This window comes from Mercenaria mercenaria, chromosome 8 (genome assembly GCF_021730395.1).
Source record: "Mercenaria mercenaria strain notata chromosome 8, MADL_Memer_1, whole genome shotgun sequence".
Lineage (NCBI taxonomy): Eukaryota > Metazoa > Mollusca > Bivalvia > Venerida > Veneridae > Mercenaria > Mercenaria mercenaria.
Window position 1 is genome coordinate 41167372 of NC_069368.1, and position 125958 is coordinate 41293329.

Genomic DNA, 125958 nt, shown 5'->3' on the forward strand with positions numbered 1-125958 from the left:
TTTCGCCCGATTCTATATGCGCGGAAATCTCAAGTCAAATCCTTCTAAGCTTTTATCAAGAAACGTAACCATGAGTTAAGAAAGATGAAAAGTATTGAGAAATTAAGGCACTGCAAACCTAGAGATTTTTGGAAACATTTTTCACGTAAAAATGGTGGTACTACAAATAATATTAGCACGGAAGAGTTTTACAATTTCTTTTCGAGTTTAAACTTGGCAAGCGACATTACCAATGTGGACGCTGAAGCTTTTTGTAGTAATCATGATTTCAGTACAGATGATTGTATATATGAGGAGTTAGATACGACCATAACAGTTGCAGAGGTTGAATCCGTTATACACAGTTTAAAAAGAGGCAAATCTTTTGCTGGCGATAACTTATTGAACGAGTATTTTATTGAATCTTGTGATATATTGTCTTCTCATTTAGTAGACCTGTTCAATGGTATATTAGATAGCGGAATGTTTCCAGATAGCTGGATGGAAGGTATTATTATACCGTTATTTAAGAAAAATGACCCCGATGATGTTAACAATTATAGGGGCATTACACTGGTTAGTTGTTTTTCTAAGATTTTTACGGGTATATTAAATAAAAGAATTAACACTTGGATAGAAAATAACAATATTGTTAGTGACTCACAATTTGGATTCAGGAAAGGACGCTCAACTGTAGATGCTATTTTGTATTGAATGCTATTGTTAGCAAAATACTTAGTGAAAACGGCCGATTGGCGTGTGCCTTCATAGATTTTAGCAAAGCATTCGACAGTGTTTATCGTAATGGTTTGTGGTATAAATTGTACAAATTAGGTATCACTGGTAAAACATTAAGAATTATTGGAGATATGTACTCAAAAGTAAAGGCCCGTATAAGGGGATGTAAATCTTACTCCGACTTCTTTGAATGCTCAATTGGCTTAAAGCAAGGGGAGGTAATTTCGCCTGTTTTATTTTCATTGTTCCTTGAAGACTTAGAGTTATTTTTGCTTAAGGATCATAATAGTGGTTTGACTTTAGATGAAATATCATTCATTTTAATGTTGTTTGCAGACGATATGGTCATTCTGGGTAAAACTCCAGAAGATTTGCAAACAAGCTTAGATTTATTAAAGACATATTGTGATAATTGGGGTCTTAAAGTTAACTCAGATAAAAGTAACATATCTGGACTTTGTACCTGTGAAATATAGAATTGCCTTGTCTAGATTACGATTATCGTCACACCAACTACGAATTGAAACTGGTCGGTATGGTAATGAAAGAACTGATAGAAATTTGCGTACTTGTAGAATATGTAATACTAACGACATTGAGGACGAATTTCATTTTGTGATCAAATGTAACGCCTATAGAGAAATTCGTACACGGTACATTAAGCCGTATTATTGTGTTAGGCCAAGTGTATTTAAGAAATTCGTGCCACGGCATTTAACCTGAAGGACGATCTTAAGGCAAAGCAACTTGGCGTAGGTGTCCAAATACCTCAAAAATGGCGGGAGGCTCGTAAACCGCTTTATTCCGTTATGAGAAACGAAAAGAAGAAAGGCAAGACAGTGAAACTTGTCGCCGATAAATTGTACATCGACGGTGCTGTATACACACCCCCACCCACAACAGCTTAGGAGAGTCATGAAGAAAGTTTGGACATTCTTTCCTGGAACATAAATGGATTAACGCGAAAATTAGCCGATACTGATTTCTTAGAAATAGTTAAATCTCACGATGTGATTATTCTATCTGAGACCTGGGTATCACCAAAACGCATTACAATTTAAATATAAAAGGTTATGATGTTGACCATTTATTTGGAAATAAATCTGTGAATACCAGAAAAGGTAGATATAGTGGAGGATTATCCATTTACTTTAAATCAAAATTTAGAAGCAAAATTAAAGTCGTAGAAAAACACCAGTGTGGAATAGTATGGATTAAACTTTGTAAGAGTCTTTTTCAGTTTGATCAGGATATATATTTGTGTAGTACATATATTAAACCTAATGATTCTAAAATTATAACACGTTTTAACAATGATGATATTTTCGATTTAATAGAAATTGGAATTGAAAAGTATAATGCCTTAGGAAAGACATGCATAATTGGAGACTTAAACGGTAGAACCTCGAATGAAATTGAATATCTTGTACGTGATGCATATTTAGATAATGCAGAATTATTGTATAATGATGTTGTTTTTCCGAGATGTAGTAAAGATCAGGTATTAGATACTCAAGGTAAACGTATTATTCAGTTATGTAAATCTACAAATTTATTAATAGCAAATTCTAGGCTAGGCTTGGATAAAGGAATAGGAAGCATGACATTTTATAATAGGAATGGTGCGTCAGTGGTTGACTATTTCTTGCTAAAATACGAAGATTTTAAATACTTTAAGAACTTCCAAATTATGCAACCGAATGAATTTTCTGACCATTGCGCATTAAATTTTAACATTGAATGCAAACCCCCACAAATACAGTCACGTGATAATGTTATCGTACAGGAGCGCTTCATTGTGTGGGACGTCACACTTGTTGATACATTCCGAAGCAATCTATTGGCTAATTTTACAACTTTACAACGCATGACTGAAAGCGTAGAGAGTAGTAATGTGAATCATTCTGTTGAGTCATTCACTAACTTTATGCAAGATCAAACTTTTCAAATCTTCGGAAAAACGCGAATTATAAATAATAGTACATGTATAAATAGCAATAGCGAGAGGAGAAAATGGTTTAATAAAGAATGTTATGAAACACGCAAAGAATACAATAAAGCAAGAAATGCATTTATTCGAGATAAAAGTCTAATTAATAAGAATAATTTCTTGAATAAAAAACAAACGTACATTAAAACAAAACGAAAGTATAAAAGGCTTTTTTACAAGAAAGAAGGTACACGTATATCTAATTTAGCTAAAACTAATCCAAAATCTTTTTGGAAAAATGTTAAGCGGCAGTATAAACAAAATAATAATGAATCAAATAGTTTGAATATTAATGATTTATACACGCACTTTAATCAGCTTTATGAAACTGAAAATAATAATGCAGACTACGTAATACCGAGTGAGTATAATGTTTTATACAATGACTTGGACACAGAGTTTTCCATTACAGAAATTAAAGCAGCTGTTTCAGCGCAAAGTAATTCCAAAAGTCCAGGGACAGATCAATTGATCTCTGAGGTTTTTAAGAACTCGTTTGACATTATATCTCCTTTTCTGCATAAACTTTATAATAAAATATTAGATGATGGTATTTTCCCAACAACTTGGGGAGAAGGAATTATAATACCTATTTTTAAAGGAGGGAACGCCGACGAAGCTAAAAACTACAGAGGTATCACTTTGAATAATATCCTGTCTAAAATATACTCTAGACTTCTGGTTGCACGTCTCACAAAATGGGCCGAAAAACATGAGAAACTGATAGATAATCAATTTGGTTTCCAGCGAGGCAAGTCTACAGTAGACTGTATCTTTATTTTACATGCTTTAATTTCTCAAACATTAGCGTCTAAAAGAAAACTGTATACTGCATTTTTAGATTGGGAAAAAATGTTCGACAAAATAAATAGGCTGTATCTTTGGCATAAATTAATGCAGGAAAATATTAGTTCAAAATTTATCAAGGCTATAAAATCTATGTATAATGTTGTAAAATCGTATGTGCGATACAAGGCAGATAAATCTTCATATATACAGTCTAATATTGGCGTAAAACAGGGTGATTCGTCAAGTAGCTTGTTATGTTTATTTTTCTTAAATGATATCATAAACAACATAAATAGCAATATAGATGGTTTGTTGCAAATAAGTGATCTTAAAATCTTTCTTCTATTATTTGCCGATGACGCGATTATATTTGCGTATGATCCATTTTCTCTTCAGTCAATGTTAAATGACATTGAAAATTACAGTAATACATGGGGATTACGTTTAAATGTAAACAAAACAAAAGTTATGATTTTCGAAAACGGGCGTCATACCTCCCATGATTTTTATCTTTATGATTCACGTATAGAGGTTGTTACAACGTTTAAATATCTAGGCGTTCATCTATTTAAAAACGGAAATTGGAATCGCACGCAAAAATTAGTTGCGCAACATGCTTCGTTTTCCATGCATAACTTGTTTATTGTAAATAATCAGTTAGAACTGCCAGTGTCACAGAAATTAGGTTTATTTGACACACTTGTAGCTCCTATATTAAATTATGCCGCAGAAATTTGGGGCTATCATAAAAGCCCGGATGTCGAATTTGTGCACTCTAAATTCTGTCGAAAACTACTGTGTGTGAGAACTTCCACCAATCTGGATGCTGTTTACGGGGAATTAGGAAGAATTCCGATGTATATTTATAGGAAACTAATAATTATAAAATACTGGCTTAAAGTTTTACAACAGAAAGATACTTCTTTATTGTTTAAAACGTATTGTATGTTAAAGACTGATGTTGATAATGGCGTTACCTATAACCAAACCAATTGGGCGTATCAAGTAAAATGTATATTAGATCAAGCAGGGTTAGCGTATTTGTGGCAAAATCAATTTACTATGTTGTTAAATTATAATATCATTAGACAAAGAATTATAGACATATATCATCAAACCTGGTATGCGGCAATTAATAATTCACCTCGTTTAGAAACATATTGTTTATTCAAACATTCATTTGCTTTTGAGTCGTACTTAGACAAAATACAAGAGAAAAATACAGAATAGCCTTAACTAAATTTCGAACTTCTTCCCATGATCTTTTCATAGAAACAGGTAGACATGTTAATGTTCCAAGAAATAATAGAATATGTGTTCAATGTAGATCAAATATGGTTGAAAATGAATTTCATCATCTTTTAATATGTACTAAATACAAAGATCTCAGACAAAAATATCTAAAGAGATATTATTTTACATGGCCTACGCTTCAAAAACTATCTAACCTTTTGTCAATAAAATCTAGAAATGTGTTAATAAATTTGTCCAAATTCTTATACCATGCAAGTAAAATCAGAAACTAAGTACATGTAAGATCTTCCGTAAAGCTATGTTCGTGTTGGAGTTGTCAGTTTGCTATAGACATTGTAAAATGTTTAATGCAATAAATTTATTGTTGTTGTTGTTGTTGTATTTAAGTTTACTCAGCTAATGCAATCCAATAAGAAATCAGTTATATTGAATCTTGCCAAATTTGTATATCATGCTTTTGCTTTACGTCAGAATATGATTGTTGTAAATACATAGACATGATTGAACATAATGTGACTATATTATAATATTTTGTAAGAACTTACAACGGGTCATACGGTATTTTCAAATCACCCCATGCATTCATAACCTATTACTTAGTAATCATATTAACTAGCGCTATAATTGCGCCAATTTCAGTATTTAAGTGCGGTGTACCAGTTATTCCCAGAGCCATTGCACTATTTTGTATTGAAAGCTATGTCTGTCGAACCGTTATTACTCGTTGTATGCTATTGAATCAGATGTATGTTTTCTACTGCGGTTGTGTTATGTATGTTCATACTGTTTGACATAAATTAGAATTTTGTACGCGCTGATTTCTTTATGCAAGACATTACCCCAGCATTTATATGGATCTAACTTTTTGTGCCTGTACTTCATTTCGTTTAATATTAGGCCTATACAGCAAACCTTGTATTTCGTTTCGGCAAGCTTTGCTGTCACAGAGGCTTACAGTATAGTTAGTTGTCTATGTTTGTACCTTAAGCCTTGCTAACGTACGGTAAGGCTTATGATGTGGCCAGTGTGTTGTTATACGCTTTAATGCATCGCGTAGCGATTGTAATCGTTATGGGTTCAGTTCTGTATGCATAATGTTATGTATAAAGAAATAAGCAGCTTAATTGTTTGTATCTATGATAGATTATTTGTCTGTAGAATTATACCTACATATCACAAGTTATATCTATATGCTCCATGTAGTATTGCAAGTTCAAATTATCATATGTTTAGTTTACCCTATTGACACTATAGTATATACTTTGTATTTCAATGCAGATTTACTACATCCCGTATCTGCAGGCTACGATTATTTATCATCTTAAAGGATATTATACGTGCGTGTTAAATACTGTATGTAACTCTTAATTGTATTTCATTAAACTCAGTTCGTGCCGTTTCAAATCATAGGAGATTATATGATTAATGACAATGTTTGCTTCATTTAAAGTACAGTAATGCCAGTTTAGAGCCAGTGCAATTGTTAGATTACAATGCAGTTCTTTAGTTCATCCTCTCTATTTAAGATATTAACGAACATACTTAGTTTCTCTATGCAATAATCAATAACATTTATATGTATTTCTATGTTTTTGTGTGCGAGTGTAACTATGTGTACGCTTGTGTATATGTGTGTGTGTGTGCGCGCGTGCGTGCGTACGTGTGCGTGTTATTTGAATGTGTCACGTTGTATTTGTTAATACATCTGTTTGTAACAAGATACTTTATGTATACGTTACAAGAAATAAACTTTGAATCTTGAAATCTTGAATCTAAATAATGCGATTGTGTTTTACGCTCGTTCCAACAATTTTCACGGAACTGCAATCCGTTGATATACAGAGACTATAATTTTCTACAAAAATTTGATTTTTGTAAGTTAAATATTTCTAATCTTACCTCACAGAAGATACAACGGTCGTCACACTGGTCGGCATATACAGTTGATTAGTTAATCAAATTAAATTTAATCCAATTAGTTAAGCGGGGGTAAACGATAATTTAATTAAAGGTGGTTTTCTCACACGTTTAAAGAGGTGCGAAATGCAGCAGGTAATCATTCGGTCAAAATTGTGCCGATTTATATCATCCAACAATTATTAGTTTATTATGTAACAAACAGTAATTATTTAGATTTGCAATTTATTTTTCATTAACACATTTTCCATATGAAAACGTCTTTCTAAGAATTAAATTGAAGTTAAATGTTTAGGATATGGCCCATTTTCTTAATGTCATTCATATATGCATTCTTTCCCCAATCATTGTTGAATACAATCTCTTTCAGGTATTAAAAAATTTAGATGATGATTGATAAATATGACATGTGCAAACATAATTATATTCTCAAAAACGGCTCAACACGATTTTAATAAATAATACAAACTTTTAATTTTTCGAGTTGTTTTTTTTTTTTCTTTCGCGCAGAATAGGACGAAATCAACACTCGCATAGGATATTCTTTTCAGAACCTTGCTAAATATAAATATTTTTTCTTGAAAACTGACATGCACACGTAGAAATGTATTCTTAATCTTAAAAGGATTTTAAAAAGAATTCCTCACTTTAGATTTTATGTCTTGATTTTGCCTGTCACTTGAGATTTCTTCGCATATAAAATCTGGCGAAATCAACACCCGTATACGTTTTTCGCTTCAACACCACCCTAAATATAAATATTTTTTCTTGAAAATTGACATGCAAATGTATATTTTTATTCCTGATAAAAGCTTAATAGGATTTTAAAAATTATTCACTACTTTAAATTTTATGACTTGATTTTGCATGTCACTGACCATCTGGCAAAATCAACATCCGTATATATTTTTCGTTTCTAATTAATACTTAGTATAAAAAATTTTTCTTGAAAAATTACATGCACACGTAGAAATATATTCTTAATAAAAGCTTAAAAGGATTTTAAAAAGTATTCATCACTTTAGATTTTATGTCTTGATTTTGCCTGTCATTTGAGATTTCTTCGCATATAAAATCTGGCGAAATCAACATCCGTATACGTTTTCGTTTTAAAACTAAACTTTATATAAATATTTTTTCTTGAAAATTGACATGCACACGTAGAAATATATTCTGAATAAAAGCTTTAAAGGTTTTTTTTTACTTTAAATTTTATGTCTTGATTTTACCTGTCACTTGAAATTTCTGCCCATATAAACTCTGGCGAAATCATCACCCGTATACGTTTTTCGTTTCAAAACCACCTTATATATAAATATTTTTTCTTGAAAATTGACATGCAAACTTATAAATATATTCTTAATGAAAACCTAAAAAGATTTAGAAAGAAAATTCATCACTTTAGATTTTATATCTTGATTTTGCCTGACACTTGAGATTTCCGCGCATGTAAAATCGGACGAAATCTAGACCCGTATACGTTTTTCGCTTCAAAAACACCTTAAATATAAATATTTTTTCTTGAAAATTGGCATACACACGTAAATTTATATCTTTAATAAAAGTTTTAAACGATTTTTAAAAATATTCATTAGTTTAAATTTTATGTCTAGATTTCGCTAATTTGATTAGATTTCGCGAAATCTACTAGATTTCGCTTTTCAGTCATACCGTGCTTGTGATGTCTACCTCCACCATCAAAAGCTGGACAGTCGCCTTATATACAAAGAAGTATAAAATCCACAGAATGGCAACAGGAGATAATCTCGCATAAGGGAGTGTCAAACAATCTGATAGAAAATTTTTAAGTTCTTCATGACACAAATTTTTTATCCTTCTGCTGTTTGCATGTTTCATACTCAGACCCGAATCGAACCCGGGACCTCTCACACCAAAGGTGGACACTCTACCACATCTCTATAAAAGCTAGCTCAATAGCAAGGAAGTATACTTATACTCGATCCTACTACATACCTTTCAAGTTGCTGATCTATTTATTTTAATAGTTCTAGCTTGCCTTATAACATCTAAAGTTATAAAAAGTTTTAGAAATCATGATAAGAATTTGTTTATTTCCTTGTCTACATCTTATGATCTTAAACACATGTAGTAGTCACAGTTGACTCCTTCAAAGCTTTTGTCACTGTGCCTGTTCTTAACTCTCTGCCCTTAATATTTAAACAGCTACCAATGTATACATCTTGCTGCTATTTTCACATTGCATCTGGTCTTGCGGTATTCGATTTTTGCAAGAACAACAATGTGCAGCGCTATAATACCAATTGGAAGTGCAGCGCTATACCGATTGGAAACAAATTTGACCTACTTTGAAAGCTGATAATGTTTCACACCCTATTTGTGCAAAAAAAACATACTATAATTATTTATTTTTAATGCCCTCGTGGATCATTTGACAAAGTAAAATCAGTAATAAATTATGTGTTGTCCAAATATTTGAGGAAATTACCCTGCCCCTGTCTTAAATTTACATTGCAATAAATTGAATAATTGTTAATGTCTTACTTACAAAATTATTTTTGAAAATATAGGGGTCCAATACATTTTACACTTTCACAAGAAGCGCTTTATCAATTTAAGTTGTATGCTGTAGTAGCCTGTACCGTGAAATTAGAATTAATTCCCTTGGCAAACTTGAGTTCACATGCACCAGAAACATGATGGGTAAAGTAAACAAGGAATAGAAAATTGATTTTCTGTTTGAAATAACATTGGAGAAAAAAGGGTTACGGAGTTAAATTTATAGGAAATAATAGCAACATAATCTTGTTTTTCTTTCCTTTATTTGTTCCCGTAGTACCATGAAAATAGGTGCAAACAGGCTACAAAGTTTTTGGCACATGTACAAACTTGATATGTGCAAAAACACCATAAATTTTTATTCTGCACCTACACATAATCTTCAAAGTTATGAAGGAGTGTAGTAATTAGAAGAAGAAGAAGAAGAAGAAGAATTCTGGTCTTTCTTGCATTAGTGATATACAGGAACTTTGCATTTCAGGTCAGGGGAGCTGCCAAAAAAGAAAAACAAATTTTCACCACAAAGGAAAGAAATTTCAGAGGTAGAAGTGAGTTATTATTCTCAGAGTAGCTGATATTCAGACATTGATCATTTGATATGCCTTAGAAAAAAACTGTTTTCAAATAAATAGTAAAGTTAAGGATCATGATTCTGTTTAGAACTACATGATCAGTCAAAACAATTGTTGAAAAGACTGTTGTATGATCACCATAAATATATGTCATTGTTTGTTTGATTACTAATCTGTAAATGCAAGTATTGTGACTCTCTTGAGTAATTAAATACAAGAAATGAAAAGTCAGGAATCAAAATATCTGTTAATATACATGCAGTTTATTATTGAAAGGTTTGCAATGCTTTTTATTATAAATGCAGGTATAATTCCTATGTTCACTTGTTAAGTTAAAAGTACTGCTAAACCAAGCTGCTTATTCAGTATGTTAAAGCTAAAGGAGTTCAAACTGATTTCTTCAATGCATATAGCTTTACCATAATATTGGATTCTTATCATTGAAGTCCACAAATTGCATTTTAACAGAATACACATTTACGCTGAAATCATTAATTTTTATGCCAACAAAATATAAATATTTTACATATTATTTGGGCCTTTTTTACTGCACTTCTTAATAGTGATTTAAAACATTTTTCAGCAGCAGTCAAGTCCAACATCTGATACAAATAAGCAAATAGAAGACAAAGATGGTACTATAGAGACATTAACAAAACAGCTATGTGAAAGTGAAAGTAATCGTCTTGACCTGGAAGATCGTGTGGAAACTCTGTTAAAGGAGCTGGACTATGTCAATACACAGAATGTTGCAAGAGAAGGAGAGGAAAGGCCATGTGAGGAGACTGTGCATGCAAAAGACCATTACATTAATAAACTTGAAAAGGAGAAGACAGAATTAGAGACAGAAGTGAATAAAATGGTAAGTGCAAGTTATTTATATATCTGTATTAAAAATATTAAAAGTTACTCCAGGACAAGTATATAATAAGTAAAAATGAAAATTATCCAATCGGTTTTCCTCTGTATATAGACAAAAATATATAGAGAGGAAAACCCATTGGATGTTTTTCTTTTTTATCTATTATATTTGACCGCCTCGATAGCCTAGGGGTAGAGCATCTGCTTTGAGTACGGGAGGTCGTGGGTTCGATCCCCAGCCGCATCATACCAAAGACGTGAAAAATGGAACCAGTAGCTCCCTTGCTTAGCATTAAAAGGGAAACTGGCCTCTTCTCTCATATGCTCGTGGTGATGGATTCCATCAGGAATGAGGTGTCGAGAGTGATTAATATAAGTTGTAGAACTTATTTTCTTCACAATCGACCAAAAATAAATTATGTACAAATTATGTATATCTATAATTATATATATATATTCACCCTAATTCCCTTCATTTAGAACTGATGATAATAGTGTTTCAGTTCCTTAGTAACTTCAGTCAATGTTTAAAAGCAAGGTAATAATATATTAGAACTGCGGTTTTGAACTTTTGCACGGCATATTTTGTTTAATTATCAGATAATAAATATGCCAACATTGTGGTAATTTGGCCAAAACTCTGTAACACATATTATCTCACCTTTGTTTCAATAGTTCAATACAGAATATGAATAAGTACATTTGTATCTTATTACATACTCGTTCATATTCCCCATTAAGTTACACTGGTACCGGAAACGTCAATATTTTTCCATACACTGACGCCTGAATTTCATATCGGGTGCGTGACCTAATTCAGTGTGTGTTGTTGCACTATTTTTACTATTTAGTTCAGTATTGTCAATCCTGTTCAGGCTATTGAACATATTTATGATATTTACATAATATTTATATATATAGATGCGTATGTAATAAAAAGGTTATTATCTAATTTGCATCGAAAAATATGCACTCATTCTTCAGCGGAAGAATATTGCGCTCCTAAAGTCGCGCAATATTTCTGCTGAAGAACTCATGCATATTTCCCAATACAAAGCTAATAACCTATATTTATTTACTGAAAGTAGACAACTACATGTAGTTATAAATAATTCTTTTTCAGTGAGGTCTGGCATTTAATTTTGATATTTTGAAGTTGTTTAGTATTTATCTCTTATTCATTTAGCCCCCACATCAATACTGTTATTTATCGATTTCAGCACTTGTATGCAACTGATAAGTGAACTGTTTGGCTCCAGATCAGATTGCATGGAATTGTACAGGCTGATCTGAATCCATGCAGATTGCAAAGCCCTAACAGTTTTTGCACAGCACAGCTCATTTTCTTTTTCCTGACTTCAGAGACAAAGACAGAGAAGAAAACAGAAGCAGTTCAACACTCAGATGGCAGAATATAAACAAGAAGTTAACTTTCAAATGATGGAGTTAAAGGAGGAGATCAACAGGTTAAAACTGGAAAACAAACAACAAACAGGTAATTTACCCTTACCCAGTTAAATTTCTATAATGAACTTGACCATCTTTCAATTTGGACAGTACCGTTAACTGTTAAAAGGGGTGCATACCAAAAACATATTGACAGAATGGCGAACAGTGCAGATCATGATCAGACTGCACAAATATACAAGCTGATCATGATCTACACTGGTTGCAAAGGCAGAACCAGTGGTGTCCAGCATGATAAGAGTTAAACTGCTGTTTTAGAATATGAAAAAAATACATCTTTTTTATTATTTATTTATTTTTTATGAGAGGAAGTTTTATAAAAAAGAAAATGGAAAAATCATACTTTTTCGAGAGGGGAAGTGACCAGATTTCAAGCCAGTGTCTGCCCAAAAACGATTGGGTACTCAGGGTTTAATATTGATCAAATGCTATGGATATGTTTACTTTGATATGGAAATATTTGTTAGAATTAGATTCATATATGAAAATATGAACAGTTACTTCATCTAAGTACCTGTGTAAGCATAGAATTTATGTTTCTGTGTTTAAGCAGTACCGTGTGTTCGGTTTAAGGTAGTAAGCACCTTATGCATATACAGTGCAGTTCAAACATAAACTACAACCAAAAGCTGTATTTTTTAACAACTGATTGTTATTTATGATGTATAATTGTGAATATAGGCCTGCAAACACACAGATAGTATATATATATTATCTTTAGGCCAGTTATAACCATTTGATGGGGATTTTCTTCATTATAGTCAGTATCTAAAAATAAACTATTTTAGTGTAAGGTTGACATGGATATATCTTTAAATATGTCACTCTTTGTATTCCTGGTCACTGCAATTATGTATTCTTTGTTAGTTTATTAAAGTGAATGAGAAGAAATCCAAGAAATAAAATCCACTGTTTGTGAAAGAAACTGAGTAGCAAAAATGCAGTATTGATAGTTAAGTTACCTCCCTTTATATTAAATATGAAAAAACTTGTATGTCTAATAAGTATTGAATGGCATTGGATGAAGGAAAATTAATTGAATCTATGGAAAGATGAACTGTGATTATTACAAAACAGACAAAACCATTTTATGTTGTTTTTAGTTCAGGTGAGTTATTGTGATCGCGCAGTGTCCGGCGTCTGTCGTCTGTCAAAATTTAGCTTGTGTATGCGATAGAGGCTGTATTTTTCAACTGATCTTCATGAAATTTTGTCAGAATGATAACCTTGATGAAATCTAGGCCGAGTTTGAAAATGGGTCATCTTGGATGAAAAACTAGGTCACTAGGTCAAATAAAAGAAAACCTTGTGTATACCATAGAGATTGTATTTTTCAATTGATCTTCATGAATTTTAATCAGAATGATAACCTTGATAACTCTAGGTCAAGTTCGAAAATGGGTCATCTGGGGTCAAAAACTAGGTCACAAGGTCAAATCAAAGAAAAACCTTGTGTATGCAATAGAGGCTGTATTTTTCAACTGATCTTCATGAAATTTTGTCAGAATGATAACCTTGATAAAATCTAGGCCAATTTTGAAAATGGGTCATCTGGGGTCAATAACTAGGTCACTAGGTAAAATCAAAGAAAAACTTTGTTTATGCAATAGGGGCTGCATTTGACACCTGATCTTCATGAAATTTGATCAGAATGTTTGTCTAGATGAAATCTAGGTCGAGTTTGAATATGGGTCATCTGTGGTCAAAAATTATGTCACTCTGAGCTTTCTTCACTGCCATAGTAAATTATGGTCAAAAAGTATTGTGAAACTTTTGAGTCAGAATTTTACAGTCAGTATATTTGTAATTCCTTTTCTTAAGGACTTCAGAACAAAAAAGCACACTTATAATTGAGATGAACAATGATTTACAATACAATGCAGTTATTTTCTCTCTTTTTATCAGGTAACAAAGTGAGTCAAGAAAGCAGTTCTAAAACATTTCAAATTGAAGATTCGCCAAAACTACCAGGAGGAGAGAAGATGGCACTGATACTGGAACTATCAGAACAGGTTACAGAGCAGCAAGATAGAATCACCAAACTTGAACGTAAACTTAAAGAAAAAGACCAAATTGTTGATGAGCTTAGGTCTAAACTGAAAAACAATTCCCAGTATCTTAGTGTTCTGAATAAAACAAAGGAAGATAAAGAGAAACATGAAAGAAATAAAACAGCTGGTGGTAATGTGGGTAGTAACACAGGTTATGCCAAAAACCCTAGTATAAAGAATGATAAAAATTTGTTCAGAAATGAGAATGGCATTGATGGTCTCTTCACAGTTGAAGAAGAAAGCTCAGAGAATGAAGAAGAAAATTTAACTAAATTGTCTACACTCTTGCAAGGTGTTAAATCTAGCAATAAAGAATTTATAAATTCTGATCATTCAGAAGGTGGGGAAAATGATGTTTTAGGTAATGGGCGAATACCAGAAACATTTGAAGATCTTGAAGCAAACAATGGCAGGGATTCAGGTTTAGGATCGGCAGGGAAGAGAGAAGAAAAGGGAGATATAAAGTCAGACTCCGGTAAACCAGGCAGAATTGGAATGGAATGGAAAGATATGACCCATTCATTTGAATCTGGCTCTGGACTGTCTGATTCAGATTTTGAACAGTATGGACCTGGTCTAAGTAAAGTATCTAGTGCTCCACCGAAACTCCAGAATGGTAATGGAGCAAGGATAAAGAAGAAATCAAACAGTTTGAGGCGACATGCTTCTAGCAAAAAGAATGATAGACCACCTAGACCTGGAGTAGCATTCGTGAACTCTGTTGACACTTTCCACAAAGACGATCATATTATAAACAAATTATCTCCAATTATAAGCCCTGTCGAAGTCTCTTGATGTGAATTGGTTATAAGTTAGTTTGCCTACCTGCTTTCAGTCAGTGTAAACCTGACCTACATGTATTACTAGCTTAATCCAACTAACAAGTTCTTCACCTAGACAATACATAATTCCATGCAGGCATGGTACAATGCTAGCCTTTAGTAAAATTCAAACACTGATGACTCAAGCTATGTGCTTTGTTTGCTGTTTTTGTTTCCACTCTTTATAGTTATGTAGGTAGAACTTAACTTGTTTGCAGTGCTGTTCCTGCATTCTGATAATTATCTTTCTAGTCCTTTTATTTACACATCCTCAAGATCCTCTTGTAAATTTCATGATTTGTTTAAAGGGATCTAAGGTATTCAATACAAGTATTTTTTAATTGGGGAAAAATGGTATTGCTTAAAACATGTTACATTTTTCATATAGATTTAAATACTACTGTACAGAAATTGTAATATTTATTCCTTGGTGTGTTAAACTATATTGTTATCAGTATTAAATTCATTTTGAAATATGTTTTTGTGCAATTCAATGTTTGGCATTGCTTTCATCATTGCACTTGTCCTTACTGCTGTAGTTTTGGAATCTTGTTTAAAGTGTTGAGTCTTTTATATGAGGAAACATTCCAGCTGGCTTACAGAAGGTCAGTGGCTTTACAGTGTTACCAGCCTATAAAAAGTTTGACTGTATGAAGTCTAGACCAAATTAGATACTAGGTTTTCTGGGGTAAGAACTAGGTCAGGTGAGGGATACAGGTCTTTCAAAGCCCTCTTGTTTGAAATTTTAAGGATCACAATTTTACATGGAAAACTAGATATTTCACTTACATGGAAAACTAAATATTTCACCATTAAATTTACATTTTCAAAAATACTTCAAAAAGATTCTTCTTCCAGCCCGGAGACATTTAAAGTAATGTATAATTTGTGTAATTTTTTTTGCATAATAAAGCAGCGAAAACCTGTTTATGAATTTGGTGGCTCAACCTATAGAAACTGTATGTTAACTCTTGTTATAGATATGCATGTCATTTTCTTCAATTTGTTTTTGTTCTTTGTTGAATTATTACAAATTTATTTTGAATGAAATACATTTTATATAGTAAACTTGTCTTTTTCTTTGCTTAAATCACAAATGCCGATTGAACGTACTTGACTTCTTAATGTCACGTTGATAGTCCTGGATAGTCTTTATTTGGAATATTTTCATAAAGTAGAATTTATTAACCTCATCAAAGCAGCTTACAGGACGCACAACCCAGGTCACTAGGTCTAAGGTCAGGGTCACACATTAAAGATCAATAGCTTGACTTCGTATCTGGTTCATAAACTGCTTGTAATTAGTCCCCTATCCATGGTACACTGGAGAGGTCTATAGGAATGCTGTCTGTCCAGTCCATTAGTCTGTCCATCCGCAAATCTGAATCCTGCAATTACTCAGTATCAAGATAGGTTCATAAAACTTGGTATGTGAATAGAGGACAATATGTAATTTATGCACGTATATGACAAGGTCAATGTCACTATTGAAGGTCAAGTAAAAATTGTTTCAGTTCCATTACTGTTATATGCATTGATGGAATATCTTAGTGCTAAACACAAACATTCCCCATGATGAGACAATGTGTCAACACATGAGCTATGCTAGCCGGTTAAAGGTCAATGTTTAAGGTCAAGTTTTGTTTCCACTCCATAACTATATGCATTTAAGGATTTTCTTACCACTACAAGCAAAATTTCCTCGTGACCAGACAATATGTCGCATACATGACCCATGCATGCTGATCAAAGGCCAAGGTCCATTATTGAAATTAAAGTAAAATTAGTTTTTAGCTCATCTTTTTTGAAAAAAAAAAATGATGAGTTATTGTCATCACTTGATCGGCGTCGGCGTTTCCTGCTTAAATTTTATGTTTAGGTCAGCTTTTCTCCTAAACTATTAAAGCTATTGCTTTGAAACTGGCAACACGTGTTCAACATAAAAAGCGGACTCTGTACAGCAAGAAAACATAACTTCATCCTGCTTTTTGCAAGAATTATGGCCCCGTTTGGACTTAGAAAATATCAGATTTCTTGGTTAATTAAGTTACTTTTCTCCTAAACTATCAAAGCTATTGCCTTGGAACTTGCAACACTTGTTTACCATCAATAGCCGACTCTGTATAGCAAGAAACATAACTCCATCCTGCTTTTTCAAGAATTATGGCCCCTTTTGGACTTAGAAAATCAGATTTTTTGGTTAAGTTTTGTGTTTAGGTCAGTTTTTCTCCTAAACTATCAAAACTTTTGCTTTAAAATTGCAATCTTGTTCACCATCAACAGCTGACTCTGTACAGCAAGAAACATAACTCTATCAAGCTTTTTGCGAGAATTATGGGCCCTTTTGGATTTAGAAAATATCAGATTTTTGTGTTTAGGTCAATTTTTCTCCTTAATGGTCAAAGCTATTGAAGCAGATATTCGCCATTAAAAGCTGACTCTGCACAGCAAATACCATAACTCAATCCTGCTTTTTGCAAGAATTATGGCCCCTTTTGGACTTAGAAAATCATAGGACAATATTTCTATCATACAGATGAGCGTCTGCACCCACAAGGCGGTGCTCTTGTTGTTCCTTAGCTTCTAAATGTCTTGAAGCATTTTTATATGCACTCACATATATGCTCCCTATAACCAGATGATGAGTTGGTTGTGTTGCTTGCATAACCCAAAGTTACCATTGAAAGTCCATTATAAAGCTTTCTGCTCCATAACTTCTAATTGCATTGAAGGAATTTTTTATTACTACACAGAAATTTTCCCCATGATTAAGCTCAAAGGTCAAGGTCACTCTTGAAGGTCAAGTAAAATTGTTTCCACTCCATAACTTTTATGTGCACCGATGGATTATCTTAGTACTGCATACCCAATTTTTTGATGTTCCCCATGATGAGGCAATGTGTCGCGTACATGAGCTATGCTTATAGGTCAAGGTCACTATTGAAATTTAAGTAAAATAGTTTTTGTTTCTTAGCTCCTAAATGTCTTGAAACATTTTTAGTCGTAACACTGTTGCCAACAGACACAGGGGACGAACATTAACAAAGTTTCCCATCGGTAGGGGACTTTGGTGTTACCACTGCAATGCTCGGTCACTTGTATTCGTTAGTTGTTTACCCCAACAAGACGACGTTCAGAGCACATGACTCAAGTCAGATGGTCAAAGGCCAAATAGCTTATCTGATTGTCCGCTCTCATCTTCTAGAATGGAGGGACGATTTTCATAACATTAGCAACAATTGTTTACCCTACCAAGAGGACGCGCAGAGCACATGACCAGTGTTACAAAGAGAAATGTCTCATTAGAGTTAAATATCAAATAGCTTCATGTCGTGTTTACTCTTGATCTTCTTATCTATGGATTTCATTAAATTAAGATCCATTGTTAACTCATCCAGGTGACATGCATAATGCAGACTCTTGTCATTAGGTCAAATGTATATGTTAAACGTAGAAGTCAAAGATCAAATAACTTAAAGTTATGTTAGCTCCATATGTTCTTAAACATTTTCCTAAAACTAGCATTAACTCTAAACCACATCAGGGCGGCAACAGATCACCAAATCTAAGGTCAAGGTCGCATTTGAAGGTCAAAGTTCATGACCACAACATTTTACATTCGCTGCATCAAATGGCATCTTGGGGTCTGAATCAGTATCGTTACAGCTTTATTAAGAACTTTGATTTGTGATATGTCTATCAATAATCACATTTCTCTTAAGTGTAAAAGTGAAAAATATTGAAAGGAGTAAAAGGAAAAAAGGACGTTTTGAAATAAAGATCATTATTCTAATTTGTTTTTTTTTTTTGTTTTTTTTTCGTTTTAGTTTAATATATTTTTCACTTTTTACCAAGGATGAATACATATTTTTCTGTTGATGTCAGACAGAATACAGTGCAAATCTAAATGGACATTAAAGCGGTCCACAGTACACCCGTGACTCTATTTGGAGGATGTTACAGGCCGTCAACCTATTCCTATATTCCTATTTTTTCTTATATCTTTTTTTAAAAACTCTTACGTTTTGAAAAGCCTCCAATATTTCCTATATTTTCCTATGGTTTTGAAATGATTCCTGCATTTTTCTCACAAAATGTAGCCGTGACAAGTCTCAAAACGTATTTGCAGTAATTCTGCCTTTAATGTGTCTACAAGCTATAGCTGCAGTGTTCCAAGGCATCATCATTTTTTCAAAAAAGATGCTGTGCACAGATGGCCCATCTGTGGGAACACCTTTGATAGAGAAAATGTCCACATAAAATCTTAAGATCAGACTCAAATAATTAATATCCCCCATCACCATTCCCAGTCGACCACGAATTAAGTGACCTGTAAGTTTAATCCCGAAAATGCACCAGAGGGCACCATTTCATACATATATTTCAAATTTTCTAGTGGAAGGCCCTTTACAGGAGAAAATTTTATCCTCACATAACTGCATGGGGTTGTAAGCCTTGGTCTACTTCAGATGATTAATAATATTTGGGCATATTTCGTCCTAAATAATGCGCCAGAGTCCAATATTTACAGGTTCAACAGCAGTTGGGGTGGGGGTCTACCAGAATGATGGTGCCTATGTTGTGAGATTGTTATACGCCTCAGTTTCTTTCTGTGTTCAGATTAACGTTATTTTGGGTTCCCAGAATTTGAACCCCGAAAATATGCACCAGAGACCACCATGTCATACCTATATTTTAAAATTTTTAGGGAAGACTCCCATACAGGAGAGAGTAACCCCTCTCGAACCTACCCTTACTTTCATGTGTCCATTTTGACAAATCACAGAATACTGTTGTAACAGCAGATTGGCCTTGGAAGTGGTTTTAGTATATTTGGTATTGAAAATACATAGAACAAAAATAGTGATTATTTCCAGTAAACAAGACTAGTTTGTAATATACTTTTTTCTATATTAAGATTCGTCGTAAAATTTGCTATATTTTATCCACCAAATTGGCTAAAACTCCTATATTTAGGGCTAAAATCTATTTTCCCTACATTTACATCAAAACTTGGTTGACAGCCTGGTGCTATTGTACAAAAGATGTTAAAATACAAAGAATTAGAACCTTCATCTGAAACAAGTATTTGAGAAAACAAAACCTTTAATAATAAAGATCATGATACAATGACAAAATCGAGACACAGCAGGTGTTTGATGGTCATAGTTGCCGCACCACCTTTAATGACGAATGTAATTCTCCATGATGCTTAAATCCTACTTGAAACGTCAGTTCGTTATCCAGTAATATCAACAAATTCCTTGTTAGGAACAATTGATGCGTGTAACTTTTTGTACATGTAACACGTACATTCAGTGATTACACTCAAATAATCGTAAAACAATTTATATAATAACTTCTGTTGCTCTATTTAGACCTTTTATCATACATTATATGTCAACTTCCCTTTAAATAACACAAATATAAGCTCTGCAAATTTATTTGCTGTCATCTGTATGAAATACTAAGATTTTTTTCATACCAAACTTAAACACACAGTTAGGTAATAAGTTGTTTTATTTTAAGAAACGCAACAATGACATACTGGAAGGAAAGTCGTAACAATAAGGTATCACATAAACAAATATTATGGTAGTACACAAATAATGTGTGTTGTGTTCAGCTATGTCACATAGCTCTTCAAGAGTGCGAGGAAGGTTGATCGCAAAACTGTTTGATCCTGCGGATGGCACTACTAATTAAACGCCTAGCTCTCGTTCTGTTCAATAATATCAACAGATTTTGACACGAAGACTTCGACTCGAGTTGTGAAACGAGCAATGATATTTCATGTTATTGGAATTTAAAAAGCCGTATTTCTCCGCGAGCAGTACTGGCTGGAGTACGACATTTTTTGCGACATGAGCAAAATTGTTTCCAGTCATAGTTTACCGGTACCGAACACAAATTGCTTTCGTCAAGGCATGTAATATACATTAAGATCCACAATGTATATTATAACTTTGCACATTATTAGGCAAGTAGAGTGTTCTACAACTAGATTTTTATTCACAATTTTCAAACTGCACTCACTGATGGATTGGTCTTTTGGCATTTTTCCTTTTCTGTGCCTGAAAAATAAAGAATTAATTAAGAAATAGTAAATGTAAATTTCCTGTCCAGTCAATTGATTTTTAACCCTTAAAATATATTTTGTGAAATATTACAGTGCAAAACATGATTTTTATCCCTCAAAGAGCTCTACATCAGAAAAACAAATGTTAACCATGCGACTTTTCCAGAATATACACCTCCATCGTGTACGAAAACAGTAAAACAACTTATAGAAACGTGATAAAAGTGTTACTACAGGGAAGTTGGTTTAAACAATATTTTATTAATCACAATTCATTTACAACATGTACATATATCAAAAAGGCATGCAGGATTGAGTTGGAAGCTGAAAGCTTATTTGAAACTCTCTCCTTAAATATTTACGTTTATCATGTTAAATCATGGTAACTCATAAAGTGATTGATAATATAAATTGCTTGCAATTTATTCATCTACATTTGTTTTATTCTTATTATAGGTTTTTAAAGTAATAACCATGTTACGCGCATGAACGCAAAAACAAAATAGGAAATAATATACCATTAAAGTAATCGGTTGTCAAATATATTAGTTGTACTAAAATGTGTATGTCTATGTGGCAAAGAAAGGAGGTAGGAGGCGAAAAATAGGAAATTAGAGAAGACATGGGTTGAGTGGTCGCTTTAGAGATTAGTTTGGATTTGAACTTTGTCTATATACCGTGTGTAAATATATATATGGGTTAGTATGGCAGTGCGTAGTAATTATGTTTCGAATCTCTTTGTTTTTTGTATGTGCATGAATATTGAGCTGTTGTGCGCGTTTGTAATCGAGGTGTCACCATAAAGCAGTGTGTGTAAAGTAACAGAGGGAAGTTTATCACAGAAGTCGCTATAAAGTCTTTGAAAAGATCTTAAAACAGTTTTCTTTAAAAAAAATAAACTGAACATGAACTATTTTCAAACGGCAGAAAGAAAAGCAGTCACGGGATTTCATAAGGGAAATATTTTTCTTACAATTTTTCTTAGACTTGAGTGGTCGCTTTAGAGACTAGTTTGGATTTGAACTTTGTCTATATACCGTGTGTAAATATATGGGTTATTATGGCAGTGCATAGTAATTATATTTCGAATCTCTTTGTTTTTTGTATGTGCATGGATATTGAGCTGTTGTGTGCGTTTGTAATCGAGGTGTCACCATAAAGAAGTGTGTGTAAAGTAACAGAGGGAAGTTCATCACAGAAGTCGCTATAAAGTCTTTGAAAAGATCTTAAAACAGTGTTCTTTAAAAAAAATAAAATGAACATGTACTATTTTCAAACGGCAGAAAGAAAATCAGTCACGGGATTTCATAAGGGAAAATATTTTTTCTTACAATTTTTCTTAGACTTATATAAAATTATGATAACATTGTTTTGTCTGTTTCTCCAAACCTCTTCCATTTTAACTTAGATATTAGCAGCAACCTGATTTCGCCGTTTTTACTGTACCTGACGTTTTTCTCGTTCTTGTTCCATTTTTCTCAATGCTTGGTCATAAACTGCACGCCACATCACATATAACAGCCTCTGTCTTGTCCTTATTTGTGACAATTTCAAAGAACATCCCATAGTTGAGTAAAACTCGGGGTCATTAACACCCTGGAACTTCTTACGAGGAACTGACTTCCGTCTTTCGGTTTGCATTGACTTTCTATTTTCGTCACGTTTTCTCGATCTACTTGTGCTCCGTTCCCCAACTTTCCTATTTGACTTTCGGCTTGTATCACTTTTTACTGAGTCTCGTCTTGACTTTGTTCTCGTCTGAAAAAAAAAAAACAACAAAAGTTAGGTTAATTTTTGACTGATATAGGAAAATGTTGGAAAAGCGAAAATTATGTAAAGAAAGTATCTTCTCAGTATCATTATATTAACGGGAGTCGCAACTGCCAAGTGCAAAAAGGTAAGAAAACACTATTGTATGGATATAACCTTATGTCGCGCCAATGCAAATCTTTCGTTTTATGAACTAAAAGGCACCCGTGCAAAACTTGTGTAGAGTGTTTTTTCTTATATTAGGACCTGCTGCAAATCACATTTGCCCCTAAATAAATTTTACATGGGTGGAGGTGGGTGTTTGGGGTTGTATGTTTTCGTCATGTGAACAAACAATAAATATGAACTCCCGCAATTTGGTTATTGAATCTTTATCGTTCGAAAATGTTTAGTTTTCACTCCTTCTGTTTAATACGTCAATGATTCTATTGCAGGTATTTTGAGGGTTAAAGAACCGCCACAACCCTTCCCCGCACATACTTCATGAAAATCATTCTAATATCAATGTGAATGTCCGATGACTATGAGTTTTGGCACATTTTGGAGAAACTTTCATCCTAGTATTCTGTAGAAAAAGGGCAATGAGCAAGTTATATCGGTAATGAAGGTTTATGCCTACCCACCCTCCCTGTTTCAATTGATAGCTTATATTTCAAGAATGTTGTCCGTCCATGATGTTTTCCTTTAATAACTTTTGATACTTTTGTGTTTTTAAAGTTTAATCTTACATTATTACTTTATTCTATAACATATATATTAAACATATTTCACATATCTATTTGTACCTTAGCGAATATACACGATAACTTTGACACCATGTTCATTGAATGACGAATCATCTTAAAAACGTCTATTTTTTTTAAAAAAAAAATGCTTTATTCCACGAGCGGTTGTTCATGATATTTGCTGCCAAATTTATGCCAACCACTTTTTATGTTTTTGTGATTCTGTATATTGGATTATATATAAGTGTGATTTAGGCTATATGGTTCGTGTTTAACTGAGTTAAAAGAATAGTTACTTTATCCACAACTTCAGCATGAGTAAGGAAATTTAATTTTGAACTGATTTTTAGTTCATTAGATTTGTTTAAAAAAAAGGAAAAAGAAAGTAACAGTGACAAAAATGAAAATTGAAAATGTCAAACCAAACATGCTATTATGTTTTTGTTTTAGTTTTCTTTATTGAAAACAATTATAGTAATATTTTTGAAACTCTAAGCTCACATGTAAGAAACATTATGCTATCATCAGAACAGAACAGAAATCTTATTTAAGACTTGTACATAGTACATAGTCATACAAATAGTACATAAATACAAATATTTTGTATCACGTGATCATGTGATTGCTGAAAAAAAATGATACAGTATAACAAAGTTAAAGGTACAAAGTATAGAGGATGAACAACAGTATCAATTATTTAACAGTGAAAGTCTTACAGACATAGCAGCTTTAACATATTTTGGTAGGGTTTTTATAACAGCATGTTTAGCGTTTGTAAACAATTGTATCATTTTAAACATACTAGGTCCTTGGTAAAAATATCTTTTAATATATTTCTTCCTTAAGTTTTTATAAGACAGGCATTTAAATAAAAAGTTAAAATCGCCCTCTAAATCTTATAAATTATAGTATCTTTCATTTCTAGGTATTCTGTTACGTGAATAATAACCAGTCTGTATTCTAAGAGAATGTGCAGATAACCGTAGTCGTGTGTAATACATTCTAAAATCAAATGGTAATACATCCAATTATGGTTCATAAGATAAATCTTGCTTAAAAAGTTTGTAATGATCAAGTACTGCACTGTTGGCTATAGCAGCATTCCATTTTTGGGTATAACAATCAATAACACGTTGCTTAAAGATACTTAGAAATAGTTTTACATCTACTATATTAGAGTTTAAAAATACATCTGCAAATCCAAATTCACTAAGTAACTTTTTTACATTTGAAACCCAGTTAGTATGACCATTTTTACAATCTCTTAAACCTTGTTCATATGTTTTTGCAATATGATGTTATCTTAGTGTAATAATTTACACCAGTATTTGATTATTCTTACATATCTTGTTATCTATAGAGGATATCTCCCTAGCTCGCCGTAAACACCTACGCTGCATGTTGTAGTTCTGACATTTAAAAGACATTTACAAAATTTTAGATGGTTTCAATTTTGTATAACCCCATATTTCTGACGAATAGTTTAGTATAGCACCAACAAAAGCATCAAATAGCTAGCATAAAATTCTAGGTTTTAACTTTAACTTAATACATTTCATTAAGAGTACATTTAAGGCTTTAAGGCTTTCCCTGACAAATGTTCTTGGTTCAATGCAAAAGTGCCAGTATAGTTAAACACTGTTCCCAGATAATTATAGTCATTTAGATTATGGCCATTGTAGGTCCAACTCTCATTTGATAATACACGTCCTCGCTTTCTAAACACTATGATTTTTGTTTTATCTGAGTTAACCTCCAACTCTAATTTATTGCAATATAAGCATAAAAGGTCTAAACTTGACTGTAATTCAGATGGGGTCTTCCTAAAATGACCATATCATCGGCGAAGAGAAGTAAAATCAATGCTATATCATCTATACTTAGACCAGGGTTTTCAGGTGACTGTAATCGTAATTCTAAATTCTCAACAAACATTGCAAAGAGCAGAGGAGACATTACCTCCAATTGACGCAAGCCTAATGCACAATAGAAATAATCAGAGTACGAGTTACATTTCTTTATCATTGATATCACTATTTTGGTAAAATAATAGAAAATATTTAATGAACCTTTCACTTATCAATTTCATAAACCAGCTGATGGTTTTAAAATTAATTTCACCCAGGACCCTTTACTGTATGTAAAACTTATCCTGATACTTGTACACAAGGGTCTAAATATTTCGTCATGTGAACATGATTTTACAGTGTATACCTTACAAAATACACCCAAGCATCGATATATACAGTACACAATTATCTATAACTTTACCCACCTCACTTGTGCTTCGTTTTCTTGATCGCCTCCCATTTTCCGTATCTGTAATTGAAGCATTCATGCGTCCAACAGCGGTAGATACGCCCGAATCAAGCCGGTGTTCTTTTACTGCACTAGCTCGGGACGGCTGATTCCCAGCATCATTACTTCCAGACTCATTTTCTGATAAGTCATCCTCTTTACTGGAATCTGCAGTTGGAATGATATCGTTAACAAGGTTTGCGCTTTTTGCTGAAATTCTAGAAATAACTGTTTCTCTTCTAGAAGTCACTGATTTGTCATCACCAAATGCTTCATTTTCAATTTCGGTATTGTCAATATTTTCCCCTCCTACATGTTCATCTTCTTTAACGGTTTCTTCATCATGTCCTATCTCGCTAGATTCTTCTTTAACTTCTTCGTTTTCTTCTTCATATTCATCATCTTCCTTGATCACAGACATCTGGTCATCAAGATCGTCTATAGCCCTTTTAGCTAACGCAGCAATCCGAGCCCTTGAAGATACGGGTCTTGAAATGCCATTTAAGTCAGATTCAGTTCCGTTTGTTTCAATTGTCTCGCTATTAACAATTTCTTGTGTACTAGTACCCGGTTGTTCTGATATGTCTTCTATGCTATTTTCCTTTGTAGATTCTTCAGTTATCGTACTTGTGTATGTAAGTTCTCTACTTAATTCTTCTGCTGTCTGAAATTAACAAGAGATGTGAGAAGAACTTCGTGCTCTACTAATTGGAAATATCTGTACATAAAAAAGTGAAAATCATAGAAGATTAAATTTTAAAAGCTATTTTGATCTTCTGCTTGGGTTGAGGGTGGTGATATGTGGATACTAAATGAAAATATAGAGAACACTAGAAATTGTAAGAGGAAGGGGTATGGAAAACTCATAGGAACAATAAGAGAAGCGTAATATGAAGAATAATAAATACCGTACACGATGTAGTTGGGGCTTGGGTTTTTACAAAAATAATATGAATTTCAAACAAAATAAACAGAAAGAAGAAAGAGCTTAACTAAATGATAAAAACATATACTTGCGGATGTGAACACTGTTATGGCGGTTATGAAGTAACATAAGGCAGCGAAAGAACACTATCTTTTCTTTTGAGTTAATTTATAATTGGATGGGACGAGGGGTATGAACGGGGGTAGGAGTGTGAGTAGAAGGCGTGTTTTTGTATGAGGATACTTAGAAACAAAATGATACGGAGAATAATGACAACAAACATTTTATGGGCTGTATTGGAAGGTTATCCCTGGTGACCTTGACATTGTGGATCCCTAGGGCCACTAATATCAGTTTCCATTTGATGGTTTATTATGATAGAGACAGAAGATACAGTGAAAAAAATGAACCCTACCTTAAAACTTTAACCAACACTGTAAGAATATCTAACATCAGTGATTTTGACCTTAGGGGTACCTGACCTTAACCAAAACCTATCTGGTCTTTACAAAGATTGATCCTCGTGTAAAGTCAGATAATGATAGAGACCGTAGTTCAGAAAAAATAAAAATAAGTGAAATTGAGAACCGTGCCGTAACGCCTTAAACCATCCTATTACGATATCTTATCCCAGTGACCTTGTTTTTTGTTTGTTTTTTCTTTCTTTTTTTCCGGAGGGTGGGGGGAAGGGGGTTAACGTCGCACCGACACAAATATAGGTCATATGGCGACTTTCCATCTTTGATTGTGGAGGAAGACCCCATAACATGTACCTCATCACGAGCGGGCACCTGTGTAGAATCACCGACCTTCCGTAAACCAGCTGGATGGATTCCTCACATGAAGAATTCAACGCCCCGAGAGAGGTTCGAACCCTCATCGGTGAGGGGCAAGTGATTCTAAGTCAGCTACCTTAACCGCTCGGCCACGGAGCCCCGCCCCCCCCCCCCCACCACGCCCTTACCCAGTGACAGGTTCCCCTAAAAATGAAAGTTGTGATAGATGTTTATGGGAGGGTTAAAGATAATAGAGATAGAAGTTACGAAAACAGTACAATTGAGAACATTACCTGAACACAACGACAACGGAAACAAGAAAGCGAGTACAACTGGCATTATTCTTCGAATAATCGTATTAAATGAGATATCATGACAGAGTTACTATTACTATTACTGCATGCACATATACAGACTATGGATGCTTTGATAATTGCAATGTTTTTGACCAACATCTGTATAAAACTGTTTTCGTGGTCCCATACTAAATAATGATTGCTATTTTTCCGCCGTAATATACTCCATTGCTTTAATTTCAGTTTTCAGTATTTTAGAAATTTTTACTCATGTCATTTCAAGTTCTGTCTATTTTAGTATATAAAAAGCATTAAGTTTTTTATTCTTCTGCATAAGGAGAGTAATGCACGTAATGATGTTATTCATGAACATTTACCTGGTGTGCACTGTCTGTATTTAAAAAGTATAAAAACATAGCAAATATGTACGGTGCCCCTAAAGTGACATGTTACACACATTTTTTCCAATTAGGTAATGTGAGACTTTTTTTTATTTCGTTTAAACGAAATGATTTCGTTTAAACGAAATAATCATTTCGTTTAAACGAAATAAGTTATTTCGTTTAAACGAAATGATTATTTCGTTTAAACGAAATCATTTCGTTTAAACGAAATAACTTATTTCGTTTAAACGAAATCATTTCGTTTAAACGAAATCATTTCATTTAAACGAAATAAAAAAAGTCTCACATTACCTAATTGGAAAAAAAGTGTGTAACATGTCACTTTAGGGGCACCGTAAATATGAATTCATTAGTATGTAAGTTTCATGCAACTTGATAGTCAAGACATATATCTAAAGTACTTTTTTTATCCTAAAAATCCATTTTGACCTGATTTAAGCATAGAAACGTTGAGATTATGTAACAGAAGGGAAAAAATACAAATACCGAAGACAGCCTTTAATGCACAGTAGTGATTTAAAACTTATTTTGAAAGTAGATTTATTTATTGAAAAAGATCTATTTTTGGCAGAAAAGAAAAAGACTTAGTGTTTATTGTAAACTTGATACAATAAGAGAGAAAACAATTTGAACAACGGTCATCTCTCTGTCCATCTTTCATAGATTATTCAAATTAATAAGTTCTGTGTATACGTGAACAAAACTATTGCAAGGAATAACTTACAAGCTGTACTGTCGGAAATTCATGACTGAAATCACGAACAATGCCAAGGAGGTCTGAAAAATAAATAAACAATTTATATAGATAATAACATATATGGCATGTACGTCCGTCGGTTTTGTTTGGTTGTATGTCTTATATTCATGTCAGTCAAATTGATATATGGAAAGAGTGGTCTATAAATGTGGCATATCAGCTACTACTCCGACTACATTAATAATGATAATAACAACAACAACAATGATAATAATAATAACAATAATGATGATAATAATATATGTATTGAAGTGAGTAGAAACGCATAAGTCTTACTGGATTTTCTTCAGTATATACCAAAGCTTTAAACTGAAATACTGTTGAAATACGGCGTTAAACCCAAAACAAATATAATTAATTATTATGTGTTTCCAGAGATGAAGAAGTGACATGAGAATTTGCTTTGCATGTGATTTGCAAAAGAAAGATAGTCTAAATCTTGATTTTCAATTTATTTCCAACTAATTGAAAGAATTACAAGTGTTTAAGGTTATAGCTACTTACTATTGTAAGAAACATCGCCCTTTCCTGCGGGATCGACAACTTGCATCATTTCTTTAATTTCTTCATCTGTGAAATCCAGATCTAGCTCTTTGACATAACTACGCAGTTTTGCCGAAGTAATACGACCATTTTCATCCGCAAGAACGCCAAACACTTCCTGTAAAGGTACTCCTTCGCCTTCTGTTTTATTAGAGCTTGTTCCAGCGTCTTTTGAACCAGAATGATCGTTTTTCGGTTTCTTTGTAGACTTTGAAGGCAGTTTTCCATATGGACTACCTTGCAACCCTTTCGCGGGATCACCATATGGACTGCCTTTCAAAGTTTTTCCTGGGCCTTTTAATGCCATTTTTTGTCTTTAAGCAAGACGACCCCGTTATCCATTCATTGTTATGTTATATTTATTTTAAAAAATGCAAATGTTTAATCCAGTACCAAACTTCAACATATTTCATTAACTTGTACCTAAATCTTACCTAACTTTGGGCTAATATGATTTCAATGGAAATACTGGACAAGGCATGTGATTTACCTGTCCATTAAAATATCACAAGTCTTAATCTGGATTAACCCAGTGAACAAATTAAACAAAAATACTTTTTTAAGTTCGGTTGTATCTCTCTGATCTTTTGAACCATATGGATTTAGATAAAATTTGCCTGATACTTCGTTGTAAGGTACAGAAATCTTTATTACAATATGTTAATCAGGTGTAAAAGTTGTATAAGATTGTATTTGTCCAATATATCAGTTAGACTGAAATATATTATTAATGACTTGAAGTAAAATGACATAATATAAAATTATAAATAAACAAATGACTAGAATGAAATATCAGGAAAAATGTGTCAAATGATAAAGTTTTGTTTTAATAACTGCAAACAATGCTGGAACAGAGATTCTTTCAAATATTTCAACTTATAATTGTTGGATTTTTTAATGCATTTTGTGAAGCACTTTTGAAAGTGAACCTGTGCTTGAAAAGAGTGCTATATAAATAACAATAGCAATAGCAATAATGATAATAATTATAATAATAACAATAAAGAGCAAAGTAGGCCAAACAGCGTAAAGGGACGTCTAAATATATACATTCCGGGACGACGACCTTCTGTCTAACAATGACCTTGATGAACTTTCTGGAAGCAAAAGGTCATCACGGGGTAGAGATTAATAATCCTGAAAACGACATTGCCACTTTCCTCAAAATAATTGTGTTATTATATGCTGATGACACAGTTATAATAACTGAAAATGCTAATACCCTTCAAAGTTGCCTTAACGACTTTGTTGAGTACTGTAAAACTTGGAATTTAATAATAAATAAAGGAAAATCTAGTCATGATTTTTGGATCAAGAGTAGATAGAAATTTTTCTTTTAAAATTGAAGATACAACATTGGATATTGTCAAAACATACAAATATCTAGGAGTATACTTCGCAAAATCTGGAAGTTTCCTAACTGCAAAAAACATCTTGCACAACAAGCAAGGAAAGCAATGCATCTTCTTTATGCAAGAATCAATAACCTGAATTTACCACTAGACTTAATCTTAAAGCTCTTTGATAACACAATTTTGCCAATACTTACATACTCATCTGAAATATGGGGTTATGAAAGTACTATTATATTAGAAAGAATACATACTGAATTCCTAAGGAAAAAGTTTTAAATTAAGAAAAAGCACACCATTGTATATGCTTTATGCCGAACTAGGAAGATATCCATTAGAAATAACTATTAAGTGCAGAATGATTGCATTTTGGAATAGGTTAATGACAGGCAAACAAGATAAATTAGCTTACCGTATATATAATTACATGTTAAATCTTCCAAATTTTGAATCAAAATGGATACACTATATAAAAACATTTTTAGACAAACTGGCAGAATGGATATCTGGTTAAATCAGCATGAACTCCAAAATAAAAATATAAAGTACATTATAAAAGCTACCTTGCTTGACCAAAATCTACAAAATTGGCAAGCATCTTTACAGAATTCAACAAAGGGTCTTAACTTTTCAATTTAGAAAGAAACAATTGAATTGGAGAAGTACCTAATAACATTGACTAAATATGAGTCACCCCTGCTTATAAAATTTAGAACAGGTAACCACTTCTTTCCAAATTAAACCGGAAGATGGGCAGGCCAAGATATTAATCAAAGAACATGTCCACTGTGTTTAAGTAGAGATGTGGCGGATGAGTTTCATTATCTACTAAAATGCCAGTTTTTCCATGAACAAAGAAAACTGTTTATTAAAAGATATTATTATATTAGAACAAATATACTGAAATATAAAGAACTGCTTACATCCAGGTCAATAAAGGAATTAAAAAACCTCTGTAACTTCATAAAAATTCTATTTCAGACACTTAAACGATAAAATTTGTACACATAATTATTATATAATCTGCCGCAACCGAATGAATAAATAGTGAAAATATTTAAAATGAAAATAATATATAAGATATATGACAAAACATTCAATACCTCAAGTCAATGTAAATTTTGTCTTTTTTTTTGTAGCTTCTGCACCATGTCACATTTTTCAGATATATGTAATGTTTTACTGTATACTCTTGTGTCACTTTGTGATTTGAGTTTAATAAAGGTAATGTTGTTGTAAAAACAGGCATAAGACTTGAAATCTAATATAAAAAAAATAGAAATGGAACAGTTTTAACAGACTGATAATTTATAATACGGAAAGTCAATAGAAATCTAACATAAAGTTAAGAGCATTTCAATTTTTGATAGGCAAGACAGCTATTCTGTCTCTATGACAACATAAAATGAAATTGTGGTTTTGATGATATTCATTAGAACTGTATTTCCTCAATTCTGTAAAATATTTTTTCTACTTTTTTCATCTAGAACGAAATAATTTATCTTAAAATACATCATAAAATCAATAAACGTTAGAAATCAATCTTTTTATAAAGAACTATGCAGCAGTAAATGACTTTTAAAACGCGCTGCATATGCTGCCCTCCGTGATCAGCCAATCTCTTAAATTTTAAACTCTCATATCTTTTTCAATAGTTGTCAAATTTGATCATTTCTTTCAATTTTTGACAATGATTTTTATATGAATCAACTTATTGTTTAGAATTCTTTCCTTTTTAACATATATCTTGAAAACAAACTGAGCACGAAAGAAATTCCTTTCACCATTTTGAAATATATATATAATATTCTGTTTATTATTTGCAAATAAAAATGTGTGACATGATTAAATAACCTGAAATAAAAGTCACGTTTACATTCAACAAGGAAGTGACGTAGAAAAATAAACGAACTATATATATTTAGACCCGCATATATTTATCTGTGCACCGAAACAATGAAAATACTATAGACTATTACTGAGTACCTGAATTTTGAAAATAAAACCCAATGTGGTTAAAAGGGAAGACACCGTGTCATAACCATTCATATAGAATTGCAGCTTGAAAATTTAAGTACAGTCGTCTTTACGACCACAGCAGTAAACTACCAGATCTTAGTGCACTGATGCATGTAGGGTTTATTTCTTATCATCATATTTTCGCAAAAGTACCTTTTAGGATTTTTTTCATTGACAATCGTGTTACTTAACCACAGCTCTGTATAAACATCATTTGTAATTGGCTTTTTGTTTCTTTATTTTTCGTTGTCGTTTTTTTTTGTTGTTGTTGTTGTTGTTTTTTGTTTTGTTTTTTTCTTTGTTGGTTTTAACGTCACACAGACATAATTATTGGCTATGCGGTGACTTTTCATCTTTTGGCGGCGGAGCAATACCCTCCCCTTCCCCAACGCATTATTCATTATTTCAGGCACGAGTGTGTACCTTGATAGACAACCAACCCTCCGCAAGCCATCTAGATAAATTCCTCACATAAAAGAATTATATACACCAAGCGAGGGCTGGGAACCCCAACGACGAGGGGGGAAATGATTCAAAGTCAGCGACCTTAAGCACTCGGCCACAGAGGCCCCTTATTTGTCATGAATCTGCGTATGTAAAGTATAATACTTAGAACCTACATAGATAATTAATTCAGTCATACTTTTGTGTTTCTTCAGTTTTTCTTAAGGGTTCTTATTAATAACTGATTTACAATATTACAGACAAGGTAGAACCCTAAGTCTTTCCCCATGCAAATAGATCACGTCTTAATAAAGAGGGACTGGTGATCTCAAACTGCGCAGTTAGATTTAATCCAATAATTATTAATAAGCAAACATATTACTCTGCGAAGTGCGCATTTCCAAGTTTCCACGTTAAATTAATATACGTATATTGGACCTTACATAGGAACCCCCAGGTCCTGCACGTAATTTAACGTATCAGTTTTGCAAATATGTATTTAAGTACATGTACATACTGTTTTCATGGAAAGGAAGAAATTTGAGTTTGAACTATTTATGGCTTGCCATACTCAGGCTTAAGTCAAATGTCATACTGTCTTCGGGAGGGTTGTTCAGTAATAAGAAAATTCAGTAATAAGGAAAAGTTCGCGAAATTCAAGCAAAATAAAAACTGGGCATTATTAAATCAGTCTTATGTTTCACTTGGTGCGTAAATATAGACATAAGTTCATTCAGCACGCTGGTGCGTAAATATAGACATAAGTTCATAAATATAGACATAAGTTCATTCAGCACGCTGGTGCGTAAATACAGACATAAGTTCATTCAGCACGCTGGTGCGTAAATATAGACATAAGTTCATTCAGCACGCTGGTGCGTAAATACAGACATAAGTTCATTCAGCAAGCTGGTGATTTCTAATCCATCAATTTAGGGACTTTTTAGTCTCTTTTGTGTCTATGCGTGAAGGTGAAGGAAAACGTTGTGGGATTTACCGAAATTTTTAAGCGCATTTAAACCAAGTGGACCAAATCTTTCACGATACATTTACGACGCACTTATGTAGACTAGTATACACGGTTTATTCAAATTGTTAAACATAAGCATAAACTACCCATTTAAAGATTAGAATCACAAAAATCGAAGTCAGTAGAACTTCCTTGTTTGAAGACGGTCATATAGATATTGGAAATAAAACTGAATAAAATTGTTTAAATATTAGTAGCAATCTAGTGTAAACAGTACTGTTTGATAATAAATACTGATAGTGAACACTGAGATTTTTTGTTCAAGTAGGTTTAAGAGAATCAATACGTGGTAGATAAGAAACTGATAGTTCGAATGTCTTTCTAAAAAAGGATCATTATAATGTGAACCGGTACATAATAAAGACAACATTGATGGAGGAGACAAAAAGATTGCGGATGTGGATAAAACAATGATGTATTGAAGTTTTACTCTTTAAGTTGTTGACAATAGAAGAAGTATTTAACATTCAGTAAACAGCTTTATGAACAATTAGCAGTAAGAATTAATCAAAAAGCAGGTATGTCTGATGGAAGCTTACAAACGATGGCTGCTAGAAACCGGAAGTTTTGTGAGGGTTGGCTCGAACACAAGGCACATAGACCGGTATGTTATTTTTCTTATACATTGTTTACAAAATTTTCAATATTTCGTTTTACTCCACTTTTTATCTTGAGTTCTTTTAGATTAGCTTATAATGGCCATTGATATTTTTCTAATTATTATTAATATATAAGATTTTAGTAATTCATTTGCCAGTTTATAAGTGATGTTGTTGAACTATGTACATGTACATGTCTGCGTATATATATTTTTGTACACTATTAATCTTATTTAACAATTTCTTTGTACCATGTTTAAATCGTATAATTTACGAAAGTGTTTAAAGTTAACAGTAGAGTCAGTGTATACATTTCAAGTTTGATTAATTCATGTAGATTCAACAGGGCAATGTTATGAATATGATAGCCTTTACAATGCTCATTACACAATATAAACACTGATACATCAACTTCTAGATAAATTGTTATATATTTTTACGAAATTGTCTAACAAATGATAGATTGCAACTGTGATATTTAAACGGACGAATTAGTGCGTTAAATATTTTACTGTGAATCATTTTATGTGCGTATGTACTTTATTTAAAATTTAGTTTAAAAGGTCATGGGTTGTAGTTTTGTCCAATACACTATGAATCATTAGATTTTCCATTTCACCTGACCTCTGACTGAGACTTATGTCTGTCCATCCATTAGCTTGACAAAAATGCAGTAGAAGTGTCAAATGAATGCATTTGCAGGCGTATCTCTAAATTAAACGGTTAGAAACAGCATTGTCAATTGTTGCAATGTACTTGCGATACATTAAATCAATGTCGTACGTTTAATACTACAAAAAATATACACATTTGGAAATCTAACTGATTTTTAACAGTGTTTTACTATTTTATCTAGATGGGTAGGAATTCGATATCTTTTTAAAAAATAGTGTCATTTTGTACTATGTGTAAATAAGCATATGACCTGTCAAAGTTACCTATAAAGTCGATTTACTTTAGACAGAGGATATCATGTCATCTCAGGATATTATATCATCATTATGTCATCTCAGGACATTATGTCGTCTCAGATAGAATAAGCATTTTCTGCATTTTCAGATGAGATAGTAATATATATATTTTTTTTGTATTTCTGTTCAAAAGACAGTTACATCTGAAAAATAAAAAGATGGACTCTTTATTTATCATGCGATATTTAAAGAGTCTTTTGAAACCAGTGTCTTTAGTTGTAATAAAGATATCTTGAATATGCCCTAGTATTCTGTTACCAGTATTACGATCACTGCCAAGTTGAACCTATGGAAAGTGTGTGGTTGACTATCCACAACTAGTTGACATTCTCGCCAACTCCATACCTCCTGTTGCTAGCCTACTTGTTCGTTCTGTTCGATGTTATAGTTTGCATGCGTACATGCGTGCGTATATGCGTGCAAGCATGAGTCCGTGCGTGCGTGTATTTAAATTTAAGCTTATTTATAGTTACCACCGATAAACCATGTATACGTCTCCTACAAATGACTATGACGTACCATTTGGGTCAAAAGTCTGAAATCGCTCGAGCGGTACCATAATACACGGTAAGCGTGTAAATTTACACGCTCACCGTGTAAATTTATACGTTAAGCGTGTTTTTTACACGGTTAGCGTATAAATTACACGCTTAGCGCGTAAATTTACACGCTTACCGTGTAAATTTACACGCTCAACGTGTATTTTAGTTGACCCGATTCTTAATTTAGAATTCGAGCGAATAGACCAATCAAAATTTAGTTTAGAACTGCAAAAAAGACTGCATTCACCGCGGACCAGTATTATGATCGTCTTCTGGATCCATATGAAAAAAATGCAGACAGCAGTAGTTTCTTAAACGAGTGTATATTATTAAATGGGTAATTCATAACTACAACCAAATGGAGAATAATTTCATTGAAGAAATGGATAATATTTATTTCCGGGTAGCCAACGACCGGCTGCGCGATGTCCCAGTAAAGTATATGATGCGTACCTGTAACTAACAAACTTACACTGAAAAGGTTAATAATCTATAACTACAGCGAAATGGAGAATTATTTCATTGGCGAAATGAATAATATTTAATTCTGGTGGCCAACGACTGGCTACGCGAAGTCCCCGTAATTTATGTGATGCGTACCTGTTACTAACAAACTTATAAATGAAATTGATAATAATTTATAACTACAACGAAATGGAGAATAATTTCATTGACGAAATGGATAATATTTATTACTGGTTAGCCGACGACCGGCCGCGCGAACATCCTGTAATATTTATCATGCGTACCTGTAACTAACAAAGTTATTACTGAAATGAATAATAATTCATAACTACAACGAAATAGAGAATAACTTCATTCACGAAATGGATAATACTTATTTCTTGGTAGCCGGCGACCGGCCACGCGAAGCCTAGGAAATATATATTATGCGTTTAAATTTTTTTTTTCGAGTTAAATCATATTTTATTGCTTATTACTGTTTACATTTATTCTAACAAACATAAAAAATGTACATGTACAGCCAAAAAAATAAATGGATCGGACCACAAGTACATGTAACTAACAAACTTATTACTAAAATGGATAAGAAATACAATGAAATGGAGAATATTATTTCATAGCCGAAATGGCTAAAATTTGTATTACCTAAATGGAAAATAACTATATATGGAACATTTAAAGATCAATTATTTAAACCAAAGCATTTGTTTTATTTCCTTGCTCGACCTCGCAGAACTTACAACCTGCCGCAATAAGCTTGCATGATACTTGTAATATAATTAAAAGTGGAAGTTGAAAATGAAATATTCAATTAGTCCAGCCTTTCATTTTGTATCCACTTATACTAAAGTGGTGATCAATTCATTCCGTATTCAAAAATAGTAATCATCTTAAAATTGTTATTTATCATTTCTATTGATTCTTCGAATTGAAAGTTTTTATTTGAAAATATCAAATGGCAGCGGTCAGATTTAAGAGAGAGAGAGAGAGAGAGAGAGAGAGAGAGAGAGAGAGAGGGGGGGGGGGGGGGGGGGGTAGCAGCAGGGGAGGGTGTTCTAGACTTGAAATCTTGTTCTATATTTTGCGGTATTCAGCTTTATCATAATTATTCTATTAAATTACGGATAATGACTTTGCGCACGATACATTTTCGATATGAAAATGATCCAGCATGTAAATATAAAAAATGAAAAATTATAGATTTATATTAGCAGGAAGGTCTAATATACGTATCAGTTGTTCCAGATATTAGGTATTTCCCATTAGTAAGTAGTTAAAGTCCTTGATTCATATCTAACGAATTTACATTTTTTGTAATTACCCTTTCATCGTTTTAAAAATAAATGTCCATTTATTTTCCAAATATATTCTTACAGATTTTAGAATACTAGATATCCTGTGAAATTTTTATTTTCGTTTCACAAGACAGCTCCGCCACGTGATATATTAATCCGTGTTCGTTCATATATAGTGGCATTGATGACCGAAGGCATTAAACTGTATTTTATCAAAGCCATCTTATATGCTTCAGTAAATTTTATGATCCGCTCTAATCAGGGAACCTCGAAAGGATCTTGATAACCTAGGTGACATATGTTTTATCATGTCATTTTGCATAACAGTTACGTAATGATTTCCGGTAGATCACTTAAAACAGCAACTTCAGTGACATGGAGCCGCTCGATTCCCCCCCCCCCCCCCCCACCCCTCCCCAATTATGTACATGTCATTCAAGTCGGAGAAAAATAAATACATTGTACTATTATTATTTATATATATATTATTTGAGGTTGTAGAAAAAATAGATATATGATAACAAATGGCATTTTTAAATGCAAAGTACAAGTTTTATATGTGTATGATGTGTGGAATTAGACTGGAAATGCTTCTGACGAAAATAAGAATAAAGCAGGCTTTTCAGGTAAGATATAATAAAAATATACATGTCTTTAATCAAAGCATATATACTGTAGAATAAATTACTTGACTGAAATCACCTTTACAGTGGCAAAACAATTCGTAATATAATGAAAATATTATGTATGTTTCCTTAAAAGTAATAATTCAATCATAAACTTTATAAATATCTTCCTTTGTAACCTGTATTTTGATTGGCTCATTTATTTAAAAGTGTAACTCAAGCGAGCGATACGCGCTAAGCGTATAAATTTGTACGCTAAGCGTATATTTTACCCGGTAAACGCGTAAAAATACACGGTGAGCGTGTACTTTTATAGATCTACCGATTGAAATACACGGTAAGCGTGTAAATTTACACGGTAAGCGTGTAAATTTACACGCTAACCGTGTATTATGGTATCGCTCGAGCGATTTCAGACTTTTGACCCAAACGGTACGTCATAAATGACTGTTTGAAGATAATGCAAGAAGATTCAAAAGGCTTTTCAATTTCAGAAGTTATCACTGGACTACTGACCCTACTTTACTTTGTTTTAGATTTGTTATTCTCCCTTTTTCCTGGCTTTGGATAACGAATCAAGAATTGGTGAATTCATCAACTACAGTATCTATTGCACCTTTCTAACGACGTCATGTTGTTCAAATCTCTTGATGTTGAGATGAGTGTGAGTTGTTGAAATCTTGAGTTGTGTTTGCTGAAATACCTATGCGATAGATCAATAAACATTTTGCACATTTTGTAGTTTAACAATCCGTTAACATATCGCTATACACGAGATCACCAGGCCTGCTTTACAACTATAATTGTAATATCCCATTTACAAATCAGTACATGAGATTATCAGGTCTGTTATAACATTCTATTTACATATCAGTGCAGCTTTATTATCATCATCATCAGGTCAGTTTCACTACTTGGATTTTAACATTCCATTGACAAATCGTCCACAAGGGACCGCCGGAACTGTTGTTTTCTTTTGAACAAAATCATTCAATATTTTTAGCTCGACTATTCGAAGAATAGTCTAGCTATTCTACTCACCCTGGCGTCGGCGTCACACCTTGGTTAAGTTTTTGCATGCAAGTACATACAGCTATCATTTAAAGGCATACAGCTTTGAAACTTATTTGTTCTTTTTCTAGGTCAATTACCAACCTCACTGGGTCAAGTTCCATAACTCTGACATGTATTTTGAGCAAATTATGCCTCCTTTTGGGCTTAGAAAATTCTAGTTAAAGTTTTACATGCAAGTTACTATCTCCAAAACTAATACAGATATTGAATTGAAACTTCACATGTGTCTTCGGGGTTATAAAACTAGTTGATAGCACCAAGTCCCATAACTCTGACCTTCATTTTGGCCAAATTACGCCCCCTTTAGAACTTAGAAAGTTCTGGTTAAAGTTTTGCGTGCGAGTACATACAACTATTCCTGAAAGGCATATAGATTCGAAACTTATTTTGTCTTTTCTAGATCAACAGCCAACCTCACTGGGTCAAGTCCCATAACACTGACATGTATTTTGGGCAAATTATGCCCCCTTTTGGACTTAGAAAATTCTGGTTAAAGGTTTACATGCAAGTTACTATCTCCAAAACTAATACAGATATTGAATTGAAACTTCACATGTGTCTTCGGGGTTATAAAACTAGTTGATAGCAGCAAGTGCCATAACTCTGATATGCATTTTGGTCAAATTATATCCCCTTTTGAACTTAAAACTCTATTGATATTTAACCTTTTTGGGTAATATTTTCCTGCTTCTGGGACAATATTTCGAATAGTCGAGCTTGGCTGTCTTACGGACAGCTCTTGTTACTTGTATTGTCACCTTTATTCAAAACAAGAAAGGCTAAATCGTTCGTATGGTGAGTGGTCGCTTTTTGGGGAAAGGTAATCTATAGAAAACATTTGAGCCGTGCCATGAGAAAACCAACATAGTGGGTTTGCGACCAGCATGGATCCAGACCAGCCTGCGCATCCGCGCAGTCTGGTCAGGATCCATGCTGTTAGCTGTCAAAGCCTGTTGCAATTAGAGAAACTGTTAGCGAACAGCATGGATCCTGACCAGACTGCGCGGATGCGCAGGCTGGTCTGGATCCATGCTGGTCGCAAACCCACTATGTTTGTTTTCCCATGGCACGGCTCATTTGTTTCAGAGTAAGATCGAAGTATCCATGAGTGAAACTGTAAAACCTTGTGATCATGACTGAAAGAAATTTCTGGTTTTTCATATTTCTCCATTTGTTGTGACATTTGGTTGGCGCATATTAGCAGAAAAAATATACATACGAATACAATAGTTTATGTATTTGACTGTTAAATGACTAGATTTATTTCAATAAACCACTGAAAATTTGAAAAACATATGATAAATGATGTTCTCTGCATTCATGATAAGTTTCATTAAGTTTTAACTGTTTTTATTTTAGTGTGCCTGTTTATGAATACATAATATATCCGGTAAGGGGATGTTTTTATCTTTTATTGTCAAGCAAGACAAAAATACAAATACAATTTACCTACTGAATATCCTGTCAATGTTTTCATTTCGATCTAAAATTGAAATACGTCTCAGTTTACAATATCTGTTAAAAGCGCTCAAATGATTGAATTAAACATATCAAAATGCCTAAATAAATGTTAACAATATGTCTTAGCAATCGTATTTACGTTTAACAAATGCGCTCTAACATTAACAGATCTGACTTAATGCTTTTTATTGAGGATTATAAAAGTACATAAGAAGGATGTCTGTGCACGTTTTCTGGGAAGGAAAGGAAAAAATTGTAACAGAGTTTGAAAATGTCTGTAATTATAAATACATATGTTTACTCATTCATTTCACAACAACTGATTATTCCTATTGAGTGACATAATCCTGCAGTTTAATCACATTTAAAAGCGATAAAATGCAGATAAGAATGTAATTAAAGCCAATGTTCTCGTTTTACAAGGATACAAGAAACAACAAAAAAACGACATATTATGCAATATATGTTGTTTTTTTTTAAATATTCTTTAATGTTTGTGGAGGGTCGTTTTTTCTTCTTTCTTTTTTTTTTTGTACTTTTGCATTTTATATAGGACCATACAGAGTAAAATGTTCTGACTTACACAGTGGCAATTCTTAAAATATGTAACTTTACGAGTATATGCACCGCTTACTGAAAGCCTATGAAGATGACCCAGAAAACACTGACACTTCAATTTTTTAAATTTAACCAAATATTGCAAACAAGATTGTACGAAATATTTATTTCATAACTATTTCGAATTGATAACGTGCAGATAGGTTCTAAACTTCCTTGTCTAATAATTGATCCATCGGGGAATTTCCCTTTAAGTCGGTTATTTAAGTAATTTTGTCAAGTAGCCAGTTTAATAAAACTTGCAAATCAATCATTTGAATATCTTGAAAAGAAAAGTAAACTTTTACCTACAAAAATAATTTTAAAGCCCGAGTTTGATATGCGTACATAAATCACAAATATTTAGTTGCAGTTGCCACAAATTGTTAAAATTGTCACCCTTTTGGATATGCATTCAAGATATGATATTAAATTTATTTAATTTATTATAAATTACAAAATCAAACGCCACAGGCCGTCAAAAGATCCAGGCGTTTTTGGTTTGTCTGTATGCATGCATTATGCAAAATCGTAATTCGGTAATTTAGAAAAGTTATGATAATTTCATTTAGACTTCTACTTGTATGAAAGCATTAACGCGCAACCTTTACTAAAAGCGGTAGGTGCACACATAACTTCCTGTTACTTCAGCTGGTAGTTTGATTATGAATTGATAAAATATCAGACTGACTTTTGCAGCATCAGTATGGTTTCTTGCAACTAAATTGCAAATTAGCTTATGGCTCAATTCACTTTAGACTAGCGTGAGAAACTTCCGTGTTCCGAAAACAGACGGGTAAATAATCTGAATAAATGTACCATTAACTTTTACATGAACTTTTTAGTCAATTATACTTCTCAACTATACGAATGACCTGAAACTTAGACGTTTATATATGTCTTAGGGACTTTTTTTTTTAAAAAAAGATCTCTTAAATGCTAATACAAACAAAGAAGTAATATTAAAAAGTGAAGTTTATTGAATGCCGATATTTGCACAAGAAATAAATGATAATCTTAGGTAAAGTTGTACGGCAAGTTCTATGTAATCGTTTTGAATAGAATACAAAATACCCTAAAAATTCATAGGTTACACATGTGAATTTAAAGTACAAATGAATTTTATCATATAGTTTGATTATTTGTTAATAATCTGTTGAAGTCATGAAGTAATCTTAGCACATTTTATATATTATGAGTATAAAGCCGTAAAAAGAATTTTGTTACTGTAATTTTGAACCTCAATAAAATCCTTACCGAACGCCGGTCTAACAATGATGATTTCTTTATTGAACTGAGAAAGATGTCGCTCTTCAAGTCTGTCAGTTACTAACTCCTGTCATAACTTACGGCGACACTGTCTACTTATGGTTTCTGTTAAAGAAAATTAAAAAAGGCTGAGCATAAACACATGAAGTGTTTATTGCATACACTAAATATTTGGCTGATAAATGTTGAAACGGAGGTCTGTATAAAAATTGTTTTGATAAAGTCCTTTTTACAAAGTAAACCAAAACAATGGTAAGTTAGATATGGTCACTTTACATTTTCTTTCAAAAGTAAACAACTTCTGGTCATTCTGTTATTTCCTTATAAAGGGTAAAAAAAATTATATCCTAACTGGTTAGGGTAATATAGTTTTCGCATTTTCTATGTAAACTTATGCACATACACAATGTACAAATGTCCGAGTTAACCTTGATGACCCATCTCATGGCAGCAGGGGTCTTCGTGATAAAGTTTGAAAACGGATAACAATCAAGAATTTGTCGCTAGCCAACTCTATGTGCCCGAACATATGGGGTTGAATCAGTGTTTAAAGCGTCAGCTCTTGACATCACTGGTCATCTCTAAGAGATATAGCTGCATCATAAAACCAATGTTTTTGAAAATATCTAATTTCTTAAGTAGGATTCTTCAGATACATGTATGCAATTCATATGTCAGTCATTAAGCTGAGTATCAATGATATACGTATACATGTATGTCATTACATGAAATGTGTATGTCTTTATACGAAATGCGTATTCTTTTTTTTATAAAATAGATTTGTTTGTGTAGGACCATGTCTATTCATTCATTTTTGTTTTTTATTAGCGCGTGTCTTTGTTAGAGGCTTTAAATGTATATTATATATACCACTATTTGTAACGGTGAATATATACCTCGGTGAATATCACCTTGATCTGGTCCACATTGACTTCGATTTCCACCGATATTATCATATTAAGTAGTATATCATGTTATGACTACAATAAAAAGAGCAGTATGATAAGTGTCTAATAGTTAAATTAATGCTAAATTGTATGCTTAAGAAAGAGTATTTACAAAAGCCAGCACAAATATATTACAACGTCGGTAAATGTGATTTCCATGTTATATAAATTTAGATTTTGTAAAACGCGTGGGCTTGTTTATAAGAATATCACTTTTTGCGATGAATACCATGTTCAGTATTATGAAAACAATGCACATATTTGTGGTTGACTAAATACAGAATAATATACCTATATTACCATTAGAAAAATACTTTTATGTGAATTATGTTTGACTGTTAATAATTATGACATACGGGCCTCGTCTCTTACATAATAGAAGTTTCGGTTAACTGCGAGAATCATAAATTTCACATTGAAATATAAAAAACCTATAAAATAAATGGTTATACTTTTTACATCAAATTTTATACAACTTTCATAAAGAGAAGAGTAAATTCAACGAGTTTGCTATTATTTTGCTTTACTGCGTTGATATTTTATTATTTATTGCGTCGTAAAAATGTATCACGACGTTAATGATGCCGCCTGTTACAGAATGTCTATCACAGCATAACGCTTATTCATTTAAACATTTTTTTCCGGATCAGACTACACCGTTGGAAATTATTTGGTCTACAACTGTTTATTTTGAAAATTGTATATTTATAGACTGGCTACAAGTACGAAAAGTTATTTGCACTACTGGAAGGCAATGTAATATACATATTTAGCACAGATTCACCCTCGGAAAATACGGTAAGTTAAAAAGTATTTATTTATCTTTGCCTTTATCTTTGTGGGAATAGTAAAATATGTTGGACAGAAGAAGCCCTAGTTAATGAACGCGACTGTCCATAAAGCACTCTTGTCTTATTCGTTCACGCTTTTTGCCCATGAGGAACACACTTCATAGAGAACAGTGTAGAGATCATTCAAACAAAGATATATATATATATAAACATAAATACATGCATTCGTGCATACGTTTACACATATATTAAACTAGCAAATCAAATTCACATTGAGTCGTAGATGTATACAATGTTTGCAAAAAGGAAAATATTACGTTGATCTTTAACGAAACGAACAAAAAAAAAACGTCATCATATAAGGAATTTTGTATGTACATGTATATACATGGTTTCAATTATATTCTAAACAATTTCGTTTCTTTCAGCAAATTGGCAATCTGACCTTAGACAGTAACACAGAATTTACCGTTAGAAAAGGACATCCCACAAAGGGCTTCAAATTTGATCTGAATACAGGGAACAGACTGAACAGATTTAAGGTATCTGTTTTTCATAGAAACATCCTGCAAAGTCAATGGCAAAACAGCAATATTCTTCTTATATTATATTTCTCGCAGATTGTGATCATGCAACAAAAATATGATATTTTGTGTTTTCCTTTGGCCTCCTTTTTGGATTTCAATCTATCTACTAGTATATACAATATAATAATTTATAAGAAATTATATTATTATTGTATATTACTTGTATTAAGTACCGTGCAACATGTTATGGGATATCATTTACAAACTTCGGGCCATGGACGATTTCGGTAAATTCCTGAACTTTTTTATGAAAAAAAAGTATTACGTTTTCCTCGACTCCATCCGCACGTTTAATGTTCAGCCTGGCGGGTTAGGTGAAAGATGACATGACAACCTTTCACAGGCAGTTCTTAGAATCACTTGTGACTGATTGTCTTCAGGACCCAGTTGTTCGAAACTTTAACAGGTGATAAAGCTAACCGCCGATTAATTTTAGAGTAATAGTTCAACATTTTGAAAACATTAAAAGTAAATCAAATATAGAGTACTAGAGTTTCCCACCAAGACATATATTTTGACTCACAATTTAACCTGCAATTAGTTTAACAAGTTTCGAACAAGCGGACTTTTGGCCTGTTTCGTCGGGCTCCTGTGGTGTTTCTCTTGGAGTTCTGCTTTCTACATAATCATCAAGTTAATGCGAATTTGGTTCCTTTGGGTTTCTTTATTATGTATGTAATGGTTTACAGGCATATTTCAGTGGCTTGCATTTTTTTTATGTTTGTTACCTCTGCCTGTATTGCTCCAATCTGTTTTATTTTGTGTTCGTTGTGCAGATTATATAAAATATGTTATGAAAACTTTCGTACGAACACTGGTGTAGAGCTTTGTCTTAAGAGGAATGCGTTTTAGGAATATCATCATTCATTTTGTATCTATATCCTTTAATAGTGAAGACTTCAAAAATGTCTGACCTACCATTCTTGGATTATGCTGTTTTTTCTACTTTCCGGTTGTATATTGAATTTTGATTTCTTGTTCTTCTTTGGAAAATTATAGCAAAATGTAAGTTTCTAAGTTTTACCCTTTCTGAAGAGTATTGTTTCATTTTACATAATAGACCTGTTTCTAACATTTCCACATATATTCGTAGAAGGCTTTTTGTAAAGAATGTTTCTTGGTAAAGAAATGATTCCCTAATGTGTTTGCATTTGAATTATCTGATTTTAATTGTGAGGTGTCAAACGCGAAACATTCTAAATAAGAATATCTGGGTGAAAACTCCAGTTAACTTTTTTGTGTCATCCGGGTACTGAAATGTCTAAAGAATAACGTTCGGACTAACAGGTAAATTCTTGCGATTAAACAGGCACTCTCTTGGAAGTGCAACACTGTAAGCTTTACATACACTTCTTCCTGAAATGGAAGATGTTTGTAACAAAACAATATGCTAAATAAGACATAAAAATGAAACGTTTGCATACAAGTATATGTGCGTGTGACCCCAAGATGTTAAAACACTGTTTTTTATACTGCATTGAACACACGAGCAATGCATTAGTAAAATATAATATTTTAATACTTGAATATCAAATATCATGACGTATTTTAGTGATTTATACTACCCATAAAATTCTCCTTACTTTTATCTGTAAAAGTAGGATACAATTAAGAGTACAAAGGTATAAAAGAATGATGTTTTTGTAACTGGAGAAGGTTTTATCTTATTCTACATAATATATATTATAAATTAATCAAATACATTCAAACGGCAACAAACATACCATAACACACAAAAGGGTCAGACCACAAATTTTAACAACATTGGGGACGGTCCTCCCCTAAAAAGTTTCTTTACACGTTTTGTTTCATTTTGCATACATTGCCAAACATCCGATATCATTGATGAAATATATGATGTTATAAAGAAAGTCCATGCTTATGCTAATATATAAGAAACTTTGTATATCGAGTAATCAGGAGGTAAGAGTTAAAATGAATAGATGTTCTTTTACAGACAAAGAAATCAACCGAACGTGAATTATGGAGAGGCTACGTGATAGGAATATCGAAGGTATGTTTATCAACTTCCTTTTTGTGGTACATTTTCAAACATTCTTTACTATGTCAAAATCACGTGTTAGCTTTTATACAAATGCTTTTATTAGCAACTTCAACAAGAAGGTATCTGCTTAAGGACACCCTAAGGGGTCGAGGGTTGACCATTTTTAATGTTTTTTCTCCACATTTCTGAAGAATAAACACGTTGTGTAGCATGCCAAAATAAAGGTGAAAGATTGAACACTTTTATAGAACATCCTTCCCCTTCAAAGGAACATTTTTATGCAATTTTCTTCATAAAGAATGAATCACACCAAGCGCTTCAGGAAGTTGTAAATTTCTGTTCTAAGAAAACGAAGAAAATGTATAAAGAGAACTAAATCCTTAGGCCCCATCTTCATCAAAGCATGAACTTTCCTTATTTTTCTGCCAACGAATCAGACTACGTCATTCTTCCATTCCATGTATTAATAGGTCCACAATTTGAACATTATTAATAATTATTCACAAATAATTACGCAACCCTCTCCACCAAGACAGTCAGTCAAAATATATTTACCTGATGATCACTCATATAATTTCGATTACATCAAAGCAATATAATTCCCATTAATGCTAACTCTGGAGCCTTACATGTCCACATTATAATCATTCAGATTCAGGAAATCAGCTGCTAAGCTGATGGTCCAGAAATACCGTGACTAAATTTAAAGCTTGGGTGTTCTGTTTAGAACGGTGTTATTGTAAACACTTGTCAAATATTTACTGTTAATCCTGGAAATTCATCAAATAAAAGTTTTATATTTGAACTTTTAAATTCATTTTTTGGCATCTGATAGAGGAAAGTATAATGAATTTATATAAAATAAAAAAAAGTTAATTGACCCCCCTATAGTATCCTTAAATAGCGAACAAAATATGTAGACGTCATTTATCCAATAGGCAATATATATTGATCCTGTCGTAATATCTAGAGCATTGAACAATATGTGTCATAAAACGATTTTTTGGCTTGATAAGAGGTCCACTTTGCGTTACAATCTCTTTTATAAATCCTTCAGTATGAAAAGGTAACAATAAAACTGCTAGAGTAAACAACTCGTATCAAATCGTATCACAAGACAAACTTTTATCTACGAAAGGTAAAAAAACAATCGGACAGAGAAATTCAATACAGAAACCCGCCAATGATAAAATACGTCTTTCTCACGTCAACTGAATAGAAATGCACTTTATTCCTTAATATCGATAATACCCAGCCCGTTGTATGAACACTACTTATATTAGACTCGCGATCTGGACTCCACTGGACTCCAGCTGCCGAATGGTGAAGTTGTCAACTACACAAATTACCTCGTGTTTTAGTCTTCGTGTTAGACAGTTGGTTAAAGGGTAATAAGAATGTAACATTTTAGTCAAGTGAGCAAATCGCTTCAGTTTCTTAAATTATTTGTTTGTTTCAATCCGACGTACAACCATAAAACAAATACTTTGCAACTTCCGTAGATCATTTCATAGGTATATTAGACCGTGGCTGATTACGGGAATTTCAGCAACGACTTCCATGGCGTATTCTTGTAAAAACATTTAATTTATTTGCATTTTAAGGTAGTTCTGCACGTTTGATAAGCCGGAAGTGATGGCGTAACGTCATTTTTCCGGGAAACGTAGAATAAAGATTGGATTTGGCGTATGGAACAGAAAATCATTTTATGAATTAATTGCAACCTGTGAGTAAATTTATTACAATGGCACTGTTGCTATATTGTAAAGTCAAAATATGATATTAAAACATACCACTCGTTAAAAAAATCAAAATAACGTCTTAAAATTAGCGTGAAATGCCCGGTTTACTTTAATCATGGTCAAATATCTCAAAAATAAGCACACGGACCTATATATTTTATTTCATCAAATTATAGGCCATCTCTTTATTTACAACTGTGAGAAGTTTCATCAAAATCTACATTGTAGAACAATTTCTATTCGCGAAAATGTTATTAAAGTTATGATTTTCCCATAGACTCCCATTATGAAATATTGCGTGAGGTCGCTATTTTTCAAATCAGTCTAGCAAAAAATCAAGCACACGACCCTATCTTTTTTATTTGCTTAATTTTCTATGTATATTCTAAAGTTTTGAAAAGTCAGTGTTTAATCAAATTCTACATTGTAGAAATAATTTCGTTCCAAACGTGCAGAACTACCTTAATACAAACCCGAAATGAGAGAAGAGTTTTTAATAGCCTTGAATCTACCTCGTAAACAAGAAAATGAAGATTGGACGTCCTTTTAAGTGTAACTAATTTCAATTAAACTTAAATGATTTTCGTAACGAGTGATGTATTTTATCAGAATTTAGTAAAAATAACCGAGACGGACATCCTTTTCTCTCGAAAGTAGTTTTAGTTAGCAGGCCTGTACCACGCGTTCAGGGTGAGCTATCGTCCGCCGCCAATCGTATGTCGGCAGAAATTTACTTTAAATACCTTCTCCTTTGAAACTAATATCATTATATGGTCCTCTCTCTCTCAATTTTATTCAAATAGGGGCACTCAGTCCCTTTTAGGGACAGCTAGGGCCAAAAATGAAATTTGCGTTAGACAACTTCTTCATGAGTTGTCATCAAACTGGAATTGTTACATTGTAATCGAGTCCTGTCTCATTTTAAAAGGATGCTTGGTCCCCTTTAAAGGACTGCTAGACCTGAAAATAGAAACACCTTTAAAAGACTTCTTCTCATGAACCGCTTGATGGATCTTCATTAGGCTTAGTCTGTAGCATCATTGTTAGGTCTAGTCTCAATTTTGTTCAAATGGGGGCACTATGCGTCGTAACGTATAAAAACCTTTAAATGACTTCTTCTCATGAATCGCTTGATGGTTGAGCAACCAAGATAGATTGGAAATAAATGAATTCAGAAGCTACACACAGCTTTAAAACTTGCATTTTGGTTCAGATTGTTCAATAGTTGATATGTCTATCAAATGCAAATGTAAAACTAGACACTGTATCGAAATAAAAAGAAATACCCAGCTTTTTATATACTTTCATATTAAAGGGGAGTAATTACAAAATTTTATAAAAATAATAAAATATACATTTCAAATAGGAATCTAACTCTATGTAATCGATCTTTTTGTTCCTTAAATAATTCTCTACCAGAATATACAAAAAGTAAAAAATGTCATTAAATGTTGTTTAAATGTGATTGACCACCTTTAATGATCGAATAGTCAAGGTCAGGTGAGCGACATAGGTTGTAATTGTTTGTTGTTGATGTTGTTTTCTTACATTTTCTTACGTCACACAAACATTATTTTTACAGTAAGACTAAATCGATCGCTAGGTAAGTTGCATAAGAACAGAATGAGAGTTGTTGTTCAGAAGCGTCGTAAAATTAAGCTGCTTTAACCTATTAATAGATCTATATATATACCCCCGTAATATTTCGAAATAAATGGTAGATCACGATCATTTTCTAAGAACGCTAATATCATAGCGACAGTTGTGATATAATGTCATCTGGTTATAAAACGTATAACGAAAGTTTATATGGCATTCTAATATGCTTGCCTCTGTTAAAACACTCTTACGTTAGAATGACGTCACGTTTATGTGCGATGACGTCAAAGTTTTTGTTGCGACCAAGAAAGAGCATAATTAGGAAATAATTTATAGCAGAAGAGTGCTTTAACACTACTTATGCACGATGAGTGGTTATAGGTCGGGCGTAATAATTTCACGAGGGCGCAGCCCGAGTGAAATTATTTGAACGACGTATTACCACCCGAGTGTATAAATAGTGTTAAAGCACGCTTGTACTATAAATTATTTCGATTCTAATATGCCCTTAATCTCAAACAGTAGATAGAATATAGAAGCGCTCTTTCTTGGTCGCAACAAAAACTTTGACGTCATCGCACGTAAACGTGACGTCATTCTAGCGTAAGAGTGTTTTAACAGAGGTAAGCATATTAGAAATAGTGTTAAAGCACTCTTTTGCTATAAATTATTTCTTAATTAAGGTCAACCAAAAATATGTGCTGTTGATGATCTCAGATAAAAGATTATTCAACTTTATGCCCTATTTGGGCGAACCAAACTGTAAATAAGTTACAAACGATATATAACCATAGTCTCTCTATCTAAAAAATTGAAACATCGACTAAATAATTATGACTGATTTTGAAACTTTGCACCAGAACTGTGGTAAGCATTCTATGATTGAATAATACGATTATGTTTTCCAAACAAAGGCTTTTCGTAGACACAATATAACGTTATAAGTTGTTGTCACTTTCAAATCAATCGTTTCAGCGGTTTGAGGATTCCATCTACAGATAGTCTCTGAGAGGCAGGTCCAATGTTTTCCGATTTCGGATTAATATTGCTTCTCTGCGCTGGTAGATGGATTCTAAATCCCGCACATTTTAAAGTTTAAGATGTCCAATATGAGGACCTGTATCCGAGGAACAAAGTACCAATCCATACTGATTCGAATGTACGAGACACAACAATTTAAGACGAAATCGTCACTGTAGACAGATTGTGAAATCTTCTGTTCTTCTTCGTTAAATTGCATAGGTACATTAATGCAACTGTATCTTTTTAGTAGATAACGACTTAAAAAACCTTTTTTAAAAGAACTATATTTGCATTTATTTCTACAACCTATAATAAAGAATCTTGAATCTTGAATACTATTTTTTGATGTCAGTGTAACACACATTTCCAGGGTGACGTTCCAAATGACCTTGATCTATTAGACTCTGAAGTGAGAACAATCAGGCGGGACGTTGCTGCCTTCCATGGTGCTGAAGAAGTGGATTATGATCCGAAACGATCATCTATTGCGTCTGGCCGATCTCAACGATCACAACAATCAAGTAAGACTCTGTTTTGTTCCAGCCTGTCTATTAATTTCTTCAAGATCATCTCGTAAACAACTGCACTAAAAATGTTTGATATTTCACTTTAAAAGTTAGTTTTCGCGCTAGAAAAAGCGTTAGTGTTGAATTTGTTGAAGTTCGTAATTCATTACATTTTATCGGTATAAAATATGTAATCATTTTAACAGAAATATGCATTCATATGCGAGAGAATGTGTTTTCTTTGGTGAAATGATAGAAAACTTATATATTAAAATTAAAACGCATTCACAGGATGAATACACTGCAAATGTTTGATTCGGAAATGAAATATCTTGTATTAATTAAGAGCTAGTGGGCAGTGGCTATTCTGTGATACATTCTTTGGCTATCTATTCTGTATTATTCTGTATCTGACAATTAATTCATTACTTTAATCATAATCTCAGTATATCTTATGAATGTATATTGTCAATAAAATCATACGTCGCTATGTTTGTTTAAAAGGAGGAATAGATTCTGGTGTTGTGTCACTAGGTGGACTGAGTAGACAGTCTGGCAGTTCAAGTGATGATTCAAGGTCTAGAAGATCTGTAGATTCAAGTGTGTCAGGAACGATAAATCATGGGGGACCAACCGTGGTACGTTTATATATCAAAATGCCTATATTTTGACTTAGAGCCAGAATATTTATGACGAAGGACCATTCTAGCTCACTAAAACAGAATAACACCACCCCGAACTGCATTGAACATAACTAACGCTCTACCCAACAGATCGAGATGTAACCCTTTTAGAATGGAAGTAGTTAAGTATTTGATGTATCCATTATTCATAATCCATTTGAATTGATATGTCTACGGATGTACGTCATAGTTTATTAATATCATATTTTTAGAAAAATAATCGCGATATGCTGTCAGTCTGACATAAAAACCAGCTTAGTCATTTAATATTTTTACACAAGATTTTTTATGTATGCAGTAATTGATCGTATTTGCAAGTTTGCAATTTAGGTCTAGTATACCTCCTACACATGAAAATCAGTGAACAGTAAATGATATACACTATAACAATGTAACTCTTCGCATTATAGCTTTAAAGTTAGTACATTACAAACTATTGTTAGAATTTCAGATAAACTTAAAATTAAGTATGCATAAAGATTCAGACAGATACATGTTTACAAGACAATCTAGGTAAATTCCCGTGACTCCAAATTCAGTCAAATGGTCAAAGTTCATAATATCAAAATATTTCCATTTTCTCATGTTGTCTCTTTTGATCAACCAACTGTCCAACAGTCTCTTATTTCGCTTATGACAACAATCAAAAGATATACTAAACCATTTAACGGACAATTTACTCCGCGGGTTGCCTTAAACCCTGGGTAGATTTAGCAAAGATGTTGCAATATTAAATAGGATGGTTTAATCGTCGTGAATTTATCCGTAGATTAAGATCATTGTCACCAATTGTGAAAAAGGCTTAAAACATATTTTAAAGGTCAAGGATTACAAAACATTCATTGAACCGATTCTTCTTACAGCATATCCTAAATACTACGAAATAAATAAAACTACTTAAGTAAATAGCCCAAGTATCACATGTTACCGAACTCATTCATTCAAATATATTTTACAATTTTCTGTATCGTTTATAGAGTGGATTTACTGAACCTTACAAACTTCATAATATTTGACAAGCTAACTGTAGTAAAACTGTTGAATTTGCGGTAAAATATGAATATAAATTAGATTCAAGGAACAATTGGAATATAAGAAATATTATTTTTGCTGTGAAACTGGATATTTCAAGTAGATCGACACTTGTGGTGAACGTACGCGGGTTTAAAGAGTTTTCATAAATGCATACAGGAATGTTTTTCGAACAGATGATACAAGGATAGCGTTTTACATGTATACTATATATAGATTTCACAGAAGCTTCTTAAATAATATCACGGTGTAAAAACAGTAAGGATGCATACTGACATAACAGGAAAGATAATATTGAAGCCATAGATATCATGGAATGAATTTAAATTAAGATCAGCTGGATAACTGACTAATACTACGCATGATAAAGTTAAAAAGTTGAAATAAATTTTAACGCCTTCGCTCAATACCATGACTAGGCGTCAACTTTCAAATTAGTCATCCCTATATATTAATATAATATGTGTATACATATGGGTGCAATAGTAAATAGGGTCTATAGAGCAATGTCTAATACGAAAAGTGTACAATAGACCGGTTTTATAGGGCATGTGTAAGGCGTGTGTAATACGTAACGTAAGCATATCAGGTTATGCAAGAGGTACCTCGAATGTAGACGATATAATATATACAGAAATATACAATGGTATGTATAGTGCGCTAGATGAATTTCTTAAAGACACGTAGACTAGTACATCACAATATATTATACACATATGCGGAAAGCTATCAAACATTTTGAAGTACCCTTAGATAATTGTATAGGTATGAAGTATAAAAACATGGCATCATAAATGTGTGAAGCTGAGAACAAGTCATGACTAGGCACTTTATATAATTTCGTAAAAAGTATATAACGTGTTAAACTCATGGACAGCCCTTCTTCAAATGTGAGAAAAGACACAGAGTAAAATACCGCATTGTAATATGAAGCAATGAAGGCATTATAGAAGATGAAGTTAAGAGCTGATTCTTTAGTTAAAAAGTCTTTAGCAGCATTTAATAGCCATGGTGAAAAATGGATGAACTGGAGGAAATGTTAACAAAGAGTGAAGCTCTGAATTGCAACAAATAGTATTTAGAAATGTGCTAAAGCACTGAAGCCATTATAAATATGGAGCAATTTATGGCATGACAAGATACTCAAGTAAACAATATATTGATGATTTAGCACAGTTTGGCTAGTGTTTAATACAAAATGCAAAAGAATGTATGTAAAGATGCCTTGGTATAAGAATACGTAATCTAATAGATAAAGTGCTCTGAATGATATATATTAACATTGGAAGTATGTAATGAATGATATGTAGCAAACTAGATGCAAATGATAGAGTATAGATATGTACTATAATAAGAATAAGAAATTTGAAGACGCACGGTTCTGGACTGTGCGGTTACCAAGATACACATCTGGCACGGAGACATACCAGTATGAAGGTAGACTAGAGGTGGGTACAATGTCCATACATATCGTTTAATGTTCCCCTGTATGAGACTAAATACACTCAGTACTTAGGGGAGATACCAGTATGCTAAAATGATGCACAGTCGAGGCAGTTAAATACTGGCCAAGATTTATGAATGTCTATTTCATAATTAATAATTTTCTGAGGAATCTCCGTTCCACTACCCAAGGAGAACTCCCGTGCCTGGAATAATTGTTCCTGTCTTCTTTCGCCATTGCCATAAAACCTAGATAGATAGATAGATAGATAGATAGATAGATAGATACGAAATACGACTGAATGAAAGACCTTGCCGTATAGTTAGAGATGTGGTTCACTTTGTTCTATGTTGTACTAGATTAATTCAAAGTTAAATAATTAGCGACTAAATATGTTCATGTTTATTTAACAAACCATAGAAAACTTTATATGGTTGGACTTGTTATCAAAAAGGATTTATGTTGCGAATGTATAGAAGTTAAGTGATGTCCTCTCTAATTGAGGTTCATAGGTTAAGGATACCCTATTAGATAATAAGGTCGTGCTTTATTGTTTACGATAATAAACTGTTTTGTAAATGAGCTATCTCTTTGACAAGTATTTCCACTGGTTTGTGCAAAACTAACTTATAGCAATCAAAAACTGTCTCAGTGGATCTGAAAGTTTTAAAGTGCGGTCTTCTGCAATCATTGTAATCGCCATATTATCTTTCTCTGTGTTATTAAATAGATTATAAATAAATTCTATTTATTGCAAACATTTAAAATCCTGAAATTTGTTTTACGCTGTTTTAACTGCACAGATTCTTTATATGATTCTAAATGACATTGTAAGAAGTCGGGGGTTTGGTTCCTGGCTTCGTCGTACTAAAAATGTGAAAATGGCACTGATAGCTCCCTTGTTTTGCATTTCGCTATTTGAAAAGTTTTAGAAGGAGGTAAAATAAGCACAGATATGTATCTGTAACTGGTAACCTATTTTGTTGCTTAAAAGCTTTGATGCTGGGGGTATCCTTTTCTTATATATATATGCGACATTAAATAAAGCTTACCTTTACCTTTTACATTTACCTCCACCTGTATCCCAGTCTGTCATTTGTTTACATTTCATTTGAATTGTTTATCCACGTTGACAGCGGTTTCACTGAGTCGTTTGACAGTAATATATTTTATACAGCCTGCAAAAGTAAAATAATGACTGCAGCTATGGAGGTACAAATCAGTGTGCATGAAACATTTCAATGGAACAGGTTTTCTAGATGAAATTGAATATATGAGGACATCACATGAAATCAAACTACAATATTTTTGTTTCCAGGTGCACAAATTTTATAATGACCACAACAGAGATCAGGCGCCACCAAGGTACATACACTATGTTATTTTATTGTTGTATGATATTCAGTTAGAACGTATGTAAAATGTTAATCAAAATATATGACATTCGAGACAAACCGTTCTGTTTCATTATCAGAAAACTATAGTCTATTGGGGTTGATGGTCAATAGTAATATTTTGATTTAATATACATTCATTATGCTTTTATCACATTTATAATTATTATAATATATTCACCGTAGTTTTGAAGAATGTATTCAAAAAGATTTTAAATGTAAATGAACATTTCGGTGAGACACGGCTAACATTTAATGACAGCTATTGTTTCAGTTGATTTATACTGTCTTTCTCGCGACACATAATGCACTATTATGTTTTAGTTGGTTTATACCGCATTGCTCACGGGAAATGGGAGAGAAGCTACTGGAGAGAGCCATAAGCAATAATTATGGAAACACATTGATGCGTGAGAGCACATCCCACTTAAGTAACGGAAGTTACGTCATTTCTAAAATAAATATCAATAAGAGGTTCGTATCAGATTTCTTTGACATGTTGTAGAGTTTCTTGAACCCGGCAAGGACATGAAAAACTCCTAACTGCCAAATTTAGAAAGATTATAACTATCCTCTAATGACTAACAGTTTAATTTCTAAGTTGAACAGTAAAATATAATTGCTACCATGGTTCGTCCTAGAAAAGAAAACATTATATAACATGTAGACATGTAGACAACTAGTTATTTCTATTGATGCATTACTTCAGAGATGGCAGCGTTGAGTTTGAGCATTTTGAAGTGATTCGAACTGCACAGGGGTACAAAATAAATGTAGAAAACCGAGTGAGTATGCTTTGTTTCTGTACATATATAATTGGTAGAGCTTAACTAGAACATTAAAATGAAACTCGAAGATGATCATAAAGATATTTTACGCAACTGTCAGCGCGTGAAACCAACACTCCAGAATTCCCGACATAGTTATTGTCAATATGGTATCTGTCATTTGCAGTGGAATATAACCAACTATAATTATGTATGTTGAAAGGAACTGTTCAGAATATGCTCATCAAAACTAATAGTTGGAGTGAAATACTGGAGCACACTAGACATTGCGAGCCAAGAACTACTTTATAAATTGTGAAGAAAAGCTGATTTTTTTCGCTGTGATGAAGTAGAAATAGAGATAAATATTAATGCATATAAGGTTTACCTCTTGATTATAATGTTCTATGTTATCTTTACATAGCACCTGCCAATGAAGTGCCTTAAAGATGTGATGGACTATTTTGTCGGTACATCTGGGGGTAGCACAAGACCTCTGCAAGTGAATGATCCAAAGGTTCTAGGACAAGACACTCCTGGATATTCAACTCAAATATTATATAGTACGATATTTATTACTGTTTAGTTCTTCATCACAATTATTGTTATTACTAATATTCGTATATTATTATCACTACTCTATAAGACTATAAATGGGATATGTCAAAATATTTCAAAATCAAGGAAATAGGTCAAGAAATGTTATAAGTACCGTACAGAATTATAGGTGAAAGCAAAACTTGTAGTATTTACTTATGTATATTTATTCCTAGTAATTTCTATACTCAAAATAAATATACCAATTAAAAAACCATCACAGTCTTGTCAAAACTTGTTTCAATTCAGTGAGCTTCTTCAGCTGACATACAATATATCTTCAAAATAGAAAACACATGCGACTAGTACAAATATGTGAAGAAATGATGCTCATAGCTCTGTCAGTTTACACTGTGTGAGCTTTAGCGCCTTGAACATATTAAGATATAATTGAATAGAAGATTGAACAATGTGCTTACACACTCTATGTATAGAACTACCTATATATATTCAACTGGAATATCTAAAATTGCTATGTTGTTTCTATTATTTCAGAGAGGCCAGAATCCTGGAAATGGCCTCCAACAGGTAAGCGATTTCACCATGCACTTAATTAAGTCAGTTTGCAACGGTTATGTATTTACCGATATAGTATAAAGCTTTTTCCTATTCTTTTTCATTCATTATACTCGCCTCTTATGAAAATGGATGTTTTATTTCTCTCGTAGTATATAATAACACACTTTTTTGCTCAAGGTTAACTATGCATGTAAAATGTACCTGAAAACTTTTTGATGCACATATATATCGTTGTTTCTTGTTTATAGATTCAAGAGATGAGCCGGTTCCAGGTAAACACAATTTTTAATTTTCTTAGCACTGGTGTTAATTGAATATTTTTAAATATAAAGCAGTTAAAAGTTTGCTGTAAATAAGATAACCTCGGAGGACATTACAAGACTTAGCTGCTGAGTTTTGATAAAAAAAAAATTAGAATGCAATTGTCGTCGCTCAGTTTCAAAAATGCGCTTGGACATAACCTGCCTGATGCTACAGTTACAGTTTTATAACATTGAAGGTTTAGAGCAAGTTTACTAGAGATTAAATATATGTTGTTTGTGTTTCAAGTCGGAAATCCACAATGTGAGTCTTGACATAAAAGCTACAATATTCACCATGTGTACTGCTTAATGTGTTGAGCATTTAAACAGTTTTTCGCCAAGACATTTTGTCCCAACCTTTATAAATACAATGGGAATTTAATGAAATTATTTTACTTCAGTTCATTTTTATTTGTTTTCGATACAATAATCAGAGGAAAAATTTGAAGTTTCCACTTATATTTTACTGTCCCTATGCTTGGAGTGGCTATACTGTATAAATATTGAAGTTTATAAAAACAGACATTTTAAAGTTTAAGAGGAGGCTAGAGTTATTGTGGGCTGTATTGAATGGACTGATCTGATATTTACCAGATGCTCCTGACACCATTGTCCTTAGTTTGTGATCCACTTTCTGTTTCCAATTAATTCAATACGTCAAGATCATCCATTTGTTATAAACAGTCAGTTTGATTTTATCCGAATCCAAATTATTCAGAGTATTAGACAAGTAAAGCCTTTTTTATATTATGTTTATAACAAGAACAACCAACCCACTTTATGGTGTAGTGACAAACAGAAATGAGTATGTATCAACTGTAACAAGTTTTAGCTTTCCCGCGACAAGAATGCCTTTAGACGCTTGGAGAGAAAACGTTGAAATGCTTAACATATACCGAGGGATACTAATGCTTTATAAAATGTTCACTGATGATATCAAATGTCTAACTTTCTATGCTGTGAGCATTTTAAAACACTACATATACATGTATCTAGAATGTTTTTTTATTGTGAACACTGTCTTTTATTCTTTCCTCAGGCATGAATTTCCTTGCTATTCACATTAGTAGATTAGTTCATTTTTTTTTTTAATTGATTTGATGGGCATAGTACCGTAGGTTTTGCCATTTATTTTGTTTTGATTACTAACGCTGTTTGATTCACCAGTTCTGTAACAATGATTTGCTTGATTTTTCCATAAATATTGGTTAGTTTCATTGATCTTATATATATACGATTCTAACAATCTTTGAGGGTGGCTATTTCTTTTTTAAAAGCAGGTTTGACTTCATTTGTGGCTAGATCCAAACATTACTTTAAAGGATGTTAATCAGATTTTAGTCAAGTAATGGGTTTGTTCGAAAATTCAAGATCTTATAATTCAAACTTTAAAAATATGTATTTCACTGAGTGTTTCATACCTGTTAAATTTTCACTGGAGGTACTTTAAAATTAGATTTACCTATCATGATGTTTACCCTAAACAGATAGAAATATTTTAGCATTTAGATAAATCAAATTAATAATACTTTGGGTACGTAATTGGCATGGGTACAATATTTGTCAGTAATTTGAATTGACAATTACGTATTTAGAAATGTATTTTTGTAAAATTATTTTTACCATGAACTCTGTGTGATTGGTCTTTTTGTTCTTTACATGAATCATTAAAAAGGTAAGCGAAAAGTGAAAAATGTCATGAACTGTGGCCAGAATGTGATATGTTTGCTAGAACAAAAAAAAAACAGCATACTTATTTAAAATATTTATGCATTTTGAACGAACAACAATTTCTTCGAAATTTTCTTGGACAAAAAAAAATGTATCAAAATATACAGGTAGAAATATTCTTACGAATAGTATATGTTTACTCATAAAATTAAATAATTGAAGATGTATGGAAAAGTTCGCTTTCTGAGTTATGACTACCGTTACTCATAAAGAAGGTTTTAATTAAATTAGAATAAGAACGAATATATTTTAGATTACGACCAGCCAGATTCACCTCCCCACAACAGTAGATTGCGCAATCTGGAGCGATCGCAAACAGTATCAGCCGGAATACTCCGAAACCAGGGACCGCTGACTTCTCCTGGCGCAGCAGAAAGAAAATCAGGTATGAAATATAGCATATGATGTTCTAGAGCACATGTGTTTTTTAAGTATTTATTTCACCAAACATTTTTCATTCAGCTTCTAGTGAATAGAATTTAACAACGGCATCTTAAATACACATGTACTTTTGTAGGATCTGTCGCATAGGAATATGTAGTTACATTTAAAAAAAACTGAATGCAAGGGAACAAGGACAAACAATTCATTCAAAAAACTTCTTGTCGTTTTTGTTATTATCGCATTGGTATAAAAATATCGACGTGTTTTCCAGACGGTTACGAATAAATTTGTCTGTTAGTAACATTATAATGATGAAAGCGGTCTTCTCATAGTAAGTTTAATGTACAAATGTATGTACCTTCTTTCCGAACATCTTTGGTCAAATGCGAAGCTTTCATTTTAGGCTGTAACTCTATATTGTAGTTCAGTGCTTACAAATATATTTCCCATAGTAGCACAAATTAGAATGATTGTTGAAAACACACACAAAAAAAAACATAGGACATGAAGGTAACACCGGATGATTATGTTTATGCCAGTTTTAAACGGCACTAAATGTAATATTTTTGCCCATAAAAGCTGCCAAAAGCTGGGATCATAGAGTACATGTTTATCATATTTAGCCGGAGATAGTGGTATGAGAGGTTTTGTACATTTCATTAACCTTTACCAACAGACTAAATCAAACCTATTCTGCAATTTTGCTTGGCTGCGTTATATGCTTTCAAATGATCTTAAAGATTTGATTACCTTCATGACCTGGTAATACCTTATATAAATGACCAGTGTTACCTCTATTATTACAAAAGGCAAAATACTGTAATTGTTTTTTTTTTTACATATATTGTGTTTATCAAAAATCAGTTGGCTGGTCCTCGGTGATAAATACACCTCCACCAGTACCTGACCATTCTAAAACATTTGCTGGTTCCCGAACTAAACCCGGATCTGTGCCGTCAATGTCTGAACTAGCGCAAAGGAGCAATGAAGCAGGTATTTTCTGACTTTGTTATTTATCCCCCCGCCTAAGGCGAAGGGGATATTAGAAATGCTCTTCGTCCGTGCGTGCGTGCGTGTGTCCGTCCGTCCGCAACGATCTTTGTCCGGAGCATAACTCCAAAAGTACTGGAGGGATTTTCTTCAAACTTCATACACTGATAGAACACATTGGGAGGAAGTGCATTGTGCAAGAACAATAACTCTACCTTTCCTCTTTTTTGAGTTATTCCCCTTTATCTTATTTTCTTAAAAATATTTGTCCGGAGCATAACTCCAAAACTACTGGAGGGATTTTCTTCAAACTTCATACACTGATAGAATACATTGGGTGAAAGTGCAATGTGCAAGAACAATAACTCTACCTTGCCTATTTTTTGAGTTATTCCCCTTTATAATATTTTCTTAAAAAATTTTGTCCGGAGCATATCTTCTTCATGCATGGAGGGATTTTGATATATCTTGGCACAAACGTTCACCACCACGAGGCAGAGTGTCATGCGCAAGGACCATGTCCCTAGGTCTAAGGTCAAGGTCAAAGAGGTCAAAGGATACAAGAATGAAAACCTTGTCGGAGCATTTCTTCTTCGTGCATAAAGGGATTTTGATATAACTTTGCACAAATGTTCACCACCACGAGACGGAGTGTCATGCGCAAGATCCAGGTCCCTAGGTCTAAGGTCAAGGTCACACTTAGAGGCCAAAGGTCAGATACAAGAATGACTGTCCGAAGCATTTCTTCTTTTTTTATGGAGGGATTTTGATGTAACTTGGCACAAGTATACACCATCATGAGACAAAGTGTCATGCGCAGTTTCCTTCTTTAGAATTACTTCCCTTTGTTGTTACTTTAAATAGCTTTCATTGTAACTTTTTCATTACTAGTCGTAGGGAAAAATCGAGACCACTTTTCTGTAGTACAACATGCATGCTACATCCAATTTTGAGGTGTATTTTGACCAGTCTCTACCTAGTAAAGATTTTTGTGTGGACTTACAATTTTTTTTTTAAGATTAACTTCCCTTAGTTGTTACTATAAATAACTTATATTGTAACATTTTTATAATTGACCGTAGGGAAAAAACAAGACCACTTTTCTGTGGTACAACATAGATGTTACTTTCCAATTTTAGGTGTATTTTAAGGTATCTCTACCTGGTAAGGAGGTTTTTTTGTGGTCTTAGAAAAACAAAAGACTTACAATGATTACTAAACAACCACAAAATTAAAACTCCATTTGCAAATACAGCTGCTAGAGTAAACAAATTTGCTGTGATGGGCGTATATTGTGACATTCTGGCACTCTTGTTCCCTGTTAGCTTTCCATTCCTTTTTTTTACAGTAGCCATATAGAAAAACATCATAGCTATACTGTTCATGAAAATTAATAACATTTAGCAGTAAACCACCTCACCACTGACTTATTCTTTCTTCCACATCTTTAAAACCCCTGATGCGGACCACAACTAAACGGTTCTTCAAAGCTTTCCCCAAAATTAATACTTTCAGACACTAACTTGCCAGGAACTTTAGCCTTCAATTATAATATGCCCGGCGGGGGGATTAGCCATGTCTAACATGGCTCTTGTTGAAATAGGCATAACGTCTTGGGTTGTTTCGATGAAATTGAACAATTTTCATAGCAAGATATTAAAAAAGTTATAATAAAAAATAGAATCATACGAATGTTAAAATTATAAAGACTATTTTATACTATTTTAGGTCTAATCATTGCAGCTTCTAACTGATTGTGTTTTTTACATGGGAACTGTTTAACAAAGCTGTTTGTTCACGGTTTTATATTAGAACAATGGATAGTTAGGCTTATTTAGCAATTCCATATGCCATGTATATTCAACAAAGTGCTAGGTTCTTGACTTGCCTACACGAAAAGTTACGGCCTTACCGGACCGTATGAAGTTCAAATTTCCTTATCTGCTGTGCCTTGATCCAAATATGATATCCATGCCTTTAATTATATGTAGCATTAATTACTAGTACATGCTTTACAAGTTTTGTTATTAATGCCTATTGCATTGCGTTTGCATATAATACATGTATTTAGTTAATTACAGTTCGTAGGGTCGGCCTATAGGTTCTGCCAACATTTAATAAACGGTCCCTCCCTTAGCTATTTAGTTGTTACTTCCTTTCTTAGCCATCTTTGCATTCATATTTCGCATTACATGAATTGGAAGTACAATAACGTTGACAAGGAGATCTACAAAACACATTTCGCGTTTCTTTTGTACTTTATTTAACAGTAAGGTAACCACATAGTAGCAGTTTGAGGCCCGAACTATACATATTTCAAGATTATGAAGCACGTCAACTTCAAAGTCAGCTTAGCTGTGACAAAATAAATATTGGATTTTACGAAGCTGCTTCTTAAATTGAGTCTTATTGTATTAACTGTTTATGTTGTAACAGATCAGATAGAGAAATTTGACACGATGCTTAGCGGATTTGAAAGTGGGTTTGAACGTACCTCGATCTATGTCAATTCAAAGGCTGGCCACGCGGGTATGTGTAGCTTTCTTTCTTAAAATAAATTGAGTGTTTAATAGTTTGTTACATTCGTTTAAAGGTTCCTGTGTATTGATAGCAACAAATAAATTTGATTTGTTTAATTTGGATATCCTGTCATAGCAGATACCATTTTCACGTATAATTAAATATTTAGAATTTGGATTTCTGAAAACTCCTTGTATATCAAAGAAACTTCCTTGACCAGAATTATTCTGATGATTTTTTAAGTTTATTATTTGTGTAACAATATTTAAACTAGTTTAATGACTTTCAGTGTCTCCTTGCCCTGCACCCCCACCACCACCAGTGGCACATCAGCCTGTGCGACCTCGGTCCTATGTAAATGTTAATTCAGGTAAGAATTACAGAATACAGGTCAAGCTCTGTTTTGCTGTTATTTATGCCCTCGTAATATTTTGATATGAATGGTACGCTGCGACAAGTTCCTGAGAGCTAATTTAATTAATCTTAACAATGAAATTTTTGATTGTAAAGCAATAAAAAAATAATAATTTTAAAGTACAGGGAGTATTTTGTATCACTAGTACTTTTTTTGTCTAAAGTGAATTTTATTACTAGAATATATCATACCAAAATATAACAGTAGTAATTTGTCTAAAGTGAATCTTATTAACAAGATTAAACATGCTTGTCTGTTGGTAGAAATAGCTAACTTGTTAATAACATTACAAGAACAAAATCATATATGTGCGCAATTTATTTCAAAATATAACGGGGTATAATAAAAAGAAATAAATCTAAATATATCAAACTTCAATCTGAAAAATTCAACGTTTTAGCTGAATATGCACATCTATGCTATCCTGCTTTTGGTTACTTTTTAATTTGTGGTCGTTGATAACGCTTATTTTATTTGGAATTTTCTCCAGGTTAGTTGCTCTATAACTCTGTTCTTTAAGTGTGTATGCTTGTATCGCTAAACTATTTCGTAACTAGCGGGTTTGTTTTATCTGTTCAGCCGCAAAGTTTTTGCAGCAAAGTTGTCTAGGTTAACACATCTTCTCGTTTGCGAAAATAAATTAGTAAAGTTTGAATATATAGTTCTGTTATTTTAACTAATTTATCTGTTTGGTGATTGTTTTACTCCTAGAACATACAGACCCAGCTTTAGATGCTTTGCCTGTAGCTCCCCCTGCACCCAGGGATCCAATTGGTTTGTAAACAGTTACTTTTCTTGTTTGATTGTTTGCATTTCCATGAAACTTCTCAGAATACCTTCTTAATAAAAGTGCTATTTAAAAAGCGGCGACAGTTTCATTTTAAGTTCTGTTAGCTCTCCTGGACACAAAGTGCTCATAGCGTACTTTTAGCATAGTATTTGTCCGTCATTGATCCGTCGTCCACAATTTTTTAAAGAGCATCTCCTCCTAAACCACCTAGCGATTACTAATCAAACTTCGCCATAGCGTTCCTTGAGTTATTTTCTTTCAGACTTCATCAATTATGTGTCTTCTATGAAGAATTACGGTTGCCATGCCAACCAAAATCTCTAAAACTCTCTTTAGAATCGCTAGCCCGATTTCAAAGAAATTTCACAGATATGTGACCTCCTTCAGAATTCCTCCTTTGTGGGCGGGATTAGTATTCGCTATATTTTAAATTTTAAAAATCTCCCCTTATCTAATTGATGACCTTAATTTAAAATAACTTCATACACATATTCCTTTGTTGACCTTGTACCAAATTAAATTCCGGCCCGCATTACCAAAACTGTTTCCGTAAGCTGTGAAACTCGGGTGAGCGATCTAGGGTCATCATGGTCCACTTGTTTTGAAATACTGTTTGTAGAAATTAACGAAACATTAACTGTAGAAGTTTTGTGAAAATTATATTATTTGATTGGGAGTGTCTGTTTTTAATAGTGCACTAAAATGTAGCTTTTTGTCAATTTAATATCACGAACGAACTAGAAATAAATAGTGTTGAGTGAGCTTAAAATACTTATATTTACATTTAGTGTCATCACCGCCAGCCGCTATCACGAGAAATTCAATATCCAAAACATCATCAACTGGCATCAGTTCTTCATCACACTCCCCAGCAGCATCAGTAAAACTTAGAAACAGTTCTTCATTTGGCTCAAATAACGCAAAAACTGCTCAAACTAGACAGAACGTGTCAAAATCAGTAAGTGAAAGCCAGCTTAAAAATGTGAGATCGCCTGATTCACCAAAGAATTTCCCTACTTGGGGCACACCTAAACAGAACACAGTTTTACAAAATCAGACTAAAAGAACGGAAGTTGTAACCGGAGCAAGTGCCAAAGTGGACGTGCAAGAAGCAGGTGTTGATGAGAAGACTCCGGGAGGAGTTTCTACACTTCGAAGTAGATTCGAATCAACTTCATCGGACTCACCATCACCATTAAAACAGGGTATATAATTAGTATATTCATTTTGACTTTCAGTATCACTTTTAACTGTTCTTATACCAGAATTTGATCTGTTGTTTCTTATTGCACTTACAAATTATACAAGAGGTATTCAAGAATATATGACAATGAGATTGTTTTATGTGTGTATACCTGTACAGAACTCATACTTTTAACTGTTTGGTGTTTCATTGAAATCAGCGGCACAGTGGAAGAAATCTTCACCAAAAATTATAGTAAATTTGAGAAGTATTTATTACAATACTCTGAAATATATAATGAATATGGGGAAATTGTTTTGTTAACTTCTATTTCGCACGTCGCTGTAGCTCACATCTTAGCTAAAGCAATTCTTATGTTTTTAAAAACAACTTTTTCACATATGGCTTCTATAAATGTTTTAAAGTGATCAGAATTAAAACACATATATAAGTTTTATTCTGTCAAGTTTGAAAGACATTCTTTTATTTGTTTTCATTCAGTTAAAGGCCTGTCAATTTCAATTGCCAAATTCATATCTAATTGATTAATTGTTTCCTGTCAATTCTATTGATACTATTTGATTTATATATTCAGAAAAACGTAACAAGTATTTGAAAATAGTTTTACACTGCTTTAACTATTTGGTATTGTTATGAGAAATAGAGAATGTGTATGTCGCAATACCATTTTATTTAATTTCATTAGATTTTTTCATATGCAAATATATGTCTGTACTTTAGAGCGAATGTATAGTATTGTATTGCACTGCAAAAGCTACTAACAACATAAATGTTTACTAACAACTAACTTGTACGAAGGTCATGTGAGAAGTTCACTACCAGTCCGATGGTCCCTGTCCAGCCAACTCTCAGAGACGATTGATGACCTGGATGACCTTTATGAGTACCTGTCAGAGGATGGTGTAGATCATACTAACAATAAAATGCAATTTACTAACACAAATAACCAAAAGCCTACAAAGAATACACAGTCGATGATTATTAATTCTAATGCTTATAACGACTCACTATTGGCAGTTGGTAGTACACATTCCCTAAAGAGCGCACCAGGTCCGTCAACTCCCGCATCAGTATATGACAACAGACAGAAAATGCCGGACCAGGAAGATGATTTGTATGATGACACCGCTCTTCCACAACAACAACAATCTGGTAAGGGCGTGTAATCGGTGTGTGTCACGTGAATTGTTTTGAACACAAAATGTTTATACTTCACAACCTTTATATCTCTGAAATACTTTTGGAAAATAAAAGAATATGCAACAGCATTTTGGTCGTTGCTATTCAATATATTTGGAGCGAGAAGAATTCAGTGTGAATTAGAGCAATAGTTTGAAAAATCATTTAGTTTGAGCAAAGGAGTTATAAACATATTGTATCCAAAAACGGTTCTTTAATATATTGAGGACTATACGCTATATCTGTACCAGCACTTCGAAGTAATGTTATGGTGGCTAAGTATTGCCATTTAGTGTGAGGGAAAGACTATACATTTCATTATATATTTGTTGTCAGCTATAATACTTAAATCTAAAAACAGCCATTATAACGTTACTGCAGTTGTTAGTTTGTGGTATGCTATGAATGGTTATTTCATGCTGTTGGATATTATTGTTTTAGCTGACAGAAAGGTTCAGTTTCAACAAAAAAGGCAGAGTTCTGAACAAACCCCTGTAAATAAACGACTGGAAACACGCCGCCAAACAGAACCTGCTATTTCAGTTTCTCATACCCAGTTCGAAGGTACAATATAAATGGCACAATGTAGATTATCTTAATCCTTATTGGCTTGCCTAATATTCATAAAATTGTGACAATGTTACACGTTCCTAACTAACACACATATATTCCAGGTTGTAGAATAACATTATGTATGTAAAAGAAAATTCTGATACTGGTTATCTAACCCAAAAATACCAGGGACCTGTTTCAGGAAATGTGCTTAATATTAATATATAAAAGTTGCTTCACGAAAATTATATAAAGTAGATTCATTTCAACACTTCAGCTGATACCAGGACCTTTGTCAATCAAAAATATATAAGAAGTCCTATAAAAGTTTTGCGATGTATGTTAACTGCTTATTAATTGAATGTGTTGCAAAATGCATAGAGATCAGAAAATTTAGGATACATCTCTGTAGAATTAGTGAAACAGGTCCCAGATGATGGTAAATCGGTATAAGATGTACATATTTACGATATTTACGTTTGTTCCCGTTATTTATTGCAAAAGTACTTGCCACCCCACATGCCCTTAGACGTACATGTATTGAACCCTTCAATTCAAAGTGCAAGACATTTCATCATGCACGTCATTCTAGACTGATTATTTTCCTAAACTAGTTTTTTTATAACATTAATAAAAACGTAAAGATTTCAGACATCCGTGGCAACTGTTTTACTTTAGACCATGTCAAACTGTTCGTCGGAACGACCGCATCAAAGATTTAATTTTTGAGAAAAAAATGAAATTCCCCAGTTCACACGTACATACTTTTTATATCTTATATATGGGCCATTTCTGTGGTAAATGTTATTTCTATTCTTTGGAAAGTGAACAAAATTTTAGATTTCAAAGCAATACATTTATAGACTTGAAAATCAGGGCACACTGATTTAAAGTTATTTTTCTCTTCATGAACATATTGTTCTCTTTAACCAGTAGTTTGATGTTCTCATAATTTTACAGAAATGTACTTTATTAATAAAGTCAATTAAAAAGAAGTATAAAATGCATACAATTTGGAAAAATGACTTCACTGGACAATGTCAGGACTTTTTATGGCCGAATGATTGGAGTAGTTGACATTGAATAACTCTACCATTCTCCTGTGGATTTGAAAATTTTCAGTCTGTTGACGTAACTGCAACTCCGTTTAGACGTTTGTTGAAAAATATATCCTAAAATATAAACAACACAACTTGGTGAAATTTCTTTAAGTTATATATTAAAGTGAATTTGAGAAAGGATTCCTATTCTGTTGTTTATTTTTTCATCTCGGGCATTGTTATGAATACAACGGGTACAGTGTGCCCAATCGCGTGCGACGTCATTTTGAGCTCGAAAGTGAAAGTAGAAAGGTAAACAAAAATAAAAAATCAGGGCGTAAGTTTTTTATTCTATATATTGTGTTAATATAATGCACATGATTCGCAACCTATCTGAAAGTGCTACCCCGGTACTACGATTTCCCCGACCAAAACCTCGTTTTAACGCTATTCCTGTTCAACCACTTTCGACGTTGTGCGCTAATTGTGCAAGTCAATTGAACAGGAATAGCATTAAAACGAGAAGGTGTTGGTGGGGAAATCGTAGTACCGGGGAAAGCATTCAAATAGGTTTCGAAGCATATGCATGATACCTGTTAACACACTATATAGAATAAAAAAAAACTTACGCCCTGATTTTTAATTTTTGTTTACCTTTCTACTTTCACTTTCGAGCTCAAAATGACGTAGCGCGATCACGTACGTGATTGGGCACACTGGGGTATAGGGTTATTTCTTTTAATTCCCCATAACATGAAGAGATTAACAAAATACACTTCAGCTGATACCAGGACCTTTGTCAATCAAAAATATATAAGAAGTCCTATAAAAGTTTTGCGATGTATGTTAACTGCTTATTAATTGAATGTGTTGCAAAATGCATAGAGATCAGAAAATTTAGGATACATCTCTGTAGAATTAGTGAAACAGGTCCCAGATGATGGTAAATCGGTATAAGATGTACATATTTACGATATTTACGTTTGTTCCCGTTATTTATTGCAAAAGTACTTGCCACCCCACATGCCCTTAGACGTACATGTATTGAACCCTTCAATTCAAAGTGCAAGACATTTCATCATGCACGTCATTCTAGACTGATTATTTTCCTAAACTAGTTTTTTTATAACATTAATAAAAACGTAAAGATTTCAGACATCCGTGGCAACTGTTTTACTTTAGACCATGTCAAACTGTTCGTCGGAACGACCGCATCAAAGATTTAATTTTTGAGAAAAAAAAATGAAATTCCCCAGTTCACACGTACATACTTTTTATATCTTATATATGGGCCATTTCTGTGGTAAATGTTATTTCTATTCTTTGGAAAGTGAACAAAATTTTAGATTTCAAAGCAATACATTTATAGACTTGAAAATCAGGGCACACTGATTTAAAGTTATTTTTCTCTTCATGAACATATTGTTCTCTTTAACCAGTAGTTTGATGTTCTCATAATTTTACAGAAATGTACTTTATTGATAAAGTCAATTAAAAAGAAGTATAAAATGCATACAATTTGGAAAAATGACTTCACTGGAGAATGTCAGGACTTTTTATGGCCGAATGATTGGAGTAGTTGACATTGAATAACTCTACCATTCTCCTGTGGATTTGAAAATTTTCAGTCTGTTGACGTAACTGCAACTCCGTTTAGACGTTTGTTGAAAAATATATCCTAAAGTATAAACAACACAACTTGGTGAAATTTCTTTAAGTTATATATTAAAGTGAATTTGAGAAAGGATTCCTATTCTGTTGTTTATTTTTTCATCTCGGGCATTGTTATGAATACAACGGGTACAGTGTGCCCAATCGCGTGCGACGTCATTTTGAGCTCGAAAGTGAAAGTAGAAAGGTAAACAAAAATAAAAAATCAGGGCGTAAGTTTTTTATTCTATATATTGTGTTAATATAATGCACATGATTCGCAACCTATCTGAAAGTGCTACCCCGGTACTACGATTTCCCCGACCAAAACCTCGTTTTAACGCTATTCCTGTTCAACCACTTTCGACGTTGTGCGCTAATTGTGCAAGTCAATTGAACAGGAATAGCATTAAAACGAGAAGGTGTTGGTGGGGAAATCGTAGTACCGGGGAAAGCATTCAAATAGGTTTCGAAGCATATGCATGATACCTGTTAACACACTATATAGAATAAAAAAAAACTTACGCCCTGATTTTTAATTTTTGTTTACCTTTCTACTTTCACTTTCGAGCTCAAAATGACGTAGCGCGATCACGTACGTGATTGGGCACACTGGGGTATAGGGTTATTTCTTTTAATTCTCCATAACATGAAGAGATTAACAAAATACATAATATGTATATACAAGATACAGATAATACAATGAAACATGATGATAATATATAACTTACAAACGATATTCATTACGAGTATGAACAATGAATTTTATGACTTTGGTATTGAACACTGCTCTGATCAATTTCAGATACATCATTAGTTTCGTAAACACAATTTTTCATTCTCACCATATAATTTTCTACCATTATTATTTGTTAAAAAGGAATGAGCAGTCATTTATTAAGGTCGTTAGTTATGTTGTAAACCCGTTTGCCTAATATGTGTACATGATGTATGAATACAATAGCAGTTATATATGTTTACACTATACTGAAGCTAGTTCTATTAAAGCTAGTTCTATTAAAGTAGATGTAGTATCATATCATTAACCTTACCATAAATAGTAACACATATGTAGAGGGCAGAATCTTTAACCAGAAGTATGCGCAATACGTACGCCCTCGTTCAAAACTAATATTAAGTGTAAAATGTTGCAGTTATTACATATTTAGTCTTATGACACAAGCGATAAAAGTTTTTTTATAAAAAGGTATCATAGGCTTTCATGTCACTATCTTACTTATACTAGAATATATATCTAAATTTGAAAATATTATCTCTATAGAGGACGCAGTAGGAAGTAAGTATACATACACGAGTGTTTTTGTAATTTTCTGGTTGTTTCTGAAATAATCTTCTGCATGGGACTATCTTTCAACATACCTACTTTTAAAACTTTTCTATTAACATTTTTCTAAAGCATCAGAACGAAAGGGGTATACTGGTGAATATTTTCTATCATAGTGATGTAACGTAGAAGGCATTGTGTTTCATTTCAATAATTTTCGTGCTTTATTTTTCTAATTTTGTTTTTGCTATTATATTTTTTGTGTGGTGCTCTCTACTAAGTTTGATTTTATTCGTACGAGTTTTGGACTACGTAAGATAAATCGATTTAATTATAAAATGTACACTGTGATAAAGCGGGTCTGATTGTGTTGTTTTGAGAAAACCACCGAGCCTGTACACAAAAGCATGTCATATTATCTGAGATAAAAATGTTCTTTTTCTTCTGCTTTTGATAATAGACGGATTTACACTGCTATTGGTTGCCATGATGTTTTACCGGATGTTTTGACTTTAATTCGCATGCGCTTTACGTGTAGCAAAAAGACGGCTTAACAATTAAGTAAACCTATATAAAATCATTATTATATTACGAACTGTTTGAAAATTTTGACCACACAATTTATTGTACAGACAGAATGCCTTGATTAAAGATAGATATGTTATTAGTCATATCTTACCTGACTACGGATTTATTCTTATTTTCGTCAGAAAAGAACAAGCGTTCCCGAGTCTAGATCCACTCACAAAACAAATATATTTAAAAATGTCATAATTTTTTTTCATATTTTATCTGTTAAGGGATTTTTTCTTCAAAATTCAAATAGCTGTTGTATGTATTTTTCTCCGATTTGAGTGACTATTATAGAGCAGTATCTGTAAGATATTATAAACTAATATACTAAGTTACTAACATTTATTTTATTTCTTTAACATTCTTAAAGGTATGCTTTAATTATTTCGACTTTATTTAACACAGCTTGTTTCATACAACAGAAACATGTATTTACTCTCGTATAACCGAGTTAATGATGACTTATCTTAGAGGTTATTGGAATGTCTTTTTCTTTGAATTTTATGAAATAATTTTGTAAAATGAAATAATTATTTATGGAAACATTCCTAGAAATATTGTCAAAAGTTCACTCTACTTTTCCTATTGATACTACATGATTTGTACGAGTATTTATAAACTCACTGAAAGATAATGTGTGGATAAAACATATTTTTGTTCATATGTTAAACAGGTTTATTTCTGTTAAAATCATTTGTGATTTAATTAAAAAATATGTCTAAAATTATTCACCAACCGGTCATAATTTTAGACACTTCATGATTTTATAATGATGATAAATCAGTTATGGACTTTTCAGCTCTATAATATGATGTGAATGGCAAGTGAAAAAAAATGGTACAGATACGCGATTTTAAGATTGTATGATATTGTTCTGTGTAATACAGGGATTATTTCCGAACAAGAAACAGATAGGTTACCTTGCGTTTGTTGTTGTTGTTATTGTTGTTGTTTTAATTGTTTTGTTTTCAATGTATGGGAACCCAGATACATTCCCTTTGTTGTACATGACAATGTGGAATGAATTTTATTCAGCTCTTATTTTTATAGGGAAAGGGGAAATGCATGCAGACAGACCTGATTACATCGTTTGAAATTTAAGGTCTATAACAGAAGTGCATAAATTGCTTGAATTTCTCGGGGATTCCTCGCGGCTGAGTTAACATGAGAATTTTTCCCAACTGGAACCAATGATACAAATGTATACGTTTTCATCGTATCCAACATGTAAATTATTATACATAAAAAAGTATAGAATAAACAGGTAAATTTCCATAATTCTATAAACTGTAACGCATAATTAAACAGTAATGACAACTTGTACGTTTCATTACAGGATTAAATCAAGATTTCAAGAACAAATTAGAAGGTCTGTTTGGCGGAGCTAAAGCAGCACCAGCTGCAAGTCCAGGTCCTCGGAAGCTACCAGGTGTTCCTGTTTTGAGAATGAACAGTACAGAGGATCATGAGTACCAGGAATTACCGGATGTGATACCTCCGGATGCCATCACTTATGTTAATGAACGATTTAATGTTGATCATGATAATACATAGAAATTCTATAGTGACCTCGGCTATTATAGCTTTATCTATAGATTCTCAGCCAGTCAGCAGTAAAGCCAGTGTTCTCATAGCAGTCCAGCAGTACACTTCAAGCACTTGAAAAGTTATTACACCATGCTGTCTTTTCGTGCTTGAAAAAAAACATGCTGTTTGGGCGTTGCTTGCTTTTTGCATAGGGAATACATACCCGGGGTTTCTGTTTCATAGTAGTGTTTCTCTTTCATAGCAAAACTGTGTTATTAGCATTGGAAACTGTGATTTTCTGAATAAGAAACATTTACATTTTTCAGGAAATGTATAGAACTACATATAAGTATCATTCCGCCGTGTTCGAGATCATCTATCATTACGTTTGTAGGTCGTAAATTATCGAGCTTCTGCGGTTCTATTTTTATGCGTTTTTTTATTATGGATAATCAGAAATTCTGCTAAAATGTACTCCTATAGCCTTTTTTTTCAGAAAATTTTTACTATAATGTAAAAATATGCTTCCGCCTTAACAGAATGAAATAAAAGAACTTCTTTGAATCTGACATTGTACGCCGTGTTGTTGCAGGTGACGTTTTGTGACGCCATTACAAGCCATTAGTAAAATAAAATGAAAATCTGTTTGTATTACATATAGGACTTTTAGTTCATTTGTTGAAGAGTCGAATCTCAGTACTGCAACGAGTAATAACTCCTGCAGCAAAACAACCATGTTTAACAACCTTCAGTTTCTTACGATTAGTGTCACCTTCTCTTAGAAGGACAGTCGCCTATGTTCATCAGAACATTGCCTCTTCGTTAATAACAGGCTGCTTCAAATTCCGTTTGCACAATGTACACAATCCACATTTAAAGATTTCTGCAGTACTTGGCTTTTTCGGCGTACATTTTACCATTGCTACCGAATTATAGAAAATTTTATACATTTAAAAGATTGACTTTGGATACCATACAAAAACAGTAGATCTTGCAGCTGTAGATCTTTTTGAAACGTTATCTGAATTCCACATGCCCTTTACTAGTCTTATGAATAATATGTTGGCAACTTCCTTTGGGAAATATTATCTCCGATCTTATTTACCACTTTCTTTACACTCGTGTCAGAATATTAAGTCTTCAAAAGCATTATAAATTGCACGCAAATTTCTGGATTACAAGTACATGTACTAATAAGGCATTGTAATAAAAAATCAATGAAATACATAAATTTCGAAACTTCTTTGCACACTTATTAGTGATTTGCATTCCAAAATGTCCAATTACAATTTGAAAACCACTTATATTGAGGTGAAATATCGTTCCATCTTATACTGCGCTACCGGTACTATTCCATTTTGCATTTTTTTTACCAGCAAATCTATTTTTTCCAGTCTGCTTCTTCAATGGTACCAGACTAGTTGTTATCCTCGTCTGCATTATTTGCAAGGTCTGAATCTCTTTCATACCTACATTATATTATTTATTTTATATGTATCCAGAAAAAAATCTTAACATGTATGCATGTCCTTCTTCCACGAAACGATAATTAAGAACTCAGATTTTCATTTACTTTGAGACATTAGTAGATATCTTTTATTAAGTTTCAGTTTCATGCATGGGAGCTTAAGACTGGGTTTGTTCAACACCTGTCTAATAGGTTTTTGTTACCAGAAAAAAATCGGATGGGTGTGTAAGTGTTGCTGGATGAGGGTTGGGTCTGTTCATCCAGCTTCCTTTTAGCATATTTTGTGAGCAGAATTGATCTTGATAAACAGGACCAAAAACTTATGATCATCATTACCATATACGTCATTTTCATTGTACATGAGCATATATCAGATGTTAATGTTATATATTGTCAATTTTCATCTTAACAGATATATAGTTTTCATACTTGTAACTTAACGGACATGTGATAGTTTACAAATAAAACAATAAATGCCATAGAATGAAACTTACTTATCTAAATAGAATCCTATATAAAGTTGACAAATGAATGTATTTTGTGCCATTTTTCAACAGTATTTTAGTAGTGTTATTACAGGTAACATAATCAGTATTCCTGAATTATGTTATTCAGTGCTAGACTGGCTCCCGTCCCTGTTTGTTCTGTTATGTTTCTCATATATAAAGTGTCTTCATTAACAGCGGAGGTAACTCCAGCAGGTTGTTTCTGTATTGAATTTTTTTATCCATCAGATTAATTGCGCTATTTAAGAGGCTTAAAATTTACTTATAAAATGTTCGCAGTGTTTACAAACAAGAGGGTCATAATGACCCTGGATCGCTCACCTGAGTAATATGAGCTACATGTATCAAATGTCAAACTGATGCTAAAATATTAAGAGAGTAGGTCAGTAGGTCATATTTATGGTCACTGAAAGTCAGTTTTAAGATCAGTGTGCAAAACTGTACATGTCACCCAAATTTCAAGACTGTATCTTAAAAAAACAAGAAAGTAGGTCAGGGCAGGGCCTCTTTTCATCCCAGGGGCATAATTCAAACAGTCTTGTTCGGATCAACTAGGCAATGATACATACCAAATATCAAAGGCCTATACCTTGAACTTTCAGACAAGAAGATTTTTTTCCTATATAAGTCTGTGTAAAACTTGGGACACCCTGGGTGGGGCCTCTTTTCAACTAAGGGGCATAATTTGAATAATCTTGGTCTAGAGGACCATCAGGCAATGCAACATACCAAATATCAAAAGCTTAGGCCTTCCAGTTTCAGACAAGAAGAATTTTAAAGTTTTTCCTATATATGTAAAATTACGGACCCCCAGGGAAGGGCCTCTTTTCACCCAAGGGTAATAATTTGAAAAACATTGATAGAGGACCATAAGATAATGCTACATACAAAACATCAAAGGACTAACAGATGATGCTACATACCAAATATCAAAGCCCTAGGCCCTGTGGTTTTGGACAAGAAGATTTTCATAGTTTTTCCTATATAAGTCTATGCAAACTATATGACCCCCAGGGCGGGCCATATTTGACCCTAGGGGGATAATTTGAACTAACTTGGACGAGGACCATTAGATAATGTCATATACCAAATATCAAAGCCCTAGCAGCTAGGCTAGCTACTGTGGTTTTGGACAAGATTTTTAAAGTTTTTCCTTTCGGTTGCCATGGCAATCAGAGTTCTGCATGGATTTCAATTCTTTTAGCAATTTTGATAGGGGTGGGGGCACCCAAGGATCATTTCTGTGAAGTTTAGTGAAAATCTGCCCAGTGGTTTTGAAGAAGATATTTGAAATTTACAGTATAGCCATAGAGAAAATAAGCCCCGCCTCCTGGCAGCCATATTTTTTACTGAAACAGAATGGCTCAGGCAATTTTGGTAGAGGGTCACCTAGAGATCATTTCCATAAAAAAAATTTTGAAATCCGACTAACAGTTTCTTACAAGAAGATTTTCAAAGTTTTTCTTTCGGTTGCCATGGCAACCAGAGTTCGCCATGGAATTAATTTCTTTGGACAATTTTGAAAGGGGACCACCCAAGGATCATTCCTGTGAAGTTTGGTGTAAATATGCCCAGTGGTGAAGAAGATGTTTTTTAAAAATTGTTGACACACGACGCACGACTGACATCGAGCGGTCACAAAAGCTCACCTTGTCACTACGTGACAGGTGAGCTAAAAATATAACTATGCAGCCAGGGAGCCAGGCTAATTCAGTGCCAGTACTAAGTTGTTCTTTGTTAGTACCTGAGAACTCTGCTTATCAAACGGAAGTGTGTGTGATAAGTATTCCGCTACAAAACCATGACACTCGCCTTGAGGATCGAACTCGCGATCTTTTAGCTGGTGGTCAATTTACTTCTCTCGCTTTATCATTTCATCTGATAATGACTGGAAGGATCTCAGCTCATGGCTTACCTGCAGCTTTCTTACAGAAGTTGATAAGAGGGAGAGAAAGACTCGGATAAAAAGGATATTATACACATGAAAAATAATGTTATTAAAATCGATCAATTTGCTTATAAAATTTAATTTTAAGCCGTTTATCCTGGCTTTGTGCCATTTTCAACAGCGATACCAGTTAATCTAAACGATCTTCAGCATCTTGTACCAGTAATAAGCTGTTTGAGACCATTTTAACAGTATCTCAGATATACGGCCGTCAGGTTACCTAACTCTTTGCTTTTGTACCAGTGCTAAATTATCAATTTAACATTATTTTCTTAGCTCTCCATTCTTCTTGGATTCTGTCCAGTAATAATTTTGTTTTCAGATACACAGAGGTCAGTCAATCTCGCCATTTTCCTCAATTCTATACTAAAGTATCATTTTAACGCCGTTTTTAACAGTATTTCAGATAAATAGTGGTCAGTTAACCCAGCCAGTTTTCCTTTATCGCGTACTTAATTGCTGATTTGATTTAATTACTCATACCCTTCGTGGTGATGGATTCCATTAGGAATGAGGTGTCGATAGTGATTACTTTAAGTTGTAGAGACTTGTTTCACAATCGGCCTAAAATAAATTAGTATAAACTATTACTAATTAAAGCAGCTTTTTTAAGTATTTTAGATACGCGACATTCGCACATACTAAACTGTTAAAGATTCCCTACAAATATAAAACTATTTCTCTGCAAGTAACAAATAACTAGAAAATGCTTTTGTAAAAAAGCGCATGTCTCCCCCAATGCAAATTCCTATAGGCAAGAAGTCAATAGGGGTCAGGAGCGAAAGTCAAAGAGACACTGATGGTTAGCTGCAATAGGGATCATCTATTTGGCATGTCCAGTCATCCCGCTAAATTTCAACACTCCTGGCCTAGTGGTTCTCAAGTCACTGTTCAGGCTCCTGTGACCTTGACCTTTGATCAAGTGACCTCAAAATAAATAGGGGTCATCTACTCTGCATGTCCAATCATCCTATTAAGTTTCAACATTGTAGGTCAAGTGGTTCTCAAGTTATTTCCAAAAAATGATTTTACATGAACAGGCCCCTGTGACCTTGTCCTTTAATAGACTGACCCCAAAATCAATAGGGGTCATCTACTCTGCATGAACAATCATCCTATGAAGTTTCAACATTCTGGGTCAAGTGGTTCTCAAGTTATTGATCGGAACTGGTTATCAATGTTCAGGCCCCTGTGACCTTGACCTTTAACGGAGTGACCCCAAAAACAATAGGGGTCATTTACTCTGCATGAACAATCATCCTATGAAGTTTCAACATTCTGGGTCGAGAGGTTCTCAAGTTATTGATTGGAAATGGTTTTCCATGTTCAGGCCCCTGTGGCCTTTAACAGAGTGACCCTAAAATCATTAGGGGTCATCTACTCGGCATGATCAATCATCCTATGAAGTTTCAACATTCTGGGTCAAGTGGTTCTAAAGTAACTGACTGTAAATGGTTTTCAATGTTCAGGCCCCTGTGACCTTGACCTTTCACAGAGTGACCCCAAAATCGTTAGGGGTCATCTACTCTGCATGACCAATCATCCTATTAAGTTTCAACATTCTGGGTCAAGTGGTTCTCAGTTACTGACCGAAATGGTTTCAATGTTCAGGCCCCTGTGACCTTGACCTTTGATGGAGTGACCAAAATCAATAGGGGTCATCTACTCTTCATGTACAATCATCCTATGAAGTTTCAACATTCTGGGTCAAGTGGTTCTCTAGTTATTGATCGGAAATGGTTTTCAATGTTCAGGCCCCTGTGACCTTGACCTTTGACGGAGTGACCCCAAAATCCATAGGGGTCATCTACTCTTCATGACCAATCATCCTATGAAGTTTCAACATTCTTGATCAAGTGGTTCTCTAGTTATTGATCGGAAATGGTTTTCAATGTTCAGGCCCCTGTAACCTTGACCTTTGACGAAGTGACCCCAAAATCAATAGGGGTCGTCTACTCTTCATGACCAATCATCCTATGAAGTTTCAACATTCTGGGTCAAGTGGTTCTCTAGTTATTGATCGGAAATGGTTTTCAATGTTCAGGCCCCTGTGACCTTCACCTTTGACGGAGTGACCCCAAAAACAATAGGGGTCATCTACTCCAGCAGCCCTACAACCCTATGAAGTTTGAAGGTTCTAGGTCAAATGGTTCTCCAGTTATTGCTCGGAAATGAAGTGTGACGTACGGACGGACGGACGGAAGGACGGACAAGGAAAAACAATATGTCTCCTGGGGGAGACATAATTACAAATACAGCTATCTGCTCTATATAAAAGCGAATCCATTATTTCTGGTTTCTTGCAGATTTCATCAATCCTATGTCAAGAGCTTACACATTTGAACTGTTGCCCATTACCGTGAACTCATTCAAACTCCTGGAAAACAGCTCTTCTGTGAAATAACTATATACTCCACATGAACATTTTACCTGCAGCAAACAGGCTGAGGAAGGATCGATTTCAATTTAGATTATAAGGGCCTGGCAGAAATTGGTGTCTAAATCTATGCCTAATGAAGTAGCTGCATGGGTCCAATCCACTGTCTGAACACTTTTCTTGGCAGTGGGCCAATGAAAAACTATGCAGTTCATTTTCATGGCAATGAGAGCAAAAGTGTACAGAATAAGAAAAATGTACTTGAATTTCTAACTGATTTAATCTCAAAGTTAAGCAACAACACAAGTTATACAAATGCAGCAGAAAGTTATCATGTACAAGTATAATTATAATAAATACTTTATTGAAACAACAAAACATGGTCCTATGTGATGAAAGATCTAAAATAATATGAATTTGGTGAGCAGCAGTTAACTACATGAAACAGCCACAAAGCAATAAAGTCCGAACATAGAAGAAAATCTTTTTCTCCAAACAACACTTCTCATTTGTAACATTTCAAGAACTATTTAAAAAAAAAACACTTTAGTTTTATATAGAAACCATTTTAGTTTTTATACAGAAATTCAGAGAAAATGTCTATTTGTTAGATTTCAAGGTTAATACTGAAAAGAAAAATACAACAAGAGGGTCATGATGAACCTATATCACTCACCTGTTAAACTTGGCCTTGGAATCATCAAGATAAACATTCTGATTAAGTTTCTTGAAGACAGGGTCATAAATGTGGCCTCTACAGTGGTAACAAACTGTTCCTTTGATCTGAGTGGTGGCCTAGTTTTTGACCCCACATGACCCAGTTTCGGACTTGGCAAAGGAATCACAAAGATAGATATTCTTACCAAGTATTATGAAGATATGGTCAAATGTATCACCTCTAGAATGTTAACAAGCATTTCCTTTAATTTAAGCGGGTGACCTAGTTTTTGACCCCACATGACCCAGTTTCTGACTTGGCCAAGAAATAATCAAGCTGAACATTCTAAGTTTCATTAAGATTGGGTCATAAATGTGGCCTCGAGTGTTAACAAGCTTTTCCTTTCATTTGACTGGGTGACCTAGTTTTTGACCCTATATGACCCAGTTTTGAACTTGGCATAGGAATCATCAAGATAAACACTCTGACCAAGTTTCATGAAGATAGGGTCATAAATATGGCCTTTAGAATGTTAACAAGCTGCTTTTAGCACTTCCTTTGATTTAAGAGGGTGACCTAGTTTTTGAGCCCACATGACCCAGTTTCTACTTTGGCCTAGGAATCATCAAGATGAACATTCTGATCAAATTTCATGAAGATAGGATCATAAATGTGGCCACTAGGGTGTTAACAAGATTTCCCTTTGATTTGACCTGGTTACCTAGTTTTTAACCCATATGGCCCAGTTTCATCATGATAAACATTCTGTGCAAGTTTGTATTAAATCAAAGCATAAATGAAACCTCTATATGGCTGAAAGTGCTAATACAGAAAATGGAATCCAGATCAATTGTTGTTAAAGATATTTTGCAAGTTTGTATCAAATCATAAATGAAGTCTGTATATGGCTGCAAAAGCCAAAATAGCAAAGTAATTATGGTCTTTTAAGGGGCCATAACCCTGGCACACATGATTAAATCTGGCCAGTTTTCGAAAGTAACCAAGATATTATGCCAATACAAGTTGCATGCAAGTTCTATAAAAATCAATCACAAAATGTGGTCTCTTATCTTGTTCACAAGCAAAAATAGCAAATTCTGGCCCTTTAAGGAGGCATAACTCTGGAACCCATAATTGAATCTCACCCGTTTTCGAAAGGAACCAAGATATTATGCCAATAGAAATTGTGTGCAAGTTTTATTAAAATCAATTGCAAAATATGTGGTCTCTATCATGTTCACAAGCCAAAAATAGCATATTTTGGCCCTTTAAGGGGCCATAACTCTAGAACCCATGACGGGATCTAGCCAGTTTTTGAAAGGAACGAGATATTACGCCAATACAAGTTGTGTGCAAGTTTGATTAAAATCGGTTGTAAAATGTGGTCTCTATTCACAAGAAATTGTGAACGGACGACGGACGGATGATGAACGATCACAAACGCTCACCCTGTCACTACCTGACAGGTGAGCTCAAAAGTAAAATTTAAAAAGATGAAATTTGCATATGACTCAGTCTCTGGCAGTTGTTGTCTGACATTTATTCTGTATTCAAATATATTTAGTTTAATGACAATAGGCTTAGGCATTCCCCTACAAGCTATCATTACAGTCAAACCTCGTTCACTAGAACTGGACATCCCAAGTAAAATTTGTTTGAGTTATCTGTAGTTCGAGCCATCAAAAAATATACATTATATAGATATTTTGCCATGACCTGACAATAAATTCGAGCAAAGGGTGGCATACTGATTATCCTAATTCGAGTGAACTGGGTTTGAATGTATGTGAAAACTACAGGTGTAGGCCTATAGTTCTCAAGTTAATTATTGGATACAACTTGGACTTTGACCTTTGACTTACCCTAATACAAAACAAGTCATCAACTGACCACAGTCAATCATCCCCGGTCAAAATCTTCTCAAAGTTGTGAAGAAGTTGACAACTCACCTATTGAACCCTCCAAACCACTATGGATCATCTACTGACCACAGACAACCATCCAGTAAAGTAAGACATGCACAGGGTCACACTGACCCGTTACTGAATGGAAAGCAACTGGTGTACTAGTGGGGAAAGGGTGTAAGAAAAGTCTGCTTCAGCGTAGAAAAACATGAAAAGAAGGATGCCATATGTATAGTTTTTCAGTCATGTAAACAATTCATACTGATATGTTGACATATTGCTGATACAGAAATATGGATAATTTTAAATTTTCTTACTGGAAAAAATACAACTTACTCTGATACACTGCATTCAAATAGATCAACATTTGAATAAGAAGTACTGTAAAAGGCTTGTTCAATAACAAGAGGGCCTTAATGGCCCTATATCGCTCATCAGAGTTTATCTGGCCTACTGACCTAGCTTTTGACACACATGACCCAGTTTCAACTTGACCTAAAGATCATCTGTACAAACATTCTGACTAAGTTTCATAAAGACTGGGTTACAACTGTGGCTTCTAGAGTGTTAACAAGCTTTTTCTTTGATTTGACCGGGTAACCTAGTTTTTGATCCCACATGATCCAGATTCGAATCTGACCCAGAGGTCATCAAGACAAACATTCTGACTAATTCTCATGAGTTTCAAACTTAAACTGTGAACTCTATAGTGTTAAGATTTTCAATTGATCTGGCCAACTAACCTAGTTTTTGACCACATAAGACCTAGAGATCATCAAGACAAACATTCTGACCAATTTTCATAAAGATTGGGTCACAACTGTGGCCTCTAGTGTTATCAAGGCAAATGTTGATGCACGACGACGTAGGCCGAACAATGACCGGTCACAATAGCTCACCTTGAGCACTTCGTGCTCTGGTGAGCTAGAGACTTGACACCTAAACTGTACAACATTACACACAACTTTTAAATATAATGCAACAAATTTGTCTTGTTAAATCCACAAGTGGCCTACTCCTAAATGAAATTCAGTGAAATATACCATTTTCTACAACCTTGCATGGAATAGGGGAACCCTTCACCAATGGTCATCTTAACATCCGACCTTGTACAGTAATAAAATTCATAAAAAGATAATAGTCAGTCTTTCAGTAAATAGTGCCAACCTTTATTATTGCCTTTTACAACTCAGTAAAATAATGTAATTGTTTGCTGAACAAGAATGTACTCTTTTTACATCCCTTAGATAGACACTGACATTATCAAAGCAAGATGAACATATCAACAGACAAAGTAAGCAAACAAATAATCATAATTCACATAATTAAAAACTTCTACATCATTCCAAAATTCTGATTAGAGAAATAAATTTGAAGATTTCCCTTTAACTAAATTACATGTCTCTAAATAGTTTGATATAAAATTGCATTCATTTTGTCATTAAATTCATATGTATTCAAAATCTATCAATCTATGTCACAGCTGATACTCATGTATGTAGTAAATACATGTAAAGTATTAACCACAAATAAATGGTTAAAAGACCTAAAGAAGTAATTAATATACTCTTCTGTCAGCAAGATAAAATACTGTCTTTCAAAAATACTTGTGGAAATAAATGTTCCAAAATCAAAATGTACAAATCTAAACTTAAGGAAGTTCATGGAAGCAGTCTATAAACTGAGCAATACATTCACATTAGACAATATTCACAAAGCCATAAAACAAAGCATGTCTGATGAAGAGGTATCTCCTGTCAAAGTTGAATGACGTCAGGCTTTGGTCCAAGTGGTTAAAAACTTTTACTTGCAGATACATTACTTGATTCTATTAACATTATGAGGTAGAAAATTCAAGTAAGTTGTGTAATGATAAAGCATGCTCATATTGTCTGACCTTCAGTTTTGACCTAGATGGTTGTCAAATTGAAACATGGCTTATGCACACTGTTCTGATGAGTTGAATATTCCACCTAAGGTTAATAAATAGTCTTCAAGTGGACTGGACACAAAATCCTAGGCTCAAACATATGACCTGCAGTCGTGCCCTTGATGTTGGGTTGGCAGTACTGAAACATCGATTCTGCATATATCCATCTCCAAAAAGGAACAATTCAATAACTACTATCAATACCTATTTTAACAAAAACAACCATGTACAATAAAGATACGTCTCTGGCCCTATCACATTTCAATTCTATGAAGCAACAAGAATCACAGCAGTTTAGCACATTTGATTTTTTTCTCACAATTTGCAAAATAATGTCAGTGCCATTTGATAAAGTCTTCAAGACCCATAGGAACTAAGCCTTTAAATGGGATGTTGTGTTTTCTGACTGATTTTGAAGCCAGACATTTCAGCGATACTGTATTATTTGTTTTGATTATGACCTCAGCAACACCGGTAGTCGAGACATCCATGGCTGTTTTGTGATCTCGATTACATATATCAAGATGAGCACCAGCCTTTATCAACGAGATCATCGACTGGTGTAGATTTTCAAAATCGCTAATTGGGTTAGCATATTGCACTATTATGTGTAGCGGTGTGTTCCCAAGTTTGTCCTGTGCATTTACTTCAGCTCCACAGTCAATAAGCAGTTTACACAATGGACCATTTGGGAATGTGACGATATCATTCACATGGAAGTCATCTACAATCGTAGCACTGTCTGTTACCATATGCAACAATGTGTAACCATTCCGTAGCTCAGGCTTTTGTTGTAGAAATCGATACACGCATCTGTAAAGATCTTCTTTTTCAATATCGGGAATTTTCAGTTTCAGTATGATCACTATGAGATAGAGTAACGTGTGAACATTTTCTTCATATACCTCCTGTAGGTTATCATAATCACTGGGATTTTCCTCTCTACGTTTCACATCATAGATCAACTCGGCTGTGCCACGTACAAACACTTCGCGGACTGATTTAAAGTCAGGATTTACACCAAGATGAACCATTTGAGAGAAAACCTGTGCAAACCGGAGCAAATCCTTTGAAACTGACCTACGTTTGTTTTGTCGTAGCTGCATTGCATGAAGCCACAGCTCAATACATCTTTCAAACCTCGCTCCATCAGCAAACACTGCTCCCCTAAAAATAACAGGGTGTGGAACTTCTGGATTATCTTTGCCAAGAATCCTCTCACGTATTGCAAGTCCTTCCATATGTAAAGCTGAATGGTTATTTTTTATTGCATCAATCTCTTGTAAAGTTTTACATTCTACTTTATTATTATATGCGGGAACAGGATCGTCTAAGACTTTTCTGATTATATTGTTTGGATCTTTAAACCTTTCTACGATGCCTTGACGTAAATACTTATATGCTTTTTCAATATCATACTGTTCTTTGTCATTGGCAAAAGAGGCTCCAAGCAGTTCTAGGGCATTGATTTTGTCTATTTTACTGCATCTTTGTAACGAGATCAAATATTCAACAACTTCTGCCTGTACACATTCTGCAGCCACAAGTAATGGCGTCATCTCTTTGTCATTTTTCAAGATACTGGCTCCACTATTCATGAGAACTTCAACTATATCCACATGTCCACATTCTGCGGAGAAATGAAGAGCTGTGGCCCCACAATGAGCCCTTGCATCTGCATCTGCCCTCTTCTCCAGTAAAACTTCAACCACATTTTTATGACCCTTATAGCTTGCTATCATCAAACATGTGTTCTTGAACTTGTTTGCAATAGACAAATCAGCACCATGTTCCAGAAGAAACTTCACAATATCTAGCCTTCCATCAAAGCATGCGGCTCTGAGAGGTGTCGAATTAGTGACAGTTGAATGATTTACATCTGCTCCATGCTCAATGAGCATTTTGATAATGTTGTAGTGACCTGCTCCGGCAGCACACCAAAGCGGGGTTGCTCCTTCAATAGCGTACCCATCAAACCGCACTGTACCTGAAATATCCATGTTATAAAACAAGTATTATTAATTTCCTTAAGTATCCATAATTTGTAACTGCTTATGCGGAGATATTTCAATATAGCACTGCAATGCTTTTGAGATTAAAAATTGGGATACATGTTCTATATTGTATATTTATTTAAGAATACTAAGAAATAAACTCATTTTTCCAAAAGGTCTACTTTAAACTGCAACTTTAAAAATTTCAATAAGATCGTTTCATTTTTATCTGAGTTCAGTGACCTAGTAATTTTCACTCATACACAAAATTCATGCTTGCATGTTTTCTGCACAATAACTAAAGCTGTATTATGATCAAATTCTTTTGCTGGCAAAATGATTTTTATGTTTTTTTCCAAAATTGTCAAGTTTCCCTTACCAGTAACTCAATTTCATGTATTTCCAGTTAGACATGTAAAGAAAGAACTGTTTACAGAAATACACCATTTCAATAGTAAATCTAGTATTTCAGGATAAAACATCAAATTTGAAGAACAAAAATCAAAGGCATCACACAAATATGTTAGTTAGAATTACAGTATTACCTGTCTGTTCAATGTCTGCATCGAAGTTGCTAAGCAACACTTGAACAACTTTCTCTTCACCATTTCTCGCTGCAATGATCAGTGGTGTTGTGATCTGACCATTCTCTTCTGTTAGATGACTTAGTACCTACAAACATCGGCAAGACATTGTCAGATATCCAGAAAAGACTTACTTTCTTCATCTACAATTAAATCTCTGTATTTTAGTAAATCATCAAATGGTGATTGTAAGACTGCTTACATTTTGTAACTCTCTATACAGCAATTTGACTGATGAAAAATTCAAAGTTTTATGTGGTCAATCCAATTGAATCAGAAATATCATGGAATTATCAGGAACAATTGGGACTTTCTAACGTGCACCTTCTGCACATTTCCAACTCTGCCTATTATGCTTACCAAAAATGTTATTTTCTTAGAATAATAGTAGATGTACGACTCTATAAAATACGCTGGACACATGTCATATGGGTAGTTTTCAAACAAGAGCTGTCGGAGGACAGCCACGCTCGACTATTCAACAGCCTTGTCAATTGAATGAATACAAAAGTCGAAAAAGGGGCATAAGTTTGTAAAAATGCAAAACAGGGTTATGGAACCTGCACACTGCTTATCAGCTCATGACAGTGGACATGTGTGTGAAGTTTCAATCCATTCACATTAGTGGGTACTGAGATACCAGCTTACATATAAGAATTTAACCAAAAACTGCTAAGATACCAGCTTACATATAAGAATTTAACCAAAAACTGCTAAGTTGAAAAAGGGGAATAATTTTGAAAAAATGCAAAGTAGATATATGGGACCTGCATAGTGCATGTCAGATCATGACAGTGAACAAGTGTGTGAAGTTTCAATCCATTCCAATTAGTGGATACTGAAATACCAGCTTACATACAAAAAACTTAACCAAAAACTGCTATGTCGAAAAAGGGGCATAATTTTGAAAAAATGAAAAGTAGAGTTATGGGACCTGCACAGAGCATGTCAGATCATGACAGTGAACAAGTGTGTTAAGTTTCAATCCATTCCCGTTAGTGGGTACTGAGATACCAGCTTACATACAAAACCTTAACCAAAAATTTCTAAGTCGAAAAAGGGGCATAATTTTGTAAAAAAGCAAAATAGAGTTATGGAACCTGTGTAATGTAAGTCAGTTTATCACAGTGAACAAGTGTGTGAAGTTTCAATCCATTCCCATTAGTGGTTACTGAGATACCAGCTTACATAGAAAAACTTAACCAAATCGGGACGCCGCCACAGACGCGGACGCTGCCGCCGACGCACAGGGGAGTCCAATAGCTCTACTATTCTTTGAATAGTCGAGCTAAAAATTGAAGCAAAAGTGTGACATTCGCTGTTTTTGGTGTTTTTCTGTGCATTATAATGATGATAAGCCTAAATGATAGCCATCCAAAATCTGCACCAGAAAAACTAAACTTTGAAAAATTCTGCCCAGTACTCGTAGTTCCAAAATAAACACCAAAAATGTGCTGAAAAAAAGTTGTTGTTTTTTTGTCCCAATCACAACACATTCATGTGCATTTTATTCTATACAGTCATCAACAGTAAAATACTATTTATGCCTTTAAAATATGTCTATACATGATATGCATATTCACCTTTTTTAACTTTTGTTCCTTTTTGTTGTCAATTAACAAAATTGTCTTTCACTTGGGACATTTTAGCCCTAGTTCTCTTAAAGGGAATTCCTCTAGTTTTTTATGCGCATCTTTCTGCGCAGCCGACACTTTCTATGGAAAACTGAAGTGAAGTCAACATTTGTTGAAACATGTGGCAGACAATCTTAAATATGAGGAATCTTGAATGAAATAACATTTTTGATAAGTTTTATCAGTAATCAAATGTTAATACTGGTTTATGTTGTATTGACAAGTATCATGCCTGACAGGTATCTTGCCATTTTTGTGTTTTCACATCGCATTTTAGTACAAAGACAGTGTTGTTCATATAATGTAAGACAATTGACTTAGTGCTGATAAGACAATATCACCTTTCAGATTATTTAGTATTCAATCATAGAAAGAATTAAGAATTTTTAAAACTTTTTTTAACTTCTAGCAGATATACATGTAATCAATTTGGTCAGGTTTGTGCCATTTTTCATCCGAACAGGTGTTGTATTCAAGCGGTCTTAACATAAAATTTAGCCTGGTGACCCATTAATTTTTAGCCATTTTTATGCTCACGATACAATTATTTATACACAAGAAAAACAGGAAAAAAATCTATGAAACAGTTTTTTCAAAATTTAAAAAAAAATATTCTTCACTATGGGTATTTTTCATTGAAAAAAGTTCACAAAAGTGAATATGAAACGAGATTTTTTTTCATTTGTACCCATTATTGTACAAATATGACTATGATATCAAATAAGTATATCTATAATAAAATCTGTAAAAAGAATAAACCTTATTGTGCTGTCTTGATGTATATTTTGGTTGGTATAAACAAGAGGGTCATGATGACCCTGGATCACTCACCTGAGTAATATAAGCTACATGTTTCAAATGTCAAACTGATGATTTTTAGAATTTTTTTGGAAAATTTTCCGATGTACAATCAAGTAACCCCTGGGGCGGGGCCAACTTTACCCCGGGGGTCATGATTTGAACAAAGTTTGTAAAAATCTACTAGGCAATATTACATATCAAATATCTAAGATCTAAGCCTTCTGGTTTATTTTTAGCAAATTTATGAAGATTTCTCTATGTACAATCAAGTAACCACTGGGGCTGGGTCAATTTGACCCTGGGGGGTCAAGATTTGAACAAATTTTGTAGAGGTCCACTAGGCAATGCTACATGTCAAATATACAAGCTCTAGGCCTTTTGGTTTATTTTTAGAAAATTTTGAAGATTTTTCTATGTACAATCAAGTAACCCCATGGGCCGGGGTCAATTTTGACCCCGGCGGTCATGATTTGAGCAAATTTTGTAGAAGTCTACTAGGCAATGCTACATGTAAAATATCTAAGATCTAGGCCGTCTGGTTTATTTTTAGAAAATTTTTGAAGATTTTCCTATGTAAAATCAAGTGACCCCTCGGGCGGGGTCAATTTTGACCCCGGGGGTCATGATTTGAACAAATTTTGTAGAGGTCCACTAGGCAATGCTACATGTCAAATATCTAAGCTCTAGGCCTTCTGGTTTATTTTTATAAGATTTTTGAAGATTTTCCTATGTAAAATCAAGTGACCCCTGGGGTGGGGTCATTTTGACCCCGGGGTCATGATTTGAATAATTTTAGTAGAGGTCCACTAGGCAATGCTACATGTCACATATATAAGCTCTAGGGCTTCTGGTTTTTGAGAAGAAGATTTTTAAAGATTTTCCTATGTAAAATCAAGTGACCCCTGGGGCGGGGTCAATTTTGACCCCGGGGTCATGATTTGAATAAATTTGCTAGAGGTCCACTAGGCAATGCTTCATATCAAATATCTAAGCTCTAGGCCTTCTGGTTTTTGAGAAAAAGATTTTTGAAGTTTTTCCTTTTGGTTGCCATGACAACCAGAGTTCTGCATGGAATTCAATTCTTTGAACAATTTTGAAAGGGGGCCACCCAAGGATCATTCCTGTGAAGTTGGTGTAATTCTGCCCAGTGATTTTTAAGAAGAAGATTTTTTTAGAAAATGTCGACGGACACACGACGAACGACTGACGACGGACATTGAGCGGTCACAATAGCTGACCATGAGCCTTTGGCTCAGGTGAGCTAAAAAGCAGAAAATTATGAAAATGTCGAAAAATCGCTGGCAGTTTCAGCAACAGTGGGTGTGTTCCAAACAAATTTTCACAAAAACAAGCCTGGTGACCCACTGTTTTTTATTTGTTCATTGTTTTTAGCACAAATTTTCCTATCATATATGTCAATTTGAAAAAATTCTATGAAAGGAAAAAAACTATAGGAATTCTCTTTAAAATGCATTTCATGTTTGTAATATAACAGACAGACAATAACTCATAATTTTAAGCCAGAATGCCCTGTGATGGAAATTTCATAAAAGCATATACTCAGTGTGTTTAAACAAATGCTTTATGTGATAATGAACAGTGAATTTAAAGTTGAAGTTAAAATAAAGTGTCACTCTTTTTCTGTTGCACTTGGGACAATTTGATCATATTTTTGGCTATCATACACAATGAGAAAATGTCCCCATTCAGGTAGCATGTTGTCTATATTTTCCTTATTACTTGATGGATTTTCATAAGATAAAGAGCGTCAAAGGCAGGAAAATGTGTGTTTTCCTCCGCACAATCGTCTGCAATCAGTTCTCAGTACTTTCCTCAAACACTTTTCCCAACTGCGAAAATGTGTATGTTATCTAAACAGTAAGTCCACGGAGAAATGATGGACCAAAAATTGCTAAGTCATGGAACCTTTCCACTGCATGTCAGGTCATCACAGTGAACAAGTGTGTGAAGTTTCAGTCCATTCCCAATTGTGGGTACTGAGATACCAGCTTACATACAAATACTTTATCAACAAGAGGACCATGATGGTCCTGAATCGCTCACCTCTTCCCACATGACCCAGTTTGAAGTATGATGTCGTTTTTTCTATTATTTGACATAGTGACCTAGTTTTTGAGCTCACGTGACCCAGTTTTGAACTTGACTTAGATATTATCAAGATAAAAATTCTGACCAATTTTCATGAAGATCCATTGAAAAATATGGTCTCTAGGTTTTTCTATTATTTGACCTATTGACCTAGTTTTCGAAGGTACGTGACCGTGTTTTGAATTTTACCTAGATATCATCAAGGTGAACATTCTCACTAATTTTCATGAAGATCTCATGAAAAATATGGCCTCTAGAGAGGTCACAAGGTTTTTCTATTTTTATACCTACTGGCCTAGTTTTTGACCGCACATGGCCCAGTTTCGAAACTGACCTAGATATCATCAAGGTGAACATTCAGATCAATTTTCATGAAGATCCATTGAAAAATATGGCCTCTAGAGAGGTCAAAAGATTTTGATAATTTTAGACCTACTGACCTAGTTTTTGACCGCAGTTGACTCAGTTTCAAACTTGACCTAGATATCATCAAGATGAACATTCAGACCAACTTTCATACAGATCCCATGAAAAGTATGGCCTCTAGAGAGGTCACAAGGTTTTTTATTATTTGACCTACTGACCTAGTTTTTTACGGTACGTGACCCAGTTTCAAACTTGACCTAGATATCATCAAGGTGAACATTCTGACCAATTTTTATGGAGATCCATTCACAAGTATGGCCTCTAGAGAGGTCACAAGGTTTTTCTATTTTTAGACCTACTGTTTTTGACCGCACATGACCCTGTTTCGAACTTGATCTAGATATCATCAAGATGAACATTCAGACCAATTTTCATACAGATCCAATGAAAAATATGGCCTTTAGAGAGGTCACAAGGTTTTACTATTATTTGACCTACTGACCTAGTTTTTGATGGCACGTGACCCACTTTTGAACTTGACCTAGATATCATCAAGGTGAACATTCTGACCAATTTTCATGAAGATGTCATGTAATATATGGCCTCTAGAGAGGTCACAAGGTTTTTCTACTTTTAGACCTACTGACCTAGTTTTTAACAGCACGTGACCCAGTTTCGAACTTGATCTAGATATCATCAAGGTGAACATTCAGACCAACTTTCATACAGATCCCATGAAAAATATGGCCTTTAGAGAGGTCACAAGGTTTTTCTATTATTTGACCTATTGACCTAGTTTTTGAGGGCACGTGACCCACTTTCGAACTTGACCTGGATATCATCAAGGTAAACGTTCTGACCAATTTTCATGAAAATGTCGTGAAATATATGGCCTCTAGAGTGGTCACAAGGTTTTTCTATTTTTAGATCTACTGACCTAGTTTTTGATAGCACGTGACCCAGTTTCAAACTTGACCTAGATATCATCAAGATGAACATTCTGACCAACTTTCATAAAGATCCCATGAAAAATGTGACCTCTAGAGTGGTCACAAGGTTTTTCTATTTTTAGACCTACTGACCTAGTTTTTGACCACACGAGACCCAGTTTCGAACTTGACCTAGATATCATCAAGATGAACATTCTGACCAACTTTCATGAAGATCCAATGAAAAATGTGACCTATAGAGTGGTCACAAGGTTTTTCTATTTTTAGACCTACTGACCTAGTTTTTGACCGCACGTGACCCAGTTTCGAACTTGACCTAGATATCATCAAGATGAACATTCTGGCCAATTTTCATAAAGATCCCATGAAAAATGTGACCTCTAGAGTGGTCACAAGCAAAAGTTTAAGGACGCACGCACGGATGCACGCACGGACGACGGACACTACGCGATCACAAAAGCTCACCTTTTCACTTTGTGACAGGTGAGCTAAAAATAGGTAAGTCGAAAAAGAGGCATAATTATGTATAAAAGAAAAACAGAGTTATCGAACCTGTGCAATTAAAGTCAGTTTGTCACAGTGAATAAGTGTGTGAAGTTTCAATCTATTCCAACAAGTGGTTACTGAGATACCAGCTTACATACAAAAACTTACAGATCCACCTATTCTTCGAATAGTCAAGCTAAAAATGTTAACAACTAACATATGCAGTTAAAAGTTACATGTGTAGGGTTTCTAGAAATATGTAAGACACTTGCTGGAGTTAAACTCCATGTCCTACAATTCTTTATAATTGCTGGAGATTATATTGGAGGATTTTGCAGTCTGAAATAGAGTTGATAACTATATAAACTGCCATGTCTTTAGCAAACAGTGGTACCTGAGATGTTACAGAACAAGGGAGGTCATTGATGTAAAGTGTGGCCAGGTGGTCTAGTGGCAATAAATTTGACTGTCAATCTAGATGTCTGCGATTCAAATCCCAGTCCAGGTGCTGGAAATTTAGGAGATGCTTTTGAGTTTTTCCCATCCAACTGAGAGACCAATGCTGCTTCTTCTAAAGCAAGAGGACTTTGCATATATGTCGGTGGTATACACAGGCATGCTAAAAAAAACAGAGCTAGGCTAACTTAGCTGGACATGCCTGTATCTAGAAGATTTCTCTCTCTCTCTGTCCTGGGGGTATTTCTCTTGCTCTGTCCCTCCAGTCAAACTGCTCTGTGTCTATACAGTAGATGATCAATTTGGCATCAAGTGGCTGCCCTTATATGTAAAGCACCTTTTGACCATGTTTATCATGAAAAGGGCACTATATAAAGTTTGCATTATAATAATAGCAATAATAATAAGAGGCCAGATAGTGGGTCACTCCCCTGAGGAGGACAGTGACCTTTAGACCTTGCTTCTGAGCAACTTTGGTGAACATCCACCAAACAGTTCATTATCATTATTAGTTAAGTTTTTTCTACTTTTTTTAAGAGAGGGCTTATAATGACGCTACTGACCAAGTCTGAGGAAGATCCATCAAGTGGTTCATGAAAAGAAATTGTTTATACAGGCAAAGCCTATTTGTATTATTGGACCTTAAATGAGGCCAACTGCCTCTGTTTAAAAAATTTGGGAGAGACTTATAATGATGCTACAGACCAAGTTTGATGAAGATCCATTAAGTGGTTCATGAAAAGAAATTGTTTATTGTCATAAATATTTTTTTCTATTAAGTTTGCTCTATTGGTCCCTAAATTTTCAGCTTTAACTGCCCCAACAAGGGGCCGAATGCCACTATTTAATCAAAACTGGGAGAGGCCCTTATAAGATCTGATGCTAAAGACAAACTTGGATGAAGATGGATCAAGATCTATCAAACAATTCATGAGAAGAAGTTGCTTACAGGTTTTTCTATTTTAAGCTCTAGTGGCCCCTTCAAGGGACTGATTGCCCCTATTTGAACAAAGTTAAGAGAGGACCTTATAATAATGCTACAGCTAGACCATGGCAAGTCTGATGATGATCAAATAAATTAATATTAAACTTCTTCTCATAAACTGTTTATTATAAACAGTTGATGAGAAGAAGTTTAATATTAAAAAAAATTATATTTTTAGCTCTAACAGCCCCTAGAGGAAAAAGGCTCCCTTTCGATTTTATTGACATGACTGCCGTGTCCCTAAGAAATTATTTGCAAGGCTGGCATCACTTAGTTTTCATTTGGAATAATGGCTGTTTACTCGCAGCATATGCATAGTGGCAATTGATCTTTTATAGTTTAAACAGCACCATTATTGACCAAACAAATGCACCAAACTCCTGTGTGATAAATCTGATAGTTTTATCCATTATTACATTCCAATACTCTCGACTGCAGATATTTCTACTTTCATTTTAGTCCTTAAGTTAACCATATAATAATATATATCTCAATGAAAATATTTTACACTAATTAAGTAGGAACTCTTATATTAGTTGTTACTAACAGTCTCTTGTTTCTTTTATAAAATATTCTAAAACAAAAACAGGCGTTTAAAACAGTAAAAAAATACTTTTATCCGAATTTACTACCAGTCCGAAAATAGTCAATATGTTAACAAGATGTTATACCTCTTTGACAATGCTCTCACGATCAAGATTCCATAACATCGCAAAAATGCTAATGGCTCTTCCATCTCTAGCTGCCTGAAATACTTTTTTCTTCAGAATCTGCAATTCAGCTGAGCTTATTTGTGTTGACATCCTAAATTATTTTTGTATAACAGAGTTACCTTTCCTGTATTTGAGGTTGTATGGGCCTAAATATTAAATAGGCCATACAGACCTAAATATTATTCCATGTATTCTATATCTGTATAATTATACGTATATCATGTAGTTCATGTAGTTATAGAAACCGTACAGCGAAAAGCTGTATAAACAATGTTGTTTCTTAGGTCCTTTTGACATGTGTTTTCCCAAAATGATACTTGACACTTCCAGTTCACAATATATATACATATATATATATGTTTCTTCTTGTAGTTCACATCATAATATTTTGTTATTTTCCTTTCATATTACAGTTTTTTTACATATGGATCACTTCATACTATTTTTTTTATCTTTTTCATATATATTACAGTTCTCATGCAACAGTTTAAAAGTATGTACACTAGCTGCTTCACACTGCATGTCTATGTTTCTTATAACAACACTGTTCATACTAGTTTAAAACTATGTACACTGTCACACTATCTTGTATTGAGGCTTATAGTACCCAGTTTAACCCATTTAACTATAACAGTTTGGCGAAAATTTATTTGCCACAACCCAAAACTTGTTAAGTCTAGACTTAGAGTGGGTGCATTTACCACTTGGTCCGGTAAGTTGTTCCATGTATCAACCACCCTGAGACGGAAACATTTTAACCGAGTTTCTGTACGAGCCCTTTTTTTGTATAATTTCTTATTATGACCTCTAGTATTCCTGGAGACGACTTGAATAAATATTTCATTATTTTCAACATGATCTATTTTATTTAAGATTTTGTACAATTGTATCAGCTCTTACCCTTCTGTACTCTAGTGTTGGTAGACCTAAGGTATGTAATCTTTCGGTGTTAGTTTGTCCCACTAATGATTTCACCATTCTAGTTGCCCTGCGTTGTACATTTTCCATGCTGATAATATCCTTTTTTAGAGCCGTGGGGACCAGACTGGGGAAGCATACTCTAGATGTGGCCATATGAGTGCTTTATACAAGTTCATAAACATAACTCTAGACATGTATGTGAAGCCGATTTCATGATCAAACCTAAATTTCTGTTGGCTATTTTCACTTTGTTATGGATGTGATGATCAAATTTCAGATTTTTGTCAATTGTTACACCAAGATCTTTCTCTGTATAGATCTGTATTGTTATATAATCTGATTTGTCAAAATTAAAAAAACAGCTTTCGGAGTTTGGTGAAAATTTCAAGAAAAATAATTATACAGACCCCGACATATTGCCTGGAATGCTTTTAAGGACAAGCTTAACGAGCTGTGCTTGGCATTCATCCTGTCAAAGACAACCAAACTGAGACGCGACCTGCCATGGATAACCCCTGACATACTACGTACAATAAGGCAACGAGACAAATTGTATTCCAAATTAAAAAACAACAGATCTGACCCAAAGTCTCATTCCCATCTAAAAGCCATCAAAGCGTCCATTCAGAAAAAAAATCATAGCTCGTATTGGACATACTTAAATTAGAATCAGTCATCTTTGAAGGGGACTCTGAACCAGGGAGGAACAAAAAGTTTTATAGTTTTATAAAACATAATAAATCAGAAAGTTGTGGAGTATCACCACTAAAGAGTGAAGGTATCACACATACTGATCCTGCAAAAAAAACCCAAAATCTTAAATAAGCAATTTGAATCGGTCTTCTCACGTCCCCAACCCCTAAGCCTCAAACAGATTTGTAGAAGTTAAGTGAATCCTCCAAGTGCTTCCATGCCTCCAGTCAGCATATATAACAGTTGAGGGTATAGACAAACACCTTAGTGGTCTCAGCCCAAACAATGCTTCAGACCTAGACCAGATATCACCTCGTGTCCTCAAAGAACTTAATTCACACTGAGGTAGCCCCAATACTGTGCGAAATCTTTACCCTATCACTTCGCACAGGTATTGCCCCCCTAGACTGGAAAAGGGCAACTATTGCCCGTCTATAAGAAAGGTCCAAAGGCTAAACCTAGCAATTTAATAATCGACGAATATCTCTAACCTGCATTTCATCAAAGCTTATGGAGCACATTATAGTCTCTGATGACTTTCTTTGATAGAAATGAGGTACTTACCCACTTCCAACATGGATTCAGGTCAAAACACAACTGCGAGACACAGCTGATTAGCTTCACACAGGAGGTTTTTGACAATTTAAAGAAAGGGCAACAGACAGACGTGATAGTCATGGACTTCTCGAAAGCTTTTGATAAAGTTGACCATCATAAGCTAATTATATACAAACTTAAAAGTTTAGGTGTAAATGCGGAAATAACGACATGGATTACGTCATTCCTACAGTACCGCTCTCAAAGAGTAGCGGTCAACGGTCACCTTTCAGAGGAGCTCCCTGTTTTATCATGGGTTCCACAGGGCTCTGTACTCGGGCCCAGTTTATTCCTTACTTACATAAATGATCTCCCTGGTACTGTAAAAGGTAAAGCCCGCATATTTGCCGACGACACAATTGTCTACCTTACCATTGACTCACAGACAGATGCAGAACAGTTACAAAATGATTTCTTCTCTCTGGAATCTTGGGGAAAAGACTGGACCATGGAATTTAATCCAGATAAATGGGAGGCGCTGAGGATTACCCAAAAGAAAAATCCATTTATCTACCCTTACATCCTCCATGGTACAGAACTTAAAACAGCCGACTCAGCTAAATATCTTGGTGTATCAATCGTAAAAGACCTAAACTGGACCCAACATATAAACAATATAACAGCAAAGGCAAATAACTCGTGAAGATTCATAAAAAGAAATGTCAAAACAAACAATAAACAGGTCAAACAATTAGCTTATAACACCTATGTAAGACCTCAGTTAGAATATTGCTCCATTGTCTGGCACCCCTGGCAAAAACACCTTACCAGTAAAACTGAGTGTCCAGAGAGCTGCTGCTAGATATGTCTGTAACAACTACGACTTTACTGATAGTGTAACTAAAATGATTCAAGAACTCCAGTGGAAATCTCTAGAACAGTAGAATTCAAAACTCTTATCTTTTTATATAAAATCCAGTATAATCTTGTCTTTGTTGACCACAATCACCTGATACCAACAAGAAACCTAAATTTTCTCATACCCCAGTCACGCACCCAGTATCACTCAAAATCTTTCTTCCCCAGAACCATCAGATACTGGAATGCTGAGAAGTCTTCCCATATATATTCAGTCAAGCCCCAGCCTAAATGTCTTCTCTGACAGGGTGGCGGCAGTCACATACTAGAGCTCAGTCTCCCCTTGTTTTTATCCTTCTTTTAGCACATTTTATACTGTTCTATATCTTTTAAACCTAACTGTTTTAACTTTGCACCATCATAAACTAACACACTGATTTTCCAGACTCGCGCCTCACAATCATAATCGTAAACGATTGCTCGGGAGTAACATGTAGATATAGATGTTAAATGGACAATTTCCACAGAGCTTCCACATAAGCCTATAGCTAGACCCATTTCAGCATAAAAATCCTGACCTCATTTTAAAGAAATATCCTAAAACTGACATAAAATGAAGAAAATAGTAGGGGTAATGTATATTCTAAGTCACATTTGCTTACCACAGAATCACATCAAAATCACACTGATGTGACCTAGTATAATAACTCACACTAAAATTGGGTTTTACTTTACCAAATACAACCTTCTCTAACCATTTTTAAACATTATCCTAAAACGGACATGAAATGATCAGAGAAAAGTAGGGCCATGCATCTTATAAAAGAGATTTTTCCAGTCACATTTGCTTCCTGCAAAATCAAATTAAAATCACACTGCTGTGACCTGGTATAACTACTAATGCTAAAATTTACATAACCAAATAGTCTCCCAAATTTCCTTCCAAAATGCCAAAAATACTTCCAAATTTTAACAAAAACCAGTTTTAATTTAGACCTCTGCGGCCACTTAAGTGAAAAATAAGTGTTCAGTAACCTGTCCGCCCAAACGTTTATTGCGCTGGTTGAGCATATATCTCCTGGAAGCTATGGCATATTGACGTACGCTTTGGTAATACAGATCAATATAATCGCATCTTTACTAATCCTATCTTTCAGGTATTACAACACCAGTTCATAAATGTGTTAATTTGATACAAAAAAAATGTATTTCTAGACATCAGTTTGACAGAATGGCACAATGAATCTGTGTCCATAACCATATCAAACAAGTGTTAGGGGATGGAAGAAAAGGGTCGATTGGATATTGGTAAGGCTGTGTGTAATGCGGTACACAATCACCAACTTGGCATTCGATTGGCTGCAGAGTGGACCAGCCAAGTCCACTGATCATCTAAATTATCATGTGTATGTCAAGGGTCCAGATAATCTATGAGTTTTAGCTGACGTTTGGCTAGTGTAGTAAATTATCGTGTGTATGTCAAGGGTCCAGATAATCTATGAGTTTTAGCTGACGTTTGGCTAGTGTAGAAAATTATCATGTGTATGTTAAGGGTCCAGATAATCTATGAGTTTTAGCTGACATTTGGCTGGTATAGTAAATTACCATGTGTATGTTAAGAGTCCAGATAATCTATGAGTTTTAGCTGACGTTTGGCTGGTGTAATAAATTATCACGTGTATGTCAAGGGTCCAGATAATCTATGAGTTTTAGCTGACGTTTGGCTGGTGTAGTAAGTTATCATGTGTATGTCAAGGGTCCAGATAATCTATGAGTTCTAGCTGACGTTTGGCTATAGTGTAGAAAATTATCATGTGTATGTTAAGGGTCCAGATAATCTATGAGTTTTAGCTGAATTTGGCTGGTGCAGTAAATTATCATGTGTATGTCAAGGGTCCAGATAATCTATGTAGTAAATTATCATGTGTATGTCGAGGGTCCAGATAATCTATGAGTTTTAGCTGACGTTTGGCTGGTGTAGTAAAGTATCATGTGTATGTCAAGGGTCCAGATAATCTATGTAGTAAATTATCATGTGTATGTCGAGGGTCCAGATAATCTATGAGTTTTAGCTGACGTTTGGCTGGTGTAGTAAAGTATCATGTGTATGTCAAGGGTCTAGATAATCTATGAGTTTAAGCTGATGTTTGGCTGGTGTAGTAAATTATCATGTGTATGTCAAGGGTCTAGATAATCTATGAGTTTAAGCTGACGTTTGACTGGTGTATGTCAAGGGTCTAGATAATCTATGAGTTTTAGCTGACGTTTGGCTATAGTGTAGAAAATTATCATGTGTATGTTAAGGGTCCAGATAATCTATGAGCTTTAGCTGATGTTTAGCTGGTGTAGTAAATTATCATGTGTATGTCAAGGGTCCAGATAATCTATGTAGTAAATTATCATGTGTATGTCGAGGGACCAGATAATCTATGAGTTTTAGCTGACGTTTGGATGTTGTAGTAAATTATCATGTGAATGTCAAGGGTCTATATAATCTATGAGTTCAAGCTGATGTTTGGCTGGTGTAGTAAATTATCATGTGTATGTCAAGGGTCCAGATAATCTATGAGTTTAAGCTGAGGTTTGGCTGGTGTATGTCAAGGGTCCAGATAATTTATGAGTTCTAGCTGACGTTGGGCTGGTGTAGAAAATTATCATGTGTACGTCAAGGGTCCAGATAATCTATGAGTTTTAGCTGACGTCTGGCTAGTGTAGAAAATTATCATGTGTACGTTAAGGGTCCAGATAATCTATGAGTTTTAGCCGACGTTTGGCTGGTGTAATAAATTATCACATGTATGTCAAGGGTCCAGATAATCTATGAGTTTTAGTTGACGTTTGGCTGGTGTAGTAAGTTATCATGTGTATGTCAAGGGTCCAGATAATCTATGAGTTTTAGCTGACGTTTGGCTATAGTGTAGAAAATTATCATGTGTATGTTAAGGGTCCAGATAATCTATGAGTTTTAGCTGAATTTGGTTGGTGTAGTAAATTATCATGTGTATGTCAAGGGTCCAGATAATCTATGTAGTAAATCATCATGTGTATGTCGAGGATCCAAATAATCTATGAGTTTTAGCTGACGTTTGGCTGGTGTAGTAAATTATCATGTGTATGTCAAGGGTCTAGATAATCTATGAGTTTAAGCTGATGTTTGGCTGGTGTAGTAAATTATCATGTGTATCTCAAGGGTCCAGATAATCTATGAGTTTAAGCTGACGTTTGGCTGGTGTATGTCAAGGGTCCAGATAATCTATGAGTTTTAGCTGACGTTTGGCTATAGTGTAGAAAATTATCATGTGTGTGTTAAGGGTCCAGATAATTTATGAGTTTTAGCTGATGTTTGGCTGGTGTAGTAAATTATCATGTCAAGGGTCAAGATAATCTATGTAGTAAATTATCTTGTGTATGTCGAGGGTCCAGATAATCTATGAGTTTTAGCTGACGTTTGGCTGGTGTAGTAAATTATCATGTGTATGTCAAGGGTCTAGATAATCTATGAGTTTAAGCTGATGTTTGGCTGGTGTAGTAAATTATCATGTGTATGTCAAGGGTCCAGATAATCTATGAGTTTAAGCTGACGTTTGGCTGGTGTATGTCAAGGGTCCAGATAATTTATGAGTTCTAGCTGACGTTTGGCTGGTGTAGAAAATTATCATGTGTACGTCAAGGGTCCAGATAATCTATGAGTTTTAGCTGACGTTTGGCTTGTGTAGTAAATTATCATGTGTATGTCAAGGGTCCAGATAATCTATGAGTTTTAGCCGACGTTTGGCTAGTGTAGTAAATTATCGTGTGTATGTCAAGGGTCCAGATAATCTATGACTTTTAGCCGACGTCTGGCTGGTATAGTAAATTACCATGTGTATGTTAAGAGTCCAGATAATCTATGAGTTTTAGCTGACGTTTGACTAATATAGTTAACCAACTTGAGTTGGCTTAGATAGGGTCTAGATAATCTATGAGTTTAAGCTGACGTTTGGCTGGTGTAGTAAATTATCATGTGTATGTCAAGGGTCCAGATAATCTATGAGTTTAAGCTGACGTTTGGCTGGTGTATGTCAAGGGTCCAGATAATTTATGAGTTCTAGCTGACGTTTGGCTGGTGTAGAAAATTATCAAGTGTATGTTAAGGGTCCAGATAATCTATGAGTTTTAGCTGAATTTGGCTGGTGTAGTAAATTATCATGTGTATGTCAAGGGTCCAGATAATCTATGAGTTTAAGCTGGCGTTTGACTTGTGTAGTAAATTATCATGTGTATGTTAAGAGTCCATATAATCTATGAGTTTTAGCTGACGTCTGGCTGGTATAGTAAATTACCATGTGTATGTTAAGAGTCCAGATAATCTATGCGTTTTAGCTGACGTTTGGCTAATATAGTTAACCATCTTGAGTTGGCTTAGATAGGGGCTAGATAATCTATGAGTTTAAGCTGACGTTTGGCTGGTGTAGAAAATTATCATGTGTATGTTAAAAGTCCAGATAATCTACGAGTTTTCGCTGACGTTAGGCTAGTGTAGTAAATTATCATGTGTTATTTTAAGAGTCCAGATAACCTACAAGTTTTAGTTCGCGTTTGGCTGATGTAATTAACCATCTTGAGTCTGTAAAGATAAGATCAAGATAATCTACGAGTTTAAGCTGACGTTTGGCTGGTGTAATAATCTTGGGTATGTCGAGTTAAATGTCCAGATAATTTATGAGTTAATGTTTCACTTACCACCTTGAATATGTTAAGTTTAGGTTCATATGATCTATGAGTTCTAGCCGATGTTTCAGCGGTGTAGTTAGTCATTTTGTGTTGTTAGGGTCTAAATAATTTTAAGGTCCAGAATGTTTTACAGCATATACATGTACATAAAATAATTCACCTACGAATTTGCTGCAATGGTAACGTAATTTATGGGAATATATAGCTTCAATCATTAAATATGTATATACCTACGTGGTTACGATCAATGTGTATGGCTGCCAGGGCGATGTAATTCATGGAAATTTAATATGGTTACAATTTTAAAGTAACTATGAATCTAGGTAGGTGCAGTAAACATATTAGAGAGGTAAGTTAAATATAAAAGTATACTTTAAAGATGTCAAGACAGTATACAATATTACATAGCACCAGCCTAATACTTTATATCATGGTCTTGCATTTACATTGAAAATAATAATCAATAACACACCATATAAAAAGCAGAAGGATAGTTCCATTTATAAATTTATTTTTACATCAATTACATATCATTCTTTAACAATTATAGATATCAAAGTCAACAAATGATTAACTTCATGCATAATTAACATCACTATATACGAAAATCTCAATAATTTGGTTTTATTGACAAACAATATCTGCCAATATCATAATGATGAAAAAAGTTATGCCAATGAAAGTGACCTTTATATTCATATATAATACTTACAAAAATGGTAAAATGATCTTCTCATTAAAGCATGCAATCACTTTTACCAGAATATAACATAATGGGATAAAAACAAATCATTGTGTTTAATCTATACTGAATTTTCAATTTCAATAATAAGTTGCACAAAGTGTACCATTTTATGCTTTATTCTACAACATTGAAATGTACATGTGGCTTTCAGTCTTAGGCAAATGTTATCATTAAGTTACAATATTCAGATAGCAGTTAAATACAGATGTGTGAATGTCACATTTTTCTTTAAAACCCTTTGAATTTGTGCTCAGCTCAAACAAATGTTCACCAGATTATGATTTAAATTCAATCTGAATAAAGTTGACATGCAAGACTGAAATAAATTTCATTTTTATCAGTTTTGTAACAGACAGAACTTGATTTTTTTTTGAAGGCTTTTCTTCCTAGAAACATGGTAAAAATTGTATATATATGTAGTCCTAAATAAGTTTCTATTGTTTTATTATTACTTATGTGAGGACAAAAACATTTTTCTTTAATAAAAAGTGCCAAAAAAATAGACATAAATTTTAAAGTTATCACATATTTATTAGGTAAAGTTTTTTTATGATAAAGTACATTGTTTCCTAGATCTTCCCACTTACTGAATACAATCATAATATTGGCTGACTTTTCTAATAAACAGTGACTCTTGTTTATTGGAACCATATTGTGAAAGTCATTATAGCCAACTGCACTAATGAAGACAGAAATCCCTTGGCCCACTATCATCTGATCTAAGTCTGCAATTGGCCTATACCTTTAAAATTTAGTAAAAAGCGCCATTTTCTACAAAAAAATGTATGAACCAGGGCAAATTTTCACCAAATGCCATACATTCATCTGAACTTAATCAGTAGCAAAACCCAAAAAATGATTACAGGTAGTCTTTTTTACATCTCCATAAAATAATTTAGCTTTCTGCTTAACCAGAACAAACAGGAACAAACTTTTGGTACACCCTTTATATATGTTTGGTGTCATATATAGTTCTAAACAAATCCTTTCTTTTCTGGTTTGTTTAAACACAATATCTGCCGATTCATTTGACAATAAAAGTAAAAGTGTGACATTATTCTTGTCTTTATTTTTATCAAACCTTTCAAGTAAAGAAAGCAGTTGTCCTTACTTTAAAAAGCACTTCTCAGCATTTTGAAGGAAATATTAACCAAAATTATATGTCTATTTCTTTTTGGTCAAATGAATTTAAGACATCAAAACCTTGCAGTCTTTAAACACAAGGTTAGCTGAAAGTCCTGTCTGATTCAGATTACTGTAGACTGTATAATATTGACAGTGGTTGTCTTTTTCCTAATATTTGCAAATAATGCCACTTGCAAATTCAAAAATCTTTGTGCATATTAATCAGCATCATGTCCTAAAACACGAATTCCATGAATTCTTAACACCGCATATGAGGCTATTAACCACAAAATTGCCTACATGGAAATTACTCAATCCACAGTAACCAATAATTTGCAGTATTTAATCAATTAAATCAAGTCAATTTTCAATTGTTACTATACTGAGAAAATAATCATTGCATAGCATGCCTTATACTAATGTACATTTAAAACAGAATACAAGATAATGGCATTTGGCACATAAGAAATGGTGTTGAAATTTTTGGTAAGTTTCGAGTTTTATGAAATCATAATTTAGCACTAGACTGAGCATTCTGAAACACTATGCCAGCTTGTAACAATTTTTCCACGTCAGTTTTACTCATTCCATTTTCTATTAATACTGACTGGGTGTGTTCTCCAATCTTTGGTCGTTTCTCCAGTGTTTGAACACCCGGAGTTCTTGATAATTTTGGTGCTGGTGCTGGTTCCGTCTTTCCTCTGTTATTGGTCAAAAATATTTCAGTCTCTATATTATGGTCGTGTGTCTGGGCCTCATCCATTTCAAGAATTGGAGCAAAACATGCATCTAGATTCTCAAAAGTTTTGGTCCACTCCTCTCGTGTTTTTGTCAGGAAAATTTCAGCAAATCGCTTCTCCATTATATCTGCATCTGTGTGTTGTGGCATCTCATCTTCTGATAAACCTAAACCTGCAAGATTTTAATTTAATATCAATAATTAGTTTATTAATGTTTTTACTTTTATTGTATCTTCTTTCTTACTTTTGAGCTCAGTTTATAACAAACATTACTAAAAAGTAAAATTTGAAGTTATTTGTAATGTTATCTTTATGTTAAACACTGAACACTGTGGCATCCCTAAATTTGGTCCCTAGAGACCTGGCTTTAACAAACTTACTAGCTAATATTACCTGTGAAATATCCTTTTGTTAGTCATGCATTTTTAAAACAGAATGCTTTTTGAACTTTTCCATATGTAACCCTTGTCGTGAATTGGCGTGCTATTACTGCACTCTTATTTGGCGCGTCATGGTCACTTACACGTTTTAACGTCATTAACGTCAGACGTCATCAGTTTGTATACAAAGAGTAAATAAAAGGTCGAACTTGGTACACAACACTAAATTCTTACGTTATAACCACACAATTCTCTGACATTATTGGTGCCGTGACAAAACCATGAATCTTCAAAAACTTCAGTCGCAGAGAGAAGGTCATAAGAGAGTTATCAGAAATTATATTACAAAAAACGAGGATGCAAAAGAGAGATCAGCGCTGATAGAGTCCGACGCGATATTACAACCACTTGAGTCAAAGATGAAAGTCATTGAGACATTGAACAAGAAGATATTATCGCAAACAGACGTAGAAGGGATAGAAGAAGAAAAGTTTTCTTTACACATGGAAATCAACCTGCGACAACTGAGAGCTTTTCATGATGATCAAGGGGAATTGAGAACCGAGAGGCATCCGCCACCACAACATCCCCAAGATAACCAGCCACACTTCAGTGAAGTAGATAACGTTACACCAGTCAACCAAGGGTCGCAGATTTACAACCAGTCTGTAAGTAATATTTCTACGAATTCCCAATACCATAGACTGCCTAAGCTTTCACTTCCAACATTTAGTGGCAACATCTTAGAATGGCAGACATTTTGGGATTCCTTTGAGTCAACAGTACATTACAATGTTAATCTCACCGATGTTCAAAAATTTAGTTATCTAAAATCTCAACTTGAGCATAGTGCAGCCAGAGTTATTGATGGATTCGCAATGACAAATGCAAATTACAGTCAAGCCATCGACCTTCTAAAAGAGAGGTTCGGACAGCAACATAAAATCACTCATGCAACCATGCAAACATTGCTTCAATTACCTGCGCCTTCCAATATATTGTAAAGTCTTAGACATTTCTATGATAAAATGGAGACATATATTTGTGGTTTGGAATCCCTAGGTCAATTTCAAGAGACATATGGCAGTTTATTAGTGCTGATTATTATTGATAAGTTACCAGCTGAAATGAGAAAGCATATAGCTTGCGAACATGGTGATAACAACTGGCAGCTCGACGAAGTTAGGCGTGCAATCAACAAAGAAATTAACATAATGGAAGCCGGTGATTCATTAAGTACAGCAAATGTTGATGAATTTGGACCAACAGCGTCATTTTACACAGGAGCGTGACCAAAGAAGAACAAATCAAACAGCACCAAACAGGTAAACTTTAATCATTTCATTGAATTTTACTAAGAATTTACAAGTGATCATAGTTACTACTGTAATTAAGTACTTTAAGTGTTTCATGTGAAATGTTACTTTTGCGGCCTCCAGTATGTCGTGAATTGGCGTGCTATTACTGCACTGTTATTTGGCACGTCATGGTCACATATACGTCATCAGTTTGTATACAAAGAGTAAATAAAAGGTTGAACTTGGTACACAACGCTTTATTCTTACGTTATAACCACACAATTCTCTGACAACCCTACCTAAAACAATGACCTCTGAGGCATCGTTAAATTTGATCAAAGGACCCTGGCTTGAACACTTTTGGTAGAGGACCAGCTAATGCAATGTGTAACATATCATACTTCCTAGTGTTACACTTTTGGAAGATTTTTTTACAACATTTTAAAACAAAACAGATCTGATACATGTACTGTAGATTGCATAATATTCACAAAGGTTTTATTTTCACAAATATTCGCAAAAAATGTAACTCATTAATTCAAATTATCTATGAATATTAATCTGCATCACATCCTAAAACACAAACACTCATGTTTGTGAATTCTGAACAGTGTGAATAAAGCTGCTAACTATGAAACTGCTGAATGAAACCTATGCAAAATTGTTCAGTCTAAAGTTATCCCATTGGTTAGAGCAAAACATAACCAAGAGTTACCATTTCAACAAACTTGACAGAGCTACCAAGAACGTAAACTGACATTTCAATTAAGTCAAGGACCATAACTCTGCCCTGGCCATGTTAAATCCCAAACAGAACACCAGGTGCATAATTTTACAAACTATATAACAACCCTCCAGTCCAATGTTTCATGACTAGAGATTAAAGGGACACAGACTTTTATGTCCTTAATGCATATTTTTGACGGAGTCAAAGTTGCAAAGTGAAACTCAGATGCACAAATTCATATGCTAAATAATATTCCTACATGGTTTCATGACTTTATGTCAAATATTTTTAAGAAAATTGAAACACAAACTTTTAAGCGCTTAATGTGTATTTTTCACTAAGTCAAGGACCAAGACTCTGGTCTGGCTAAGTGAAATCCCAAACAGAATACCAGGTGCACAAGTTCACATGCTATATATAAAAATCCTCTAATGTTTTATGACTCTAAGTCAAATACTTTTTGAGATACATGCGATACAAACTTGCCCTTTATACATATTTTTGACTAAGTTAAAGGCCATAACTCTAGTATTTGTCTTTGTTTTGAATGTTTTTTTTTCTAATCCTGCTCATTTAATGAAGATAATAAACAAACCTTTTAAAAGTGCTGCATAAAACTGTGGTTCTAGTGGTCCGATGGAAACATACTTTTCATCTTTGGTTTTGTATGTACCATAGAATGCAGCACCGCCATCTAGGTTGTTTTCACCTCTTTTACCTGGCCAGATTGGAATGTCCCTGGAAGTCCACAGGAATGTAGCTGATGAAGAAAGGGGATTAAGAAAAGTTATTCAATGTTACAGGAGTAATACTATCTCATTATGGGATTATTTCCAATCATTTTTACTCAGTTTAATATGAAAATCAGTCAAGTATTAAGGAAAATATAGGCAAAAAGTTATCTGAATTGGAATGTTTTCCCCATGTGTAGAGTATCCAAAAGACACGTGAGTTGGCGACCCTGACCAAAGTTAAGAGAAATTGCAGTGTTTAAGCTAAATTTGGTGACACAACTAAGAGTTATCTGAACATATTAAGTTGTAGTTTACATACACAGATATGCTGATCCATTCACCATATTAGCATCAATGAGTTGACCTTGACCCGAGTTTGTCCTCTCATACAATGCCATTGCAATACCAAGTGCACACATCAAACCTCCTCCAGCAAAGTCAGCTAGCAGGTTAATAGGTGGGTAGGGATTTTCATGTTTTCTTCCAAGCTGGGATAACACTCCTGTAAATTGAATGATACTGGTATGAAAAGTTAACAATATCAAAACCTCTTAGTTAAATGAATAAAGATATGAAACTGAGATGACTGTATCATATGAAAACTCCCAGCTAACAAAAACAAACTTACTTTGTAAAGTGAGCTGGAGGTAATTAACCTAGTTTGTGTTCAGTCACTCTTTTAATAGAAATTTTCAAATATCCCTTTTTAATGTGTATCCCCATAATATACACAATATAACTTCACTTGTTTTTGAATTAACCCACTTTGCTTGACTTCAAATCTCTACACTATAAATACAATATTGTTCTACCTTGTACTTCTCAAACACATATGGTTATACACTGTCTTACACACTGTCTTATACACTGTCTTTAAATATGGAACATAAATTTTGTTCACATGTTTATTAATAAATGGTTATTAAAAGACAGTGGCTGTGATCAAAACAAGCACACAATGGCAGAATAAAATCAAGAATGGTCAATGTTCTTCCCTTGTAAGTTCAACACAATTATTGGTTGAATTCAACAAACCCTGGGCCATCCATCAAAATTGCTATTTTCCATGGTTCAAGTTTGTGTAACGGAGGCTGACAGTAAGCTAATGAGTTAATATTTACATCTATAATCATTACTTGTGTAACTGAGTTCTACTGCATGATACTGGTGCTTTCACTTACCAGATATAGCTATGTAATTGATATCATGGCCGGCCTTAGCAGCAAGAGGTCCTTTCTGTCCAAAGCCAGTTAGTCTTGCATAGATCAGTCCAGGATTGTCTGCCATCAGTTTTTCAGGACCAAGTCCAAGTTTTTCCATAACACCTACAAAACCAAAGTGCTGTATGATAACATAGTTCATCAGTCACTAAGACTAGTGATAAAGATCATTCATTAAATTATAAATACAAATGTACAAACATCAGCTGTTGAAGCATAGCAATGCTCGACTTGTCAATAAAGAAAGCTAATTGAATGAATATGAAAGTCAAAACAAGAGGGCCAAGATGGCCCTAGGTCGCTCACCTAAGAAACACGCCATAACAGTGTAAAACATGTTTGACCTAGTGATTTCATGGAAACAAATATTCTGACCAATTTTCATTAAGATTGGACCAAAAAATTGGTCTCTTGCGATAAAACAAGCATTTTCTTAGATATGAGCTAGTTTTTGACCCTAGATGACCCATGTTCAAACTCGACCTAGATTTTATCAAGGCAATCATTCTGACCAAAATTCATGAAGATCAATTGAAAAATACAGCCTCTATCACATACACAAGTTTTTTCTTTGATTTGACCAAGTGACCTAGTTTTTGACCTCAGATGACCCATATTCAAATTCGACCTAGATTTCATTAAGGCAATCATCCTGACCAAATTTCATAAAAATCAATTGAAAAAAAAAACAGTCTCTATCACATACACAAGATTTTTCTTTAATTTGACCTAGTGACCTAGTTTTTGACCTCAGATAACCCATATTCAAACTCGACCTAGATTTCATCAAGGCAATCACTCTGACCAAATTTCATGAAGATCAATTGAAAAATACATCCTCTATTGCATACACAATGTTTTTCTTCGATTTGTTCTAGTGACCTAGTTTTTGACCCCAGATGACCCATTTTCGAACTCGGCCTAGATTTCATCAAGGTAATCATTCTGGCTAAATTTCATGAAGATCAGTTGAAAAATACAGCCTCTACTGCATACACAAGGTTTTTCTTTGATTTGACCTAGTGACCTAGTTTTTGACCCCAGATGACCCATTTTCGAACTTGGCCTAAATTTCATCAAGGTAATCATTCTGACCAAAATTCATGAAGATCAATTGAAAAATACAGCCTCTATCGCATACACAAGGTTTTTCCTTGATTTGACCTAGTGACCTAGTTTTTGACCCCGGATGACCCATTTTCGAACTCGGCCTAGATTTCATCAAGGTAATCATTCTGACCAAAATTCTTGAAGATCAATTGAAAAATACCGCCTCTATCGCATACACAAGGTTTTTCTTTGATTTGACCTAGTGACCTAGTTTTTGACCCGAGATGACCCATTTTCGAACTCGACCTAGATTTCATTAAGATTATCATTCTGACTAATATTCATAAAGAATAATTGAAAAATACAGCCTCTAACGCATACACAAGGTTTTTCTTTGATTTGACCTAGTGACCTAGTTTTTGATCCGAGATGACCCATTTTCGAACTCGGCCTAGATATCATCAAGGCAATCATTCTGACCAATATTCATGAAGATCAATTGAAAAATACAGCCTCAATCGCATACACAAGGTTTTTCTTTGATTTGACCTAGTGACCTAGTTTTTGACCCGAGATGACCCATTTTCGAACTCGGCCTAGATTTCATCAAGGTTATCATTCTGACCAATATTCATGAAGATTAATTGAAAAATACAGCCTCTATCGCATACACAAGCTAAATGTTGACAGACGACGGACGACAGACGACAGACGACGGACGACAGACGACGGACGCCGGACATCGAGCGATCAGAAAAACTCACCTGAGCATTGCTCAGGTGAGCTAATAAAAAGGGGCATAATTTTATCAAAATGCAAAATAGTGTTATGGAACCTATGCAATGCATGTCAGACAGGTGAGTGAACTTTCAATTTAGTCCCATTAGTGGGCACTGAGATACCAGCTTACATACAAAAGCTTAACAAAAATTGCTAAGTCAAAAAAGGGGCATAATTTTGTCAAAAAGCAAAGTCAAGTTATGGAACCTAAGCATCACAAGTCGGTTTATCACAGTAAATAAGTGTGTGAAGTTTCAATCCATTCTCACAAGTGGTTACTGAAATACAAGCTTGCATACAAAACTTAACCAAATCAGGATGTGGATGCCAACGAGTGGGCGAGTGCAGTAGCTCTACTTATTCTAAATGTATAGTTGGACTAAAAAAGGCCTTATTTCAGTCAATTCTAACCGTTTTATTTTAAGGATACAAGCCTTGTATTTGTAACAAGGTCATAATAAAAATATGTCTTTTTATAATTATATGATTCTGCATGGACAACACAGCTTCTGTAATACTGTTTGCCTGCAGCATACAATTTTGATTTATAGAAAATATTGTACCTTTTCTGAATGGTTCTATTACAACATCAGCTTTTGAGCAAAGTTTTCTCACAACATTTATTCCTTCAGGCTGCTTTAAGTCTACTGCAACTGACCTCTTTCCTCTTGACAGAGTATCTAAACCATGAACTATAGCTTGACGTTTTCCTGGGGTCTGCAGGTAAAAGAATAATGTTTGTTGTATTAATTATACATATTAATATACAACAACAAAAAAGTTTTCAGGCCCATGAGAGCCTAACCTTCCTAGCCTTATTGGCATAACTGGTCTCTTGTTACTGTCCTGTGTCAGTGTAGACCCAGGGTCATGATGTGTAAGTTTGATACAGGTCCATGAGAGGTAGTCCCAATGCGTGACTCTAGTTACCTCTCCTACAGGCTCTTTGGAGCTTAAACGAAGCTTTATATACAGTCCAACTTGTGCTGTTGTATTGATACCACTGTTAAATTTGAGAATTTGACACAAGAAAAAATGTTAAACAAAGCAGAAACAGAAATGTTTGATAAACAACATTACAACTTTTGCTTACCCGATCAATCCTTGTAACACTTGCACCAAAATCAGACAAAATCATTCCACAGAATGGGGCTGGAGCAAGACCTGCCATCTCTATAACCCGAACACCTTTCAGTGCCATTTTCTTACCAATGTTTTTTTACCCCTGAAAATAGCAGAGATTTAATAATTTTGGGAACTTAAAAGGAGGCAGGCCTCCAAATTTGTGTCAAGTTTTTAGAAATTTAGAAACTTCTTTAATCAGCTACTAGTTGTAACTAAAACTTTAAACAAAGCAGCTCAGTGAGTTCTATGCAGTATATATATCTATAAAGCACTCACACTGGAGTCTAGAAGATTGGATTTATGGCGTTATTAGCTTTGTATCGGGAAATATGCACAAATTCTGCAGCGGAAATATTGCGCGACTTTAGGAGCGCAATATTCTTCAGCTAAAGAACGAATACATATTTCCCAATGCAAAGATAATAACCTTTTTATTACATACGTATCTACACATATAAATGTAATGTAAATATTATCAATTTATTCAATAGTCTGAATAAGACTGACAATAAAGAACTAAATAAATGAATTAATGCAACGACACACATTAAATTACGTCACGCACCCGATATGAAATTCAGGCGTCAGTGTATGGAAAAATATTTACGTATCCGGTACCGCTGTAACTTAACTGGGAATAGAAACGAGTGTGTAATAATATAAGTTATTTACTCAATTTACTGTTATAGCAGAATGTAGTTGACATGTTTCTGTGATGCCTACAATGCAGAAATTGTAAAATACACGACCAGATATAGATGTACTGATGTTGAACTGGAAACTTATCGGTACTGTCTAGACTGGCTGAAACATTTTCTTACGGTAAAAAAATAGATTTTTTAGTTAGAAATTGTTTATTTCAGAAAATTTGATGTATTTTTTACTACAACTACTTAGCACTGAAAAAGTCGACTAGATTCTTCTTAGTCGGCATATAACGGAAGCAGAGTAAAATCTCACAGTCATGTTACAATCATAGGGTGAAATGGAACAGCTATATTTTATTGTAGATTCATGTATAGGAGATTTCGCTATAATATTATGTTTATATAGCAACTGCTGCGGATCGTGGTAGAATTATCTATAAAACGCTCACTTAAAGTTGTAAGCAGTATTTATCTATTAAACAACCAGTGAGTGAGTTTTTTCAGGCATTACCGGTATATATATATGCTGCTTTCTCCTTGATTCGAGCCTCTTAAATCTTTTAGAGGTGTGCAAATTTTTGTAAACCTGTTCAATTAAATAACTTTTGTTTTTTGTTACAAAACTATTTGCATTTAACAATGGGCAATAAGAATTACAATGTTATCATCTTTTATATGTACTTTTTTGCACAAGACTGAAGGAGGTGAAACTCCACATCATTTTAAAACTTTCTCATCGATTCGAGCCCTCTGTTTGGAAGGTCATTAAATGTTTATGTTTGCATATTCTATTTCCATAAAGCAAATTTCTATCAAGATTGACTTCTTGTGCACTCGGTACAACAGTCTAAATATGCTCAGGGTGCTTTTAATTTGAAATTTGGGCTCACAATATTACCCACTATGTAATTTCCTTTTGAAATAAGTAATTTTTGATGCAAAAATTTAAAATAGGTATATAATCAATTTTTCAGTGGTTTCATGACTAATATTTTCCAAGGCATTTTAAAATGTAAATGACACAAGTTTCTGATGGAAGAACATGCTACATGAGCATGAATTTTACTAAAACACAAGGGCTCGAATCGACGAGAAAGCTCGAATCGACGAGAAACAGGCATATTATATAAAAAAACTTACTGCTCTTAAAATTTGCAGTATTTATTTCAGTGGGTGTCAGACAGTATCTATAAAACAAACATTAAGTTCTCGGCAGTATTCATTAATAAAAACAACTCATTGTTTTTTTTTTGCAGTATCTATTTTAGTAGATTCCAGGCAGTATTTTTCTACAAAAAAAACAACAACAAAAAACAGCGAGTTCTTTGTAGTATTTATCTATTAAACACCACCGAGGTCTAATTGCAGTATTTATTTCAGTATTTATTTATAATATGTCTATAAAAGACTTAGTGAGTTAGTTCCGGGCAGTATTTATCTATTAACATTGAGTTAGTTCTTTGCAGTTTTTACCTATAAAACACTCAGTGAATTCTAGGCAGTATTTATCTATGAACACTGAGTTAGATTTTTAAGGCATGCAGTATCTATAAACACTGATATTTCTTAAGTGAAATAGTATACAAGTGATATACTTAGTTTGTGTGCAATGCACATCCACGTTGCAAATGTTGGCATGGATCAATGAAGTATGAAGTCTATATCTTACCTATTAAATAGAAAACTGTCAGGCTTGGAGGTAAGGTCAATATCTAGGCCGGTGCGAACGTAAATTTCTACTGCAACGGATCAATCGGAGGTGCTTTTCATACACTAAACGTACTTAAAATTGGGACTTTATTCGCATTATAATACTCATTAAAAGTCCTCAAATGTGTAAAGATCGACAGTAACTAGGCGTTAGCATTAATCAAATGAATATTACTTTGAACCCGACACCCGGAAGGAAAAGTCTAATTCCCAAGGACTGAGGTATGAAACGTTCCCAATGATTGAGGATTTCCCGCCTTTCCGTTGTGACCCCGCCTTTTCGCTCCGCCCCTTTCATACGTCTAATCACCGGCGGATGAGATAATCGCCTGAGACTTGGCCAAATCTGACCAAAACATAGAACATTAAAATTATTGATAATTTCATTCAATCAGTTCATATTTATTTTTGTCTCATCTGTCTATGTTATCTAGGTTTAAAAACTAGGTCATTGGCTCAATACTAGTAATATAAGTGCTTTGTTTATGCACTTGTGGACACAATCTTTCACTGTAATTCTTCATCAATTCCAGGGGAGCATATCTGAGGGAAGAATATATTGTTGCGTTAACAGACAAAAAATTGAAAAAAGCCTTTGAAGAAAACTTTCAGTAAGTACTCTTTTTATTGTAACCAAGGGGTAAAGTGACTGGTACTTTTATAGATAAATGTTTTGTGTGTATGACTGTGAAACTCGGCAAGTAGAGCCTTGGGCGTACATTTTGTTACTGTGACTGCCCCGGTTAGAAACTCGTCTGTTCAATTTTTTTCTTATTTTTAGCTCACCTGAGCACAAAGCGATCAAGGTGAGCTATTGTGATCGTTCAGGGTCCATCCGTCAGTGCGTCCGTCAACAGTTTCTTTAAATGATATCCTCTATACCACTGATCGGATTTTGACCAAACTTCATAGAAGTGAGCCTCGGGTGGTCCTTTTTCAACGATTTCAAATTGTTCCAGTTCATTGTACAACTAGGTCACAGATGCTAAATATAGATTTTTTTAAGTGAAAACTTCCATAAATCTTCTTGTCTGAAACCACAAGGACTCTATGCCTTTCATATTTGAGTGGTCCTCTACATACAGGTACATTGTTAAAATTATGCCTGTAGGTTGAACATTAACCGCACCTGGGTATGGGGGAGGGGGTTACAAGACTTAGAGAGGAAAAACTTTAAAAGCTTTATTGTCTGAAACAACAAGAGGTAGGCATTTCATATTTGGTGTGTAGTATTGTCTAGTTCATCTTATGCTCCTTGGGTGAAAATGGCCCATATGGGAGTTAACAAATTTTACATAGACTTCTTTAGGCAATAGTACCGGTATTCTTTTCGTGCTATATATGAATGATTTTAACTCAGGTTAGCGGTACAGGGCCTCCAAGACCCTCTTGTTCATAAAAACATTGGTCACAAAAACAGTGTTTTAATGTTCACAAAAAGACTAAATATAGATTCTGTCAAAAGTAGCAATTTACTAATAATCTGGATTTCAGTTGCTTAAATGGTAATATATGTAAACAGATACGATAGTTAGGAGTTAAAATCACATTATCGGGACTGATGAAATATATGTACATAAATCTGAAATGTGAGTTGATTTATTTTGTCATAAAGATTGATCATATAATTTCAGTTTTCATTTCGAAATTATTTGAAAGAGACCCTGTCAGTTCAGTCTTGATTTTCATGGTTCAGCTTTGACATCGGCATATTCCTGTGACAATTATTATTATTACTATTATACCAGATTTCTATAGCGCCCTTTTCATGATCAATTGCACATTCAAAGGTGCTTTACATAGTTCTAATGCAGCCACACAGTACGCATAATTCATCCTCTACTAGTGCAGACACAGAGCGATCTGACTAGAGAGACAGAGTGAGATAAAGCCCCCACGACAGAGAGATCAGAAATCAGATACAGGCTTGTGAAGCTAACTTAGCCTAGCTCGTTCCGAATAGACAGCCTGGTTCTTTGACGTGCCCAGTGTATAGCACTGATACACGCAAGGATTGCCTGGGTTCCTGGCCAATACACTTCTACTTAGGTGGGAAATAGTGAAAAGCGTTTCTGAAAATTCCCGAGTAGGTGCCGGGGATCGAACCCCTGACCTCAGGATTGGAAGGCCAATGTGCAAACCACTGAGCTATCCTTCCACCCCAATGAGCACAATGACAGGATGTGTTAAAGGGATAGAAATTGTCATTCTTTGACAGTTCTAGCCCAGCTTGTTTAAAATAACACAGCAAATGAAAGTTAAGTTTGCTGTTTAAGTAAATGACTGATTGTCTTAGTTTTCTTGCATATTCATATGTATATGAATTGAAGTTATTTACTAAAAATTACTCCCTTGATCTATTACAGTTTAGCTGGACTATATTGTGAAAAAGTTTTGTTCAAGGAGGCCTTGTGTGTCTTATTCCAGAGCGTTACTGGAGCCAATTACCATGATGCAGAAAAAGAGTGTTTGGCGGTCCAGAATGCATCCATGATACAAGCCATGAAAGATGGACTCAAAATATGTAATTCTGCTTATTTTTATTATTCAGTGCATATACTACTGACAAGAAACTGATATATAAAATGCATGTATAACATACATGTACAGTTATTTATTGTTCCACGTTCTGTAAGGTATTTATTTTATAGTATTATGAAAGTTCTATCTTGTTCTATGCCTAGCCTCAGACAGAGTGCTTTATTGATTTCCACCTAGACCTGTTTGTCCTGTTTGATGCACTGTGGCAGTTTGTACTGACATTCTAAAAGAATATTGACATTACTTTGCTATTTATGTCTCCCAATCTACTGTTTATGGTAAAGTAAATACATTGAAATACTGTTAAAGAAATAAAAGTTAATTGTGTATTTTTGTAGAATCTTGACAAAAAATTTAAGCTTAACCAAATAATTTAATTCTTTTGGAAATGTTTGAAGAAAGAATGCTGGTTAAAAAATTTTGTCAATTTCAGATATGGCTATTTTTTTTCAGATGTATTTATTATAACAGTATTCTAATTAATAACTCATTTTTAAACAAATTATATATTTTAACTGATCACCTTAGAATTCATTGTCAAATATTTTGAAGGAAGAAACATTAAAAATGATAATTAAAAAGTGTTTGTCAATTCATTTTGTGATTGTAATTGTACTGACTTGAATATCATTATATGTTGTTGTTTTTTTTTTTGATAGGCTGATACCCCCTCCTTTACTTAGACAATGTAAAATATCATAATGTAAAATTGGTCTACTAGAGCAAGAGGTCTCATTATTTAGACTACATTTTATAAAATAATATTGATGTTCTTTAAGGATTTTTGAAATGATATAATGTGAAAGGTATTATACATATATTTTAGACAACATTTTTTGTCTGTTTAAAGATGGATCTCGTTGCTTCATGAGCTATATTGTCCAGAAGAATCAATTCTCAAAAATCATACTGTCTTAACTACATGTCACATGCTGTGTATTCTCTGAAATTCCAATCGAAGCAAGTGTCCCTGATTGATAGTAATGGCACAAGTGTGCATCATTTCTTACATTCCAGAGATGCTAGTATGTCTAATTTCACCATATTACATGCCTATATATATATAAAAAAATTGAAAAACATACAATAATAAAGTTATAAATGTCTTTAAGCATGTGTTCTTTTTCTTCCTGGTAGATCTGCCTTGTGTAGTTCTCAGTAGGACAGTTAAAGATGCTCGCCCGCAGAAAGGTTTACGGATTCACACCACTATATAGTTATGTAGGAAAAAGTAAAGCATTGCAAACGGTTTATTTTTCCAATGTAGTCATATATAATGTACATATTTTGACCCCCAAAGCTTGCGTTAGTAACACTTGAAGACAATATACATTTTTTGACCCTCAGTCCTTGGGATCGTAACTTCAGAGTTCATGTATATATCTTGAACCTCAGTGCTTGGGATGGTAACTTGAGAGGTCAATATACATATTATGATGCTCAATACCTCTGGGTTGGTAACTTTTGAAGACAATATACATTTTTGACCCTCAGTACTTGGCATGGTAACTTCAGAAGACAATATACATATTTTGACAGTCAGTGCTTGGGATTGTAACTTCTTGGTCAATATATATATTATGACCCTCAGTCCTTTGGATCGTAACTTCTGAAGTTAATATACATATTTTGACCCTCAGTGCTTGGGATGGTAACCTCAGAAGAGAATATACATTTTACTGACCCTCAGTGCTTGGGATGGTAACTTCAGTGTTCAATATACATATTTTGACCCTCAATGCTTGGGATAGTAACTTTTGAAGACAATGTACATACTTTGACCTTCAATGCTTGTGTTGGTAAATTTTTATGACAATGTACATATCTTGACCTTCAATGCTTGGGTTGGTAACTTTAGAGAACAATATACATTTTTTGACCCTCAGTGCTTGGGATTGTAACTTCATGGTCAATATACATATTTTGACCATCAATCATTGGGATGGTAACTTCAGAAGACAATAAACATATTTTGACCCTCGATGTTTGGGATGGTAACTTCAGAAGACAATAAACATATTCTAACCCTCAGTGCTTGGGATGGTAACTTCAGAGGTCAATATTCATATTTTATTGACCCTCAATGCTTTGGATGGTAACTTCAGAAGACAATATACATATTTTGCCCCACAGTCCTTTGGATCGTAACTTCAGAATTCAATATACATATTTTGAACCTCAGTGCATGGGATGGTAACTTCAGAGGTCAGTATACATATTTTTAAACTCAGTCCTTTGGATCGTAACTTCAGAAGTTAATATGCATATTTTCACCCTCAAATTGAGCTTGGGTTGGTAACTCAGTGCTTGGGATGGTAACTTCAGAAGTCAATATACATATTTTGACCCTCAATGCTTGGGTTGGTAACTGTTGAAGACATAGTAAATATTTTGACCCTTGATGCTTGCATTGGTAAATTTTGATGACAATAAACATATTTTGACCCTCAATGCTTGGGTTGGTAACTTTTGAAGACAATATACATTTATTGACCCTCAATGCTTGGGTTGGTAACTTCTCAAGACAATGTACATATTTTGACCCTAATGCTTGGGTTGGTAACTTCATGGTCAATATATATAATGACCCTCAGTGCTTGGGATGTTAACCTTAATAGACAGTATACGTACTTTGACCCTCAGTCATTCGGATAATAACTTCATGGTCAATATATATATTTTGACCCTCAGTGCTTGGGATGGTAACTTCAGAAGACTATATAAATATTTTGACACTCAGTGCTCGGGATGGTAACTTCAGAGGTCAGTACATATATTTTGACCATCAGTGCTAGGGATGGTAACTTTTGAAGACAATATACATATATTGACCCTTAATGCTTCGGATGGTAGCTTCAGAGGTAAATATATATATTTTGACCCTCATTTCTTGGGGTGGGAACTTCAGAAGTCAATATGCATATTTTGACACTCAATTTTGGGATGTTAACTTCAGAGGTCAGTACACATATTTTGAACCTCAGTCCTTGGGATGGTAACTTCAGAAGACAATATATATATATTGACCCTCAGTGCTTGCGATGGTAACTTTAGAGGTCAATATACATATTTTGACCCTCAGTGCTTCGGATGGAAACTTCAGAAGACAACATAGATATTTTGACCCTCAATGCTTTGGATTGTAGCTTCAGAGGTATATATATATATATAGACCTTCAATCCTTGGGATGGTAACTTCAGAAGACAATAAACATATTCTGGTACACGTAACTTCAGAGGTGAATACACATTTTTTGACTCTTGGTGGTAACTCCAGAAGACAATATACATATTTTTACCCTCAGTGCTTAAAATGGAAACTTCAGAAGACAATATAGATATCAGTCCTTTGGATACCTCAGTCCTTTGGATAGTAACTTCAGAGGACAATATACATATTTTTACCCTCAGTGCTTAGGATGGAAACTTCAGAAGACAATATAGATATTTTGACCCTCAATGTTTTGTATAATTATATTTTCACCCTCAATCCTTGGGATGGTAACTTCAGAAGACACTAATCTTATTCCGGTAACTTCGAAGGTCAATACACATATTTTGACCTTCAGTGCTTGGGATGGTAACTCCAGAAGACAATACACATATTTTGAAGCTCAGTCCTTTGGATAGTAACTTCAGAGGACGATATATATATTTTGACTCTCAGTCCTTGGGATGGTAACCTTCATAACACAAAATTTGACCCTCAGTCATTGGGATGGTTACTTCCAATTACAAGATACTTGTTTGACCCTTAGTCAAGTTAGAACACAACCATGATGATAAGTTCACTTTTTCAAGAACGCATCCTGATAATGAATCATGCATTTTCTATAGCACTTGTCGACTCAAAACTCAGGGCACCGTATCTCCTTCGAACACACAAAGATTCAACATTTTTGAATCGAACCATTAAATATTGAATTAAGCAATACTGAAATATAACACTCAGTTCTGTTATCAAAATTCTTTTACAGTCTCTGCATAAACATACACTTCTCACATAATTAAACAGTCCTCTCCGTGCTTTTATTTTCCGATACCGTTTCGGTAGTTCGTACTCGTTCAAGTATTTCCATCGTTTCGGTAGATTTAGTTATCATCTTCCCATCAAGTAAGGGCGCTTTTGTTTGCAAAAATCCGGTTTGGGTTTTAGGTTTTGGTTTGGATATAAAATAATGATAAACTTAAGCTGGTTTCGGTTAAAATGAGTTTTTGAACAAACAGGCGGTTTGTATGAACAAAATGACGAATCTAGAAAAAATAGTGATTAAATTTATTCTAAATGGAGATAAATGACAGATTTTGTATCTAAGAGCCAAACATATTAAATAACATGTACTACTATTACTACTCCTCATGTGACGCCACTATTTAACATAGCAAGGCTACTTATGGCATAGACAGTTGAGTCACTTCCTTTTGCACTCAAGAACATTAGACCAATTGAGTGAATACAAATGATAGTTTTTGTTAAGTTTAATGTCAGACTGACAGAATTATAGGTCATATATCAACTTCAATGCAATATTTAAGGCATGGGCGTGCAGCTAGGTTAAGCCACTGTCCTTTAAGTCAGCTGGATTACTTAGAAATTCACACATGAAAGAATTTTACACCCTGAGCAAGGTTCCGAACACACTGCAGTGAAGGACAAATAATTTAAGATCAACTACCCTAACCATCCGGCCACAAAGACTAAGACTGGGATGTAATCATATAACTGTATCCACTATCCAGCAGACTTTTTTTATTTCAGTTTGATGAAAATTGTAACAGGGATAATTGAAATCATTGCTGTTCCTTGTTTTAGACACACTCAACAAAGTTTGACAGTTGTGATGTAGTTAATGTGCAAAAATAGATGACGTTATACTACTCAAGGTTCAAGCAAAGCACATATACCTGACTCTGGTGCTGGGCTGATTTAAGTAAACAGTTGTATTTTAGGCCAGCGAGTGTATCTTACCTCACAAAAAACTGTTTAAATAAATATTAATTAAGATTCTTCAAAAATGGTTGACATATTTAATCTCTGACATTTTTTCTGATGACGCATTGTACATTCAAAATCTGGCAACAATGAGTTGGATGGCATCCAATGACACCCCTGACTTGATCAGATAATACTTAATACTTTGAACTTTTATGTCACTGTATTGGGGGGGGGGGGGGGGGGGGGGGGGGGCAGAAACCATGGATATACATTATTAAACATAATTGATACTTATGTATATAGTTATATGTATTTCGGTGAATTGAAATTTCTCTACACTACACGCAGCCACAGGAAAACACTACAGCAATTACAAGGCAGAGACTGAAGCACTCATGAAGGCCGTCTCAATGATTGACAACTCGGCAGAGAAGAAAGTTCCTCAGTCGTCTTTGTTACAGATGCACTGTCTGTCATGGAAGCTCTTATCAAGAATAAAGCTCCGCAGCTAGCCAGGAGAATGCAGCGCCTGAGTATAACATGCAAAGTAGCACTTCAGTGGATTCCATCCCATTGTGGACTTGCAGGCAATGAAGACAAACTGGCTAAGTTAGGAGCTCAGTCAGAACAACCAACAGAACCTGTGAGTCACAAGGGGAAAGTCACCATCATTAAGGCACTAATGAGACAATGCATTATCAATTGAAACAAACTTGTGCAAACTTGTTTTCGAAATTAGCATTGTAATAAATTGTACAACATTTGACAACAAGGATCAGCTCTTTTTACAGACTTAATAGTCATTTTATTTTTGTTGATAACTGCTTTGTCTATATTGAAATGGCTATTTCATGAGGACACGATTTTATAGAATTCACCTTTTGAAGATAAAAACGATGGTATTTATGGCTTGTTAGAAATTAATTACACAACTATGAAATCCATGAAAATTAGTCCTTCACAAGTATGTATGACTTGGCAGTGTTTTACGGCCATTTTTCTGCTTATGTTAACAAGTCCTAGAGCTGTCAGTCAAATCATTTTCAATTAATATCTTGTCAGGGATAAAAAAAAAATGAAAATTAATTGGAAATTGAAATTTTATTGATATGAATAGTTGTATGCATGAAAATAAAAAAAAAAATATTCATTTTGCTCTTAAAATTTAGTCAGACTAGGGAACTGCTTTGCATATGTATTTATATACTAATGATGTTTATGTGCATATAAAGTTATGTCAATGTGCATAGGGCTTCTTGCTAGGACTTGAACCTAGAATTCTTACAAAAGTAAGTGTGTTTCTTTACACTACAAGAAGTGATCCCTTGCTTAGCAACAGAGACATTTATTTAGATACAAAATATTGCATATGTATGTTATCCTTCAGAAACAGACACATTTGCTATAAATTAAAACTTTATACTGTAACAGTAATTAGATTTTGGACTGTCGGAGGTCGAATAATCTTGGAACGAAATTAATGGAATATTTCGATGGTAAGAGAAACTGATTATAACGATGTATACATGCCAATCAA

The 125958-nt window shown here is 34.0% G+C and overlaps 5 protein-coding genes across 19 annotated transcripts in view; 2 read left to right on the forward strand and 3 right to left on the reverse strand.

Annotated features, from left to right (window-relative positions):
• Nucleotides 1-16045, forward strand: part of LOC123566536 (uncharacterized protein PF3D7_1120000-like) — a 17417-nt gene extending 1372 nt beyond the window's left edge. Inside the window, exons 2-5 of one of the 4 annotated variants that reach the window (XM_045360730.2) lie at nt 9687-9753; nt 10361-10639; nt 12001-12133; nt 14011-16045. In XM_045360730.2, the coding sequence (XP_045216665.2) occupies nt 9687-9753; nt 10361-10639; nt 12001-12133; nt 14011-14951 (1420 nt within the window). In that variant the 3' untranslated portion in view covers nt 14952-16045. The remainder of the gene's footprint in view (nt 1-9686; nt 9754-10360; nt 10640-12000; nt 12134-14010) is intronic. The other 3 variants (XM_045360731.2, XM_045360732.2, XM_045360733.2) reach the window with 3 other exon arrangements.
• A 6396-nt stretch (nt 16046-22441) lies between these two features.
• On the reverse strand, nt 22442-29857 carry LOC123565397 (microtubule-associated protein futsch-like). Its single transcript, XM_045359264.2, has 4 exons — nt 29512-29857; nt 28975-29027; nt 25827-26513; nt 22442-22814 (listed from the first exon to the last, which is right to left on the reverse strand). The coding sequence occupies exons 1-4, from the start codon at nt 29855-29857 to the stop codon at nt 22494-22496; spliced, it is 1407 nt and encodes a 468-aa protein (XP_045215199.2). The 3' UTR covers nt 22442-22493.
• Nucleotides 29858-34419: 4562 nt separating this feature from the next.
• On the forward strand, nt 34420-77029 carry LOC123566534 (uncharacterized). Of its 12 annotated transcripts, none has more exons than XM_053549763.1 (23): nt 34420-34999; nt 44953-45039; nt 45461-45574; nt 47577-47633; nt 52359-52509; nt 53029-53132; nt 56972-57018; nt 57372-57521; nt 57757-57832; nt 58239-58377; nt 58907-58939; nt 59179-59202; nt 59480-59494; nt 61217-61348; nt 62212-62340; nt 64774-64866; nt 65147-65227; nt 65984-66046; nt 66851-67267; nt 68065-68418; nt 68887-69009; nt 72970-72984; nt 74882-77029. In XM_053549763.1, the coding sequence occupies exons 1-23, from the start codon at nt 34916-34918 to the stop codon at nt 75097-75099; spliced, it is 2706 nt and encodes a 901-aa protein (XP_053405738.1). In that variant the 5' UTR covers nt 34420-34915; the 3' UTR covers nt 75100-77029. The 12 variants fall into 12 exon arrangements, with proteins under 12 accessions (XP_053405738.1, XP_053405741.1, XP_053405739.1 ...); XM_053549760.1 differs by having other exon boundaries at nt 34425-34999; nt 52999-53132; XM_053549768.1 differs by having other exon boundaries at nt 34430-34999; nt 52999-53132; nt 68284-68418.
• A 4603-nt stretch (nt 77030-81632) lies between these two features.
• On the reverse strand, nt 81633-97061 carry LOC123566533 (protein fem-1 homolog B-like). Its single transcript, XM_053549771.1, has 3 exons — nt 96900-97061; nt 88403-88529; nt 81633-87850 (listed from the first exon to the last, which is right to left on the reverse strand). Exons 1-3 carry the CDS (start codon nt 97029-97031, stop codon nt 86199-86201), a joined length of 1911 nt encoding a protein of 636 aa, XP_053405746.1. The 5' UTR covers nt 97032-97061; the 3' UTR covers nt 81633-86198.
• An 8096-nt stretch (nt 97062-105157) lies between these two features.
• Nucleotides 105158-117112, reverse strand: LOC123566530 (alpha-methylacyl-CoA racemase-like). The gene is made up of 7 exons (XM_045360718.2): nt 116904-117112; nt 114556-114687; nt 114026-114179; nt 111594-111737; nt 110732-110914; nt 110274-110438; nt 105158-107445 (listed from the first exon to the last, which is right to left on the reverse strand). Exons 2-7 carry the CDS (start codon nt 114661-114663, stop codon nt 107042-107044), a joined length of 1158 nt encoding a protein of 385 aa, XP_045216653.1. The 5' UTR covers nt 114664-114687; nt 116904-117112; the 3' UTR covers nt 105158-107041.
• Between the last annotated feature and the right edge of the window lie 8846 nt (nt 117113-125958).

Bases quoted from the DNA above. Each gene is read 5' to 3' on its own strand.
- LOC123566534 (XM_053549760.1), top strand. From the start codon at position 34,916: ATGTCTGATGGAAGCTTACAAACGATGGCTGCTAGAAACCGGAAGTTT. The intron at 35,000-44,952 runs GTATGTTATTTT...GTATATTTATAG, and splicing joins AACACAAGGCACATAGACCG to ACTGGCTACAAGTACGAAAA. The intron at 57,833-58,238 runs GTGAGTATGCTT...ATCTTTACATAG, and splicing joins AAATAAATGTAGAAAACCGA to CACCTGCCAATGAAGTGCCT.
- LOC123566533 (XM_053549771.1), bottom strand. From the start codon at position 97,031: ATGTCAACACAAATAAGCTCAGCTGAATTGCAGATTCTGAAGAAAAAA. The intron at 88,530-96,899 runs GTATAACATCTT...CGATGTTTGTAG, and splicing joins GTGAGAGCATTGTCAAAGAG to GTACTAAGTCATCTAACAGA. The intron at 87,851-88,402 runs GTAATACTGTAA...TGGATATTTCAG, and splicing joins TGCAGACATTGAACAGACAG to GTACAGTGCGGTTTGATGGG.
- LOC123565397 (XM_045359264.2), bottom strand. From the start codon at position 29,857: ATGGCATTAAAAGGCCCAGGAAAAACTTTGAAAGGCAGTCCATATGGT. The intron at 26,514-28,974 runs GTAAGTTATTCC...TGTTAATTTCAG, and splicing joins AATTTCCGACAGTACAGCTT to ACAGCAGAAGAATTAAGTAG. The intron at 22,815-25,826 runs GTGGGTAAAGTT...TTTTTTTTTCAG, and splicing joins GAAAACGAAGCACAAGTGAG to ACGAGAACAAAGTCAAGACG.
- LOC123566530 (XM_045360718.2), bottom strand. From the start codon at position 114,663: ATGGCACTGAAAGGTGTTCGGGTTATAGAGATGGCAGGTCTTGCTCCA. The intron at 110,439-110,731 runs GTATGTAAACTA...TTTCTTCATCAG, and splicing joins GAATGGATCAGCATATCTGT to CTACATTCCTGTGGACTTCC. The intron at 107,446-110,273 runs GTTTGTTTATTA...AAAATCTTGCAG, and splicing joins TTATGCAGCACTTTTAAAAG to GTTTAGGTTTATCAGAAGAT.